The sequence below is a fragment of the Argopecten irradians genome, chromosome 9 (assembly GCF_041381155.1).
Source record: "Argopecten irradians isolate NY chromosome 9, Ai_NY, whole genome shotgun sequence".
Classification (NCBI taxonomy): Eukaryota; Metazoa; Mollusca; class Bivalvia; order Pectinida; family Pectinidae; genus Argopecten; species Argopecten irradians.
The window spans coordinates 14780810-14924988 of record NC_091142.1 but is presented as its reverse complement, the minus strand read 5'-3'; the positions used below and the strand labels follow the sequence as shown (position 1 = coordinate 14924988).

At 35.0% G+C, this 144179-nt stretch overlaps 6 protein-coding genes across 7 annotated transcripts; 2 read left to right on the top strand and 4 right to left on the bottom strand.

Annotated features, from left to right (window-relative positions):
* The first annotated feature begins 23973 nt into the window (after positions 1-23973).
* Positions 23974-66538, top strand: LOC138330553 (zinc finger protein 91-like). Its single transcript, XM_069278116.1, has 5 exons — positions 23974-24020; positions 25366-25468; positions 33910-35099; positions 46409-47181; positions 64993-66538. The coding sequence occupies exons 3-5, from the start codon at positions 34151-34153 to the stop codon at positions 65827-65829; spliced, it is 2559 nt and encodes an 852-aa protein (XP_069134217.1). The 5' UTR covers positions 23974-24020; positions 25366-25468; positions 33910-34150; the 3' UTR covers positions 65830-66538.
* A 1208-nt stretch (positions 66539-67746) lies between these two features.
* Positions 67747-77192, bottom strand: LOC138330552 (monocarboxylate transporter 12-like). Its single transcript, XM_069278114.1, has 7 exons — positions 77189-77192; positions 75241-75426; positions 74562-74705; positions 73641-74063; positions 70038-70307; positions 69334-69459; positions 67747-68310 (listed from the first exon to the last, which is right to left on the bottom strand). The coding sequence occupies exons 1-7, from the start codon at positions 77190-77192 to the stop codon at positions 68066-68068; spliced, it is 1398 nt and encodes a 465-aa protein (XP_069134215.1). The 3' UTR covers positions 67747-68065.
* Positions 77193-80488: 3296 nt separating this feature from the next.
* On the bottom strand, positions 80489-82108 carry LOC138330551 (tripartite motif-containing protein 2-like). The gene has a single exon (XM_069278113.1). The coding sequence runs from the start codon at positions 82106-82108 to the stop codon at positions 80489-80491; it is 1620 nt and encodes a 539-aa protein (XP_069134214.1).
* Positions 82109-83845: 1737 nt separating this feature from the next.
* On the bottom strand, positions 83846-96005 carry LOC138331585 (uncharacterized). The gene is made up of 4 exons (XM_069279287.1): positions 95276-96005; positions 94154-94302; positions 93463-93587; positions 83846-93060 (listed from the first exon to the last, which is right to left on the bottom strand). Exons 1-4 carry the CDS (start codon positions 95889-95891, stop codon positions 92946-92948), a joined length of 1005 nt encoding a protein of 334 aa, XP_069135388.1. The 5' UTR covers positions 95892-96005; the 3' UTR covers positions 83846-92945.
* A 154-nt stretch (positions 96006-96159) lies between these two features.
* LOC138331586 (BTB/POZ domain-containing protein KCTD7-like) lies at positions 96160-99725 on the top strand. 2 transcript variants are annotated; one of them, XM_069279289.1, is made up of 2 exons: positions 96160-96357; positions 97573-99725. In XM_069279289.1, the coding sequence occupies exons 1-2, from the start codon at positions 96160-96162 to the stop codon at positions 98302-98304; spliced, it is 930 nt and encodes a 309-aa protein (XP_069135390.1). In that variant the 3' UTR covers positions 98305-99725. The 2 variants fall into 2 exon arrangements, with proteins under 2 accessions (XP_069135390.1, XP_069135389.1); XM_069279288.1 differs by having other exon boundaries at positions 96160-96387.
* Positions 99726-109684: 9959 nt separating this feature from the next.
* Positions 109685-119922, bottom strand: LOC138331584 (sulfotransferase 1B1-like). Its single transcript, XM_069279286.1, has 5 exons — positions 119712-119922; positions 116615-116953; positions 115607-115710; positions 112292-112472; positions 109685-111606 (listed from the first exon to the last, which is right to left on the bottom strand). The coding sequence occupies exons 1-5, from the start codon at positions 119908-119910 to the stop codon at positions 111494-111496; spliced, it is 936 nt and encodes a 311-aa protein (XP_069135387.1). The 5' UTR covers positions 119911-119922; the 3' UTR covers positions 109685-111493.
* Between the last annotated feature and the right edge of the window lie 24257 nt (positions 119923-144179).

Here is a 144179-nt window from a genome sequence, read left to right as displayed (position 1 = left end):
GAGCAGTTTCTAACTGTTGGTGCGATCTAGGACTTTATGCATGCTAATTCAAACTCCGTTTAAATTCCCAAACTGCCAACACTTTCAGACCGATTACACCTTTCCTATGCCAATGTCAGATTGCCAAGTGAAGAAGATAGGGGATTTTAGAATGCAAATTCCAGAAGATGAAACCATATGTGGGATATTTGGAAGTTTGTACCTTCCCGATAACAACATATAAATAAGTGACTACGCTAACAAAAGACTTAAACTGGTTACCATGACAGATGAGAGACCGAGTCAGTTCCTGGATCGGTTGACGCTTCCTGGAAGTCCCCGCGATATTTGTTTGGCGGATAACAATACTGTAGCAGTCACTGGCATTGGCATAGATGTTCATATGTGGAGAACGTCAAACTATCTGTTTTATATGTTATCAAAACAGAGAAAGATTTATATGGGATCACGTATACCGACGGGAGGTTTAATTTGTTGAGGGTGAATTGGATGGGATAGTTTACAGTCTACCACAGAACGGCGATATTGGCATGTTACACAAATATAATAAGACATGTTGGTCACTTGTAAATGATGTGGTATCATGGGACATACTGGCCATTGTTGATAATGATACAGCATCCAGACTGTCACCTGGTAAACATCGCACGGACGTGATGAAGGTTGGTGTCGTGAAAAGCCCCGGTGATATATAAATGTTGATGGAGAAGGAAACATTTACGTGTGTGAATATATAAAGTTCACAAAGGATCATACTGATTTCTGGCAATGGAACTTTTGACATCAGCACAAGGAATAAGTAAACCAGTGGGTATAGCTGTTCATGGTGATAAGTTTCTGTTATCCCAAAGTTACGATGATGATGACAAAAAGGGGTGCAATCATATTCATATCTTTCAGCTATTTTTACATCGATAAAAAATATACAGTGTATGAAAATATGTAAATTTACGCAAATATATGAATGTTATTTGTTTGATTTTTTTTTTCATTTTATTTGTAAAAATTTCACAGTGATGATATTAATTATTCATTCGTGAACGACTTTTGTCTCTAGATACAATAAACATTCCCTTAACGAACTCCTGTCTTAAACAAACTATATATACAAATGTATATAGAATTTATATAATAAGGACCATAATGAACATTATATAAATTGACTCCCTTGGAAATTTTCTTTTTTTAGCGGACAAGCAATCCGGATGCCCAAACAATGTATAACTTCCCATTGGATAGACAATTAAGCTCGATCAATATTAAAACAACAAATATATTATATATTGGGCCAAGGTTACTTTCACTTTACGTAGATACATATAAAAATTTTAGCCCACCATCATCAGATGGTGGGCTATTCAAATCGCCTTCCGTCCGTGGTCCGTGGTCCGTGGTCCGTCCGTCCGTCCGTCCGTTCACAATTCTTGTTACCGCTATTTTTCAGAAAGTACTGAAGGTATCTTTTTCAAATTTCATATGTAGGTTGCCCTAGGGCCTTAGTTATGCATATTGCATTTTGGGATCAATCGGTCAACAACATATGGCCGCCCTGCAGCCATCTTGGATTTTGATAGTTAAAGTTTGTTACCGCTATTTATCAGAAAGTACTGAAGGGATTTTTTTCGAATTTCTTATGTAGGTTCCCCTAGGGTCCTAGTTGTGCATATTACATTTTGGGACTGATCCGTCAACAAGATGGCCGACCGGCCGCCATCTTGGATTTTGATAGTTAAAGATTGTTACCTTTATTTCTCCGACAGTACTGAAGGGATCATTCTCAAATTTCATATGTAGGTTGCCCTAGGGCCCTTGTTGTGCATGTTGCATTTTGGGATCAATCGGTCAACAAGATGGCCGCCAGGCAGCCATCTTGGATTTTGATAGTTAAATTTTGTTATCGCTATTTCCCAGAAAGTACTGAATGGATCATTCTCAAATTTTATATGTAGGTTCCCCTAGGGCCCTAATTGTGCATATATTGCGTTTTGTAACTGATTTGTCAACAAGATGGCCGCCAGGCAGCCATCTTGGATTTTGATAGTTAAAGTTTATTATAGCTATTTCTCAAAAAGTACTGAACGGATCTGTCTCAAATTTCATATGTAGGTTCCCCTAGGGCCCTTGTTGTGCATAATGCCTTTTGGGATTGATCGGTCAACGATATGGCCAACCTGCCACCATCTTGGATTTTATTGTTGAAGTTTGTTACAGCTATTTCTTAGAAAGTACTGAAGGGATCTGTCTGAAATTTTATATGTAGTATGTTTGAAAAAGTTTAAAAAGCAGGGAAAAGATCTCTCGCTCCATTGTCAAACATAGATCATTCTTTGGTGGGCACCAAGATCCCTCTGGTTCTAATTGTAAGAGTCTTTGTAATAAGTACTAAACAAGAGGCCCAAAGGGACTTATCGGTCATCTGACTACCTTGGCAATAGTAAATTTAATTTCATATGGTGTCACTTTGTCAGGACCATGTCAGGATCATTTTCATGCAAGTTTCAGCCAAATCGCACTTGTAGAACTTGAGAAGAAGTTCAAAATGTGTTTTAAAGATGGCGGCTGTGGCGGCCATCTTGGTTTTCGGATTGACCCGAAAAATAACAACACTTTGTCGGGACCATATCAGGATCATTTCATGCCAGTTTCAGCCAAACCGCACGGGTAGAACTTGAGAAAAAGTTTAAAATGTGTTTTCAAGATGGCAGCTGTGGCGGCCATCTTGGATTTCGGATCGACCCGAAAAATAACAACACTTTGTCGGGACCATGTCAGGATCATTTCATGCAAGTTTCAGCCAAATCGCACCGGTAGAACTTGAGAAGAAGTTCAAAATGTGTTTTCAAGATGGCGGCTGTGGCGGCCATCTTGGATTTCGGATCGACCCGAAAAATAACAACACTTTGTCGGGACCATGTCAGGATCATTTCATGCAAGTTTCAGCCCAATTGCACCGGTAGAACTTGAGAAGAAGTTCAAAATGTATTTTCAAGATGGCGGCTGTGGCGGCCATCTTGGATTTCGGATCGACCCGAAAAATAACAACACTTTGTCGGGTCCATGTCAGGATCATTTCATGCCAGTTTCAGCCAAATCGCACTAGTAGAACTTGAGAAGAAGTTCAAAATGTGCTTTCAAGATGGCGGCTTTGACGGCCATCTTGGATTTCGGATCAACCCGAAAAATAACAACACTTTGTCGGGACCATGTCAGGATCATTTCATGCAAGTTTCAGCCAAATCGCACCGGTAGAACTTGAGAAGAAGTTCAAAATGTGTTTTCAAGATGGCGGCTGTGGCGGCCATCTTGGATTTCGGATTGACCCGAAAAGTAACAACACTTTGTCGGGACCATGTCAGGATCATTTCATGCAAGTTTCAGCCAAATCGCACCGGTAGAACTTGAGAAGAAGTTCAAAATGTGTTTTCAAGATGGCGGCTGTGGCGGCCATCTTGGATTTCGGATCGACCCGAAAAATAACAACACTTTGTCGGGACCATGGCAGGATCATTTCATGCAAGTTTCAGCAAAATCGGCACCGGTAGAACTTGAGAAGAAGTTCAAAATGTGAAAAGTTAACGCACGGCGCACGGCGCACGGCGCACGGCGGGCGGACGACGACGGACGAAACATGACGACTATAGGTCATCCTGACCCTTCGGGTCAGATGACCTAAAAAACCAGTTGAGCAATACAGGCCCTCTTGGCCTCTTGTTTCCACCCTTGAACTATGCCATAGTAAATCTGAAGGATAAGTGTACACTGTGTGGACAACAGGTAGTTTGAATTGGTCCTTTGAATCACATCAAAAAGATCAAATAAATGTACACTGTATGGTCTTGGAAGTTGATCATCACACTCTGTAGTCTTCAAAAATAATCCCCTCAGACCTTTGATTGGTCATTTTAGCTCACCTGGTCCGAAGGACCAAGGTGAGATTATGCGATACCATGACGTCCCTTTTCTGTCGTCCGTCCGTCAACAATCGACTTCTTCTCGATAACCGCTTGTCGGATTTTAACAAATTTGACTGGTACTGACTGAAAATTGTACAAATGGTCGGGCTGACCCCCTGGAGACCTGAGTAGCGGGGCCACAAGGGATCAATTTGGCTATTTCCACATGAAGGAATTCTTCTCTGAAACTAAGCATGGGATAGCACTCAAACTGCAATCGAAGCACAATTAGCTCAATAGTGGTTATAATTGCAAAGGGCAATAACTCAAAATACAAAATTTCATAAAGCTCAGAAAATATTTACTTTAGTCCACAAGTTCTAATAACAATTTTAATTGCAAAGGGCAATAAGTTATTGTAAGTCTGGTTTTCGAATATATCCAAGATCTTGCCAATGTAAGTCTGCATACAAAGTTTCAGTAGAGAATCTCATTCTATCAAATACCAAGAAAATTATGAACACTTCTATAAGATAACTGGTCGTTGAAGAACTCTAAACTAACTACAGCATGACAGCCGATTCTTAGACTGGAACTGAATAGAATTCAGAATGCAATACCATTACAATACTATTGCAATTGCAGTCTGCATGAAATACTTGCAGAGGTTTAATGCGGTAACAGACTAACAGTTGTTATTAAAAGTCACTTTTCCCCCATGCTATTCAATCAACAAGAGGCCCAAAGGGCCTTAACGGTCATCTGACTACCTTGGCAATAGTAAAATTAATTACATGTATATATGGTGTCACTTTGTAAGGACCTTGCTAGGATCATTTTCAATTTCTTTCAACAAATTTTATTTCAAACAAGAGGCCCAAGGGCCTTAACATATAGAAAATTAATTAGATATAGTGTCATGGTAGCCATCTTCGATTTAGGATCAACCAGAGATGTAACAATACTTTGTCGGGACCATGTCAGGATCATTTCATGCAAGTTTCAGCCAAATCGCACCCGTAGAACTAGAGAAGAAGTTCAAAATGTGTTTTCAAGATGGCAGCTGTGGCGGCCATCTTGGATTTCGGATCGACCCGAAAAATAACAACACTTTGTCGGGACCATGTCAGGATCATTTCATGCAAGTTTCAGCCAAATCGCACCGGTAGAACTTGAGAAGAAGTTCAAAATGTGTTTTCAAGATGGCGGCTGTGGCGGCCATCTTGGATTTCGGATCGACCCGAAAAATAACAACACTTTGTCGGGACCATGTCAGGATCATTTCATGCAAGTTTCAGCCAAATCGCACCAGTAGAACTTGAGAAGAAGTTCAAAATGTGTTTTCAAGATGGCGGCTGTGGCGGCCATCTTGGATTTCGGATCGACCCGAAAAATAACAACACTTTGTCGGGACCATGTCAGGATCATTTCATGCAAGTTTCAGCCAAATCGCACCGGTAGAACTTGAGAAGAAGTTCAAAATGTGTTTTCAAGATGGCGGCTGTGGCGGCCATCTTGGATTTTGGATCGACCCGAAAAATAACAACACTTTGTCGGGACCATGTCAGGATCATTTCATGCAAGTTTCAGCCAAATCGAACCAGTAGAACTTGAGAAGAAGTTCAAAATGTGTTTTTCAAGATGGCGGCTGTGGCGGCCATCTTGGATTTCAAATTGAACAAAAAAAATAGCAACACTTTGTCGGGACCATGTCAGGATCATTTCATGCAAGTTTCAGCCAAATCGCACCAGTAGAACTTGAGAAGAAGTTCAAAATGTGTTTTCAAGATGGCGGCTGTGGCGGCCATCTTGGATTTCGTATCGACCCGAAAAATAACAACACTTTGTCGGGACCATGTCAGGATCATTTCATGCAAGTTTCAGCCAAATCGCACCGGTAGAACTTGAGAAGAAGTTCAAAATGTGTTTTCAAGATGGCGGCTGTGGCGGCCATTTTGGATTTCGGATCGACCCGAAAAATTACAACACTTTGTCGAAAACATGTCAGAATCATTTCATGCAAGTTTCAGCCTAATCGCACCAGTAGAACTTGAGAAGAAGTTCAAAATGTGTTTTCAAGATGGCGGCTGTGGCGGCCATCTTGGTTTTCGGATCGATCCAAAAAATAACAACACTATGTCGGGACTGATGTAAGGATCATTTCATGCAAGTTTCAGCCAAATCGCACCGGAAGAACTTGAGAAGAAGTTCAAAATGTGTTTTCAAGATGGCGGCTGTGGCGGCCATCTTGGATTTTGTATCGACCCGAAAAATAACAACACTTTGTCGGGACCATGTCAGGATCATTTCATGCAAGTTTCAGCCAAATCGCACCGGTAGAACTTGAGAAGAAGTTCAAAATGTGTTTTCAAGATGGCGGCTGTGGCGACCATCTTGGATTTCGAATCGGCCAAAAAAATAGCAACACTTTGTCTAAACCATGTCAGGATCATTTCATGCAAGTTTCAGCCAAATCGCACTGGTAGAACTTGAGAAGAAGTTCAAAATGTGTTTTCAAGATTGCGGCTGTGGCGGCCATCTTTGATTTCGGATCGACCCGAAAAATAACAACACTTTGTCGGGACCATGTCAGGATCATTTCATGCAAGTTTCAGCCAAATCGCACCGGTAGAACTTGAGAAGAAGTTCAAAATGTGTTTTCAAGATGGCGGCTGTGGCGGCCATCTTGGATTTTGGATCGACTCGAAAAATAACAACACTTTGTCGGGACCATGTCAGGATCATTTCATGCAAGTTTCAGCCAAATCGCACCAGTAGAACTTGAGAAGAAGTTCAAAATGTGTTTTCAAGATGGCGGCTGTGGCGGCCATCTTGGATTTTGGATCGACTCGAAAAATAACAACATTTTGTCGGGACCATGTCAGGATCATTTCATGCAAGTTTCAGCCAAATCACACCAGTAGAACTTGAGAAGAAGTTCAAAATGTGTTTTTTTCAAGATGGCGGCTGTGGCGGCCATCTTGGATTTCGGATCGACCCGAAAAATAACAACACTTTGTCGGGACCATGTCAGGATCATTTCATGCAAGTTTCAGCCAAATCGCACCGGAAGAACTTGAGAAGAAGTTCAAAATGTGTTTTCAAGATGGCGGCTGTGGCGGCCATCTTGGATTTTGTATCGACCCGAAAAATAACAACACTTTGTCGGGACCATGTCTGGATCATTTCATGCAAGTTTCAGCCAAATCGCACCAGTAGAACTTGAGAAGAAGTTCAAAAATGTGTTTTCAAGATGGCGGCTGTGGCGACCATCTTGGATTTCAAATTGAACAAAAAAATAGCAACACTTTGTCGGGACCATGTCAGGATCATTTCATGCAAGTATCAGCCAAATCGCACCGGTAGAACTTGAGAAGAAGTTCAAATTGTGTTTTCAAGATTGCGGCTGTGGCGGTCATCTTTGATTTCGGATCAACCCGAAAAATTACAACACTTTGTCGGGACCATGTCAGGATCATTTCATGCAAGTTTCAGCCAAATCGCACCGGTAGAACTTGAGAAGAAGTTCAAAATGTGTTTTCAAAATGGCGGCTGTGGCGGCCATCTTGGATTTTGGATCGACTCGAAAAATAATAACACTTTGTCGGGACCATGTCAGGATCATTTCATGCAAGTTTCAGCCAAATCACACCGTAGAACTTGAGAAGAAGTTCAAAATGTGTTATCAAAATGGCGGCTGTGGCGGCCATCTTGGATTTTGGATCGACTCGAAAAATAACAACATTTTGTCGGGACCATGTCAGGATCATTTCATGCAAGTTTCAGCCAAATCACACCGGTAGAACTTGAGAAGAAGTTCAAAATGTGTTTTCAAGATGGCGGCTGTGGCGGCCATCTTGGATTTCGGATCGACCCGAAAAATAACAACACTTTGTCGGGACCATGTCAGGATCATTTCATGCAAGTTTCAGCCAAATCGCACCGGTAGAACTTGAGAAGAAGTTCAAAATGTGTTTTCAAGATGGCGGCTGTGGCGGCCATCTTGGATTTCGGATCGACCCGAAAAATAACAACACTTTGTCGGGACCATGTCAGGATCATTTCATGCAAGTTTCAGCCAAATTGCACTGGTAGAACTTGAGAAGAAGTTCAAAATGTGAAAAGTTAACACACGGCGGACGGTGCACGGCGCACGGCGGACGGTGGACGGCGGACGACGACGGACGAAACATGTTGACTATAGGTCATCCTGACCCTTCGGGTCAGATGACCTAAAAACAAACACTGACATTGTTCTCAATGTCAGTTTGTTTTATCATGAATGGGACTAATATTCACATACCACCTGATACCTGATAACGTTTGTGGGGGACTTATGTTTCAATTGGTGATGGAATGACGTCAAAAGATGATATCCCACGCTGACGTTATTTCAGCGGAAGATTACGTTCAATTACCACTAGAGATACAAGTCCCGCACAAATGTTAACGTTTTATCATATGGAACGTGAACAGGTATCACGTGGTATGTGAATTAGTCTCATTGTCACTGACACTAGCAAGGGAAGTAACTCTTAACCAAAACTGCTCCAGATGTACGGTATGAAGTCCAATTCATAGTCTGAATCAAGTAGAATTCAGAATGCAATACTACTGCAATAGCAGTCTGCATTAGTTAAACTATCCCAATTAGTGTCTCCCAGAAATAGAAAAAAGTATTGCATTAGTAAATTCTACCATTGAATGCCAGTCAGGATTACCAGAAACAGACTTAACTGGACTAAAATGAAGTACTCGAAGAAGTTTGATACGAAAACAAACTATCAATTAAAAGTCACTTTTTCCCCCATGCTATATTCATTCAAAAACAAACACCGACATTGTTCTTTATTGCAATTGTCAGTGTGTTTGATGATGAATTGTCACTGACACAGCTAAGGGAAGTAACTCTAAATGAACATTGCACCAGATGTACGACATGACGTCCAATTCATAGACTGAAATTTAGTAGAAGTCAGAATGCAATACCATTACAATACTATTGCTATTGTAGTCTGCATGAAATACTTGCAGAGGTTTGATACGGTAACAGACTAACAGTTGTTATCAAAAGTCACACCCCCCATGCTATTCAATCAAAAACAAACACTGACATTGTTCTCAATGTCAGTTTGTTTTATCATGAATGGGACTAATATTCACATACCACCTGATACCTGATAACGTTTGTGGGGGACTTATGTTTCAATTGGTGATGGAATGACGTCAAAAGATGATATCCCACGCTGACGTTATTTCAGCGGAAGATTACGTTCAATTACCACTAGAGATACTAGTCCCGCACAAATGTTAACGTTTATCATATGGAACGTGAACAGGTATCACGTGGTATGTGAATTAGTCTCATTGTCACTGACACTAGCAAGGGAAGTAACTCTAAACCAAAACTGCTCCAGATGTACGATATGAAGTCCAATTCATAGTCTGAATCAAGTAGAATTCAGAATGCAATACTACTGCAATAGCAGTCTGCATTAGTTAAACTATCCCAATTAGTGTCTCCCAGAAATAGAAAAAAGAATTGCATTAGTAAATTCTACCATTGAATGCCAGTCAGGATTACCAGAAACAGACTTAACTGGACTAAAATGAAGTACTCGAAGAAGTTTGATACGAAAACAAACTATCAATTAAAAGTCACTCCCCCCCCCATGCTATTCATTCAAAAACAAACACCGACATTGTTCTTTATTGCAATTGTCAGTGTGTTTGATGATGAATTGTCACTGACACAGCTAAGGGAAGTAACTCTAAATGAACATTGCACCAGATGTACGACATGACGTCCAATTCATAGACTGAAATTTAGTAGAAGTCAGAATGCAATACCATTACAATACTATTGCTATTGTAGTCTGCATGAAATACTTGCAGAGGTTTGATACGGTAACAGACTAACAGTTGTTATCAAAAGTCACACCCCCCATGCTATTCAATCAAAAACAAACACTGACATTGTTCTCAATGTCAGTTTGTTTTATCATGAATGGGACTAATATTCACATACCACCTGATACCTGATAACGTTTGTGGGGGACTTATGTTTCAATTGGTGATGGAATGACGTCAAAAGATGATATCCCACGCTGACGTTATTTCAGCGGAAGATTACGTTCAATTACCACTAGAGATACTAGTCCCGCACAAATGTTAACGTTTATCATATGGAACGTGAACAGGTATCACGTGGTATGTGAATTAGTCTCATTGTCACTGACACTAGCAAGGGAAGTAACTCTAAACCAAAACTGCTCCAGATGTACGATATGAAGTCCAATTCATAGTCTGAATCAAGTAGAATTCAGAATGCAATACTACTGCAATAGCAGTCTGCATTAGTTAAACTATCCCAATTAGTGTCTCCCAGAAATAGAAAAAAAGTATTGCATTAGTAAATTCTACCATTGAATGCCAGTCAGGATTACCAGAAACAGACTTAACTGGACTAAAATGAAGTACTCGAAGAAGTTTGATACGAAAACAAACTATCAATTAAAAGTCACTTTTCCCCCCATGCTATTCATTCAAAACCAAACACCGACATTGTTCTTTATTGCAATTGTCAGTGTGTTTGATGATGAATTGTCACTGACACAGCTAAGGGAAGTAACTCTAAATGAACATTGCACCAGATGTACGACATGACGTCCAATTCATAGACTGAAATTTAGTAGAAGTCAGAATGCAATACCATTACAATACTATTGCTATTGTAGTCTGCATGAAATACTTGCAGAGGTTTGATACGGTAACAGACTAACAGTTGTTATCAAAAGTCACTTCCCCATGCTATTCAATCAAAAACAAACACTGACATTGTTCTCAATGTCAGTTTGTTTTATCATGAATGGGACTAATATTCACATACCACCTGATACCTGATAACGTTTGTGGGGGACTTATGTTTTCAATTGGTGATGGAATGACGTCAAAAGATGATATCCCACGCTGACGTTATTTTCAGCGGAAGATTACGTTTAATTACCACTAGAGATACTAGTCCCGCACAAATGTTAACGTTTATCATATGGAACGTGAACAGGTATCACGTGGTATGTGAAATTAGTCTCATTGTCACTGACACTATTAAGGGAAGTAACTCTAAACCAAAACTGCTCCAGATGTACGATATGAAGTCCAATTCATAGCTGAATCAATTAGAATTCAGAATGCAATACTACTGCAATAGCAGTCTGCATTAGTTAAACTATCCCAATTAGTGTCTCCCAGAAATAGAAAAAAGAATTGCATTAGTAAATTCTACGATTGAATGCCAGTCAGGATTACCAGAAACAGACTTAACTGGACTAAAATGAAGTACTCGAAGAAGTTTGATACGAAAACAAACTATCAATTAAAAGTCACTCCCCCCATGCTATTCATTCAAAAACAAACACCGACATTGTTCTTTATTCGATTGTCAGTGTGTTTGATGATGAATTGTCACTGACACAGCTAAGGGAAGTAACTCTAAATGAACATTGCACCAGATGTACGACATGACGTCCAATTCATAGACTGAAATTTAGTAGAAGTCAGAATGCAATACCATTACAATACTATTGCTATTGTAGTCTGCATGAAATACTTGCAGAGGTTTGATACGGTAACAGACTAACAGTTGTTATCAAAAGTCACTTTTCCCCCATGCTATTCAATCAAAAACAAACACTGACATTGTTCTCAATGTCAGTTTGTTTTATCATGAATGGGACTAATATTCACATACCACCTGATACCTGATAACGTTTGTGGGGGACTTATGTTTCAATTGGTGATGGAATGACGTCAAAAGATGATATCCCACGCTGACGTTATTTCAGCGGAAGATTACGTTCAATTACCACTAGAGATACTAGTCCCGCACAAATGTTAACGTTTATCATATGGAACGTGAACAGGTATCACGTGGTATGTGAATTAGTCTCATTGTCACTGACACTAGCAAGGGAAGTAACTCTAAACCAAAACTGCTCCAGATGTACGATATGAAGTCCAATTCATAGTCTGAATCAAGTAGAATTCAGAATGCAATACTACTGCAATAGCAGTCTGCATTAGTTAAACTATCCCAATTAGTGTCTCCCAGAAATAGAAAAAAGAATTGCATTAGTAAATTCTACCATTGAATGCCAGTCAGGATTACCAGAAACAGACTTAACTGGACTAAAATGAAGTACTCGAAGAAGTTTGATACGAAAACAAACTATCAATTAAAAGTCACTTTTCCCCCCATGCTATTCATTCAAAAACAAACACCGACATTGTTCTTTATTGCAATTGTCAGTGTGTTTGATGATGAATTGTCACTGACACAGCTAAGGGAAGTAACTCTAAATGAACATTGCACCAGATGTACGACATGACGTCCAATTCATAGACTGAAATTTAGTAGAAGTCAGAATGCAATACCATTACAATACTATTGCTATTGTAGTCTGCATGAAATACTTGCAGAGGTTTGATACGGTAACAGACTAACAGTTGTTATCAAAAGTCACTTCCCCATGCTATTCAATCAAAAACAAACACTGACATTGTTCTCAATGTCAGTTTGTTTTATCATGAATGGGACTAATATTCACATACCACCTGATACCTGATAACGTTTGTGGGGGACTTATGTTTCAATTGGTGATGGAATGACGTCAAAAGATGATATCCCACGCTGACGTTATTTCAGCGGAAGATTACGTTCAATTACCACTAGAGATACTAGTCCCGCACAAATGTTAACGTTTATCATATGGAACGTGAACAGGTATCACGTGGTATGTGAATTAGTCTCATTGTCACTGACACTAGCAAGGGAAGTAACTCTAAACCAAAACTGCTCCAGATGTACGATATGAAGTCCAATTCATAGTCTGAATCAAGTAGAATTCAGAATGCAATACTACTGCAATAGCAGTCTGCATTAGTTAAAACTATCCCAATTAGTGTCTCCCATACCAGATAATAGAAAAAAGAATTGCATTATTGGAAAGAATATCAATTAAAAGTCACTCCCCCCCCTGCTACTCAATAACGCCTCAATACAAGTTCATACATATAAATTCTGGTTCTGCAGATACAGAGTCACAATGTGTAATTGTACCACACTCTCTATCACTCTAATTACTGTAAACTAGAGATTATGCCAGAATATAGAAGTTATAAATGGTAGCGAGTACAAATGTACAATTATCTAAGTTGATAGTTAAACTCCCTGTTATAATATATGACTTGTCTTTTTATAAAGAAACAACAAAGTGATAACTAAGATGCAATAGCAACAATCGCGACAACAGAATAAAGATAATAGTAACTCTGTATATTTAGTTAGTAGTTTATAGAAATTGATCAATATGCATCAATTTCTCTATTACAAGAATTCAACCCAAATATCTTGTAATAGATATACAAGAGAACCCTAGTCTCTTGTATTAACACATGTAATTATCTACAATTATTTATGGAAATTGAGCAATGCATCAATTTCCCTACTACAAGATTCACAATTCCAAATATCTTGTAATAGAAATACTCAAGGCTTTTAAACCACTGTGTTTGTAATGAACAAAAGTATTTATAGAAATTGATCAAGTAATCAATTTCACTATTACAAGATTAACTATATCTTGTAATAGAAATACAAGAGTACACTAGACTCTTGTATTATCCTATACAAATATTATAGAATTTAAGAATAATTTATAGAAATTGATCAAGTAATAATCAATTTCGCTATTACAAGATTAACTATATCTTGTAATAGAGATACAAGAGTACACTAGACTCTTGTACCTCAGTACAAATTATTTATGGAAATTGATCAAGTTATCAATTCCTCTATTACAAGATTCATCTCTAAATATCTTGTAATAATCCCTATTGAACAATAGACGATTTGTATTATAAGTTATGCCAACTTTCCTATAATCTATATAAGGGAGATAACTCCCGTAGGCCTATCTACTAATGTGTCATGATGAGAACCAAAATGGCGCAAGAATACGTATCCGATGCCGGGAGGAGACGTTAAAAATCACAGTAATCGCTCCGCCTTATATACCCCTCGGGCGTCCACATTTCCTTATATGGAGGCAAAGTGGAGGCCCTCCAGCCTGTTTATGACAATAACAGTCGTACATTGCCGACGTCACAATATAGTGCCAAAAATGAAAGCACAAAGAAAATGTTATACATAGCGTAAAACAACTGTTTATCGACTGAAAAATGTTCTATAAATACACAAAATATAGTTACAAGTATCTGATTCCGTTTCCGAGCCGTATTTAAAAATTTACACAAAAACCAGCCGGAACGTCAGCGTCAACAGTTTCACCGTGAAAGCAGTACAACTGCTTGGACCGAATATGTCTTGAAATCGACCGTTGTACGCCACAAGTACGTATTAAACACATACATTTTGATGAATAGTACATGTATTGTTATTGTCTTAACGATCACCGAATTAAACCATAAGATTGATCATGGAGCTTACATAGACAAAATACCTAATTCAAATTCTGACCGCCTGCTTAGTCACGATCCAAAATATGGCGGCTATCGTTGCCAATGACACACTACTTGCCAACAAACGATTTCACATACAATCTATTATCACATACATTTACCATCTGATAGCATGGTCAGTTAGATAAAAACATTGCCATTTGCCATGTACTGCTAATGATATACAATTCAACCGTTATTACACGTTTATTCCATGTAAACACACCAGGGGTACAGTTCAGTAACATAAACACACAACAGCTGATCGTGAGTCAGCTGATCTCAAATGAACATTCGTTACAATATAAATGATGATGTCATTAATGTCGAGTACATATATCATGTGCAGTATCATGTGAGGGGTTAAACATAGCGTCATTTTTTATGAATGAATAAGTAGTCCTTTTCTATTCAGTCCACCCTGGAGTAATACGACTGTGCATGTATGTAATTTATAGTTTACACATAAAATTAACCTGGGAGTTTTGATATACACACTGGTAATTTTATGTGCAAAATAAGATCATAGTGAAAATGGACAATTTTTGCGGCCCACCTCTTTAGACCTACGTTTTGATGAAGAAAAATCATCTGTTACAAACATACGGAGACATGAAAAATACACGCAGTTTAAAAGAAAAAACAATAATTTATCTGTTTTGTAATTTGCCGCTCAATTTTCTTCGGACTGAAATGTCCTCAAATGCGCATTTTAAAGAAAAAATGGTCTTCCTGCACATTTCATACCTCATCTAAGGGATTCTACTACATTTATTAACAATTATCATTATTTAAATGCAGGTAATTTAAAATCGAAAAATACATCGTAAAACTCATCTCAGCCATTGTAAATAGTAATATTTTTTCCTTCTCGGGGGAGACCTTCGGACCCCAAAACATCAAAATATCGCGCCTTCGGCGCTCGCAAAATCATCAAAATACATCGTGAAACTCATATCTCAACCATACTAAAATTGCGTACTCATCATTTCCTATTATATTCTACATAGACACGTGCGTATACATGTATATGTAGAAAACGAATTTTACCGATTTTTTTATCTAAACCCCTAAATCGTCTCATAATGGTCAATAGGCTATCTAATTTAAGAATTTAAGAATAATTTATAGAAATTGATCAAGTAATAATCAATTTCACTATTACAAGATTAACTATATCTTGTAATAGAAATACAAGAGTACACTAGACTCTTGTATTACCCTATACAAATATTATAGAATTTAAGAATAATTTATAGAAATTGATCAAGTAATAATCAATTTCGCTATTACAAGATTAACTATATCTTGTAATAGAGATACAAGAGTACACTAGACTCTTGTACCTCAGTACAAATTATTTATGGAAATTGATCAAGTTATCAATTCCTCTATTACAAGATTCATCTCTAAATATCTTGTAATAATCCCTATTGAACAATAGACGATTTGTATTATAAGTTATGCCAACTTTCCTATAATCTATATAAGGGAGATAACTCCCGTAGGCCTATCTACTAATGTGTCATGATGAGAACCAAAATGGCGCAAGAATACGTATCCGATGCCGGAATTTTACCGATTTTTTTTATTTTAAACCCCTAAATCGTCTCATAATGGTCAATAGGCTATCTAATGTGTCCATATTGATATAAACCAACTAATTCTCAAATCCCTGTGGACTGTTCGTATACTTTTAAAATTTCTTAAGGTCGACAGGTTTGTTATTTCCAAAACTGCGCAGGGTATGATAATATAATGAAGCGGTCTTGTAAATGATTTGTGTTTTATAAGAAATATATGTTGTATTATGGTCCTGTGTTAGTTGAATTATTAAACATGGATATCTTGTCCACGAGTACATGTCATGCATATTAGGTCATTGTATCTAGTATCTGTGTTTTTTTCCCTTTTTTATCGGTCGTGCATGTATTGTTACTACTGTACATGTATGTTACTAGTATTCTATTTGCGTACACGGAAAGCCGCGAAATTTTGTCGAATAAATCCGTAAAACTCATTCCAGAACTTAAAAAAAATAAATTAGCCTAACCCTTTACTGTGCGATGTTCTGAAGGATTAAGTTCCCAATAGGAAATAGAGGTGTGTAGTACATACATAAGGCGGGATAGGGGCACATTTGTCGCGGTATGAGAGGGTTTTAGAGAGGATATGAAGGGTGGCGGGGTCTACTGTACATGTATAGCATGTAGTCTCATAGTTGTTTGGGTCCATTTTCTTGTAAACTTATATTTCTTCTTGTTGATATAAACTTTAAAGTCTATGTTTAGAGTTTTCATTTACAGACTAATGTCAAGCGCCAACCTCTCAAACATGAGTTGACACACACGTAGCCTACACGATGTCAAATGGCTTTTGACTTACAGAAGATAACATTTTTTTAGCCCAGAATATGAAGATTAGAATGAGTAAACGATCGTTTTTATTATATCATGGTATGTTATAGATTGTATAGTATATACGGATACATTTCCACTTATCAATATAGCAACTGCACGTAGCGCGACTGTTTTAAATATTTATAATCGCCAATACCGCAACACTGTCCCATTGAATTTCCCGGCTCTTGTCACAGCTGTTGGTCTCAGATGACGTCACGAATCTACGGCCACCTGGTGATATCAGGGGCGATAAGCGATACGATCGTTCTAGACAAGGGTGTTTATGGACTTCGTTTCAAGCACATTTTATTGAAATTACGTCAAATACAACCTGTATTTTTTGTTGGAAATCATAAAGTGCATCACAATAAACAAATATCAAAACAAAAATAGCATTTTTAAAATCTGTTTTTATCACCTTTAAGCATAATTACCCCATTCTTATGACAATGTCAGTGTTGTGAGAAATATAGCAAATAATATGTTCTCTGAAAACATAAGTCTATATAGCATCCATTGATTCTCTGTTTGGACACGTTCCTTGTTTTGTGGTTTCTATTAACCACCAAATTATATTAAAAAAACCCAGTGAATTTTGGTTTTATTAGCTCATCTGGTCCAAACGACCATGCAAGGTGAGCTTATGCAACAACGCGGCGTCTGTCATCCTTCTATCTGTCAACAATCAACTTCTTATTCATAACCGCTGGTGGGAATTAAACGAAAAACATTCCTATGGGGCACTAACTGAAAATTGTACAAAATATTGGACTGAACCACCCTGGCTCCTGAGGGGCAGGGTCAAAAGGGGAGGGGGGATTCAAAATTGTACAAATTGTGGGAAATGGTGGGGCTGACCCCCCTGGGAGGCTTGAAGAGCGGGGTCAAAAGCAACAGTATCAAACAGCTGAGCTGGCGCTCACCAGGACCGGGGCTGACTGGGCCCGGTGCTGGCTAGGACCTTGGTGCTGTGTTTCGCTTAAAACAACTTTCCTCAACATTATGTCTTAACTTTGTAGCAATATTTGCCTGAAATATATGCCATGCTATTCAATATGTGTATGACTGATAGGCCGAATGGCCGAAAGTAATAAAAGAATTGAATTGAATATGCCATGCTAGGTGGTTTACCTAATTATAAACCAAAATAAGAGCTTCTTTGATGTTTAGTTCAACAAAAGCAAATACAAAATTAGTAGCATTTTGCTTAGATTAAAGAAACATATCTTATATGACTATACTACATTTGTAGATCAACTTGACTCAATTAATTATGAAATGCATACGCTTAGCATTAAATTGAACTAAATCTTTGACTATCACTACGCCGGACGGCAAAACAGCGAAATAAATCTAGACGGTTTGTATATATTATGCATGAATTCTTGCATTTGTTTAATAATGTTACCTCATCTTAGGCCATCGATATGTATTTTCTTATGCTATTAAGCTTTTCAAGTAACCTTTAAATTTTCCTCCGGAAAGCTAGTGGGCCTTGAAGACATCGTGTTTATATATGTCTAAATCAAAAAAAAAAAAAAATCATATAATATAATTTGTTTTGCTTTTGGTGCATGCGCAATCAGTAATTCATTCCATATAGGATAGAGTACCACGGATTTTATTCGGGATGCAATTAATTATTTTTCAATATTTTTGTCTTGAAGTAATATGAGAAACCCAAACTTTCCTATGGTGGTAATGGTGTAAAGTAATAACTTTTGTAACTGAAGAAGAATACTAATTCGTCTGGTCCTGTTTTTGAAAGAGAAAAAATATTTTTTGTCAGCGGTGAAGCATCTTTAAAAGAAAATGCGCCATGAAATATAGTTGAAAGACAATCGGAATCAAGAGACGTTGGAGAGTCGCCGTACGCGTAGATGTACAGACTTTTGTTTGTAATAATCAGCTTCTATGTGGAATTCACAGTAATGGGATAAATATATAAGAAGATGTTTATATTTATTATTTATAATAAACATTCCTCTTTATTGCTCCAAATAGAAGAGTTCCATAGAATGAACAAAATTTAACATGACAAAGAAGAAAACAAATAAAAGTGGAAAATCAACGTACAAGAAACGTAAACAAAAAAAAGTATATATATATATATATTTCTTCAAGAAAAACACCTTCATGACAAAGGCAAAATACCTTTGTCATGAAGGTTTTTTTCTTGAAGAAATATATGATATATGTACAAAGAACATTTTTTTAAAGATGCTCCACCGCTGACAAATGGTATTTTTTCACTATCAAAAACAGGAACAGACGATTTAGTATTTTTCTTTAGTTACAAAAGTTACTTACTTTGCACAATTGCCATCATTGAAAAGTTTGAGCTTCTTATTTACTTCAAGTTAAAAATATGAAAAATAATTAATTGCATCCCGAAAAAATTCCGTGGCACTATATCCTATATGGAATGAAGTAATGATTGTGCATGCACCAAAGGCGAACTAAATTATATCTTATGTCATTTTTTGTGCTAATTAGGCATATATATACACGATTAAACGCCAATTATTGTTCAAATAATGAATATCATTTACGCTCTGTCGGCGGTGGAGCATCTTTATGCAATTTTACATTTTTTTACATTTACAAAAAGTAAAGTGGATATATACTTGTAAACGTAGCAATAAAACGATGAACCAAATATCAATTTTAAGTGATACAATATTATGTGAACCTTACAGTTAATTGACACAAGCTTTGAAAAAAGAAATATTATTTTAGAGTACTTGAACATTACAAATGCTATATACAATATCAGAATTAAATAAAAAAAACTTATTGAAATGTTAGAGCTGAGACTTTGTCAGCATGTATTTAAAAGTGTTTAAAATATTTTTATAAGTTTAAAACGATTTCTTTATTTAAAACAATTTTGCAACAGTTTAAAAAAAATCTTTTTCTCTTTAGCGTTAAAAACAACAAGAACACAAAAGGACGGAGTCAATTGTTAATTCATTTGAAAACATACCTTGGTATATAAGTCAGCGGGAACGTTGATGAAAATGCAAGAAAATAGACACAACTATCTGTAACATTTAGATAAAGCTACATAATATATAAAATACATATATATCAATATACACTAAATCATTTATTTTAAAAATCAGGTTAACCTCGATATACTTTAACACATGGATATAATATCTGTATACAGCACTCGTATACAGTAGACATATCTAGACATATAGTTATCTATCTTTACGGGCCCCACCAGCGCCTGTCCCAGTCAGCCCCGGTCCTAGTGAGGAGGGACAGCTCAGCTGTTTGATGCCATTCGTCAAAAGGGTCAATTTGGCTATTTCCATATAAATGACTTCTCTGAATTTAAATATTGGATAGCACTAATATTACATGGTAACATCCTTATGGGTGGGGATTCAAAATTGTACAAATGGTGGGGCTGACCCCCAGGGGGTCTGAGGGGCAGGGCCAAAAGGGTCAATTTGGCTATTTCCATATAAATTACTTCTTCTCTGAATCTAAGCATTGGATAACATACATATTGCAATGGTAGCATCCTTATGGAGTGGGAATTCGAAATTGTGTAGCAGGAATGGATTTTTAGTGTTAGGAATCATAGTTTATAATGTCGGGTTGGGTTATTTATGGGTCAGTTGTTATTGTTGGAATACCTTAGTTGAAATCTCATTGCCTGTATTGGTCGTGGGATTGATACTTCGGCATATTTTGCAATATTATTCTTCGGTAGCTTGTCATGTTGTTATTTTCTTGTGTTTTACCGGATGTAGACGCGTTTCTCCTTCCGTTTGTACTTAATAGCCATTGGCCGATATTTTGGATTACGTAATTTCATTGGTTGATATTTTCTAAAGCATTAGTCCAGGATCGCCCTTTTCGTTTATTCGGAACAACCGGTTCGACCGTTGGTTAAAGTAATTATTTCAAGTATAAATCCTGACGGACCTGCAGTTTTTGATACAGGCCTGTGAGGGCTTTGCCAAGGCTCGTCTGAAAACAATGTAAAATCACCAGGTCCGTCTTTAATTAATAAACGAACAACTAGGTCCAGCCAGCCAAACCGTATAATCGAAAACGGCCCTAGATCGAGTATTTCGTAGCTTTTTGCACGAGACTTTTGCCGTATTCTACACGGGGTATAAATTGATGTGTAACATGATAATTCGTCAGTCTATAGAAGCCCTTGGCTGGTTAGCCCGAGATACTCTGGCCCTTACACCAGACTTGGACATTATGACAGATAGATGTCTGGTTTAGGGCCAGAGCGCAGTAGTACTCGAAAACCTGGAATAAGCCGACACCGTTTGGTATCGGGCCAGGTACTCTCCGATTCAGACTGACCACCGAGAAGCACCACTAACCTTAGTCTATACAACAAATGAATATCATATCTACCCAAATATCGCAATCCGTCGAGATTAAAGATGATTTGCATACTACGAGAAAATGACGACGACGACGAGGGAAATTTAAAGTTGCGGAAAAGAAACCACTGTGTTGACATAATAGAACGTGCATGCGTGATGAAATGGATGGCTATGAGTAGATAAATTATTCATTTGTTGAAAAGACCAAGGTAAGTGGCGATTCTCGGTGGTAATATTTTGTAAGTTGTCTGAATCGGAGAGTACCTGGCCCGATACCAAACGGTGTCGGCTTATTCCAGGTTTTCGAGTACTACTGCGCTCTGGCCCTAAACCAGACATCTAACGTTATCTGTCATAATGTCTAAGTCTGGTGTCAGGGCCAGAGTATCTCGGGCTAGTTTCTTAGGTGACCTTTGACCTACTCAATGAACGTATAGGGACGGAACCGTATAACTTTTTAGCCCACCATCATCAGATAGTGGGCTATTCAAATCGCTTTTTGTCCGTGGTCCGTGGTCCGTCCTTCCGTTCGTCCGTCCTCCTTCCGTCCGTTAACAATTCTTGTTACCGCTATTTCTCAGAAAGTACTGAAGGGGTCTTTCTTAAACTTCATATGTAGGTTCCCCTAGGGCCCAAGTTGTGCATATTGCATTTTGGGACCAATCGGTCAACAAAATGGCCGCCTTGCAGCCATCTTGAATTTTGATAGTTAAAGTTTGTTACCGCTATTTCTCAGAAAGTACAGAAGGGGTCTCTCTCAAATTTCACATGTATGTTCCCCTAGGGGTCTAGTTGTGCATATTGCATTTTGGGACCAATCAGTCAACAAGATGGCCGACAGGCCGCCATCTGGGATTTTGATAATCAAAGTTTGTTACCGCTATTTCTCAGAAAGTATTGAAGGGATTCTTCTCAAATTTCACATGTAGGTTCCCCTAGGGCCCTAGTTATGCATATTGCATTTTTGGACTGATCAATCCACAAGATGGCCAACAAGCCGCCATCTTGGATTTTGATAATTGAAGTTTGTTACCACTATTTCTCAGAAAGTACTGAAGGGAGCTGTCTCAAATTTGATGTGCATGGTCCCTTAGGTCCCTGGTTATGCATATTGCATTTTGGTACCAATCGGTGAACAAGATGGCAGACAGGACGCCATCTTGGATTTTGACAATTGAAGTTTGTTACTGCTATTTCTCAGAAAGTACTGAAGGGATCTGTCTCAAATTGCATGTGCAAGTTCCACTTGTGCGTATCGCATTTTGGGACCGATCAGTGAAGCCGCCATCTTGGATTTTGATAGTTGAAGCTTGTTACCACTATGTTTTTGTTTGTTTGTTTGTTTGATTTATTAACGTCCTATTAACAGCTATGGTCATGTAAGGACGGCCTCCCATGTATGCGGTGTGTTGCTTGTATGTTGTGCGAGGTGAGTGTACTGGGAGACTGCGGTATGTTCGTGTTGTGTCTTCTTGTATAGTGGAACTGTTGCCCTTTTTATAGTGCTATATCACTGAAGCATGCTGCCGAAGACACCAAGCAACACACCCCACCCGGTCACATTATACTGACAACGGGCGAACCAGTCGTCCCACTCCCCGTTTGCTGAGCGCTAAGCAGGAGCAGAAACTACCACTTTTATAGACTTTGGTGTGTCTCGGCCAGGGGACAGAACCCAGAGCCTTCCTCACAGGGGCGAACGCTCAACGCAAGGCCAAAAGTGAGGCGGTGCCAAGGGAGGCATTAGGAAAGATAAAGTCAGTTAGGAAGAAAAGAAAAGATAAGATCCTAAATTTAGTCGCCTTTTACGATCATGCAATAGGGGCAGCAGGTACAATTCTAACGCCCTACCTGCAGGGCCAGTTGAAGCTTGTTACCACTATTTCTCAGAAAGCACTGAAGGGATCTGTCTCAAATTCATGTACAGGTTACCTTATGTCCCTGGTTAAGCAAATTGCATTTTGGTACTGATCAGTGAACAAGATGGTTGACAGGCCACCATCTTGGAATTCGATAATTAATATTGGTTACCACTATTTCTCAGAAAGCACTGAAGTGATCTGTCTCAAATTTTATATGTAAGAAAAGTTGGCCGACAGGTAGCCATCATGGAATTTTATTATTGAAGTTTGTTACTGTTATATATCTCAGAAAGTACTCAAAGGATCTTTCTCAAATTTCATATGTAGTAATATGTAGTAAAAGTTTGAAAAGCAGAGAAAAGATCCCTCTTTCGTTTGTCAGACATTGATTATTCTTTGGTGGGCGCCAGGATCCCTCTGGGATCTCTTGTTAAATATGTGTTGACCAGTTCATTGTCAAAATGTTAGTACATGTACATGAATAAATAACAGTGTGTTTTCAATAAGTAGTAGTCAGTTTTAACGTTTGAACAATTACTCAGTAGTTTAAAACACTAACCAAAAACCAGCAAAATAAACTCTATGTAGTTAAATACACATTTGCCTTTATTATATCTTATGCGAAACAGCATACCGATCCGCAATCATATTTGAGAAGTAAAACTTATGTTACACGTAATCACGATTCAGAATGGAGAGTTACAATGTGTAGTCTGACAGGATTTATGAAATAGTTTGGGTCCAAGAAATATTTTAGCTATATACATATAATTATATCACGGGCTTGCTGTGTGTTGACATGCAGGCTTAATTTTTTTATATGAAGGAGAGCTATCGTATATACATGTACATGAACATGTGTGTGTGAATTTCGTAAATTATCTTGTTTTCCGGAATCAATAGGCCTGTATTGTTTCCGCCTTCGATTCCGTAAATTAGTGCATCCTTTGGACTTCCGGTTTTTCATTGAGACATTTAAAGGTAGGTTCAAAATTTCTTATATCTTTTTTGGAGTGGATTTTCTGCCTACGAATTCATTATCCCAGGCTTATAGTATCATACTGATTTCGTTCATATATCAGTGCTTGAAATTGACAGCCTAAGCACGTACAGTTGTACTTAACTGTTAAGCTGTACTTTTAGTTCCAAGACCACTGTCAAAATACGGCACAAATCACACAAGTTATTTGGTTATGCTTTTATTTCTTGTGTTTCCACCCAACGTTATTCGCCTCTTCATATTTTAATAATAATCTTTCATTTTTTTTTCTTGTATATGAACTTTAAATTGCATTAGTCCAGGTCTATTACTTGGCTAGATATTTTTTTTCAGTGCGGACTACGGATTGACAAATTATCATTCATTCAGAAACTTAGCAGTTATTGATAAGATATTCTCAGCAATAATATGATACTAGATTATGTCCCCATAGTTTGAGACTTAGAGAATCGGAGCCACAGATACAAAAATCATCAAGCCAAATTTTAATATTAATGTTTTAATATTCTAGAGACTGAGCTGGTGGCCAGTCTAACAAACTACATTTATCCTTGTTACTTCAGGGGTTACTTTCACTAACACATCCACCCCCTAGACTATCTCATAGTAAAACTGATGAGAAAGAAAACTGACGAATCATGAAAATTACAGTGATCAGATCTAGAGTGACACTCCTCTTCAAAGCAACACTGTCAACCACAGTGTACAATTATTCAATTTCTCTCTATATGTACATCAAAGGATCAACTTACATTGAACCTGTGTTTTCTGCTGCCATGAGTTTCACTATGAGATAGTCCCGGGATCGATATGAAGTCAGTGATAACACCTGGAGTATCGAGGATGAATTAACACAGGTTTGGCGAAAACAAAGTACACTCTGTACATTTACATGTACATTGTAAAATTTACATCAAAGGACCAAACAACTTGCTCATTCTTGTTGCACATAGAACCTTCAGTTTCCCTATATGGGATATATAGTATGGGACAGGGTGGATATAATGACAGTGATAGAAGTTTTAGCCCCTGGAATATTAATGATGACAAAAGAAATAACATACATATGTATAGATTAATAATGCTATATATGCCATTCTGGAAATAGGAATATGCTATTTGAATACAGAAAAAACATCTTATTATTTATTTTCATCTGTAGTTAAAGGCTTATGACTGTGTGAAAACCTGTACATATATATATATATACATATATGCACATGAATATATATTCACAAAAATTTAATGCTAGCGAAAAAAGGGGAACATGCATGTACAATTGTATATGCCACACAACAATTATTAATCTACAATTCAATTTTACAGTTGCAGGGATGGGTGATTGGAGGAACATGTCAACAAATTTCAACTGAATTGAGGGACTTTTATTAAGTCGAAGAAATTATTTGATTGGACAGAACAGTCAATGGTAATTATATTCATTAATTGGTATTTATTTTTGCTTGAACAAATTAAATTAAAACTATTTTTATATTACCTGGTCCGAAGGACCAAGGTGAGCTTATGCCATACCGTGGCGTCCGGCGTCCGTCCGTCCGTCGTCCGTCCGTCCGTCCGTCCGTCAACAATCGACTTCTTCTCCATAACCGCTGGTCGGATTTCAACAAAATTTGACTGGTAGCATCCTTATGGGCTACTAACTGAAAATTGTACAAATGATGGGGCTGACCCCCCAGGGGCCTGAGGGGCGGGGCCAAAAGGGGTCAATTTGGCTATTTCCATATAAACGACTTCTTCTCTGAAACCAAGCATGGGATAGCAACCATAATGCAATGGTAGCATCCTTATAGGGTGGGGATTCAAAATTGTACAAATGATGGGGCTGACCCCCCGGGGGCCTGAGGGGCGGGGTCAAAAGGGGTCAATTTGGCTATTTCCATATAAACGACTTCTTCTCTGAAACCAAGCATGGGATAGCACCCATAATGCAATGGTAGCATCCTTATAGGGTGGGGATTCAAAATTGTACAAATGATGGGGCTGACCCCCCGGGGGCCTGAGGGGCGGGGTCAAATGGGGTCAATTTGGCTATTTCCATATAAACGACTTCTTCTCTGAAACTAAGCATGAGATAGCACTCATAATGCAATGGTAGTATCGTTATAGGGTGGGGATTAAAAATTGTACAAATGATGTGGCTGACCCCCCGGGGGCCTGAGGGGCGGGGTCAAAAGGGGTCAATTTGGCTATTTCCATATAAACGACTTCTTCTCTGAAACCAAGCATGGGATAGCACCCATAATGCAATTGTAGCATCCTTATAGGGTGGGGATTCAAAATTGTACAAATGATGGGGCTGACCCCCCGGGGGCCTGAGGGGCGGTGTCAAATGGGGTCAATTTGGCTATTTCCATATAAACGACTTCTTCTCTGAAACTAAGCATGAGATAGCACTCATAATGCAATGGTAGTATCTTTATAGGTTGGGGATTCAAAATTGTACAAATGATGTGGCTGACCCCCCGGGGGGCCTGAGGGGCGGGGTCAAAAGGGTTCAATTTGGCTATTTCCATATAAACGACTTCTTCTCTGAAACCAAGCATGGGATAGCACCCATAATGCAATGATAGCATCCTTATAGGATGGGGATTCAAAATTGTACAAATGATGGGGCTGACCCCCAGGGGGCCTTAGGGGCGGGGTCAAAAGGGGCCAATTTGGCTATTTCCATATAAACGACTTCTTCTCTGAAACTAAGCATGGTATAGCACCCATAATGCAATGGTAGCATCTTTATAGGGTGGGGATTCAAAATTGTGCAAATGATGGGGCTGACCCCCAGGGGGCCTGAGGGGCGGGGTCGAAAGTGGCCAATTTGGCTCTTTCCATATAAACGACTTCTTCTCTGAAACTAAGCACGGTATAGCACCCATAATACAATGGTAGTATCCTTATAGTGTGGGGATTCAAAATTGTGCAAATGATAGGGCTAACCCCCCGGGGGCCTGAGGGGCGGGGTCAAAAGTGGTCAATTTCCATATAAATGACTTTTTCTCTGCAACTTAACATGGGATTACGCTCATAATGCAATGGTTACATCCTTATAGGGTTTGGATTCAAAATTTTGCAAATGATGGGGCTGACCCCCCGGGGGCCTGAAGGGTGGGGTCAAAAGGGGTCAATTTAGCTATTTCCATATAAACGACTTCTTCTCTGCAACTAAGAATGGAAGAGCACTTATAATGCAATGGTAGCATCCTTATAGGGCTGGGATTTGAAATTGTACAAATGATAGGGCTGACCCCCGGGGCCTTAGACGGCAATAGATGCGAGGTCAAAAAGGTCAATTAGGCTACTATTTTCATATAAATTACTTTATCTCTGAACCTATGTATTGGATAGCATATTTGTATGGTATCAATAGCATCATTGTATGGTTGTGATTCAAAATTAAACTTTGGGAGTCAATTTGCTTATTTTTCTAATTGTCAGAGTCTTGTGATAATTACTAACAAAAAACCAGGTGAGCGATACAGGCCCTCTGGGCCTCTTGTTTTATGTTTGTAAGTATAGGTTAGGTGTAATTTTAAGGGCCCTTATCCCAGAAGTCTGAATACATGAAGTGATTTAATATATCTGTCTGTGTATGTTTTATCTCCTGTCTGTTCAATGATTATATATAATTAGTGACAATTTATATAATATATGTTACATACATTTGTACAAGAAAAATATGACATGGAAGTATTATTCATCAATCCATATGTGAAGTAAAAACAAGAAAAAAAGAATGTTGATGTACATGTACATTAGAACTGCAATAATATTAAAGATGCTCCACTGCCAACAGAGCATAAACAATAATGATCATTTCAAGCCTAGCTAATCATCATTATTTTTTCATAAAAATTCATCATTTAAAAAAAATGCCATTAATTTAATAATATACCCGGTACATATGATCTGCAGATCAAAAAAGTCCTTTAATTTTTCAAGAATTAAAATAATTAAATATAATAAATTAGTATGAAATTTGATTTATATTTTTAGATAATTAATTTATTTTTCTTCATTTTCTTTACTAATCTTTAGAAACACAATAGTAATATTTACTATTTTAAAACATAATCAATATTATTGGTAATAAAATTTGGCTTGTAGAAATATCTAAATAACTGAATTTTAACGCAATTAATTATTGACCCTCAAGTTTAATATTTTGACTCTCAGGATTTTGATTTGACCCTCAGAATGTTAGAGCCAAGGGTCACTGACCTTTTAGATTTTGATCCTACTGGTTGCCCTGATTTGAACAATAATTGGTGTTTAATTGTGTATGTATTTGTCTAATAAGCACAAAAAATGATATGAAATAATTTAGTTGGTTTTGGATTATGCGCAATCAGTACTTCATTTCATATTGAACATAGTACCACAGAATTTTTTCAGGATGCAATTTATTATTTTTCGATATTTTCATCTTGAAGTAAAATTAGAAGCTGAAACTTTTCAATGGTGGTTCAGATGTAATGGTGTAAAGTAAGTAACTTTTGCAACTGAAGAAAAATACTAATTCGTTGGGTCCTGTTTTTGATAGAGATAAATATATATATACCATTTGTCAGTGGTGGAGCATCTTTAACTATTTCAGTTGATATTAATGAAATCTCAATTCATATATGTATTAATCTGGAGCTTTATGATGAAAAAAGTTTAAAGGGACATACACCTAAATAAACCATGTAAATTTGAGTAAAATACATATTTAAGACGTGTCAGATACCTTACTGAGTAATATATATCAATTATTGTGCAAATGTGTCAAATAAAATAATTATAATGGAAATTCCATCTTTCTGTATTTTGAACTGGCCTGGTCGAATTTTGTAACGATAGTATAGTAGTTTTGAACTTTAGAATTAGTGACCTCCCACAATGCACTGCATATGTAAACAAAATGGTGGGTCAAAAACGTGGGTGAAGCGAACACAAACGAATTCCGATGGAAAACAGTGTATGTCAAGAGTCAGTAACGTGCGGGATTGGGAAAGTAGGTAAATATAAATGGATCACTGAAATGCATGAGACAGGAGCAGCTCCCCACTTTATACTTGCATGATGTACATATGTGCAATAAGTCAGGAACCTCCCTTCGCGGTGCCCTGTCTTTTTTTTGAAAAGTCTTGTTTGACTTTTGACTTATCATCATTACACTAAATACAAATTGTTTTATAACAAATATGGCTTAAACTTCATTTGTCAACCATCGTAAATTAGAAAATAATCTTAACATGTGAAAAACTAATATTTCTTGTCATGTCAGTTTGTTGTTCATGATCATTATAACCTCGCTTTCAGCCAGCTTTCGTTTTGTGTTCCAAAAATAGAATATGACAGTCTATTTTTATTAGCCCACCATCATCAGATGGTGGGCTATTCAAATCGCCTTTCGTCCGTGGTCCGTCCTTCCGTCCATCCTTCCGTCCGTCCGTTAACAATTCTTGTTACTGCTATTTCTCTAAAATTACTGAAGGGATCTTTCTCAAATTTCATATGTAGGTTCCCCTAGGACCCTAGTTGTGCATATTGTATTTTGGGACTGATCGGTCAACAAGATGGCCGCCAGGCAGCCATCTTGGATTTTGATAGTTTAAGTTTGTTACCGCTATTTCTCAGAAAGTACTGAAGGGATCTTTCTCAAATTTCATATGTAGGTTCCCCTAGGACCCTAGTTGTGCATATTGCATTTTGGGACTGATCGGTCAACAAGATGGCTGACCAGCCGCCATCTTGGATTTTGATAGTTAAAGTTTGTTACCGCTAATTCTCAGAAAGTACTGAAGGGATTGTTCTCAAATTTCATATGTAGGTTCCCCTAGGACCCTAGTAGTGCATATTGCATTTTGGGACTGATCGGTCAACAAGATGGCCGCCAGGTAGCCATCTTGGATTTTGATAGTTAAAGTTTGTTACGGCTATTTCTCAGAAAGCACTGAAGGGATCTTTCTCAAATTTCATATGTAGGTTCCCCTAGGACCCCAGTTGTGCATATTGCATTTTGGGACTGATCGGTCAACAAGATGGCCGCCAGGTAGCCATCTTGGATTTTGATAGTTAAAGTTTGTTACCGCTATTTCTCAGAAAGCACTGAAGGGATCTTTCTCAAATTTCATATGTAGGTTCCCCTAGGACCCCAGTTGTGCATATTGCATTTTGGGACTGATCGGTCAACAAGATGGCCGACCGGTGGCCATCTTGGATTTTGATAGATTAAAGTTTGTTACCACTATTTCTCAGAAAGTATTGAAGGGATTGTTCTCAAATTTCATATGTAGGTTCCCCTAGGACCCTAGTTCTGCCTATTGCATTTTGTGACCACCATCTTGGATTTTGATAGTTTAAAGTTTGAAAAGCAGAAAAAAGAAGTGTAAGTTTGAAAAGCAGAGAAAAGATCCCTCTTTCATTTGTCAGACATAGATCAATCTTTGGTGGGCGCCAAGATCCCTCTGGGATCTCTTGTCATTTTTGAAGTAGGTATTCCCCACGTTTTCCTGTCGTTTTAGATAACCCATCATTGTAATAAAATATTCAATAAACATCTGAAACCATATCTAAGTATACAGAACAAATTATTTGAGGTTCATATCCCTTTAATATGTATCCTACATGTATATCAATACCCTAGCTAGCTGGTGTCATATAAGTTAAACAAATGCAATAAATAATCAAAAACTGTTTCGCTGGTAAAATCACATACAGCTACTGTAAAATTGATTTGTGTAGTTCTAGACAAAACTTGTGTTACTCTATATATAGCTACTGGCCAGTGGCCATGGTACCCAAAACTGGACTCAGGTCAGCTATATATATAGCGTTCAAATTAAAGATGCCAGATCACAATGTGTAATGGGGGCAGCCAGTGCAGGGCTCTCACTCGGCTGTTTTTGGGACCAATTTTTGGCCCCATCCCAATCTCAAATGCCCATGTTTTTTTCACAATACCTCAATGCAAGCTGATTTTCACAATCACCTTTGTGTCGAAAAAATCAAAAGAAAAATGCCAATAAAAAGAAAACTGAAATGTTTTACTTGAAATAAATGAAGCTTTCAGTTGTTTTTGTTTTATTTGACAAATTCTAATTTTCGTAATTTCGGTTAATACCACGATGTTTTTCACAATTCTGAAGGCACCGAGAGAGAGCCCTGTAGCGAGTTGAACATTTCATACATTGTAACGGTGAATCAAAGTAGATCTTTCGGTAAACATTCATCGATACATTGATGCATCGTGTGCAATTTATCAGCATCGCAATATAGTACTTTGAAATGAAAATAAACATTGGATTATCTCCCTTTGTCAAAGCCAGTTGAACATTTGGGCAAAATCTCACGAGGAGCAAAACACTAAACTGAAAAATAACTTGTGTCAGCACATGTGGCCTATAACTTAAAGCTGACAATGCAAGTTAAAAAATATACATCTGAGATTAAAAAAAAATAATGAAGTTGTTTTTTTTTCAAAATTTGTTTCTGAGACAGCCCATTGCATTTCTAAGGACGGGCGTAAATTATAGAACATCCATAACAGTTGAATCATAACTTATGTAACATTCTTAAAAAAAACTAAAGTCACGCTCCCAGCGAATCACTACTATCACAAAGTACTCAATTAGTCCCAATCCCAGGGTAAGCACTCTTGTAAAACCCTGTCGAAAAGCCCAGGTCCCCGGGCCGCAGCCCTTTTTATACCCCTTCATTAATAAGCTCATGCACAAAATATAAATATAGAATCTACCAGCATCTAAATAAAGAAATCTAAGTGAAGATTTAAGGAAATATCCTTAGACTAAATATAAGCTCAGCCGAGCATCTAAATTAGGGAATCAAAGTAAAGACTTCAGAAATTTCCCCTATACCAAATATACACTCAAACATCCAAAATGAAGCTAAATATACTTTCCAAGCAAAGCTAAATAAAGACTCCAAGTGACCCCTAAAATAGTTCTGTGAATTCCCCTAAACTAAATATATAAAATGCCATCTCTCTGAGAAGTAGGTCAACTGGACCCATATAAAAATACACACACGTTGCCTAGAGTTCAAGCTCCTGCACACAGCCTCCCTATACACTAGTACTATTCCTAAATAGTTACGGCTACTTCACCAAGTGTGTAGGTTCCCCCCAGACCCAAACTGGACAGAACCGACCAATTTAACACCCTTTAATGAACATTTGACTCTGGTAATAAAATAATAATCTAGACACTATGGAACTAATTTCTTACTCTTACCACCAGATGAATGAACGTAACACTTATTTATATAAACTAATATATTAAATGTTTAAATGTACAATAACCTAAAGATGTTCCGCCACTGACGAGATCATAAACGATGCCCATCATTTGAACAATAATTGATGTTTAATCGTGTATATATGTGTCTAATTAACACAATATACATATAAACTAATTTATTTAGCTTTTGGTGCATGCACAATTATTACTTCATTCCATATAGGACATAGTGCCACAGAATGTTTTCGGGATTTAATTGATTATTTTTAATATTTTTATGTTGAAGTGAAATTAGAAGCTCAAACTTTTCATTGGTGGTAATGGTATGAAATAAGTATTTTATAATTTTTAATTTGTATTTTATTGTATAAATTTTGTATCTGAAGAAAAATACTAATTCGTCTGCTCTTGTTTTTAATAGAGAAAAAAATTACCTTTCAACAGTGGTGGAGCATCTTTTTTTTACACTGAGAAAATGAAGGCAATTTAGATGAGATTAGGGGCCAAAATTTTCAAAACAGATTCAAAAAAGTTGATTTCCATTACTTTCTACATGTTTGTATTGTACTTAAGATGTGAATTTTGAATATAGTTTCGAAAATTGTGATTCACTCTCTACTGATAATTTAAAGCTATTTCAAAAAAATGTGTTAAACACTGTCAAAATGAATATAAACATCATAAATCTAAACAGTGTAAGAACATGTTTACTATTAGTTAACATACATGTACCAATGAAATAAACTTGATGCATATCCTATATTTCCTAAGGGCAGTTTTAAATATTGCATGCTTCAATTTATATATGTCATCCAATTTGATCTTTAAAATAGCCAAGATTAGACCTACAGGTCACATTTAAGTATTCTAAATAATGAAGGTAAACCATAAAATGTGCAATGAAATTTTCATGGCATCGAAAGATATGACATTACCTCAACATCCAGCTGTCTGAGACGGAAAGATAATCGCATATTAAGCATTTTTGAAAACCACATGTGGTTGTCAATTCTTGTCTTGTACATATGTATGGTAGGTTCAGTAGCACTGTTACGTTGCATGCCCAAAACTGTATATACAATGAATGCGCAGTAGTCTCCCCTCTGAGCCCAAGGTAATCGTTGAATTACAGATTTCTTATCTTTTTCTTGATACAATGTAATAAATTACTTATAATGTTCTTGTCTTAAAGCAGATATTATTGAGGGTCAGGTAAAAATCTTTTGTTTCACTGGTACTTCTGAAACTTTGCTAGTCACACCATTGGCTCTTTGATCATGGTCATGATTAGTTCGATTCCTTATGGCATCCGTGCTAGCTCGGATAAAACATTAGAGTGTTTCTAAGTGTAGTGTAGTGGCACATGATACCAAATAAATATACAGCCTTTTAAAAATTCCTAGGCTTCGTCTCATTTCAAATCTGTGAGTTTATTTATAATGCACAGGTGATCTGGTACAACAGAAGTGTAAATGCAGAATAGATTTACTCAAACGCTTCATCAATATGCGAGCAAGTAAAATAGGTTCACCAAACAACAAGTATGTGCACAATAATGCACATTAATAATTCCACGCCTTTTATTTACTAAACCCTCTTTCGTTTGTTTCAGTTCTGGTTCAAGGTCAGGAGTACATACAGGATGCAGTCTAAATCGGTTCCCTTAGACACAAAGAACAGTATCGGGTTTCTCTTGGTCAATGTTGAGTATGATGGTGGACTGGAACAACATTCTATAAATACAGGCTAATGTAATTAAACTTTCTCCTACAATAACTACTAGAATTATAAATTGGGAAAGGATTCCGACTAGAGATAAGTAATATAAAGTTTTACTTCTGTTTTTCTAAATAATGTCAACCATTGGAATTAATACCGTCATAACCCCTAGGATTCTTGATAACAATGTTTTTGGTCAGGAGTTTGTTCCGTATACTCGACTGCCCGAACTGCAAAACGGGGAGAAATCATTTGGATGTGGTATCGGTCTGGATGAGTTTTCTAACGATGTAAGCTTAGGTCTGCCAAGTCATGATGATCACATCAGATCCCGTGGGAAAAAGGCATTCGAGTGCGAATTCTGTGGTAAGGAGTTTTCTAAGAAGAGTAATCTTTCAACACATGTCAGAATACACACAGGAGAAAAACCATTCAAATGTGACATCTGTGAAAAGGAATTTTCACTCAAAAGTAATCTTTCAAAACACGCAATTGTACACACAGGAGAGAAACCATTCGAGTGTGAGATTTGCCACAAGACGTTTTCTCACAATTGTGATCTAACGAGACATGCTCGAGTGCATACGGGTGAGAAACCATTTAAGTGTGACATCTGTGAAAGTAGGTTTTCGTTTCGTCATGGTCTGCTAGATCATGCCAGAATACATTCAGGGGAGAAACCTTTCAAGTGTGACATCTGCTTAAGGGAGTTTTCGAGAAAAAATGTCCTTTTGGACCATGTCAGAATACACGATAAGCCGTTTAAGTGCGATATCTGTGGTAAAGAGTTTTCTAGGAGAATCAGCCTACTTGATCATGTCAGGTTACATTTAGGAGAGAAACCGTTCCAATGCGACATATGTGACAAGGGGTTTACCCGTAAAAGTGATCTGTCGAGACACGTAAAAACTCTCCACACAGGAGAGAAACCATTCCATTGCGACTTCTGTGGTAAAGATTTCTCTCAAAAATATAACCTTTTGGTTCATATACGAATACACACGGGAGAGAAACCTTTTAAATGCGGCACCTGTGGTAAGGAGTTTGTTCAGAAACATAACCTTGCGGAACACGTCAGAACGCATACGGGAGAGAAACGATTCAAGTGTGACGTCTGTGGTAGGGGGTTTTCACGGAGCTTTAACCTTTCAGTCCATACCAGAACACATTTTAAAGAGAGTCACTTGAAGTGTATCATCTGCGGTAAGGATTTTTTATCGGGCAAGGAACCCTCATGTTCATGCATGAATGTATGACGGATGGAAATTATTCAAACGTGATTGTCTGTTGTAAGGTCGACTAAAGCATTTGCAACAATGGGAGACTTGGATGAACAAGAACGATATATACATGGAAAAGACCTCAAAAATTTGCGCATCAATGTAATTTGCGCAGTTCTTCTGAAAAAGCGCACAAATTACACAAATCTTTACGGTAATCATTTTTTGTGACATACAAATTAAATGTAGCTGATAAATAATAAAGTTTAAATATTTTTAGGAGTTGTAGCTTATTGGAGCATTGTCCGAATTCATACAAACAAGAAAGTATTGAACTCCCATTTATAATTATTAAGTACATGATAGTTATATGGGAACGCACATTTGCCGAGGGAAACCATTTAAATATGATGACATTTTCTGTGATTCATTTTATAATACATCAATTATGATATTAAAAAAGACAACAACATTTATATGTGTGGTGTTGTTTTTATGTGTATATGTAGTACATATGTATACTACGTATTGTATAGCGCAGGCACATATTACATGGTAGAGCAACAGTTTTGATACCTTTACTTGCACTTACATTATACGTTAGGCCAAAAAATATATATGTCTCTTTAGGGTTACATTTGCAAAAAAAAATAGGGTCGGTAGGTCGGCATATATTTTTTCTTAGTGTCTTTCACTCTAAAATAATGACATGAAGCGGAGTCTGAGATCGAAATCCCGACTTTTTTTTAATTTGTTTTGTAGAACCTGGCCCAAAGGGCCAGTGAGCTTATGTCATGGCGCGGCGTCCGTCGTCCGTCGTCCGTCGTCCGTCCGTCCGTCCGTCCGTCCGTCCGTCCGTCTGTCCGTCAACATTTCCTTTAAATCGCTACTAGTCATAGAGTTCTGCATGGATTGTAACCAAATTTGGCCACAAACATCCTTGGGGGAAGGGGAACAGAACTTGTATAAATTTTGGCTCTGACCCCCCGGGGGCAGGAGGGGCGGGGCCCAATAGGGGAAATAGAGGTAAATCCTATAAATCGCTACTTGTCCTAGAGTTCTGCATGGATTGTAACCAAATTTGGCCACAAACATCCTTGGGGGAAGGGGAACAGAACTTGTATAAATTTTGGCTCTGACCCCCCAGGGGGCAGGAGGGGCGGGGCCCAATAGGGGAAATAGAGGTAAATCCTTTAAATCGCTACTAGTCATAGAGTTCTGCATGGATTGTAACCAAATTTGGCCACAAACATCCTTGGGGGAAGGGGAACAGAACTTGTATAAATTTTGGCTCTGACCCCCCGGGGGCAGGAGGGGCGGGGCCCAATAGGGGAAATAGAGGAAAATCCTATAAATCGCTACTTGTCCTAGAGTTCTGCATGGATTGTAACCAAATTTGGCCACAAACATCCTTGGGGGAAGGGGAACAGAACTTGTATAAATTTTGGCTCTGACCCCCAAGGGGCAGGAGGGGCGGGCACAATAGGGGAAATAGAGGTAAATCCTATAAATCGCTACTTGTCATAGAGTTCTGCATGGATTGTAACCAAATTTGGCCACAAACATCCTTGGGGGAAGGGGAACAGAACTTGTATAAATTTTGCTCTGACCCCCTGGGGGCAGGAGGGGCGGGGCCCAATAGGGGAAATAGAGGTAAATCCTTTAAATCGCTACTAGTCATAGAGTTCTGCATGGACTGTAACCAAATTTGGCCACAAACATCCTTGGGGGAAGGGGAACAGAACTTGTATAAATTTTGGCTCTGACCCCCCCCCCCCCCCCCCCCGGGGGCAGGAGGGGCGGGGCCCAATAGGGGAAATAGAGGTAAATCCTTTAAATCGCTACTAGTCATAGAGTTCTGCATGGAATGTAACCAAATTTGGCCAGAAACATCCTTGGGGGAATAAGAATAGAGTTTGTATAAATTTTGGCTCTGACCCCCCCGGGGCAGGAGGGGCGGGGCCCAATAGGGGAAATGGAGGTAAATCCTATAAATCACTACTTGTCCTAGAGTTCTGCATGGATTGTAACCAAATTTGGCCACAAACATCCTTGGGGGAAGGGGAACAGAACTTGTATAAATTTTGGCTCTGACCCCCCGGGGGCAGGAGAGGCGGGGCCCAATAGGGGAAATAGAGGTAAATCCTATAAATCGCTACTTGTCCTAGAGTTCTGCTTGGATTGTGACCAAATTTGGCCACAAACATCCTTGGGGGGAAGGGGAAGAGAACTTGAGTAAATTTTGGCTCTGACACCCTGGGGCAGGAGGGGTGGGGCCCAATAGGGGATTTAGAGGTAAATATTCAAATTCCTTCAGAAAAGAAACAATGAACCTGTATTCAGAACATTACTTGGCATTACAAACCAGGTGAGCGATACAGGCCCTCTGGGCCTCTTTTTTTAATTTGTTTTGTAGAAAAGTGGGGGAAAATTAGGGTCGGGGATAACGGATTAGGGTCGGTCGCGATCAGGTAACTCTAACCAGACCTATATATTTGTTGGCCTTTCCATGAAAGTTCCACAAGTTTAAAGGAGTTACAGGTTCGTTAAATTCAGCAAGTTTGCAAATATTTCAAAATGTTTATAAACAAAAGAGCACATAGGCCTACATGTATAAATGGGCTTTGACTTTTCTTTTAATGATATAATAATTAAGACTGGAGTAGACCTAACAAATTTAGATGCATTTATATATTTATTTTCAATTTTCAATTTAAAAGTATTTTCTAGCAATTTACTTCAATGTGAAAAATATTCAAATTACTAAAAGTATGGCAATAACTATACTATATGTGATATGATTTTATATGGAATTTTATGAAACAAGCTGATGAAGATTGTTTTTTGCAAGCCTTGGCGAGCAAAAAATATAACTTTGAGTCGAGTTTTATAAGATGGCAAACTTACATAAATAAGGACAGATCAAACACCGCACAACCAAACCCGAATTAACAACACTTTATTTGCTTCAGTATGGAATTTAACTTTCAATTATTTTGCTTCTACTGAGGGTAACTCAATGTTGTAAGTAACACCGTCCCCTAAGAAAATAACATTCGAAGGTCAATTAGATTTGATTGAACATCGGGTTTCTAGCTTGAAATCTATTGTTACAGATATTGAAATAGAGAGTTCGAGAAACTGAACTTTTGTGTAGGTGCAGCGAGTTTGAATCCACATACAATTTCGTATATTTTGCGATTTAGGACCGATCGGTCAACAAGATTGCCACCAGGCAGCCATCTTGAATTTTGATTGTTAAAGTTTGTTTTCGCTATTTCTCAGAAAGTACTGAAGGTATCACTCTCAAATTTCATATGTACAGTATGTTCCCCAGGGCCCTAGTTGGGTACATTGCGTTTTGGGACCAATTGGTCAACAAGATGGCCGCCAGACTGCCATCTTGGATTTTGGTAGTTGAAGTTTGAAAAGTAGAAAAAAGATCGATCTTTCAATTGTCAGACATAGATCAATCTTTGGTGGGCGCCAAGATCCCTCTAGGATCTCTTGTTTTCTGAATCAAATCTTCATCGATACTCCAAGCCATCACAGACCCATACTGCAGGTCCGTCAAGACTTTTAATTGAAATAATAGCTTTCATAAACGGTCCAACTGTATAAACGAAAACGGTTCTTGGGTTACAATCACTGTCGTCATATCCACGCCTAGCTGCCATATTGTACCTCAAATGACTTCTAGACAGATAATGGTGTCGTCTATAAACCTAGTAGGTCGGGTATACGTACACTTATTCGCTCTAATCCACACCTGGACTATATCATAGCAAAATTAAAGGTTCCATGTGCGACAACAGGTTTCAATTTCAATTTCAATTTCTTTATTCCTTTAGCAAACGCTAATCAGATTATACAAATCATACAAATACATAACATAACAATTAAGAGAGTGAAAACCTTGAGAGCGTGACAAACAAACACATGATGAAATATAGATAGATAAATAACATAGAAATAATAATATAGATAATTATAAAGATAGGGCATTAATGGCATGGATGGCAATTTACGGCTGTACATTTTGTAACACAAGACATTCAGCTCGGCGTTTCAGGGCTCGCGCTGTCAGTCGCCATAGGCGCCAATGGCGAATTTGAAATGCATTTGGCGATTTAAAAACAGCATTGGCGAAAGAAGAATTTTTCATGAACCCAAAGTTTTCCTCCCACTACAGACGTTTCCATACCGTATTGGGGAAATACATTTTCCGCGCGAACAAACGGTTTGTTCGCGCGGAAAATGTATTTCCCCAAATTATTTAATTCTGTTACATTATCAGAAGATAACAGTTGGATTAACTTAAACACACTTGGGTTTCTTCTATAGAACAGTTTGATTAATTGTTGGCGTAAATCATTGTATAAAGGACAAATAAGTATAAAATGGAATTCATCTTCAATATCATTTTTATCGCAGACATGGCATTTTCGTTCAGTTCTTTGAATATTCCTAAAACGACCACTTTCGATATTGAGTAAGTGGGCGGATGTCCTAATTTTAGTGACTTCTCTCTGATAGACTCGGCTGCTCATTTTGATCAGATAAGTTTGGAGGGTAAACGAATTATTTAAATGTTGAAAAATATGTCCTTTCGGACTTGAAATTATAGATTCGTGGCATTTTTGTTGAAAAATGTCCAAGATTCTGTATTTTATTTTTAAATATGTTACGTTATCAACATTGGGAGACTCCCATATGAACCCTAGTCCACTTCTATACAATTCATTTTTAATACTCAGAACCCAACTATCGCCGTTCTGTAGCATATTTTCATAACTTGCCTGAAGTATACAGTTATCTGTGTTTTTGAGTTTGATCCAATATTTAAAAATTCTTAATTTTCGCACGATGTGTAAAGGGTAGCGCCCAAGTTCTTGGTAAACAAAATTGTTACAAGCACTCTTTCTAATTCCTAGCAACTTTTTACAGAAACTAATTTGTATTTTTTCGACATCAGGTGCTTGGTGGAAACCCCATATTTCCGAGGCATAGTTTATGACACTACCTATGAAAGTATCAAAAACGGATAGTTGAGTTTCAATGTTGAAAAAATCTCTACAAATTTTGTCGATTGCAAATAAAGCTTTACGTCCCTGATCTGCTACTTTTTTCTGAGTTTGTCTTTTGCCATTGTAATTCATAAGCATACCTAAATAGTTGAATTCATTTACAATTTCTAATTTTTCACCGTTATAAAACCACTGTTCATTTTCCCTAATTACCCCACCGTTTCTGAAAATCATAATTTTTGTTTTATCAGTGTTAACAGTTAGCGCCCATTTCATGGTATAGTTAAGCAACGAGTTTAACAGTTTTTGTAAGCCTTCAGGAGTTTCAGATAAAATAACGGTGTCATCTGCATACATAATCAGAAACATATTCAGTTCCTGTAATTCGATACTTGGGCAATTGTCACTTATAAATTGCATTTCAAAATCATTAACGTAGAGGGAGTATAATATAGGGGATAGTACTTCGCCTTGCAACAAACCGTTTTTACATTCGAAAAAGTCAGAATTCGACCCATTATAATTAACACAACTTCTAACTTTATGATATAGCGAGCGTATAATAGCCAACATCTTACCTTCGATACCCTCTTTTATTAGTTTATAGTACAGGTTTTGTCGATTAATAAAATCAAATGCCTTACGGTAATCTATGAAACAGCAGTATAATCTTTTCTTAGTTTTAAGACTTTTATTAATTAAGGCCTGTAAGGCAAAAATAGCGTCGACAGTGGATAGATTTTTGCGGAAGCCAAATTGTGCGTCAGTAAGGATATTGTATTTACTATCAAATGCTAATAACCTACGGTTCAAGATAGACGTGAATAGTTTTCCTAAACAACTGACTAGGGTGATTCCTCTATAATTATTAGTATCACCCTTCTTGAAAACAGGGATAATATTACCAATTGACCAGTTATGGGGGAAATGACCAGATTTGAAAACATTATTGAATAGTGTGAAGAGACATGGCACTAGAATGTCCTTACAATGGATCAAGTACTCGTTTTGGATGCCATCCATGCCACAAGCCTTATTGGAGTTCAGATTATTTATAGCAATACCAATTTCCTCATGAGAAATTTCTAAGTCAAGTTCTTCATAAACCGCATCTTTAAGATCATAATTTCTGAAAAATTCAGGAACATTTTCATTTACGTTAGTATCCACATTAGCTACACTAGAAAAGTGATGAAAAAATTCATTAAGAGATATTCTTACGGAATTGCTTATAAAAACTTCTGGGGTTATTTTTTCTCATGAAATTCAACATATTACCCTGCTGGTGTTTGTATTGATTCTTCAGTTTACGTTCCAAAATTTTATAGGCTCTTTTCTTATTTACCAGTAATAGTCTATTTTCATGAGATTTACAGGAATTGAAAGAGCTCAAAGCATGTTTGTATTCTTTGTATTTGGACTTGCACACGTCATTAAACCACGGCTTGTCCACCTTAGGTGTTTTCTGGTGATCACCAGAAGGGATTTTCATGCGAGAACAGAAAGGGATAATTATGCTATTTAACGTCTGAGAGAAATTGTCAATACATTTGTTAACATTTTCATCAGTATTATCTGAAATGTCACACAGATCATGTAAAAGTTCAATATTGTTCTGTATAGCTGAAATAATGTCCTGTTTATTATCGTGGATCCACTTATATCCAATGGTTGTACTTTCAGTCTGATCAGAAATCGTTTGATTTATATTTGGCACTAATTCGACGGTCGTATAGGCTTCTACCTGGATGCCAAAGGTCACGGGAGAATGATCAGAGAATTGCGTAAATTCTCCAGAAACAAAATGTTCTATCACTTCCATGCAATATTTATCTACTAAAACGTAATCGATTAGGCTAGATCCATTTTTGCTATAAAATGTATAATTTCCTTCTGCATCGTTGTCATGCCTACCATTGACAATACGAAGGCCGGTGGCTTTGCATAGGTTCAGTAAGTTTCTACCAAATTGATTAACATGTTTGTCCATATTTCGCCTATCAGTGGTTTCAATATCAGGCTGATAGTTTACAACATTGGATAATAATTGGATAGAATCCTCATTCAGTTGATCATTCTGTACAAAGTCATCATTCAACCCTGTCCTGCTATTAAAATCACCAATAGCCATAATGTTGTCTAAATCCTGATATCGACTTATGGTCTCCTCAAGGTGGGACAGGTACATGTAATTTGAGCCTTTAATTAACATCGAAAGAATCGAATACATTATGCAGGCCAGAATACATTGCATGATTTTGAAGTTGGGCCTCGTTCTGTCATATTCAAGAGAAGTCTTTGTACATGTATGTCGGCCTGTGGTGATGGTGACCGCCTTATATCCCTACGGCCCAATAGTCCGAAGGCCCGTCAGTCCGAAGGCCCATTAGTCCTAAGGCCCGTTAGTCCGAAGGCCCAATAGTCCGAAGGCCCGATAGTCCGAAAACAGATAATATAATTGGGATTTATATGCGAAAAATACTTGAAATGAAACAAACGTTTATTAGTTTTCGATGCAAAAGATTTGTTGTAAACTTGCTAAGGTATACTTACATGTATGTGACCATAGAATTGATACGGAAAATGATATGAAACAACGAAATGTAGCGTATTTTCAAAAAGAGCATAATCTTGAAATACATAAACGTATCTGATATTAAAGAGTATAATTTTTATATGTACAATGCAATCCTGTTTAATATTTCCCCCGAAAAATATCATTATGCGGACCATTTCCATCATTATGGGTAGAATAAACAATTCAAAGAATGGGGAAGCAAAAATAAGTCGTTAAATACATGTACCCTTGACCATATATATTGTGCAATATAACGACGTTTACAGGTATATTAAAAGTCATTTTTCAGTAAGATTTTATTATTTACATCATTTATTCATGGAGCAATGTTAATCCTAATGCAATACAGTGTACATAACGCTTACAATCGGACATTTTAAAGCTTGCATGTTTGTAAGATAATCCATAGAATGTATGCTTGTGAGATATCCTATAAAATGTAAGATGTTATTTTTATTATGTTTTTTTTATTTATTTATTTGTTATTTATTTTGATGTAATTTTGACCTGCCATTGCTCCATGAAGAAAATGACAACTTGCTGTCCATACAAATTGTCAGATCAGCAGTGCCGAAAAATGTTTTCGTCAAAATACGTTACTTATAACAACTCTATAACTTACAATATTTACTAATTTTCGGACTAACGGGCCTTCGGACTATTGGGCCTTCGGACTAACGGGCCTTCGGACTATTGGGCCGTAGGGATATAAGGGTGTCACCACGGATTGGTCGGGTTTTTATTTCTCCTAAAATGGCTTCAGTTTTACTATGAAATAAGTTCAATTGTGGATGTACAAAAATGAATATTGCCCTTATTGAAGTGGGATCTTCTAAACCACAGACCACTACTGTGCGGTACAACTATAATTAGACGTGTGATTTCTTCCGGATTTCTGATCGGTCCGTTTTCCGGATCATATTACGTCAATTAGTATCTCTTCATGATATCCGGGTTTTCTAATTGAAGGTAACAACACAAGGTAAGGCTGTGTTTAATTTGCTTTAACTTCATTGAACAGCTCAAACCTGCGACGTGAGTTCATAAAAAATGAAAATTAAGTTTTGCAGCTAAAAAATAATACTTTTACTGGTCAGAAAATACTGACAGAAGTATTATCGAGTCGCTTCAGTTATTGCAATACACATAAATGGTTCACTGTAACCTGTGTAAGGTAGGCTAATCGGTTTCCGTTGATATTCAATATAAGTGAACTCTCGAAAGACTGTCTCTCAACTTTATCTATTATGATATCTACCTATATGATGTTTATAAAGCTTTTTGTATTAGGCTCCAGCCGCTCCACTGTGTTACAAGTGATAACTCGGTGCGGACTACGGATTGACTGAACATTCTAATTGTTTTCACCATTATAATTAAGTTTTAAAATTTAAGTTTTATACTAGCTAGGCCTAATGCATTTTATGTAATATAGCGCAGTATCACTCTATCTGCTATGATAGGATACAGATTAAAATGAACAAGCATTTACAGTGTACTACAAGGTGCATACGAATCAATTTACAGATACACAAAGTGTGTGCACATATTTTAGCATGTGTATACTGTACAGTACGTATATATACAAATGTACATGTATATATGCAGTTTTGTAAAGTCAAAACATGTTCAATCATGAATGTATAATAGCTAACGGTAGAACCACAATTTAAATATTCAGACCAAAATATTGTATTTGCAAAATTTCCCCTGCATATTTCTCCCCAACTAAGAAATTGTGTAATAAAAATACTTCTTCACAATGATGAAATAAAGCTTCTCGTTTAAAAAGTCCTATTATATCAGCCATGCTAATTTAAAGATGCTAGGTTTAAAAAAAAAACTAAAAGTTTGAGGAGTGCTCGGAGAAAACTAGTGGTCTGAGATCTCAGAATGTTGAGAGTGCTGAGTAAGACTCTCTATCTTTAAACAAAATATAACTGTAAAACAAATTTGATTATATTGTTGAGTTACACCATCACTCCTATAACGACGCTCCACAGTCGAGAGAGTATGAACAATATTTATCATTTCGACAATAATTGATGATACATATAAAATAATTTTTTTTGCCTTAGTTGTCTGCGCAGTCAGTACCTCATTCCATATAGGGCATGTGTATTGTCATGGAATTTTTTCGTGATGCCATTATTTATATTAAATGCTTTCATATTGAAATAAATATAGACTTTTTCAACTTTTTCATCGATGGCAATAATGTAAAGAAAATAACTCTTGTTATAATAGACAAAAATACCATTCGTCGGCGGTGTAGCGTATTTAAACTAGCGATTTTTTGTATGCCTATATATCACTCCTTCGCTGTACTTGAACGTAACTATACGTGTACGTTGAGAAGAAGTGTGTAAACATCGGGGCTAACATTTGGTATTACTGCCGACAAGTAAACTGTTGTCTAGCCTGTAACATTTGACAAAACATGGGGAAACTATACAATGTACATCTCAAGATGGCAGTCAACGGGGTTTAGAACATATTTCTGTTACGAAATTACCATGCTTTTACATTTGTATGTTTACTGGTGTGTATAGCAGGTACAAAGGGCGTTTCCTTGACTCGATTCGATTTTACAAAATCATACACATCGAGTCTTTATTGACATTGTCATGCAAATTAATAACAGTTAGCCAAATTTGGAAGACCAATACAGTGTTCAATCTACGATTATTTTTTGTGGGTCATTTTCAATGGTTTTTGTGAAAACAATGGGTCCCACAGTGTGATAGATACCCATTCCCAGAAATTTCATGGGTCCTTTTAAAATTCTGTGAGTCCAGGACTCGGGATGCGCACGTAGATTTATCACTGCCAATACTGTTATCGCCGGTTAGTGTGTTTAAAAATCATTGTTGTGATGCACATAAATTTGGAACATACACAGTTGACTGGTCGTACGAATTCGATGTTAATTTTAGTCTATGTTAAATCTGATGAACATTATATTGTTTGATTTTTGCTTCAGTTCCTCCTGCAGATGACAGATTCCGAGAATCCCGAAACAATCTTGCACCATTTGCTGATTCATATTCATATGAGAAACATTCCGAAGTAAAAGAATACTGATTGACCTCATGGACTTTAGCCAGTCAACTTCAAATGAATAACCACATTGAATACTGGAAGCAAATTCAGAACTTCTTGCATGCGATAACTTTAACAAAGATATAGCCTTCTGATATCAAGAATATAATACTAAAAACAAATTTGGAACAGCATACATGTAGCCGAGTTGAACGCATATATGGTTTATGCCTATTTCATTGTTGCCACATACTGAATGCTTTTATCCCCCGGAGCTCTCAACATTTCGCGTATGCGGAAACACCCACAACAGGAAGGAAGTCGCGAAGTTTATGTAAAATGTCACAGCGAAGAAACATCTTGAAAGCCTAAGGGAATCGATGCCAACAAGTGATTCGGTGATTGAATGTTACATGTACATTATGTCAAGTAATGGGATAGGTACCGTGAAAAAATCTCATGAATGTGATATCTGTGGACAGCAGTTTTCTCGGAACTTCCAACTGTCTGCGCATGTCGTAAAACACACAGGAGAAAAACCGTTCAAGTGTGAAACCTGTGAAAAAGAGTTTACTTGTAAAAGCAGCCTGGCTAGACATGTGAAGCTACACACCGGGGAGAAACCGTTCAAGTGTGACGTCTGCGATAGTAAGTTTGCACGGAACGGTGACCTTTCGAACCACGCCAGAATACATACTGGGGAGAAATTGTTTCACTGTGATGTATGCGGTAAGGGTTATTCCATGAAAAAAAGCCTACTGGCACATGTTGCAATACATACTGGAGTAAGGCCTTTCAAATGTGATATTTGTGGAAAAGCGTTTGCTATTCTTCTTTACCTTACCAAGCATTCCAGAATACATGACGAGGACAAACCGTTTAAATGTGAAATCTGTGATAAGGAATTTTTGCTCAAATACGACCTTATTGCACATGTTAGAATGCATACAGGTGAAAAACCATTTAAATGTGACATCTGTGATAAGGCGTATGCTCGGAAGAGCCACCTAGTAAATCATGTTAGAATGCATACGGAAGGGAAGCGATTCAAGTGTGATATCTGTGATAAAGCCTTTTATACGAAATGCAAGCTGTCGGTACATGTCAGAATACACACGGGAGAAAAACCATTCAAGTGCGAAATCTGTGGGAAGGAATTCACTCAGAAAAAAAACATGGCGGAGCACAGCATGATACACACAGGAGATACGCCTTTCACTTGTGGTGTCTGTGGTAAGGAGTATACTGGGAAACATACACTGTCTAGACATATTATGATAAAACACGCAAGAGAAAAAGTGTGATATCAACAGATGTAGGGATTTGTTTAAAGTTTTATTGCTCGAGAGAAGTGTAACTTGTACTGGAACATGATGAACATTCATGAGAGATCGACGAGAGACTTCAATGATGACATGCGTTAGATTTCTCTATTATGCATTTGCATATTACAGGGTAATCTGTCCTTGAAAGAAGGTATTGATTTTTACGTCATGTGTTTGCGAGCACACAAAATAATGACGTCACAATGGATAACTACCAGCTAAGAAAGTAACTTGGTAATATGCAAAGACGGAGTATACACAGAGGAATCATGTCAATTGTAAAAAGGCGAATAGGAGGAACTCTTATATTTTGTGATAAACACGTATTCAAATTTTATTCATGAGTTATTTCTCAGGCTTGAAAAATAAAGTGGAATGATTTTTTCGAACGAATTATTTTGAAAATTGTCAAATGTAGTAAGCAAAATTAAAATCTACACATTTGAAAAAAAAAAACGCAATTTGAGCTCTACAACAAATAGAACATACATTGATATTGTATAATTATATATATATATATATTATATATATATAATTGGTCTAAATATAATTGTCTTAAGTAAATATCCATAATCTGTGTTAATCTGTTGATCTGTCCGTTGGTGGTACTGTAAACCAACTTATTGTCGCGTGCGATTTTATTAGCCCACCATCATCAGATGGTGGACTATTCAAATCGCCTTTCGTCCGTGGTCCGTCCGTCCTTCCGTCCGTCCGTCCGTCCTTCCGTCCGTCCTTTAACAATTCTTGTTACCGCTATTTCTCAAAAAGTACTGCAGGGATCTTTCTCAAATTTCATATATAGGTTCCCCTAGGGCCCTAGTTGTGCATATTGCATTTTTGGACCGATCGGTCAACAAGATGGCCGACAGGTGGCCATCTTGGATTTTGATAGTTAAAGTTTGTTACGGCTAATTCTCAGAAAGTACTGAAGGGATCTTTCTCAAATTTCATATGTAGGTCCCCCTAGGACCCTAGTTGTGCATATTGCATTTTGGGACTGATCGGTCAACAAGATGGCCGACCAGCCGCCATCTTGGATTTTGATAGTTAAAGTTTGTTACGGCTAATTCTCAGAAAGTACTGAAGGGATTGTTCTCAAATTTCATATGTAGGTTCCCCTAGGACCCTTGTAGTGCATATTGCATTTTGGGACTGATCGGTCAACAAGATGGCCGCCAGGTAGCCATCTTGGATTTTGATAGTTAAAGTTTGTTACCGCTATTTCTCAGAAAGCACTGAAGGGATCTTTCTCAAATTTCATATGTAGGTTCCCCTAGGACCCTAGTTGTGCATATTGCATTTTGGGACTGATCGGTCAACAAGATGGCCGACCAGCCGCCATCTTGGATTTTGATAGTTAAAGTTTGTTACGGCTAATTCTCAGAAAGTACTGAAGGGATTGTTCTCAAATTTCATATGTAGGTTCCCCTAGGACCCTAGTTGTGCATATTGCATTTTGGGACTGATCGGTCAACAAGATGGCCGACCAGCCGCCATCTTGGATTTTGATAGTTAAAGTTTGTTACGGCTATTTCTCAGAAAGCACTGAAGGGATCTTTCTCAAATTTCATATGTAGGTTCCCCTAGGACCCCAGTTGTGCATATTGCATTTTGGGACTGATCGGTCAACAAGATGGCTGCCAGGTAGCCATCTTGGATTTTGATAGTTAAAGTTTGTTACCGCTATTTCTCAGAAAGCACTGAAGGGATCTTTCTCAAATTTCATATGTAGGTTCCCCTAGGACCCCAGTTGTGCGTTATTGCATTTTGGGACTGATCGGTCAACAAGATGGCCGACCGGTGGCCATCTTGGATTTTGATAGATAAAGTTTGTTACCGCTATTTCTCAGAAAGTATTGAAGGGATTGTTCTCAAATTTCATATGTAGGTTCCTCTATGGCCCTAGTTCTGCATATTACATTTTGGGACTGATCGGTCAACAAGATGGCCGACCAGCAGCCATCTTGGATTTTGATAGTTAAAGTTTGTTACCACTATTTCTCAGAAAGTATTGAAGGGATTGTTCTCAAATTTCATATGTAGGTTCCCCTAGGACCCTAGTTCTGCCTATTGCATTTTGCGACCACCATCTTGGATTTTGATAGTTTAAAGTTTGAAAAGCAGAAAAAAGAAGTGTAAGTTTGAAAAGCAGAGAAAAGATCCCTCTTTCATTTGTCAGACATAGATCAATCTTTGGTGGGCGCCAAGATCCCTCTGGGATCTCTTGTTTCGTGTAACTTGCTGCCAGTGGAAACCCCAAAATACCCACGCGAAAATAATTCGATTAAAAATGCACACGAATCGTACCACTCTAAATCGCGAAATTAAATCTCCGTGAAAAAATTTGTATGCATGAAAACGTGAAAATGTTGGTTTACAGTATGCTCCGCGTCCTATTGACCGCTTATGCAATTTAATTAAGGATGCCTTCCCTTGTATACAAACGCTACGTATAGAAAATTTAAGCGTGATATATGTGAGTATTATCAGAGGTGTCAATTACCAAATGTCGAGGGGAGCGCGCCCGCCAATCCAACTGCATGCCGATACCAGAGTGTTAAAGATGCCCCACCGCCGACAGAGCGTAAATGATATTTATCATTTGAACAATAATTGGTGTTTAATCGTGTAGATGTATGTCTAATTCACACAAAAAATAATATGAAATAATGTATTTCACCTTTGGTGCATGCGCAATCAGTACTTCATTCCATATAGAATATAGCGACACGGATTTTTTAGCCCACCATCATCAGATGGTGGGCTATTCAAATCGCCTTTCGTCCGTGGTCCGTCGTCCGTCCGTCCGTCCGTCCGTCCGTCCGTCCGTCCGTCCGTCCGTCCGTCCGTCCGTTAACAATTCTTGTTACCGCTAATTCTCAGAAAGTGCTGAAGGGATCTTTCTCAAATTTCATATGTAGGTTCCCCTAGGACTCCAGTTGTGCATATTGCATTTTGGGACCGATCGGTCAACAAGATGGCCGACAGGCGGCCATCTTGGATTTTGATAGTTAAAGTTTGTTACCGCTATTTCTCAAAAAGTGCTGAAGGGATCTTTCTCAATTTTATGTACAGGTTTCCCTAGGACTCTAGTTGTGCATATTGCATTTTGGGACTGATCGGTCAACAAGATGGCCGACAGGCAGCCATCTTGGATTTTGATAGTTAAAGTTTGTTACCGCTTTTTCTCAAAAAGTACTGCAGGGATCTTTCTCAAATTTCATATATAGGTTCCCCTAGGGCCCTAGTTGTGCATATTGCATTTTGGGACCGATCGGTCAACAAGATGGCCGACAGGTGGCCATCTTGGATTTTGATAGTTAAAGTTTGTTACCGCTATTTCTCAGAAAGTACTGAAGGGATCTTTCTCAAATTTCATATGTAGGTTCCCCTAGGACCCTAGTTGTGCATATTGCATTTTGGGACCGATCGGTCAACAAGATGGCCGACAGGTGGCCATCTTGGATTTTGATAGTTAAAGTTTGTTACCGCTATTTCTCAAAAAGTGCTGAAGGGATCTTTCTCAAATTTCATATACAGGTTCCGCTAGGACCCTAGTTGTGCATATTACATTTTGGGACCGATCGGTGAACAAGATGGCCGACAGGTGGCCATCTTGGATTTTGACAGTTAAAGTTTGTTACCGCTATTACTCAAAAAGTACTGAAGGGATCTTTCTCAAATTTCATATATAGGTTTCCCAAGGGCCCTAGTTGTGCATATTGCATTTTGGAACCGATCGGTCAACAAGATGGCTTGGATTTTGATAGTTAAAGTTTGTTACCGCTATTTCTCAAAAAGTACTGAAGGTATCGTTTACAAATTTCATATGAAGGTTCCCCAAGGACCCTAGTTGTGCATATTGTTAATTGGTACCGATCGGTAAACAAGATGGCCGACCGACGGCAATATTGGATTTTGATTGTTAAAGTTTGTTACGGCTATTTCTCAGAAAGTACTGAAGGGATCTTTCTCAAATTTTATGTGTAGGTTCCCCTTGTACCCTAGTTGTGCATAGTACCTTTTTGGACTGATGCATAATGCCTTTCGGGACTGATCGGTAAACAAGATGGCCAACCGGCCGCCATCTTAAATTTCATTGTTGAAGTTTGTTACCACTATTTCTTAGAAAGTACTATAGCGATCTGTCTCAAATTTTATATGTCATGTGTTTGAAAAAGTTTGAAAAGCAGGGAAAAGACCCCTCTTTCCATTGTCAGACATAGATCATTCTTTGGTGGGCGCCAAGATCCCTCTGGGATCTCTTGTGATAGTTAAAGTTTGTTACCGCTATTTCTCAGAAAGTACTGAAGGGATCTTTCTCAAATTTCATATGTAGGTTCCCCTAGGACCCTAGTTGTGCATATTGCATTTTGGGACTGATCGGTCAACAAGATGGCCGACAGGCGGCCATCTTGGATTTTGATAGTTAAAGTTTGTTACCGCTATTTCTCAGAAAGTACTGAAGGGATTCTTTCTCAAATTTTATATGTAGGTTCCCCTAGGACCCTTGTTGTGCATATTGCATTTTGGGACCGATCGGTCAACAAGATGGCCGACAGGCGGCCATCTTGGATTTTGATAGTTAAAGTTTGTTACCGCTATTTCTCAGAAAGTACTGAAGGGATTCTTCTCAAATTTTATATGTAGGTTCCCCTAGGACCCTTGTTGTGCATATTGCATTTTGGGACCGATCGGTCAACAAGATGGCCGACAGGCGGCCATCTTGGATTTTGATAGTTAAAGTTTGTTACCGCTATTTCTCAGAAAGTACTGAAGGGATTCTTCTCAAATTTTATATGTAGGTCCCCCTAGGGTCCTAGTTGTGCAAATTGCATTTTGTAACTAATAGGTCAAGAAGATGATGGCACTGTCGCCATCTTGGATTTCATTGTTGAAGTTTGTTACCACTATTTCTTAGAAAGTACTATAGCGATCTGTCTCAAATTTTATTTGTAGTGTGTTTCAAAAAGTTTGAAAAGCAGGGAAAAGATCCCTCTTTCCATTGTCAGACATAGATCATTCTTTGGTGGGCGCCAAGATCCCTCTGGGATCTCTTGTTTCGGGATGCAATTAATTATTTTTCATATTTTTAACTTGAAGTAAAATTAGAAGCTCAAACTTTTCAATGGTGGTAATGGTGTAAAGTAAGTAACTTCTGTACCTGAAGAAAAATACTAAATCGTCTGCTCCTGTTTTTGAAAGTAAAATTTCCATTTGTCAGCGGTGGAGCATCTTTAACATTAGGTATTACTGCGGCCTCCTAAATGGTTGTGTAGCTTGTGAAATGTTTGCAAACTAAACAAAATATACATTTTAAAAGAAAAACAAAAAGCAAAAACAAAACATGTCCACAGGGTTCAATTCATCTGTCTCCAAATCACTATGCCATTATGTTTGCTAGTGTCTATAGTAGGTAGATTATGTAAATAAAAACATGAATGTCAAGTCTTTCTTTACCTTGCAATCTAAATGACGGTTGTAAATTATATCATGCGAATACATGAAAGGCATATAGGGATGAATCATCACAAATACAGATATACTTTTAGGAACACTGAACAATAAACGAAGACTAGTTTTTGGGAAACAATGTTTAACCACTATATTTGTGACAAGACATGCAAATTTGTGGAAATCGCTTAACACTAAAGTTTTGTTTCTTAAAACTATATTCCTATTTGTTCAGACATTATAACATTGAAAAGATGCATTGGTTGTAAATGAAACGCTTCCATTAACCAATAGTTACTTGTTATATTTTACAACTACCAGTTGCATGACATTGTTTAAAAAGACTGGATGCTTTTTTTGTAAAGTTTTTGTAAAGTCGACTCCGGTCAAGCAATTGCAAACGCTCCTTGTATCTGCCATAGATACTAGTAAACATAATGACATGGTTATTTGGTGACAGAAATATGTACTGTAACCTGTAGACTACACAACCCTTTACGAGCCAACAGTTATACATTTGTACCTAAGATTCATCCTCGATACTCCAGGGCTTCTGATCACTTACGACGTACAAGTAAGTGATCGGAAGCCCTGGAGTATCGAGGATGCCTAAGATTAGGCCCGATGCATATTCAACTACACCTATGAAGTGATACATAGCCATACAAAATATCGCTTGTTTATACAGTGGGCTAATATTTTAAGTGTGATGAACAAATGTGCCCCATTTATTACTCGGTTTAGAGGAAGATAAAGAATATGTCCGATGCCGATGTCATTTGTACAACGACAAAAGAACAACGTTTTCTTACAAATGTATTAGAGCTCACTCTCTCAATACTGATTTTATGAATATGTCTGATAGTGACTATTGTTTTATCTTACCAGACAATGATATATATATATGTATCAATATTGAAAATAAGAGATAATCATCTTAAATAAATGAAATACATTTTTTACTCAGCCTTTGTGTGTACAGTTGATCTTTTTCGTAATATTTGCATGTCTGTTAAATATTATGTATATTTATTATTAATTCAAACTAGTCTATTTACTAATGGAGCATATTCTACTACCAATAGAGCTATACATTGTATTCTAATGCTTATAGATAAGACACTGTTAATATTTGAATTATGTGATAAAAACTATATTTCTTTTCATATATTTCAAGTAAATTATTAATATTATCGTATATTTCTTAAACATAAATTCGTCTTTACTGACGTCTCGTATTAATCTATGCATTGATCAATGGCTCTTATTATTGGAATTTTAGTTTCTATATACATGTACATGGTTTATGATATATAATTGTTTTATGCACAGTACAGTAAAACACGTTTATAATGTGCACGCTTACAAAACTTTCATGGTTATAACGTTGCAATGTTCATCCCAGACAAATGTTCCGGCATCACTTCGCAAGCTGGCTTAAACACTAAATCTACACAAATATATTTAGCAATAAACAATTATAAATATAAAAATTTAAATGTCTATAACCTCTGAAACAATAAGAAAACATTTTAAAATCAGAATTTGCAAGTATAAAAGCGTATACTTTAGTTAAAATATCGATTGTTTAGCAGGGATGTACGTATTTATTGTTTCTATTAGTCGCCATACTACGTTTATGTGATAGGGTTTGAGACTTTAATAAATAGATATCTATACAGTGTATAGTTTGCATGTGTTCCATGTAATTGCCGGTGTGCTTTAGGAAACTGCAGTGTGATTGAAGTAATGAAGTGAAATAATGGAAACACTTGTCCATATTATAGTGATATAGTGATATCTCACTGAAGCATACTTCTGAAATAATTCCCACATCTGGTCACATTGTACTTACATGTACAACAGGCAAACAAGGTGCCTCACTCCCTCTATACTAAACAGTAGACAGGAGAGACAACTGTCATTTTAATTAATATACCTTTTCCTTTCTATATTCAAGTTATGGGCATTTATATCCGAAATTTAGATATATTTCGCTGAACTCTGATGTCTAACGATTTATTTAAATAAGGTTGACAAAAATATGTAGTAATAAGCTGTTTAAAATAACTTTTAGATGAGTCATTTATCAATCTTATACATTCCTGTCTGAGAAGGTCGTCTAATTTGAGTCTAAATAGCTCAGAATCAAGATCATAAATATATCCCAATCCACACTTATTTAATTCAAGTTTCAACTATTAAGTCCAGTTATGGTTATTTTCTTCCATTTCTTTTAGATATTCCTTCAAAATACAATTGTTGGTACTTTTTCAGTTTCATCCAGTATTTAAATATTCTTATTTCCTGACAGTAGATAAAGAAACTTTCCCGAGTTCAATATACACCATAGCATTACTAGTCTAGTGTTTTTCATCACTACATGTGTACCCTTTTCTGATATCCGAAAACAATTTGAAAAATACAAAGTTTGCATAAACTAATTACTTTTTAATGTAACAAATGTAAAATAACTTAGCAGAATACTAAAAAGAAGCTTACGCAAAAAGATCTTCATCAATTAGTTATACTGATCCGAACGTAGTCCTGTTGGTTACAACATGTAGTATATAGTATACCATTTTAATGTTTTATATGTAATAATGTATTTCCAACTGATGAGTCAGCAGACTCCAAGAAAACAAAACTTGAAATTGAACTTAGCCAATTAAGATCCTGAAAGATAATTTATTTTTAACGTTAAGACAGTTTAAAACGTTTCCTTAAGAATGCAAATTAAGATAAATAAATATATAATAATTATTATATTAACAAAGAAAAAATGATCCTATTAAAGGGACATTTCACTCAGGCTAGTTCTTTTACATAACCAAGAAGCAAAATATGGCATAAATGTATTGTTCTACATTTCTTATGAAACATATAACATAAAATATTGACAAATTCCACGTCATTGTTTAGTATTTTAATTAATATCGTTGAAATATCAAATCGTTGATCAACACGATTAACAGGTACAATATGGACGCTGTACCCATACCCGAGCCAAAGTCACGCACGTTAAACAAATAAGCTACATAACCCCTGAGAAGGTGATAAAATGATTTTTAGGCAGGACAATTCGCCTAATAAGGTAAACTCACTACTGTCAGAGCGATTTTAGCAGTTCTAGACAAAAGTTGCATTACTCTACGAGCAAGGGACAGGGTTCGGCATACAAGAAGTTCGACCACAATGTGTAATGGCGGACAGCGAGCGAGTTTGAACATCTACACACATGTCACAACCACGGGCTTTTCAGGCATATCACAGTAAAACCGACTGATCTAATTTCCATTAGAACTGGGTTTTTTTCGATATATGTACAAATTTTAATGTTTTCTTAGACTGAATTGTCCCTTTAAGAACATGACAATTTAAAAAAAAAATCAAATTATGTACTACATTAGTATGTAATGCATGCATTATGGTATAATTATCATAGATAGTACAAAGATTACTCGTTCGTGATTATTCTTCGTGCTTGGCGGTAACCTTGTCCAGATATGGTCAGAATGTTCTGCATGATTTCAACTGACTACAACAGTATCGTGTCGCGGGACATTTGCTGGTCGTATGCAAAGAGGTCAAATCGTGTCCAATCACAGACAGAAACACTTTCGGAATGGTTTATAAGGCGGGGTTAGGAAAACGTTGGTAGTAAAGTTCTCCCTAGTTCTTCACTAACAACCAAACCTGACCATGAAGGCCGCTCTTGTATTCGCCTGCCTCCTGGTAGTTGGTAAGTTGCCTTAAATAATTATCGTTACTTTTTATTTTACATTTTATCTATTATGATTGACTTTCGATATATTAAGTTCATTTAAATCCGGTTTCCGGTTTCGTATAAAAAAAATTGCCTGATCAAATTATAATGAATGTTACTGTATATATGACGACTTAAAAATATAAATAATGTTATGCGTTTTCTTATTCTTAACTTGCATGAATGTTCATGCGAATTTTTGAAATGTTATTCAATCCTTTGTTTATCTGTGATATATAACGAAATACCCAGGGACATGGAAACTATTAAAGATGCTCCATCGCTGACAAATGGCATTGTTTCGCTATTAAAAATAGGAGCAGACGAATTAGTATTTTTCTTCAGTTGCAAAAGTTACACACTTTACACCATTACCACCATTGAAAAGTTTGAGCTTCTTATCTTATTCCACGACAAACATATTAAAAATAATTAATTGCACAAATAGTTGTGTTAATTAGAGAGAGATATATATAAGATTAAACATCAGTTGTTGTTCAATTGATGAATATTGTTTATGCACTGTCAGCGGTGAAGCATCTTTAAATATATGTATTCATAATTAGTTAATTCATAGAATTTTACAATACTTTGGTGTGATTTGTTCTGCAATAATTACATCTACATATACCTTAGAAGACGAGTTTTCCCGAAAAGTTTCCGCATGCGTTAATACCTACCAGTTTACAATAATAACTATACTAAGTTGTGTGGTATTGTCATTTTACAATGGACTTACGTTACATTAACATGATGAGGTTAAAAAAGTATTTTTAATGGAGAAAATACCAGGTAATATAGGTTATACTACATTGCGTAATGTCGCCATTTCGCAATGGATTGACGTTATACAAACACGATTGGGTTAGAGAAACTCCCTATAATACAGGAAAACTCGGAAGCAGATATTCATAGCTATTAGGTTCTTGCGTGTTGTACATATATATCGTAATTTCATTGCATTTATCTGAATCTGTGGTTATGATTTAACATTGAACTGCATTCAATTGGCAGTTATGTAAGAACGAATGCCAACTTCACAGCGGCCAATTCATTGCAAAATACTAAAGTGAGAATTCACTCAGGCTAATTCTTTTACATAACCAAGAAGTGAAATATGGCATAAATGTATTGTTCTACATTTCTTATGGAACACACATGAATGATATAAATGTCATTGTTTAGTATTTTAATTGATACCATTATAATTACAAATCGTTAATCAATACGATAAAGCAGGTACATATATATATGTACGCTGTACCCATATCCGAGCCAAAGTCACGCACGTTAAACAAATGAACTACATAGCCCTTGTTTAGGTGATAAAATGATTTTTAGGCAAGACAGTTCACCTAATAAGGTAAACACGCTACTGTCAGAGCGATTTGAGTAGTTCTAGACAAAGGTAGCATTACTCTACGAGCAAGGGACAGGGTTCGGAATACAAGATGTTTGACCACAATTAGAATGGCGGAGCGACATTTCAAACACATTTCACGAGTATGGGCTTTTCTGGCATATCACAGTAAAACCGACTGATCTAAATAAATGTAATGTACTGTAAACGTGGAATTCAACGTCAGGGAGAAAATTTCTCAAATTACGCGAAAGTCGTTTGATAGCGAAACATTTCTCTGCGCGTAATACTTTGTACATGTGTAAACTTTGTTGTTAAAAGTATGGCAGTGTATCTATTGCGAAATTAATACCGTGAAATTTTTATGCACATGAATAGCGAAATTAATCACTCGCGAAAATAAACACGTTTACAGTATATCAATATTTCTTCGTTGTTTTGTTTTAGCCTACACAGTGAGTGCACAGCAAAATGCCTGTACGACTAACGCTGACTGTACCGATGACTGCCCCGTACATGGCGGTATGACCATGACCAATACGTGCCTCCACGGAACATGTCACTGCCACTCCACCCACAAGTGCTCGTCAGACTCGGATTGCTCCTGTAATACTGGATTCACAGCTACCTGTACACATGGACATTGTCACTGTAAGTATATCACATTTACTGTCATTTTTGTAATTAGCAGGATTTTAAGTGCTAAAGATAAAACTTATACATAACTACCGCAGAAAAATGAAGGAAAATTTTATCAGTGCAATCATTTGTTAACTTGACTTCTCGGTTTTAGAAATTATTTCTACATAACAAATAATTGTTTGTTAAGAAAACATAAATATTTGCTCAGAAAACATTAACTTTTGTTCAAAATACCTATTTTTCGGAAATTCATTCAATTTTAGTCATAAATCTGCAATATTAATTCAAATCTTTTGTTAACACATAGGAACATTATTTTTTCGAAAAATATAAGTTAAACAATATAAAAAAATGTTTAACAAAGTCCAATATTTGTTAAAATACGCACCGTCTATAATAAATAAGTATATATTGTAAAAATAAAAATATTTTGACATTTAAAGTATATTTTCAATATCCTATATAATATATATATAAAGTAGACACAAAAATCTGTTAGAAACTGTTGTTGATATTTCCATTAATATTACATAACATCAAATATACTTGTTTAATGATTAATTTTCAAACATTCTGATTTTAATTAATTATATTATATTTACAGGTAAACATCAGCACCCTTGAGCGGTTTCACAATGAATTATCTTGTAGTGGTGGAATAAATATACACGAATACTATTTAAGTGTTCTCTTATATGTTACCCAAGTATGGTACTAGATCACATCTGTCATAGCAAGACTGCTGGCACCAGGAGAAAATCCTAATCCCAGATTACTTGATGGAATATTTTTATTTATTTAAAATAAGAAAACTTCTTAATATAAGTAACAACTTTACCCGTCCACAGTAAGAGCTTTCATAAAAAAGATATCCTGCTATAGCGACTTTTTTTTCAAAAACTGTTTGCTGATCCCACCGCTGCCACCAATTGTAGCGAAAAAGTGCGAAAGTTATGTGTTCTCGTATTCCAAGCCAATCGTAACCCTCTGGTCTGTTGATACCCTATTGGGTAGCGTCAGGCACCCGCTACAATACCCGATTTTATACAAAGTAGAGTGGGTCGCAGAGTAAAACGCAATTCAACGTCTTCATAAAGTTTCATATGTATTCAGCAAAGATAGTATTTACAGGATAGAGTTACAGTTCACAGGATAGCAAATCCGCTCTCTTTAGCATAGAAACGTTAAAGGGACAATTCACTCAGGCTAATTCTTTTATATAACCAAGAAGCAAAATATGGCATAAATGTATTGTTCTACATTACTTATGAAACATATAACATAAAATATTGACAAATTCCACGTTATTGTTTAGTATTTTAATTGATACCGTTGTAATTACAAATCGTTTATCAATACAATTAAAAGGTACAATATGTACGCTGTACCCATACCAGAGACAAAGTCACGCACGTCAAACAAATGAACTATATTACCACTGAGAAGGTGAAAAAATGATTTTTAGGCAAGACAATTCACCTGATAAGGTAAACACACTACTGTCGTGATCAGAGCGATTTTAGCAGTTCTAGACAAAAGTAGCATTGCTCTACGAGCAAGGAACAGGCATATCACAGTAAACCGACTGATCTAATTTCCATTAGAACTGGGTTTTTCCCTATATATGTACAAATTTTAATGTTCTCTAAGACTGAATTGTCCCTTTAACGTGTACAAAAACAATAATCCAACCTGTCTTCGAGCTTCTTCATTCAAACCAGCTAAAACTTGAACTGTTTAAAATTGTTAATGTATATCAAAAGAATCACGGCACACTATGGTTGACTGTGCATGTACGGCTTTGAAGTTGGGCTTCATTCTCTACTTCATCTCCAAAGGAAAACTTTTTAGGGGATCATACTAAAATTAAATACCTGTGATTGGTCAATTTGTTTTCTCCATAAATGCCTTCGGTAATAATATGACATAACCAAGGGGTGCATATAAGAAAGTGAAAGTAACCACTGGAGTATTGAGGATGATATGTGTTTCTAACAAAAATGATAGAGGAAAAAATAACATTCTTGTTCACGTATATTCCTGATATTAAGCGCTATTTATCAGAATATGTTTATGAGCATGTATTGGCGCTATATTTATTTGTAATAAAATGTTCTGTTTTGATAAAATACATGATATCCCGACCTAGCTAAAGTCTACAGGATAATAAAATCATTCCGGACTTCATAATCCTGTAACCGTCCCCGTTGTTACAATTCGTGAATTAGTTTCGTTTGGGGATTTCCGGTTATCTGAACAAAAAGGGGGTAAGTTGTTGTTTATTGAGTATAGGCAGAAAACTTATTTTGAATTCAGTTAGCAGACAGTTATCAATTTGAATAAGGCTGAAATGTGAGCCGTGAGCTCAGAAAAATAATGCATACTTTCTTCTTAACTCATTATTATGCATCAAGTCGAGTATTTTCGGTATATAGTACGGACTACGGCTTTATACCAAATTTTTACTAATTTAGTGCGGATGACGAATCGACAGTACACATACATGTACACGCACGCACACACACGTATATATAAACCTCGAATACGCATACAAGTATTGACAATAATTATTGAGTGCATGGTTGTGTTTGTTTTTGTTAGTCTTGTTTTTTTGTTTTTGCTGTAAGAGAACTTTTTAAGGAAAAAAAACACATTCTAAATATTCCCCAGACATGTCTCTATAAGTTGAAGGCTGCCAAGGTTGGGGCCTTGGGGTCAGCCTTCATATATAAATAATGTCCCCTCGCAGTGGGGCTCACACACGCCACGCACATATTTCATCCCAATCTAAACATCCTTAGGCTTAATTTTAATACATTAGTTTCATTTTATTCTTCGTCTCTAACTACTCTCAGTCCTCAAATAGGTATGCTTATGAAATCCACTTATGTACACATTCATTCATTCATTCATAATTTTCCGTATTTGATTAGTATTTGATTAATGTAGTAAGCCTTTCATTAATCGAAATGAATTTATATTGTAGATCTAGAGTAAGAGGGACCCTCCCATATGAGCAATAGAGCGTTTACACCCCCTCTCCCACACCCAAAGATAATAAATATTATGCCTATGAAAGAGGACGAACCTAATAATGAGTAGAGTTAATATATAACTTTCCAATAGTATGAAATTACCTTATGTGAAGAGATTGCTCAAACTCTCCCCATTTGTTTTTGAAAAAGTTTTAAAGATCTGTTTTTTTCTCTCGTTTATTTTATTGTCATAGTGTTGGCAAAAAAAAATCAAACATGCTACGAAATTTGGAATGGAATCTTTCATACGACAATAGTATATATGCTGTTTTAACAAAATAAGAAAAAGATTTAACTATTTGATTTCCCCGAATGATATCTTGATCGTTTAAATTATAGTAAGGCTGTTTGTTGTTGTTTTCGTTGTAACAAGCAATAAAATGTTCAAATAATCTTTACGCATAAGAAAATAGCGTAAACAAATATTTTGGTTCCCTGTTACAAAATGTACAATGTTTGTTATTGAATAGCTTCATTGTTACTTACACATCATTTGTGGTAGAAATTCTCTGATTAATTTTATATTGAAAAGTTTGTAGTTTTGTTTCCATTGAATAGTTAAATGCATTTACATACACATCACACCAATTAAAATCATCACTAATATCAAAATCAGATTTCCATTTGTCTTGACTAATTGGTTTTTGAACATGATGTTCAATAAATTTCCAGTAGATAAACTTCCAGTCAGTTTTACACAATAAAAGTGAAATAATATCTATTTTCCTGGATGGTATTACAGTTTCATTACGTTCAACAGAATCTCGATAAACTTGTTTTCCAATGTCTGTCTATTTTATTTACTATGGCATAGAACTGAATAAAATCTAAATAAGGAATAGTATCCATATCATGAAATTCTCTTACTGTACCATTTTGAAATAAATCACCAAATGTACTAAGACTGTGTTGCCCTTTCAATATGTTACAAAACTTCATCTTTTTAATCGGAACAAAATTGACGAAGCTTTTACCTATGTATTCTGCAAGGGTATCAGGATCACTTTGTTTTTCTGATAAAGCTGCTATCATATCATTCCAAAAAGGGTTTTTTATTTGTTTTCCTTCTTCTTTCATTTTACTACTGTCAAGCTCATATAACAAATCAATTTTAAATGGCAATAGTTTCTTTAGTAAGGTTTTCAGGTTTTTCCTAGTATCTTCAAATATTCTCCTGTTCCATTTCACTTTGAATTATTTAATAAAAGATAAAATATGAGTAATGTTTAAACCTCCACTTTCCTTACACGCAATAAGAGTTTAATTTTTTTTCAGACTTAAAATTCCATATGAAACCAAACAAAATTTTGTTTAACTTAGTAATAAAAGATTTAGACGGGTTTGGAAGCGTCGAAAACAGATGTACAAATTTGGGTAATGTTAGTGTTTTTATGATAGTGATACACCCAATTTAAAGTTAGATCTCGACAAGTCCAGTATCTTAGAAACGTCCAATTAAAGTTAGGTCTCGACAAGTCCAGTATCTTAGAAGTTTGTTTTTCTGACAGAGTTTGTCAATCTGATTGAAATACAGATCCTTATTATCACTACGTTTGATATGAGGATCTGACAATATCCCATTAGGGGTCACGTCAGGATGACCTTTGGAAATGGCCAATCAAATTGGGACTGCCAGAATCTTGACTGGGGACGAACTAGTTTGAAAAGGCTGTCCGAATTATTTTCGTGTACGTAGTCATCTCGCCCTAAGTGCACAACAATGCTCAATGTGTATGCTTACTTGGGCGAAATGGCGTTAATCATTGACGTAGAAATGTGTAGAACATGTATTTGATCTGGAGTACACGTGGTAAAAGGTCATCCGAACGTGACCCCATATGGGATATTGTCAGATCCTATAATTATAAGGATTTGTATTTCAATCAGATTGAGAGTTTGTTATCATAATTTATTTGTGCCATGTTTTCAAGATTTAATGCGATACTATACCCAACAACTTAAAATGTGCAGAAGACCAGTTTATATATTCAATTCAGGGCATATACTGCCATTGGAATATTTCTTAAGAGAACATAAAAGCACTGATCATAACTTAAAACAATTCTAAGAGGCCCCATGGGCTACATTCCATTATATCTGTTGAAATGCTTCTTAACCTGACATTGAATTTCGGATTGATAATTGTAAGTTGGAATGAGGTATGAGCAACTATTTACTGATGGAGGAGAAAGTAAGGCGAGTGTAAGATTTTTCATAGGCTACCATAAGGGATTTCAGAATAGACGGCTCAAGTGAACAAACCACAGTATAACAACGGATAAAAACAAGAGCACTGTTTGATTTGGTTATAATCACACATCGTAAGATTTTTAAGTTATAAGTGCCGCATTTTTCATACTCACGAATCAAGAAGAGCTTTTAATATTTAATTTATCGATATTATTTTTTATTACAGTACTTACAATTCGTAGGTTTTAATTTTAAAAGTACAATTAGGAGCTGAAAATTATGTTAGTCAGTACTGCCAAAAATCATTGTATCTACATGTCAAGTGCGGTGAAATGAGTACACACGGACGGACCATCAAGTCAAGTTATCGTCTATAATTTCATTTCACATTTTTCGCATAAGACATAAAACCAAGAAGTTAACAGCGCATAAATTTTGTTATAACCAATGTTTATGAAGCATCATACATGTTTGCCGTCATTTAAATGATTTTCACAGCTGAATTCATCAAACCTGATAGTTTTCATTATATAACTGAATACAAAAATATGTCAAAAGTTTCGCCCAAGTACGGCACATATAACTTTAACATTATACATTGATGACGTGATTGATAACGTGCAACTCAATATTAATTTTATAAAACAATATAAATTTATATATTATAGTAATGATTTAATAAAACATCAAACAGCATTACAGTTCAAGAAACTGGTTTGGACAATGAAATACTAGTAATTACAGTGTATCAATCACCGAAAATAATTAGCATTTCTTGTATATTCTTAAACTATCAAGCCAAATATATATATGTTTTTATAATCTTTCAGACTACGAGCTAAAGAACCATGTAGTATCAAATACAAATTAATATTCATACATGTATTATACAAAGATACTTTTCTCATAAGTAGGACCCTGTGATCATTAAATTGGTCATACAAAAAGAAATAATGAAATACATTTTTTACAGGAAATAGCGACAGGATGGTGATAAAACCATATTAAGTTTGAATAAGTCGGCATTTGACGAACTGCATCCATGACGAAGTCCTGCATGTATACAATGTAATATAAAATGTTTTGTTTCCAAATCAGTTGCTAATCGGTCTTTTGTTTCGTTTCAGTTCTTTCTATGGAGCAGTACCGAAAAGGAGAAAATCTGGCATCAGTTTCTTTTCTGTTAGAAAGCATTGCCTGCAGTCGAGGAATACTTATAAGCTATATACGATTTTTGAGTGAATCTTTCGCCTTCTTCGAAATCGCATGCAGTTCTTGCAAATGACACCGGTAGTAAATATGACTGATAGAGTAAATAGATATTTAAAAATTGATCAAAAGCTCAAAAAGTTATGCTGAATAATTATACTTTTATGCGTGAAAATCTAGAATGTTCCATGATGTCAGACGATGGAATTTGTGCCTTTAAAACAAAAGCAAAATGTGATAAGGATATTTCTGGAAATGATAAACTAATTGAAAATATGCGATTACATACCAGTGAAACTGGTGATGAGGTGTTTGCACGGAGTAAAGACTTGTCGACACATGCAAGGAAACATAGCGGAAAGAAACCATGCAAGTGTGAATTCTGTGGTAAGGCGTTCCCTAAGCGGGATGAATTATCAATACATGTTAGAATACATACAGGAGAGAAACCGTTCAAGTGTGGACTCTGTGGTAAGGAGTTTTCTCATAGACGTACCCTATCAGCCCACGTAAGAATACACACAGGTGAGAAACAGTTCAAGTGTGAAATTTGCGGTAAGGAATTTAATCAGAGCAGTCATCTGACTGAACACGCCAGGATACACACGGGAGAGAAACCATTCAAGTGTGACATCTGTGGTAAAGACTTTTCACACAGAAAGGTACTGTTGGCTCATGTTAGGATACATACAGGGGATAAACCGTTCAAGTGTGACATTTGTGACAAGGCATTTTCGTGGAGTGGTGACCTAAATAGACATGCTCGAATACACACGGGGGATAAACCATTCAAGTGTGACCTTTGCGGTAAGGAGTTTGCCCGAAGTGGTGACCTGTCCAGACACGCCAGAGGTCACGCCGGGGAGAAACCATGCACGTGTGACCTCTGTGGTAAGGGATTTACACGGATTGGAGATCTATCTAAACACTATGCTGAAATCCATAATAACTGTAGTAGATAACCCAATTAATAGTGACTTTAATTTGTAGTAAGTCATTATTATTTTCCATAGCACACGCAGTGGCCTAGTGATTAAGATGTCTCGACATGTTACCAGAAGCTTAAAAACCACCTACTTTTTGGTCACGAGTTCGAATCCTATGTGGGACAGTTGGCAGGTATTGACCGCTGGTCGGAGTTTTTTCTCCGAGTTATTCGAATATCCTCCATCTTTGAAAGTTCCCTGAAGGTATAGTCTAGATGTAGGAAACATAAAAATAAAATAGTCATATATGCATCATTCGTCCGTCGATATCCGCCTTGCGCCGTGCGCCACCAGTAAACGTTTCCTGTGCTAAGCTTCTTCAAAGTGGGATTGAGTTGAAACGTGCCGGATATGATCATGACATGGTCCTGACAAAATGTTGGTTTTTTTCGGGTCGATCCATTTGAAATCACATTTTGAACTTATCCTCAAGTTCCACCAGTGCGATCTTGCTGAGACTGAAAATGGAAATTATCCTGATATGGTCCCGAACAAATATTGTTATTTTTGCGGTTGTTCCCAAATCCAGTGTTTTCTACATTGTATGTGACTGCTGCCAAGGTTGTCAGATGACCGTTAATGCCCTTGGGCCTCTTCTTGTTGGAATCTTTGTTTTGTAATGTGTTTTGAGTTCTAGAGTTATTACTTTTATAATCAAACGTTGCAATAAATGGATTGAAATGTGTTATTGCTTTGTTGTCATATCGTGTTGTAATATCAACTTTGGAACCGGAAAACAGTTAGGATATGGCACAGTGGTGTGAGCTGCAGGTGTGATTGGCTAGGCGATTGATTGATGTTGCAGATCGCGAGTTTCGAGCCCAGATTGGGCACAAATCTTTAAACTGTCTTCCTTGGTCATTTGATAATGTGTGTCCGAGATATAGATAATTATTCTCTAGCAAATGCTTATCATGTTTATCAAACTCTAGTTAGTTACGTTTCAAATTAACTGGAGATTCATGGTTTGGGAAACTCTACCCAATAAACATGTAGACGAACAGGAAAAAACTCATAACGGTATCCCTGTCGCGTGCCTCGGTCAGGAATCGAAACTGGACCTGTTGTGAAGAACATTATTACAATACAATTGCCGGTGATGGACGGATATATATTCCGGAATAGTGCAGAATAACATACAAAGACGACGTTGAAATTCCGGATACACACATAATGGTCAATAAAATATATATTCGAGAAAAACATATAACATCCCTCACCAAACAAAACATGGTCCCTAATGTTGAAATAAAACCATCAAGTGAGTAGAAGAAAATTATAAATAGGAATGCATATCAAAAATAAGAAGTACACTACATGCCTAGTGACATGCCTAGGAATTATTCAACATTATTGGTGTGGTAATTGCATCAATTCAATTTCTTTATGTTCATAGATATTGCAACTTCGCTAGCCAAAGATATTAAGTCCAATTCTCTTCCTACTACCCTTGGCATATCTCACTTCAGAACAGGTGTTATTGCTTTCAAATTCTGATTGGATGCGGCTAGGTTCAGGCGACCAATGAAAACGTAGCTTTGATATGTCAACAAAACTGAAATGAAGTATAGTGACCTTCATTTGTATAATGAGGCATCAGGCATGTCATACCTGTCAACATCAAATCCTAGCGAAGTTATATTACTATAAATTTAATCAACTTCTGCATGAAACAAAAAAACTTGTGTTCGAACTTACTAATAAACAAATGACTCGCACACATGTTCATCTTTGATATTTTGAATCTGTCGCAAACAACAGACGTTTTTCATAGGGCGCTGCCATTTTTTCAACCATACAACAATGATACAAGCTTTTTGATTGGTTGCTTATTACGTAAATGGAAGGGGCGCAACTGCGGTGATCCAGCAGGTGGCGCAGTGCTGGACCACCCGTTCTGAAGTGAGATATGCCAAGGAGAAGAGAAAGAGAATCGGACTAATACCTTGGCTAGCGAAGTTGATATATTGAAGCTAGGGAAAAGGTTGAAAATCCAGATATATATTGGTAAAACGAGAAATAACATGTACTATAGACTATAATTACACACAAATCTCTTATTATTACATGAAATGGTCAAGCTACAAGTATTATGAGTTTCACGCAAACGTCACCATAATTGAAAAAAATACTGATATTTCAAGAGTGATTGCATTAACGATCACGCTGATTTGATGAATATAATGTATGAATATTATATGAATAATTAATGTTAAATATAACCATGTGACACTACATATACGGATGGCGTCCATTTGAAAGACAAAGTTTTCACATTTTCCGATTTCTTAACCTCATCGACATTGAGCGTAATAGATAGGTTGGTATTGGCGGTACGCCTGTTTTCCCATGTCGCTATATACCGCAGTGGTAGACAGATTAAGCCACCAAGTCCCAGAGTGATGCCGCCGAAATAGAAGGCGAGATTGTAATGGCCGCTGATATCGGAGAGGATGCCTGTAAATGATATTATTTATGTAATTACAAACTTGATAAATTTATAATTACGCATATTTAAATATCAACTGATTACTACTGATGTACATGTAGTTAATAAATACTGAAAATAAATTCGATGAAATTAAAAAAGAACGTGATTACAATATCAAGTGGTTTCTACATTAATGCAAGGAATTATCCTCATCTACGTCTTTGGTTAATTAGTGGTTACACAACGCAACAAATTGATGGTTTTATAATTGATATTTTCATGCTTTAAGAAAAACTAAAAAAGCTCGAACATCGACAAGAAAATAATTTCAGAAATGAAATTTTGACATGTTCAATAAAGCTATACATATTGATATCAATTATCACGTACTTTAGATCATTGTAAGCCAACTTGTTTTCGCCTGCGAATTTCGTAAAACATTACTACAGAAGTTCTGAACAGAACTCTAAACATTTGTATTTATTATGAACTTCCGTGATTATTTTTTATTGAAAATTTGTAGTTAAGAATTCCTTAAATTAAAAAAAATATATGTTGATCGCTGTGTTTAGAACCTTGGACGTAGATTCAGCTGTACATTCGATGTACACTGCGCTATATAACGCCAAAAAATGTCTGTTTAGGTTTTCATTGGCAAAACAAATAGATTCGGTAGGCCGAGAGGTATTTCATTCTAAAATAATGGCCGGAACCAGAGTGTGAGACCGAAATCCCGACTTTTATTTTTTTTTCGTAGAAAGTGGAAAAAAATTAGGGTCAGGGGTAAAAAATTAGGGTCGGTTGGGTAACCCTAAACAATAAGTAAATTTGATTAGGTTCTATTCCGTCTTTGTATATTACATAGTTATCTCCCTTGAGGGAAGGTATACTTGATTATGATGTTATTATTTTGTGATCGAAACTTACGTCATTTTCTCCGAAAAGCATTACATTGTGTATGTTACGCTTGCAAATACGTCACGTCACCATTGATACCTACTCGCAAGGACAGATAACTCATGAACATGCAAATACGGAATTAATACTACCTGCTATTGGTGAGCCCACAAATGTTGAAATCCCCATGCTAAGTCCGACCAATCCGAAGGCACTATTGAGTCTGTGTACTCCTAGTAGTTCCGCAATCAGTATACTTCTCAGGAGAAAGAAGATGGCTGTAAAATGGATCAATCATGCATGGTCAGTATGCAAGTGTCAATCTGTAAAATAAACATACTACTGTAGCATCAAGTTGCATGTTACATTCTCAATCAAGTAATATTCCGTATCTTAGCCATACTAGCAAATATGTATAACAGTCAAACCTGTCCTCCTCGTAGAAAAAAAGTTTTTGGTTATGTCTCTACAGAGGTATAGTGGTAACTTTGACCATCAATGACCTATTTTGTATTTGCATATTATAGAGTTATTGGTAGGCATTGATTATCACGTCAATTGTTTGCTAGTGTGACGTCATATTATTCAGAGAAAGCTACGAGAGTTTAGTTCACAAAATAATGACGTCACAATGGATACCTACCCGCAAGGGAGGTAACTCTGTAATATCCAAAGACGGAATATCACTGGCCAAATTAGAAAGGTTTTAGTTTACAAAGGTGGTAGCTACTGTAGTTTTTACAGTACATGTACATCATATCGATAACAGTAAAATTATTTCCTTATTTATTTCTCTTTTTATGTTTTTGTTGTTTTGTTGTTGTTTTTTTTGATAAAAAATGTTTTCGTATCTTACCCATTACGGCACCGAATAAAAGAGCATATGCTGCTAGGCTTGTAAGGTTCGTATAAAAAGGTGCAAAACAGGTAGTCAATCCACCAATCAGTAAGGCGGAATTGTTAATTATCAAACAATTGGCCCATGGCTTGTCTGCTATGTAGCCAATCACAACGCGTGTTACAGTATTGGACACGCCCATGAGTAATATGAGGAAAGCTCCTTCTTCAGTTGTCAAATGGACGTCAGCAGCTAAGACGGGTAGAAAATTTGATGGAACATAAAATCCTGAAAAAAGGTGAATGTATTTGTAAAAAAAAGATAAGTTTTGTTATTTGTCATCAAAGCTGGTTTATGGTAGATAAAAAAACTTACCTCATTATTATGTGAAAATTACAAAAACTTGGACTTAATAAAATACAATTATAAATTAAAGCCAAAGAACGATGCGATGCTTTTCTTTATAAAGAACCTCTTTCACGAACAATGGAAATTTGCCCACTAACCAATTTTATTAAAACTAAATGTTACATGTAGCAACATTAATGCAAACCCTTGAAATACGTTTAAAAAAATCAAAAGGTCCCAGGGGCCTGTGCTGTGGCCAAATTAATGTTGTCCAGTATAGGTGTATGACAGGGTTCCCTTTTTGATCCAAAAAGTTATTAAAATAATGTTTTATGTCATAAAACTGTATTATTTTCTGAAGAGTATAAATAATTACATATTATGATCACAAATATGTAGGCAAAATGGGACAAATAAAATTTTGGCTAAATTTTAAGGACAGAAAATATCGAAATTTTGGGTATTATTTTCGGCCATGTCAATTATTAACAATGGTGATTCACCCACTTCCAGTTTGAGTGCACCAAAAATATTTTCTAAAAAGTTGGCTCATTACCTGAAGTAAATATTGTGAAAATTTCAGAAAAATTGTGGACCGGTAAATTTGTCGTTTAAAGGTCTTAATGAGGCAAGGTCTATTTTTAGCAGTATTACACCGTGGTTGCACCACGGCCCTTTTCAATCATAAAATTGAGAAAACAAAGAAACTAATTTCTTAATCTTATTTAATACTCATTAGTTACATTAAATTTAAAGTAATATATGATTTTATAACCTATATATTGTAGAATAATCAAAATATTGAATCACAATAACAAAGTATTTCGGAATTTTTAGGGCATTATCATTCACTTTTCAAGCTAGATGATGATTGCAACTGCATTCTCAGAAATAATATTTTTATTTACAGCTGAAAGGCATATAAAGTAAAATAATAACAAAATCTAGAAAAAAATGGGTGGGAGTAGATTATTATGTAAGAGAATCAAGTTTTTACCAATTTTCACACATCCCGTATATTAGTGCATATATGTATAATGTTGTTGTTTTTCAAAATATTGCGCTTTCAAAGTGTTGGCAATGGCATCAAATCACACCATTACAAGTTTTTTGTTTAAAAAAACATAGACAAATTGATATATGATTTTTTTTCGTTCAAAAATGTATTAATTTTACTATATAAGTATTTCTTAGCAGTTTAATATTTAGATTGTTCAGAACAGTTTGTGATCAATCAACTGAAATTTGATTTCGAGTTTTTTTTTAATTTTCTTTAGAATTTTCATGAATTCCATAAAAGTTAACTAAGAATTTTTTTTTCAGTTAAAAAAATAACAGCATCTTTTATGGTTAATGAAACAGTCAAAAGTTTTTGAGGTCCACAGTTTTATTTTTCATAATTAGCTTTGTGTATCGTAAACACATCATACTATCAATCAAAATGGCATAAGGTTTATCATTTCAGGTAAAAAAATGATTTTATAAGAAATTTGGTTATCACAACATGAATTATACATGTCAGGGGGATCCAAATAAATAAATTTATACGTGACACAAAGCTAAGTAACATAAAGTATATGCAATACACTGCATCTAAATGATTTCCAGTTTGATCAGACACTCTCATTTCCTGTTTGACTGTTTCTCCATTATCTCTGTACGATTAATACCATATCCGCCAATTAAGATTTTTAGAGATGTTTTTGTCCATACGGATTACTTTACATTTACCTATAAAACTCATATAATTCTAAACTCAAAGTCAGTTTATATAGTATTGAATAAAACGGTTACATCGCCACACACTCTTTACCACGGGGATATACACCATGTTCATGTACTGTGATCGAAGCCTTTCTTTTGTGTCTATTACTCAGTAAAGCTGTTTAATTTTCTAATAATATAATAATACTAACATGGAATTCAAATATGATTATTGACAATAAAGATAAATCAAGTTTTGATGATCTACTTACAGGTAACGTCTATTTTCATTATTAAAACTGCTACATTCAGTTAGTTATTTTGCAAATTTAAAGAAGTATTTGCCATTAATGTATCTAAATCTGAAATGATACATCACTGAGTTTCCCGAAAAAAATAAACTTAAAATCTAAAATGATATAATATGTTAAAGTGATGAGATTTACATTTTTTTAGCATGAATCAACATAAATGTTTATCAGAAGTGTTAGCCCTGCAAATAATTGAACTACTGTAGGTTTGTAACATGACCCGTGTAACCTGGTAACTCTTCCCTCTCAAACCATACAGTTACAGAATCCCGTTTTAATCACTCTCTTCACTGTAAATATGCTCTATAATTACAAAATAAATCATTAGAACAGGACATATTAGTGAAGCTACTTCAAATGCAAAACAGCTTATTGTGGTCATAAAACACCCAAATGTTTTGTAATTTTGATTATGTAAAACTTAATTTTTCTACAAAGTATCACTAAATAAATCAATTTGAAGTCATATTAAGCGTTACAGATGAGTATTGGATTATACATTAATGTTTTGCACCGTTAGATTCGTGATAAATGATCCAAAATAAGCATATTCTTAACATTATGTAACGTTACTAAAAATAGACCATGCTATATTATAACCTTTAAACGACAAATTTACCGGTCCACAATTTTTCTGAAATTTTCATAATATTTACTTCAGGTAATGAGCCAACTTTTTAGAAAATATTTTTGGTGCACTCAAACTGAAAATGGGTGAATCACCATTGTTAATTATTGACATGGCCGAAATTTCGATATTTTCTGTCTTTAAAATGAAGCCAAAATTTTATTTGTCACATTTCGCCTTCATATTTGTGATCATAATATGTAACTTTTTATACTCTTCAGAAAATAATACAGTTTTATGACATAAAACATTATTTTTATACCATTTTGGATCAAAAAGGGAACCATGTCATACACCTCTACTGGGCAACATTAATTTGGCCATAGCACAGGCCCCTGGGACCTTTTGAATTTTTTAAACGTATTTCAAGGGTTTGCATTTATATTGCTACATATTACATTTAATTTCAATAAAATTGGTTCGTGGGCAAATTTCCATTGTTCGTGAAAGAGGTCCTTTACATAATAGGGAGTCCGATGGTATTTTACAAAGACACTTGTATATCAATAATACAAATCAAATCTTCAAAGTTGCTTATGAGAAATAAAGTCTTTAATGAAAAAAACCTAATGTACCTAATGGGAGTTTTGAGAATTTTCAGACTGAGTATATATTTTAACGCATACGTACCAAACATCACCAATAGACAAGATGCAGCGTAGAGTATCATAGTGGGACTTTTTAACAATGAAAAATCAAACATAGATTCCGTCGACATACAAAATAGTTTACATGACCCATATGTATTCTTTGAAGTCTCAACTGTGTCACACTTATCGTTAGATATCACTTTGGTTATACTTCGGTTAGAGCGCCCTTTAAGTGGTCGGAAGGTTGCAGAGAAAACTATTCCGTTAAGAGTAATTCCTGATAAAATCCACATAGTTCCTCGCCATAGGTAGGTATCCAGCAGAAAGCTGAACACAGGTGCGAATACAAATGCTCCTATTCCAGCACCACAGACAGCGATACCGGTGGCCAATACTCTTCTCTTCTCAAAATAAACACCAAGCATTACGATGCAGGGTAAGTACAGCAAGCCGAATCCTATACCTATTGAATATGCAAGGATATATATTTAACACAACTATGTAAACTCCATACAAGCATTTTCATCAGCAAACATCGCGAATGCACTTCGACCTTTTTATTATACATTAAAGATGCTCCACCTCCGACATAGAATACACGAAACTCATCATTTGAACTTTATTTTATGTTTAATCCTGTATAAAAATGTCTAATTAAAATAAAAAATATGAAATAATTTAATTTGCTTTTGGTGCATGCGTAATTAGTACTGCATCCCATATAGGGCATATTCTCATGGATTTTTTTCGGGATGCAATTAATTATTTGCAATATTTTCATCTTGAAATAAATTTTTCAATGGAAGTAATGGTGTAAAGTAAGTAACTTTTATAATTGACGAAAAATACCAATTAGTCTGCTCCTCTGCTCATGTATTCAATAGAGGAAAATACTGTTTTTTTCAGCAGTAGAGCATCTTTAATGGTACATTCTGTGTGATATGAAAGGTCCAAGGTATACCTCCTATGATACTGTAAAAGACAATCATAACATTGATGTTCGGTGAGAATGCGGACAAGAAGAACCCCAAACTGGCGATGACTGCTCCGCTTCCACCAACTACCCGGCTCCCATATCTGTTTACCAAGGCACTCACAAAGGGGCCTGTTGGAAAAAAAATTATAAAGATTATAATTTATATTTTATTTATTAGAGTTATTTAAAAAAATATGGACTAAGTGTTGCAGATGGTACAGAAAGCTAATTTTAAAGCGACTAAATATTTTGTTTCCATTTATAAATATCTGAAATATCATAAAGAAAATATACAATATTTCCATGTAGCTGATGCAGTGTGTCACAGAGGAGTATAGAACAGGGTAGATCGGAGTCCTTGTTGATAACGGGGAAAATTCCGTAATATAAAGCTGCCATTTCCTTGAAATGTTCTATTACAAAATGTCTATGTAGTTGGCATTAATGATGAATGATTGACGGCGATGTAAACACACCTATGTATGTAAGGAATATATGGTAGTTGATTTCTGCATTTCACCTATTCGCATTGTTTCTTACGCTACGCGGCTACACACCATTGGAATGTCTGTCATATAATCTTTTTGAACATTGTATTGTTCCCAAGATTATTTAAAACTGAAGGAATACAAAAGGTGTTACAAACAACCTCTCATACACTCACCTATAATGAGGAGAGTTCCTATCAATACAGAATGCAGGAGCTGTGTCTTCCCTTTGCTTTCTCCGAAAGTTTCCAGGAACACCGGGAAGAAAATTCCGAATGTATAGTCAACTCCCTCCACCAACAGATTGATCAGGAAGGATGCTATCGTCACCACCCATCCCCAACCTCCATCAGGGGCTTTCTCTTGTGATTGATGTATAGAAAACAACAATTAAGAGTCATTTTGGATTTATGTTTCCAGTAAACCAGTTTACTTTTTTGCGAGATACAAATTTTCGCGTAATTTTGCGAGAGAGGGCTCGAACTCAAATTTAAATGTTTCGCGAATAGCTATACATGTATGAATATATTGTTTTAAGTAATTGCTGTTGATCCAGGATTAATGTATTTGGGAATATGTTGGGAAAATTGAGGCGCGAAATCTTGAATACGTGAAAATAGATTTATTTACTGTAGTTGATAGGAATGAAATAGGTATCATTGACAAAGTCAATTCGTGGAAGTACATATATTAATGATTAACATAACAAATATAACGCTTTCGTGTTCTTGTTGGCTTGATATAGCTTTAAAAGTTTAAAGCCTTATTAACAGCCAGGATCATTTAAGAGCGTGTCAAGTTAGTTGATGGAGGAAATCCGGAGTACTTGATGAAAGATCACTGGCCAGTGGTCAGTACCTGACAACACAGAGGTGGAGACATTGTGGTAACATGTCAGGACATCTGAACCACTCATCCATCAGAGTGCATGTACATGTGTGTAGCTCTCTCTTATATTACGACGTCATTGCAGCTTATCATGGATTAACAATCAAGCAAAAATGTGAAGAAAAATCATTTTGTATGCTAAAATCATGAAGATGTTGCGGCAAACCATTTTGTTTTTATGTGGGATATATTTTCGCGTTATTCACGAGCTAATAGAATTCGCGGAATTAAATTACCTCGATTCACCTACATGTACAGCAGAGCATTTTATTTGTTAATTGTTAAATTAAATCACCGTGAAAATGTCGGTGGACATGAAAACGGGAAATTAAGTTTCCATGAAAATAAGTTTGTTTACAGTATATTGGCTGGTGAAAACAAACAATACTAAAGGCCTACAAGGAAGTTTAAAAAAAAGGTCACATATACTTTCGAGATTTGGAACTTTTGCTCGTTTTAAGTACCCTGACCTGTTGATGTTTTTTTCATGGTATATTGGTATTTTGTTCATAAAACGAGTGGCAATTATCCCAATTGACAACATATTTCATTTAACGTTGATTGTAATCTTTATGTAAATCTTTATGTAAAACATCATAATTCATAAATAATGAATGTTCGAAAATTTCCTCACACATGAACATTAAATTGCAACAATTATATAAAGATTATACTTTAAATGGCCATGCATGAGTTTCCATCAATATTCTATTGCTTACAATTTCTAAAATTGATTCGTTGTGTTTGCTTATGGTTTCGGTTGAATATCTAGAGTATAAATACATGTAGCTGTATAGATGATAAATTGACAATGTATATACTATTATACGGGATCTGATATAAGTACTCATTTCATTTCAGATTTTAGTCCATGTTTGCGAGCACTGAAGAACAATATTCAAACTTCTATACGATCGAGTTTCATAAAAGTTTGAATATAAAATATTAATTTCAAGATTCTATATAAAATATTAATTTCAAGATTCTTTTGATCATGGATTCAACACCCTATATTTAAAAACGATCATTGTCAGAATATGTTGCAAAATTCCATCGGAGACATTTTATGTTTTTGTTTGTCAATTCATTCTCGAAGCCTGACATCACATCATGGTATACACTGTATGAGATAAGAAAATGTTACGAGTAATGTTTCATTAGAGGTATACAAAAGCATATTACACGAGAAATATCACTGAATATTAGGTGGATCATGTGATAAAGATCTATACTTACCCATTATAGAAACGTAATTATAATGAACCTTCACGTCACGTCATACGCAGAAAAATGTACGAAGAAGAAAACCATTATAAAAAGTCCCGGCCTGGTCCATGTTCCGCTTGTAATGGTACTTACCTGTTCTGCTCCAGTTATTTAGAAAGTCATACCATTGCGTTGCTATACATGTATCTCCCTACACACCTATTGGTTATGAATCGACCTATATTAAATGTACAGATGAGAACTTGACACCATCTTTTTGTGTTTACACAGTATGAGGTAGTTATTCATGCTAATGTTACATATAGGTACCAATCATGGGAACTGCCAGTAAAAAATGAAGGTAAGCGCTTGGGGTATTTCATTTATTTATGGTATTTCATTTATTTATTTTTATTTTTTTTTATCTTATTTAATTTTGATTTTCGTTTTCTTATGTCAATCTCAGATTGTTTTGTTTAATCTTATTTATTTTTTTATTAATGTCAAATTAAAATGACCAAATATAGATAAACTGCATTTTTAAAGTGATAGTATTGTGCATGACATCTTTTTTGTTATTTAGCGGTGTTTCGGAGATGTGTTATCCAATAACGAATAAAATCAATCTGAAATATGATTTATATGAAATGCTATATCAACAACTTCATGAAGGTCTACTTGATTACCGGTGAACATGATTCTGGCGTCTCGAAAAAGAGAGAAAGAGAGAGAGAGAGAGAGAGAAAGAAAAAAGCGTGACTATTATATATACACAATCATATTTTGACCAAAAAATTATAGTACAATATATCATCCACCTTGACTCAATTAAACTGTATCATCTATGATTAGAATATTTTACAAGAGGAACTATTGCTAACATAACGTCTTATTTCTACAAATGTACAGTAAGGACAGTAAGTTATCCGTCGTTTCTTGTCTTTGCTAACAAAATTTTGGCGAATATGCCTTTCAACAAATTAATTTTTGTGTGAAGTCAAATCCTTCTTCCATTAAATTTTGTTTTAAGCTTTAAGTATGACTAATTTATGGGACAACTGAATTAATACAAAATGACACACGTTCACTAATCCAAAACATAGGTTGGACTGAGTGTTATGTAGAAATAAACCTTAACCGGGTAAGTGTTTCGGTGTTAATGTGATTTACGTATTCTACTCTAGTTTCTTTTTATACTAAATCAGTTTCTTACCTGTGAGAATATGACACCATCCAATTGATCATTTAACACAGAAGGAGTTTTCCAGCTTTATTATCATGTAAGGTGTTAGGTTACGGTGACACATTGTAAGATCAAACGAAGCTTATTCTGTATTTGCATATTACAGAGTTATCTGCTCTTGTGGATAGGTATAAATTGTGACGTCATGTGTTTGCGAGCGTAACGTCAGCGTTTTCAGTGAAAACAACGTAAATTTTGCATAGAAAATAATGACGTCACAATGCAAATTTTCCTGCAAGGAAGGTATACATCTGTAAAATGCCTACTGAATATGTTACAGTAATGAGATAAACAAAATCAACAACAAATGTAACTCAAATTTTTTTGACAAATATTTATTTTAGATAAAAGTATCACGTAGAATATTATTATCAAAAAATTGTGCAGTGATAGAAATATCATACCAAAACTGTACTTGTGAAATTATATAGAAATGTTTCGCATTCAATTTTAAGAAATTTTGAAGCATGGATATGGAAATCTGTAACATAGATTTTGTCTATTTGGAAAATTTAAGAATCAATACTTCAAGTAGGAACATTTGTTATGTTTGGTTACCATGGTAGTGGTTTCTTTTTAAAGCATTTAAGAATGCCCTCCTGTAACTGCATCAGGTACTGTATATGTTTTGGTTTAAAACTATCTTTGAATATTATGACATTTGTATCAAACTTCAAATGCAATGAGTATGACATTCAATTTAAACTTGACATTCAAACTAAATGAGTACTAAAATATGTTTTGAATAAATTTAGGATTTCATTGAATGTGAGTGGTTCTTTTTTAATTTTAAACGCAATCCAACTCACAAAATGCACACATTATTTTCTATACAAATGTAGATAAGCAGAAATTCATAATATAAAAATAATTCGTATTCCCTCTTTTCATATTACAGAATTATATCCTTTTCGGTAGGTATCCATTGAGGTGTCATTATTTTGAGCAATTCACGTCTTTTTCTCCAAAACGTATAATGTAACACCCGCAAACACATAACGTTACATTTAAAACACTACCCAAAAGGGCACAAAATCTTCTGTAATATGCAAGTACACAATACAATGTTTGTCTATTTCAAGAGAGAGTTGGTACAACACATGAGGGACAACATATTGGATATAGATGTAACAGAATGAGCACTTTTATTGCAGTTTGTAGGCTTTATGATTAAGTGATTTTTAATAATTATGTTATAAAAATTCATCTATTTTATTTAAAACAGATAAACAAGGCGTATCGTATTACTTTTGCATTTGTGATCTTTTTAATGTATTTGTAGCTGAAAAATAGAATCTGCATCAAAGTCAGTATATTAATTGTTAAAAGAAATGTATTATTTCTTATTGCTTAATTAACACAATACAGTATAAACTCCATTTACGTTTTCATTACAATAATTATATTCAACTATGACTTATATTGATAACTCTTGTTACAACTGTGCTATCATCGCCTTATATCACAGGATAAAATGAAACGCTGTTGACTGCATATTTCAAGTTGTTGTATTTTCTCTTTTAATGACTGTTGAAATGTTTTAAAAACAATGTTGAACCCGGACAGTTTAACGGAAAGTGCATATAATATCATCCTGGTGTTTGTTTACCAAGAATCGCTGGTATGTCCCTCCTAATAATAAAATCCTCTTTTTAAATATATGCACTTCCCAGTTCATCAAAAGGTTGCAACATCTTATATATTTATCATATTGGCAATTATGATACATCATAAATGCTTCATGCATTTGTCACTCATGTTACGATACAACGATCCCGCTGTTAATAAATGTTATTACGTTAAATGCGTTGTCTGTGATTTTTCTTTAGATACTCCGGTTTTCCTCCACCATCAAACCTGGCATGTCCTTACATGACCCTGACTGTTGATTGGACGTTAAACTAAGCGTTGGATCACCAGAATCATATCACATTGATTCAAGAGAAAAGGATAAGGATTAAGCACAGCAATTGCAACATAAACTTTGCAGTTTATTTGCACCGATACAAGCACTAAAATAGCAAGACGACAAAAACCACATTTATCCAAAATGTGACCCTAACCAGAACTATATGTGTTTTTAAGTGTCAGAGTCTGTACTGGAGTCGTTTGACGTTACCACCACCAAAGATCGCCCATATGACACCATCACCGCCTAACCCGACAGCAACCGTGCAGCGTGCGTCTGTGTGAATTTGTCTGAGGAATTTGCCGCTTCCACTTATTACAATCACGTTCCGTCTGTCCCCGTCACCAATGATAAGATTTCCAGCAACGTCAAACACCAATCCACATGGAAAAAACGGCAGCCCTTCCGATTTATATGGTGACTGGAGATTATATGTGACGCCATTGAAGATAAATATTTCTTTCAATTCAGTATCCGTTACAACCACGCGTGGTTTCCCTTGGCCATCATCATGCTTCATATCCAAATCTGCAAAAGCGATATTGTGAGTGACTGGACATTCTGTTATCCTAGCAGGTGAGCACATCGACATTTCACCTTTCCTGGTCATTTGCCCGTTTGCGGTAAACTTGCAGATGGATTTGTTCATTCCTAAAATCACATGACCACTGGCTGTTGCACAGACACATGTGCACTGGGCTGTTTCCGCCTTGCTGGCACGGAATCTGTGAAGAAGTCGACCTGACACGAGCTCTGAGATATTGTTTTTCCAGTCACAGACCCAGAGTGTATTGGTTGATAGGGAGAGACTGATATCGCAGATACCAGTGGTGTGCTTTATCTTCTGAATCACTTTGCAGTTCTTGTCAATCAGTGTTATGTTATCACTATCATAATTGCTTGTCCACGCCTGATCGTCAAGTGTGGGGCATATAGACTTTACATTAAATGGAACCTTCAGATCTCCCACGATCTTGCCTTGACCTAAAAGGCTATATGTATCCTTGTTTAATGGTAGCCGCAGTTTTGGCGAAGCAGCTCTTCTAGGTATCGTGTCCTTCAACGCAGGTTTTCGATACTGCACCGGAGAACGTTTGGGGGTCGTGGATAGGCGTTGACTGTCTGAAGATGAAGCCCTTTCCTGGCCTGACGTTCTGACTATCCCCAATGCCTTCTTAAGATTGTCCGCTGGATTTTGATTAGGGCAAAATGTAGCTGTTCCAAGAGTAGGGTTTACGAGTTGTGTTTTAAGAGAGACGGCATCGCGTTCGGTATCAAAGATTTCTACGCTGGACCCATTCTGAAGAGCTGTTTTGCATTCCCGTACTTTAAGTTTTAACTCCGTGCTATACTTTTCTAATTCATGTTTGTAGTTTTCTAGTAACTTTGCGTTATCTTCTTCCATTTGCTTATAGAGTGACAAAGTCTCACCAGTAAGTACGTCTAACTTGTCTTTCAATTTTTCAGTCTGCATCATCAACTGTTTTGAAAATGTAGCAAACTCTCTTGTGTTTTCTAGAAGTCGTATGTTAGTAGACGATATACGATGCTTAACTTGTACCAGATCGACATTCTCAGATCGGTCGACAAAGTTTTGAATACTTCGTTTCTTTTCTGGAATTATTTCATCTAGGTCACACAGCGGATGGCTTTCGTGAATTGTTGATAGGCATTTTATGCAAGCAAGCTTCTGACATTGTTTGCAATACAGTTCCAGTTGTTTCCCTTTGTGGTAAACACAAGTCGTTTGACCTTTGATCCGTAACGCTGTTTGACCTCCAACAATAGGCGCCGCCATTTCTATTTCAACATTAAACCTGAATTAGTAGTCTTCCATAGAAGTGTTGTTTATACAAATGTACTTAGTCCGTATTGATCAATGCGAGTTTTGCGGCCAGAGAGCCATTCCTCGCCGTATCTTTTTCAACCAATGTTAATGTTGAATGTGAATTTTTTAATGTGTATATATGTACTTACAGTTCACCTTGCATGCAACACAAATCTCGAATAAAATAGTCACAACTTTCGTTTATAATACACGTTCATTGTCGATACTTTTCCCAGGATAGAGACAGACGTCGTCTGTGTCACGTTACCTAGACCAGGAAACTGTATATATTATCGATAACGTCCGGGGTATTTCACTGTCACGTAATGTTCGATGTGGTACATATTTAATAAGTCTATTTATAACTTAGATTGTTGTTGTAAATATGTCCTTTCAGGTTGAGTGACGTTACCGCAGGAATTTAAATACTTATATATATATATATATATATATATATACATTGATCGTAATGGATCTCACAGAATCTCACAGACATAATATGTACGTAGCATTACCGATACTCCAGGGGTTACAATCACTGACGTTATATCCGTAACAGAGAGAGCCACGTATATTTATGACATGAATAATACTAACTTTGGTGTGCATATCATTTGAACTTCGATATTATTATTATTTTAACTTTAAAAAGTTGGAACACCGTAACGGTCAAGCAATCAATCATGTGTTTTCGAATTCGTATGTGTATTTAACAAAACGAATAACATAATTTGTTGTTGTTGTTGTATTCAGATTTCGATGTTATGGATTCCAATGTGTATATATATATTTTTAATTTAATATGGATATAATGAACAATGTGTACAAGAGGCAAATATTAAGCATAGATCAATTTACAAAATACAGATTTGTGTTGAAATTGTAAAAAAGGAAAATGTCGAATTTATGCAATTCATGTGTTGTAAAAACTGATGTGTGTAAATATTAGTATAGCTAAATCCTGGATCATAAGAGTAGTAGCGTAGTATATGGATCAATAACCGAAAGATACATAATGTAACCCGTTTCATTAACTAAGGATTAGTTATCGACGCGACACAAATCTAAATACATTATATATAAATTCACGTTGAAGCAACAATCCCAAATAAAGAAATAAAGATCCGGATATTCATAACAGTGTCCGATCCAAGAACAAAGAGATGCAAAAACAAGATAGCCTCAGTTAACTGAAGTCAGCTCACAAAACCAATTGTGTCTATGAAGAATCGCCCGGTAATAAAATATTACCATGAGGTTTCCATGCGTGTGACACTTTAGAAAAATGATGAAATACGTTATTTTTTGAAGAGGATAGTAATGTGTTACTGAAGTTCAAAATAACATTCTGGATTAGCCACTGAGGTTCACATGGCGTTAGATCCACACAGCAAGTCTAACATCAAATTACATTGTACGTACATGCAACTTCCTTTGTTAGTCAAAACTTTCTAAGTGACAACTTAAAATGAGACATTTAAAGTTCAACGGATTGAAGTTTTGCAATTACTAGGCTATTAAAAGTATGTTTATTTTTCCTAGCTAGTAAGATTTAAATAAAATGGGATAGTCTATGTTTTGTAAGTACACATATCAATATACAAATGTATGAATAAATACTGTTTTAAGTAAATTCGCCATCTTCATGATCAATATTCCACGTATCCTGACCCATAACTTCAATCATAACAAGAAATGTAAAAGTCATCACGTGTACAACTCTGTTTTATTGGTAACATAAAAACAATAATTATTATGACAATATTACTAATAATCACACAAATAACAATTACATGGGACAGAGATAAAAGGGAACATACAATTTAAGATGAGTTACTGTATTCCACCAAATAAGCGCACATGTTCGAATAAGCGCCCCTCCTCCTTTTGAGGGCGCTTATTGGGTCGAATACGGTTTATAAGATTTTACATTCATAGTGTGACGTCATGATATGCTTATTTTAAGGAGAATTATACACTGAAGTTTATATCCCTGCACAGACAATTTCTATGTTATAAATCATCATATAAATTGTTCAATGAACAATCTTTTATGAATGTAAAAAAGACTACGTGATGTTGAAATAAAACCATTTTAACAATGCTTTTGAGCTTTATGTTAGTATGTAAATACATTATGTACATTATACATTTAAAAGTATTCATGCCTGTTTTTGTCTCGTCTTTCCTTCTTCATTTATCTCTCCCTCTCCAAATTGTGCATACGTACAAAGTAAACATATTGTCATCTTGTTGTGTATGTATTTATCAAATTGTATTGGGAGAGGGCTTTAAACAAATTGGACAACTTGTGTCCGATCCCATTGTATATATTTGATACAAATGAAATATTTTTAAATCGAAAAATAAATATCCATCGTAAATTTCTATCAAATTTCAACAGTATACGTGTATTTAAATTGGAAATTCATTTCACAACAGTTTACAAATTACAAAAACATTACCAATATAAACGCTCTACCTGATTATATTAAATGAAAAACACATTTCTGGTTATAGCGCATAAATAAAGTCTGAGTAATCGACTCTGAAATAGTACTTAAATATAAGTAAAATAATCTGTATACTGTAAACTTATTTTCGCGGCATCTCAATTTCGCGTTTTCATACCTACCGTCTGTTTAGCGGAGATTTAATTTCGCGGGTTACAGTTTAAAAGCTCTATTAGATTCGTAGTTGAAATATTTTCGCGACGATTTATTTTCCGCGAACTCTATTCGCACGCGTAAATAAATATAAATTGTTTTGCAGTAATAACGTTGTACACATTCTGTGAAAACTATACTTTCCTAATACATGGTATTAGCAACAAGGATGACAATATTACGGAACAATTTTGATAATGTTAATAAAAGGAAACGAAAATTTAAATAGTACGACTATATAATACTTAAATGGACATACTATTTCCGGACATCCTCGATACTCAATGGACTACTATCACTGTCGCTATATCCACCCTTGACTATACTATAAAACAAATTGATATACCTCTACTTTATTTACACTATATAAAAGATACTTTGTTAATTTTACTAGCTCCCCTGCTTTTTCCAAAAACCTCTCTCAGCTGTGTGTTAGTCATCGAACTAGCACACCCCTGGAAGCTAGCACACCCTTGCACTCGGGTATTTCCGTTTAACCAATCAGAATTGAGGTGGGCGGGACTTGTTTCCGATCACGCCATCAGTTGCTAGGTGACGTAACAATTGGACGGAGCTAGTTTCCGATCACGCCATCTCCGTTGACGTACTCAGACGACGTTAGTATCGATTGGAAACTGTTACCGAACACGTCGTCATGTTTATCTTGTAAGTGAGAGGCTTGTGAAAAAATGTAATGGGGTCAGAGGACAATACCTTTTACATGTATGTACAGTTGTTATGTATATATTTAGGCTACCTGTAAGTGGTTAACGTCTCGGAATTTCAACAATATTTATATACAAATTTAGTATTTTGCCTAGTGGTATAAATGTTGAAATATCGAGAAATCATAGCGGAATCAAATTTTAACCTGCGGTTTGAATAGAAGCAAAACAAAACGGACATAGAATCACAGTTATCATCTCAGAATAATTTGTATGTTTGAAGATAAGATTACGTAGATCGATTACAATGTAAAAGTATCTCAATCTCCAATGGCCATTGCCGTACGCGACAGGAATAGAGAGAACGTTAACGTTAGCGTATGAAAGAAATATATTTTTAGTCTTATCATAGCTTTTGTATGTATCGGTATATTAAAACAGTTAAAGTATGGGATTGAGTGATATATCAAGTTTCCGGTTTCCCTCGAACTTGCCTATTTCCCTCGGCTCCGCCTCGGGAAAAAGACAAGTCTCGGGAAACCAGAAACTTGCTATATCCCTCAACCCCATACTTTAACTGTATAATAAGGCCTTGCATGCGACAACAGATGAGACAGTTTGTTTGGTCGTTGATGTACATTTAATGATTCGGGTAACAGTACACTATATTGCATCAATGTATGTCGTCGCTCTGTGTAATCTTCAAAAGAAGACTTTGTAGGCAATTTTTTTTCACTTGAAATGCATTTCGTTCCAATATGATTGAAGTGGGTATAACAGTGATAGTAACCGATGGCATATCAAGGATGCACTTAGGGTTAATATTAAGGAAACCTTATGAATAGTCATTTGAATCAAAGAAAATACATGAAATAGAGGGGTTAGCTGAATTTGGCTTGTGTGTGGTATAGTTATGTAAAAAGGCAGAGTGGATGGAAAAACTTATTTTCAGACAACATTTAAGTAACAACTACTTAATAATACGTATTATACATGTTTCCTATGAAATTCCTATGCTGGGTACCTACACTTGGACCATACAACAGCCAATCTCCCACAACCATGGTATATATATATGTACTAAGATTGTGTATTATATGCATCTACTACTGTTTTTTTTCGCTATATTTGCCTTTACACTAAAATACGGGAATTCTTAACACCACAGAAATATTCAGAAATGCATTGACGTACATACGAATAACAGTTCAAAGAATAACAGCATTCAGAGAACCACGAAATTTAATCTCCGTCGAAATTTAATAAGTCATGTATAGGAAACCGCAAAATATTGACCCCGCATAAATCTAAAGCGCAATGCAGTAATGCCATACATATCAACATCGATAGTTGTAAGACAGAAAATGACGTTTGATCCTTTAAATAAAAATATTACAGTATTTTCTCAATAGAAGGAATCATCATCATACATTAAGTACGGTGAGCTTAAAACTTGACGACTAAATATTTAACAAAAAACTTTTTTTTCCCAATTCCAATGACAATTTTTAAACTTTTCAGGAACGTTATATGTAACTTGTGCCCAATCCATTTTCTGTTTATGGCAATAAAATATGTTTAAACAACGGAACATTTCAAATTAAAATTTCAAATACTGAATTAACAAATAGAAAATCTAGATCTAATGTAAATGACATAAGATTGAAATACATATACATGTATATGAATTGGTTATAGACGTATTTAATTTATTTATGTATCTTTAGATACATGTAATAACATATCTTGATTCACAATAAAATATTTAAGTATCTTTAGATACACGTAATAACATATTTCGATTTACAATAAATAAACAACAATAGATATGATAACATTATTGGAACAATTATTTCAAAATCTTTCCATCGATAATACAATATCACGTACACAAAATGTCATCCTTCTCGAAATACAGAAAATATATATACATTTGTTTAATGCCAAAACAATTAGGAAAAAACAAGTCATTCCACGGTTTGCTATGAGGGAGTGGAAAACTTTGCTCATAAGTAAAACCAAACATCAATTAAGATTGACTCAACCAAAAATACATTGTATACTTGTGATATTTGGAATCAAACAAACCACAATACGATAAACATCTTCACTGGTCACATACATGTAAGATATACCCCAATATCTAATTAACCGCTGGTCACTAATCTAACAGCACTTTGGACAAGTATAATGATAAAGAATAAAAGAAAAATAAATATACTATAAAATCAATAAAGCACTGTTTAAAGCATGGAAGTAATTTCCTAACATATTCAACAGCTTTTCATAAGACCAAAAATAGAACTGTTTAGGGTGTTATTGGCAAAAAAAAGATGGTCGGTAGGTCGGTTTTTTTTTAGTGACTTTCACTCTAAAGTAATGGCCGGAACCGGCGTCTGAGATCGAAATCGCGACTTTTAGTTGTTTTTCGTAGAAAAGTGGAAAAAAATAGGGTCGGGGGTAAAACATTTGGATCGGTCGGGTAACCCTAAACAGATGAAAAAAATGGCCTAACGTTAACTCTGACCAGATGGCCATGCGATATATTTCAGTAATGTGTATTTGTCCATACAAGGTTTGCCGTATCTGTTTCACTGATATATGTGATGGGCGTGTATCTTGAGGAAATTTAATATTTACGTACAATGTTCCATGTAGACATCAATGAATTGTACTGAAGAATAGAAAATGGTAACAGTAGCCGACAAAGAGATAACATGATAGAGAGATAGTATGACAAAAAAATCGAGATAGGGACAAAATTGGGCAGACAGAGTCATAAATAGGTCATGAGATCATTGTGGATAGGGCAAAGGGACAGAACTGGTGTTTGGGGCAATAGGCATTTTTTCTCTCTCGAAGTAATTTTGTGCCACAGTATTACATTTCTATATAGAGAGAAAAATGTCTACAGAGACAAATTGTTGGAACAGTAAGAAAAATAAATTGCAATAGCAATATGAATAATTGGTTAGAATTTCCAAGACAGATTGACATGTGAACATAATGTCAAGAGATCCAGACGGAATGAATGACAAGAAGAAAATATAGACAATCATAGAATACTAGATGGAATTAGTTTATGTATCCGTTTTCGTATATGCATAAGTAAATGTAAAAGGGAATTCAGCAAGTTATTTTGTTGTATTGGATATTTTATTGATAAGTTATCAATTATCATCACTTATTTACTTGAATCTAAATATCCAATTATTTTTATTAAACTGTCTAAATGTCCTGTCATAATATGTAACTTAACACTTTTAGTAGGACCAGCATCGAGGACCCATAAAGGTTTCTATATCTGTGTATAGCGTGCACTCTCTATTTTTCTAATTGATAACATGTATATATATATATATATATATCAAAACAAAAAACATATTATACATGCATAAACTGTAAGTTGTTTCCATCTTATATATTTAAGATCAGTGACACAAGCTGAAAGTATTTCCAATCAGCAACTATCCCGTGATAAATATGTAAAGATTAACAGTTCAACAACTTATGACTGTAATTGTTGATATCAGAATGAAATAATAATGGTTGCATGTGCAAAGTTAGTTGTACATATGAATAGTAAATTATAATATATAACTTAAAACAATTGCAAATAAATTCAAATCGATAGCTACTCCATGAGCATGGCACTTCAAAGTGTTAATGTATATATTCATGTAAAATATACATTTTGATTTATTAATTAAAGCATATTAATTATGTCATAAGGTTAATATTATGAATTGAAAGTGAATCTTATCTAAAGCCTTTTTATACTCAGGACAATGATTATTTTATAATCCTTGTCAGTTGGTCCCACGGGATTATCAACATTAAGCCATATATTACTACATGTACTTATAAATGTATTAAACTTTCAAATATTTAAATATAATATCAAATTTTCATTTAAAACTTGAAAACAAATAACACTATACACATAAGTATATAGACATACTGAATTTAACCATAGAACGAATGACATTTACTAATTTTAACAAATGTATCATTCATGAATCCAGCATGGCAACAATACAATTGTGATGTATTATGATGTCAAAAGAGCCATTGATTATAACAATGTTTAATTAATTTAATTAGGTTTAGTTATATTAAAATATTCTAGACCCACCAAACCTTTAAAGTTCAAAAATTACAAAGAATTTCACACCGATGTAGCTTAAGATTTATTTAAAGTACATGATTGTATACTTTAAAAAAAAAATTCCCAATGTGTTATTTCATAGTAGTATTTTATTTAATAAAACAGTGCTTCATTATTTTTTTTTTTATCTTTGTAGTTCAGAATATCTACCTATATGTATAATATGTATATAGTAAAGTTAAAATACCCAGGTACCCTTTTCTGCTAAATCGATCACCAAGAATCTGAAATGAAATTCGCTCAAAGAATATTTTCTTGATGCTTGGTTTTAACCTCCATCTCACACACCAACCCTAATGATAATTAATCTTTTTTTATATTTATACTATTGATTTCCCTTCCTCTAAACTGTCGGTGCAGAATCTCAAAAAACTAGCACTAGTAAGTATTTCTCAAGATGAAAGGCAGATCATCAGGCAACTTAATTTAACATTAGATTAAGTTCGATCTTTCAATCTCAAACTTAAAGTTACACAGACAAGACTTGGCACAATATAAATGTATATTTCTACAAAAAAAATATATTATAACAAAATTAAGGTTGCGTCTGATCAAGTTTTGCGTATATGACAAGAAACATTAATTGATAAAAAAATGTCAATCAATTGAATATCTAATATAAAAGAAAGTATATTCTGTTGGCATGGCAACACCAATTAGAAATTTAAATCCCCGAGAAAATAAGTTGATTTAGAGTAGCCAACATGTGTTAATTAAGATGTTTAGTCTTAGGTTATATTCTATCTCATTTGTACATACCGTATTTTCCATAATTAGCGCCCAATGTGCTTAAATAATTGTAACAAAGGGGGGCTTATTAATGAACCAAAATGTGTAAATTGTGTACGAAAAAAATCAGCCATATTTTAAATCCTTTAGTACTTATGGTACATGTGCATTTATCAATCTGTTACAGTAACTATATGCCGTTTATCCTTTGAGACAAATTAAATGTCAGGATTCACATGTAATTAAAAGACCCACAAGTTCATCAAATATGGGATTCATTGCTGACGGGGCATCACATGTTGTACAACATTGTTAAATCCATGGGGTGGTGACATTTATAAAACTTCAACTCTTCACCGGAAAAAAAGAGAGTGCTAATAGGGGGAGGGGCACTTATTACGGCGAATATGGTATATTTATAAAAACATTAATTTTGGTATTAAACATAATCAATACCCAATCACCACAATGATTAATTTTATAAGTGTAGTTTTCTAAATGTGTGTAAGTCATCTTATTAATAAATACAATTATGATTTAATTATTATTACGAATTATATTCAGTGTAGATTGATTCAGAAAAAGATACAAAATAATCATCAATAAATATATAGGTAAATGAATTAACGTTAACAAAATAATAACTTAAAACTCATGAACCTGCATTTAAAAAGTTGTTTTAAAAATTAAATAGAAGTCTTGGATGATTCTTTAAGATCAAACCTTAAACAATGGAATTGTTCAATTGATCAAATTGTTAAATGCAAGCACTTGTTTATGTAGAGTAAGACATACATCACAATAATTCTATATTTATATATTGGATACTACTATAACAATTAATGTTCAAACAATGAGTCTATGGTAGCTAAGACATTACGTTTTCATATATCATTAATTCATACTGGGTAGATACAATTATAACGTAACCATCGATTTTGAAGTTATATTATGGGTAAATAGACTTAATAAAAAATATATAAACTTTATTTGCTTTACATCCTTTGCAAACAAGTTACATGGTATTGTTTATAGCTTAAATCACTTTCGATGGTGTGGATGCAAGCACACGAGGGGTCTTTGGAGTAGGAGGAAAACAAAGTAAAATCATTTGAATGGGAAGGTAACCCTGAGTTCACATCCGTTTAGGGATCAAAGGTGAAAGGTTACCAATGAGTGGCTAAATGTAACACATACACCACCTGATCAATCGCAAATTTAAGACTAAATAAAAAAGAATGTTTGTTAAAGATCAAATATGTTAGTGTACAAATAGGGTGGTGTTAAGTATTCAATACACATAAAATGATTAGGAAGAAGATAAGGAATAATGCACTTCTTATACCTATATCAATATTAATGATATTTTCTTATACCTTATATTAATGAATCCTTTATAATTGATAGCTTTTCTAGTTAATAGTGATAGAATCTGTACACAAAAAAATCTGGTTATAGCAAAAGACTAAAATGAACATCTGAAAACCCTGTATCAATTGACTTCTGATGAATTACATCTATCCCTAAATGGAGGTAAAATAGCAATGAACTACAGCCACACCTGTCTCTAAAGACTACCCATGGGTCAAACCTGTATATAAAGACCACCCAAGTAACCAGGAAAAAATGATCAGCTAAGTGGTCTTTATACACAGGCAAAATTGTGTTGAAATTGACCATTTCAGATCCAAAGAAAGTGTATTATATAAAGAGATGGTCTTTATAAAATGTGGGTCTTTGTACAGGTTTTACTGTAATATAACAATGAGCTAGGTACAATTGTAAGAAGGGATTATGTAAAACACACCTGAGGTACAGTAGTAAGATTGGGATATTATTACAGGTACAGATTTTATACTAACTATTTCAATGCTCATATAACTTGACTAGATCAATCTAAAATGGGTAAGAGACAAAACAAATGACTACTTCTCCTCCAAAGTAGCATCAGATAGATACCTCATTATAATAGCATAATACCATATACGGTAGTCTATTATTTTTTTTAACAGATCTTAAATTTCGTTCTTTGGCTAAAATGGTATCATTGTTCATCCGTTTTGCAATTGTTCATGGACCAAATTTCTGTGACAAAAGGGTTTTTAGGAATGTCCCGTGGAGATAAATTAAACTTTGTTGTTCAAGACTTTGGAAAAATGGGACATCAAAGTTTTGTATAATCACATATTCAATAGCTGCTGAATTTTTTTTTTTTTTTTTTTTTTTGACAAAATTTAATTAAAACAGACATTCACAAGGTAAGGCATCATCGAGTTGGTGATTTCTCCCAAAGATAAAGATTAGCAGTATGCCAGTTAGCAAACCTGATATTTTTTGTGTTTTCTTTGACCAAAGTTACATTTAGCATTTGCTGCTGAAAGAATGTTTACCCGGTACATATATATATTTATCTATATATATAATATATAACTAAAAGAAAATTAATTATCACTTAATTAAAGATGGTTTCACAACACTCAGAAATTATGTTTTATTAAATAAAGCAGTTTTAAACATGTCATGGATTTTTTTGAAGATAATTAGATTAAAGCAGTAAAATGGGATAGGATCTTAGAGACTCAGTCTAAAGATTGGTCAGTGCTATCGGGGCCATACCCAAGATTTTCTCGAAGACATTGCTGCTCCTGTCGACTGAACCCGATGGATTCCAAGTAGTTTTCTATAGATCCATACCTGGAAGTATATATATCATACATTTGATATGTTTACATGTATTTACTCAATATCTCCCAGGGTGCATTGAGGTCCCCACAATTTCACCTCTGTAAACGGCCCAGCGAAATTTCAAGATAAGGACAAATACATTAATGTAGATAAATATTTTAAAACCCACTTAATTGCAAACAGAAAAAACATGACTTAATATTAGGGCCTTCTTAGACAGAATTAAAAATCTTAAGATCATTAAATTTTTTATATTATACTCAATTTCATTATTAATACTATGAAGTTTGAGATTATTTTTTTCATATATTGACGTATCAGTTTTCTGTCTTAATAATGTCATCATAAACCCAAAGGATATTGAGAATAATGCTTAAATAGATGTGAATATAATATAGTTAAGTTACTTACTTGTCATTGATGTGATTGAGAGCAGTTTGTAATGTTTCAGGTTTAGCATACATGAATGACTCATCCCAGTTGAAACGCTTCACTATTTCATCATGAAGTCTTGGCTTTATTGGCGCAAGTGCTTTCTGTAAAATTCACACAAAGATTGTGTATAATACAAAACTAGTCTAGCTATCAATGACTAAAGTCATCGATCTAAAGTCATTTCAATTTAGTGTATCCATTTGAGGATGTTTTAAGGACAAAAAAGAATAAGTAACCCAGCTGATCACTAGCCACAATATACCGCTCAGCTAGAGAGAATTTCTCTTTAGCTCGATCACTTGAGAGTCAGCCTAGTAATCCATAGGTCCAAAAATTGATCCCTTGCAAAGGCAGTGATTAAATTTATTAGAAATTCTGCACCATTACATTGGTGACTCAGGAATGATACTTAAGAATACCTGCAAAGGAATTGTTGTGACCCCTGGAAACTCGAGGACGAGTGCATTCCTGGAGGGGGAGTATGTAACCTTGGTCAATACTAGCTGCAATATACCGCTCGGCTTGAGTGAACTTTTCTTTTAAGCTCGATCGGTACAGCAGCAGACTAGTAATCCAGAGGTCCAGAATTTTAAATAATAAGTATACAGACTATTTAAAAAAAATCTTAAATATTTGATTTTTTGTCTGTTGTCTTTTGAATCCTCACCTCTGAAACTGTATAATCCTTGATGACATTTTCTGGTGTCTCTCCAAGTAACAGAAGAATCAGCGCAGATGTGATCCCAGTACGATCTTTTCCATGTGCACAGTTTATCAAAGCTGGAAGGTTTTCTTTCTTGGTTAGGAGTTTTAAAGCTGGCAAAAATGAAAACATCTATAGACATGTAGCTTTATGTCAAAAGTTAACCACTAAATAAATTTTTTTTAGTAACGTAGGTCCTAAATCAATAACAGCCTTGTACATATATTTTATATTCAATTTGTGAGATATATGGAGACTGGACATGGTCTACCATTGGCGACCAGCTAGTAGCTCAATCGGTAGAGGGTAGATCTTTTTGAGAGTTTCGAGTTGAAACCCTGGTCTTTATCGCTATATAAAATTTTTCCTCTTCAGTTACAAAATTTGCGAGTTGGTTTTATCCTTGGTAATGAAGACTTGGAGAGAGGAGATTAGTGGAATTGGTCTTGGTCTATTATCAATGAGCAGAACTTATTAATTTCGGGTAAGTGTTTGGAGGTCCTTGGTTCGAACGCTTGGTCATGTTGATACATTTTCTCCACTCCTATTACAGAATTGCCACCCAACTAAATCCCCACAGTGGTGGTGTGAGGGTTTTGTATATCTTAGAGGGTGAAGGCTTTGAGAAAGGGGGGAGGAGTTGACAGGGTCGATCATCGGTGACTTAATCGGTAGAGCATCCAGCTAGTGTTTGGAGGTGTTGAGTTTGAGTCTGGTCTAACTGCTGCATTTTGTCCTCCTCTGATACAAACTGATAGAAATTTGTAATCAAATTAGTAGGTGAATCCAAAAAGAATAATATATATTCAATATTGTATGTATTATATATTGCAATAGCATCTAAATCTAAAATCAGGGGTTTTAATATCAAGCGTTACCCAGTGCTTTTTGCTGTTTGAACTTGGATGTGATACCGCCTAAGTTGGACTAAATTACATTAGATAGCATACAGATAGAATAGAAAAGTACCCTCAGAAATTTCAATTGTACCGCCTCTGTGTCCTGAAAGATAATAAAATCCCTGTAAAATGATGACAATAATCTAAGAATATGACTTGAATTAGTATAAATCTATTACTGAATTACCTGCACATATACTTGTCTGACTCAGTTCCAATATGTCGATGTACGTGCTTGCCAGTCCGGCTGGATTCAATACAAAATATCCATATAATCTCACCAAGTAATGATACTGCGTTCGAAAAATCACATCGAAAAGGAAAACAAATATCGACAAAATTTTCACATACCAAGGTGCTCTACTAATTACGTTTGCGACATATCCCATTTGAAAGAAATTTATCAAATAATGATTTTGTGTGCTGGGCACATCCTCACAGTTCTGGTCTTTTCTACATGACACTTGTTCTGAAGGTTTGTAATTGCGATTTTTAGGTAAGTCGACGACACGTGTCCTGTATAGGCCCTGCGTTTGTAAGTACTTATTTCCGTCAACTAACGAAAACTCCTTATAGGATCGAAGATCGATAATGCATTTGATGCCCAAACCCATGAAGTCCTCTACTTCTTCCGCGTGGAGAACATCAGGCCGAGACGATCGGAACAACAATCGTTTAGAGCCAACCCCGTGTTTGATTTCAACAGGACGAAAGTTATATATAGAAGGAATTCTTGCGAATTCGTTAACATTTTGTTTAGTAGGCGTGCCACCGTTAGGTAATGTTGCTGCAGCCATTTTCATGCACTTCCGGCTAAAGCGAAAGTAGAAACCGTTCGGAATGTTTCGTGGCTTTTCATCCCGTCAATTGATTCCGAATTGTTGTTTTTGTGTATTTCCGGTAAAAGCGTGGTGACAGTTTTGACAGCAGGTGGGATTAGTAGAAGGATAAAGAACACAATGGCTGAACGTCGATGATTGGCCATTTATCACCTTCAAACGTTCTATATCAAATAACAAACAAAATTAGCACCTTCAGAAACAGGTGTCTTACAGGATCCAGCCGTTAAATATGACGGACAGAACAGATTCCGATTCGTCGGATTCTCTTGAGGACGTTATTGAGATTAGACCTTTGCCAAGGCGGAACGTCGTGGAATTACAAGATATCGAGTCTGAAAGTGAGCAGCCGACATTCCAAAGATCCGCTGAACCGGACCTAATGCAAGGCACGGGCGTATTCCGGAGGACTGGAAGAATACACGGGAAGGTACACACAAATGACAAAACATGTACAAATGTACGGATACATATAACTTACATAATGTATGTACAATGTACATGATCTACTGAACTGCATGTATATAACTACAATTATATAACATATAAATTAGGCACATATTGTCAACTTTACACCTACTGGACTTATATGTATTATTAAATAAAAAAAAAATAACAGAGCACATCAAGATACTCTTACGAATTATCTCTGCTTTCGGTGTTGAGAACCAAAATAAAACTTGCATTGTAAGATACTACCCGTATATACTGTTTATCCTGCAACCATTATGAAATTCAAACGGAAGCAAATTGCCAGTTATTTACGTGATTAAGGTCAACGGAGACGGTTCTCTGATGGGGAGGAAAAGATTCATTCACTAAACCTTTTTACTAGCGCGGGAAATACATTGTATATAAGCGCATTGGCAAACAGTACCAATAATTCTATTCAGTGTGTAATATCACTGAAACAATATGAAAATACTCAAACAAACAAAAATTGCCAATCATTCAAAGAATTTTTTACAATACCTACCTTTGCCTTGAGCTAAAAAAAAGACTACACCACACTAAGATTTTCGATATCGTAAAAAGAATGATGTCATTCCAGAGAATGTGACATCACTTTTTGGTGGGACTGAATGACGTTTCATTCACCGGACGGTTACAGTTCGGGGTCAAGTTAGAAAATGCTATTTTAGGTGTTTAACAAAGTCATGTGATCATATTGATGGAGAAAGCACAAGTTTATCCTACAGTTCTTATCTGTCAGTATGAGGGGCAGTTGCAGGATAAAATTATTTATCAAGTGATCAGCTGCATAATAGGAATAGCTTTTTGCTAGAGGAAATTTCCCTTTAGCTCAGTCGGTAGAGCGGCCGATCATGCCAGTAAGTCTGGGGTTGCGAGAATCGAGCCCAGCTGACAGCATTTTACTAATCTCACCACAGAATAATCTAACGTAGCTATGTGACACAATTTTAACTAGCGCTAGTTCAATTAAGATATTCCTGAAAACTTCTCACTCTAGAGTTATTAAAAATTAAGGAAATTATACTGTAAAATGACATGCTCCCATATCTGGAAACCCACAAGTGCCACTCTATGATGGAACAGTGACCCATGGGTTTGCCGATTATGATTTGCCCCTATAACCATAAAACATTGTTTCTGATTCTACATGTATGCATTATTTTGATTCCAGTCACAAGAATTGCCGACTCCCACACCTAGATTATTGAGCGAAGGTTCACCAGTACAGTTCCCTTCCGTGATTCCTCTTAACGTTGGAGGTGTGAAGTATGTAACGCGGCTATCAACTCTCTGCAAATACCCTGACTCCATGCTGGCGGCTCTTTTCAGTGGCCGCCATGCCGTTGACAAGGACCAAAGTGGCTGCTTCTTTTTGGATAGTAATGGCTCAATGTTTGGATATATTTTAGAGTTTCTACGTAACGGCTCCGTCCCTCCAAATCATGTATCTGTAGCTGTATACAAAGATGCTAACTATTACGGCCTTTCACATCTCCTGGAGAAACTACAGCTGAAGCCAGAAGTTGCCAGGCTCCATGTTCGGGAGGCACATAGACAACAATTTCCGAATTATTACGAGGTCAAAAACAAAGTTATTCATCTCGCTATCGACAATGCTATTACCAACAGACTAGGGGAAGTAATTCTGCATGTATTCCGTACAGAATTTGTCCCAAAGGTGCCAAACTTTAATCCGAACCATGGCTGTGTAGTAGAGAATGCTCATTTGTCAGTTGGACCGTGGTCAGCTTCGGTTGATGAAGAACTGTTCATGAAGTGTCTAGAAACTGATTTAATAGAAGAAGGATTTAATCTCAAACCCCATGAATCAAAAAAGAAATGTCGTTACTTCCATGGTCAAACATGCCAGAAGTTTGTTTATCGTTTACAAATTGTGTTTTGAAAATATATACCTGTATTCAATATCTTTCACTTTGTGATCATTCCAATTAGAAACAATTAATATAAACAAGAAATATAATATACTAAAAATAAAAAATAGTTTGTTTTATGTGATTTAAATGATTAAGTAAAATGATTTTTTTTATAAAACTGATATTTTTTAATTGGTTACAGGGGGAGAAAGCATATGCAAAATGAAATTCAAAAGAATATTTCATATTTTATTAAAAATCATGTCAATCTGAAGGTTCTGAATATTCATACCATATGTCATACAATAAATGAAAAATCCATTTACTTTTAATTCTGTATAGTAGTTAATACATATATTTGCAACAAAAGTTTTTCCTATTTGTTAATTTAAAAAAACTTTCTTTTATCATTTAGTGCTGGCTTAGGGTCGGTTTTTAGTACAATAATCAGAGTAAGGTCATAGGTCAAGGCCATTGTTAATTGAAATAGAAACATTGTTTGTGTGATATTTAACTCAAATTGCAAACAACATTTCTGAGGAATTCGTGTCTTCAAGCTAAGAGTAAAAGTTGTTTTTATTTTCCTATATGATACATTTTATTAATACATATTTTGTTGTTTTTATATGTTTAAAATGTTGAGATTATAATGTCATTAACAATGGGACGATTTCACGTACCATGTGATACCCGATAATGTTTGTTATGGAACTAGTATCTCCAGTGGTGATTAAACGTAACTACCAGGTGTTTCTAATTTACCTGCTGAAATTATGTTAGTGCTGAATATCATCCTTTAAAGGCCCACTAATACCTTTCCGAAACGGCTTTTAATTTTTAAAATGGGAATGTAAAACAAGATCGATATTTTTGAAGAGTCTTAAAAATTATTAACTTACCATTAATACTATATTTATCATCACCTTCTGAACGATTTTATTAAAATAAATAAAATGTTTATTTTCATAACGCGGGTCATATTATGTTTCACGCTGTCGTCCTAAATACCGCGCGGTAGTTGACTATCACTGCGCCAGACTGCAAAACAGCGAATTGACTCTCCACTGTTTTCATATATTACGCCGGTAATCTTGCATATGTTTGGTGTTGTAACCTTATTTTAGGTCATCGGTATGCATTTTCTGATTTTATTAATGTTTTTTTAAGAAACCTTTATATTTTGCTCCGGAAAGTTAATGGGCCTTTAACATCATTCTATCACCAATAGAAACAATAGTCCTGCACAAACATTATCGGTTATCACATGGTACATGAATTATTCCCATTTATATAATCAATTTATTTTTATGCCTTTGCCTGCATAATGTCTCAATTTGTTAATTCATTTATAATTATCATTTGTTCCATTGCACTCAGTTTAGATCTTATGATCTTGTGTTGTGTTCCACGAATGCATGGTGTATGTTACTAGTAAAATGTTGTTAATCTTGTTGGTTTTTTTAGTATTATATATCACTTTTCCTTTCAATTACACCTGCACCAGGCCTTAGTTTCAAGAATATTCCTATCCTTGAAAAATTTCTTTTACGGTACTTAGATTTCTTCATATTAAAGAAGGAAAGCATCACTGTAGCAGTAGAAGTTAGGGTTAGACATATGTAGAAAAAGAATTAAAGGAAAGGATTTCAATCTCAGACTCCGGTTCCGGCTATTACATTACCTGGTATTTGTACTTTAGAGTGAAAGACACTAAAAAAAAAAAACAATCCTGACCTGACTACCGACCCTACTTTTTGGGCAGTGTAACCCTAAACTGACACATTTTTTTTGGCCTTGTGTACCAGTAAATTTAAGTTCATTTTTATTAACATAAGATTTTTCCTTTGAAATCTGTACAGTAATGCTTTAATTTTTATATGGTTAAATATTGTTATGGAATTTCCAATATATATGCTAAGGAATGTTCTTTTATGTTGGTGCCTGGTCACTGTTTCATTTTAAAGATCCTGGAGGTTCAAAGGTATAAAATAGAATTTAAATATTATTCAATTATGATTAGTAATTGTTTCTATGAGATGCATCACAGAATTTGTCAGTATATTAAAATTGTTATTTTATGCAATACTTCCATTATCAAAAGCTTATCGCATATTCTCACTCATTTGATGTGCATTAAATTTGATATTTTGAATACATTGAACAATGCTTATATACAATGTTCATGCATGCAACCAAAATTAAAAATGAATTATACATGAACATAATAAAGGATTCCTTTAAATTAGCAATATTTTGCACCCAAATATAGTGAGATTGTATTCATACATTATCTGTAGGATTTTTTTTTTTAATTAATGTATCTATGACTTATTTAAGTTTTATGAAAAACAATGTTTGAAAATTACTTTTATTAATTAGAATTGGTCATTATTGTTGCAATTAATTGTTAAGTCAACAAACAATGTAAATCCAAAATACTTGATAATTGTCTCTCGGCTGGTGTACATCTGTGTATGATAAATAATCTTGTCTCAAAATGCAACAATTGTCCCACTAACCTTATTGTCATTGTGGATAACATACACATACAAATGTACAGGGTTTTGATATGAAATAATGTCTTTTAAACACATACACATTATATAAATGTTCTGTGGATAACATACACATACAAATGTACAGGGTTTTGATATGAAATAATGTCTTTTAAACACATACACATTATATAAATGTTCTGTGGATAACATACACATACAAATGTACAGGGTTTTGATATGAAATAATGTCTTTTAAACATATACACATTATATAAATGTTCATTAATAATATATATAATAGTCTTTGGGTGAGAACATTGTAGCAAACCCCTGTGGCAATAATTTTATTTTTTTAAACAAATATTTTGCAATACCCGGTAATTGTAGTTCATTTTGGAGTTATTAATGTATATTTATGTATATGCATGTCCTTATTCAGTAGACCAAAAGCTGTTCTTTTCTTTCTTTTATATACGCTACTACACCTACCTCTTCTATGTTTACACCACACATTCTGTTTAAACTTCTTTGTACTTATAAATGTATTTATTATATTTTATTATATAATGACCATATCTCCAGGTCTTCTTCACAAATTCTGTAAGTGCACATTCCTTTTCACCTTAATTTAATTAATACACTTACTGTAAGGTTGGTATTTTTCCATGAAATATCACATCTTAATTTGGAAACTACCATTGTGCACTATATATTCTTTATGAATTTTAACCATAATTGAATTTGTACCTTTACTGTACACGTGTACACTATACATGTACATAGCTGACATATTATTCATGAATTTTTAACCACTATTAAATCTGTACACAAATTGTACTCACTATATAAGGCTGACATTCTTCACGAACTTTAATCATTATTGAATTTGTACACCTATTGTACTTTCTATGTATAGCTGACATATTATTCATGATTCATGAATTGTAACCATTTTGAATTTGTATACTTTGTGTACATTCTTTATAAAGCTGACATGCTTCATGAACTTTAACTTAGGTTTGTTTTATACACTACAAAATGCACATACATATGTAGCATATGTACACTCTATAACTATAAGGCTGACATTATTTAAGAATTGTGTAACCATGCTTTAATTTGTACACTGTAAGACTGGTGTTTTCTGACATGAATGTGAGAATTTATGATATTAAAGTTGTTATGCACTGTACATGTGTAAAATCAACTTTTGCAATATATGAAAACTCTATTAAGAAAGACTATAAGAGACAGCTGATTAACCTGTGAAAATTTGATATCAAGTCAGCAATATTGTTTGTATCTTTCACCCCTGGAGACTTGTTAGAACTATTCTTATTCAAAGACTGGAATAGTCCATTATAGAATTTTAGGGGTAAATGTGATAAATTATTTCACCTTGATTAAATGTCAATGGAAGCTTCTTACAATATATATCAGCCTTTGGTTTATATTTTCAGATACATCTTAAACATAAATTGATGGATGTAAAATTCCATTAATATGAGGTACATGCAAAATTTGTGAAATTTTTGAGACACATAAAATTTAAGTTTGCACACTTAGAATATCTCTCTATGTGTATAGAAATAGAAAATATTGCAATACTGTCTAGTTTATTATGCATGATTACCATTATTCAATTCAATACCGTTTTTATTAAATCTTAAAATGCATCTTGGGCAAAACATTATTATGCTATTGAGTTCTTCTTTTCTAAAGGACAGAGTCCTTATTTTATATTATTATTTTATTCTGCTATTTACATTCCTAATGAATAAGGATTTATACATCCTTGCTAATGAAATATATATCAAATTTGTGTGGACAATTATAGATTCAACTGAATATTAGATAATCTAATCAGTTAGAAGTAAAAGGAAGACATTTAAGATCTTTTATCTATCAAGAATTTTATGATAATCATTTTGAAAACAGTTTGTGATAGTTATATGGTACATGCATATATAATTTTTTTTTCTACTTTTTCAGTTTTTAAAGATACATATTATAACAATGTTATGAAATTAAGCCAAATAAATGGAAAGAACAAGATATTAATAAAGCGTGTAATGTAAGATATGAAAAGTATATATACTATAAATACAATGTATTTGTATTTATTATAGCAGCAACAACGTTTTACAAAAAACGTGTGACAACATATGAGACAGGTAGTTTGGTTTTTGGTTTTTCGATGCACATCAAAATAATTGAATTCAGGTACACTATAGTTGACTAGTCTTGAAGTTGGGCGTCGTTACTTTTGTAATCTGCAAAGGAAGTCTGCAGACTGTGACATATTCCATTGGTGTTAATTATTACAGTGATAGTTACCCATGGAGTATCAAGGATGATGTATTGGTTGGTTCGTTGGTTGTGAAGCAAGAATCATTGTTACCGAATATATTGTTTTTCATTTAAGAAGATTATTGTGTTAGATGGTAAGACAAAATCTACCATGATTGTTATTTTAAAACATGTGTAGTTATTGTACAAATTCATTTTTTTACAATACAACTATATACAATGTTTATACAAATGTATCACTTTTTAAAGATACTTTATATTTTCGGATTGTATGTTAAATAGCAATTTTAACATTAAATACAAATGTTTTTTGTCGTCATTAATTGGAATTTGATGTCACAAATGACCACATGAATCAAGTTAAAGTGTGTACATTACACTAAAATGTAAAAATAAAATGGCAAACTTGTATAATTTACCTTTTCATTTTCAGTCATATTGAACCTTATAAATAGATACCGCAAAAATAAACTAGATACAGCTAGTTAGTAGAACGAATATATGTACCCGGCTTACTATACATGTACCTTTCGGCCAAAAACCACACCATTATCTGTCTAAAAGTCTTTTGAGCTACAATATTGCAGCTAAGCTAGTCACCACAGTCATTTTTAAAACAATTAAGTGAAAAAGATAACAAAAGAACCATGAAATTTGAACTCTTAACATTAAATATTACAATCCATGTTCAAGTTATATGTGTCAAAATTTTCATACTCACAAATAAGATGAGCTTTTGATATGTTTTTCACCTCCAAAATTATTAACATTTTGAGAACTACAATACAAGGAGCTCCAAATGAATTTACTAATAGGTAGTAATGCCAAAATCGTTGTATTTACATCTACATGTACATAGCAATAAAATGAGTATGAGGGGTCAGAACAAGAGTTTTGGTCTATAATTTCATTTCACATTTTACAGTGTTATTAATGATTGTAAAGTGATGTATTTAATGGGTATATTTTCATTTAGATATATACATGTGTAAAGCATAAAAATAAGACTTTTTATAGTGCAAAAATTTGTGAGTTGTTACCAATGTTTATAAGACATTTTATTTGTTTGCCATCCTATGAATGGTTTTCGCAGCTTGATTCGTCGAAACTTATGGTTTTCAATAGATTACTGAAGAAGAAAAAAATAACGAGTCAAAATAATCGCCCAGTTATGGCACATATAACTTTAAATATTCGTATTGAGATAGAAACATCGAATAGGTACCTCATGTTATGTATGTATCGATCATCGTGAGAGCCATTTTCATTCTCCTTAGTTACCAGTGTTGGTATCGATGGGTATAAAAGGACGCGCTACTTGGCAAACTGGTCTTCATTTTAACACTTAACCCCACATTTGTAGTGCATCATGAATCCCGCTGAATGAAAATAAACAGTGCACCCATGACCTGACAACGTGCAATTACCATAAAGATTGGCAGTAAATCATCAACTTCAACTACAGGAAAACACAAACTGATATGTAAACTGACCATCAAGTTAGTGTTTAAATATAAAGATCAAATAAGCAATAATTTACACACTTTCTAAAAGGCAACTCGATAAAACTTTTTCTTTCTTCTAGAAATAATAATAAAAAAAAAATCAGGTCGACATAAGACAGTGTGTGTAGCTTTCGAGTCTCGCATACATGTTAAAGTCCCGATAAAACTTTCGGCAAATTTGCGTTAAAGTGATGTTACATAATTAATTTCACTATAATAAGTTACATATTAACAGTACTGTAATATATGTGCAAACTGAGTCTCATAGTTCGAAAAAGTACTGCTTTTACATAGGCCTAGCAGTACGTAGAAAGTGATTAAATCTTATCTTAGATCATAATATTCATGCAAGTCTTATCAGATAAGACGAAATCTTAGCTTAGACACATGTTATTGAACTTATCAATGCTCATTATCTTAATATTATTCAACTGTTCGTGATCGATATAGAAATGCGTTGCTTGTAGCACATATTAATCTGACGTCATCATTCGAATAGTCACGCATTAAATTTTAAAATAGAATTATGCTATTTTTGTTAGAAATAATGCGAAACATTTATGGGAATCCCAACGCCAAAAGGTTATGTAAATGTAGAACTACTTTTTAACCTAAAACAGCACACCTTCAGTTTCTTATCTAGTGGAAAGTCGTGACGATGCCCCATTTCGTGTCATATGACCTCAACAAATATGACAAATATATAAGAGATAGTAGAGAGCTTTGCCAGACGACATTTGCGCCAACGACATCTGTACAATGAAGATCATATTTGCTGTCTTCGCCGCCCTAGGTTTGTAGTGTATGACTCTTTAGTTTTATGCAAGACTGAAAAATTCCAGGTACTAAATGGGGGCATGTCTGCTCTTAATTTTAGACTTTAGGCTAATTACAATTAAAAACTTTTTTTTCAAACACCGGTAAGTTTTGTGGGGGATTAGATTTTTTATATAAACATATGAATTGTTCTTAACATTTTATTTCCAAATTATGATTAAAATACAATGTACTTTGGTTTAATCTTCAATTAGGAAGGACAATTTTACAAATGATATAGCTCAGCCCATATTGGTCACGGATGTTGTCGAAGAACTGTTTCAAAATTTACAAATACGTGGCATGCTAAAAAAAGATTGCTTATTTCTATCTTGACTTCGAATTTTAAGTTAGCCCAACAAGGCTCATTTGTTACCCTCGAAATACTCCCCATAGATAGAAATGCAAAGGCTCAGCGGATATATCCACTTTTTGAAGGCGTCACGGTACGCTGATTTGGGTACATTAACATAGTACTGATGAATGGCAGATCCAAGTGCCTGTTAGGACTTCTATTTTCGCCCAGCAAAGAAAAAGAATCGTTACTTTTTCTTTCTCCAAATTGTGGAGGTATGAGCTGGAGCATTGTCGTGTAGAAGACGGCCATATTAGAAATCAGTGGCATTTTGTCGTTTTTTTATTCCATCTTTGCACATTACAGATTTTGCGTGTAGGTATCGATTGTAACGTCATTATTTTGTGAGCGCAATTCACGTCGTATTCTCCGAAAAGTATGACGTTACGCTCGAAAACACATGACGTCACAATCAATACCTGCCCGCCGGGCAGATAACTCTATAATCTGCAAATACTGAGTAATGCTTTTTTCCGTTTATACAGTATTACGTCTTTGGGCACTTTTCTGCTGATGCTTGTGCCCTTTTTCACCGGCACTTTTATTGTGACTCCTTCACCAAAAAGGAAGATTGCAATTACAGGTATTGAGCGTTTGCTGTGTTAAGTGCTACAGATCATTTTGCTAAATGTACCCAGGTTACATCACATGTGACAACATTGGCAAATTGCTTTTTGTCATAGTTTGGAAATATTTAAAGTAGCTTTTTGGTCACTGTAACCTGTTGTGTCTTTTGCTCGTCAGTCAAGAGATGTGACACCCATATAGCAAAAAAAAAAATAAAAAATAAAAAAAATCGGACATTTAAATGCTTCTTCAAAATAAGGTGAACCGTTGGATATGCAATGTACCGACCTTTCTTGCCATGTCACGAACTGTAAATTTGGCGTCGCTTTCAATGAATTCCGATATCTTGGAAATTATCCTTTTACGAGGTGCAGATTTTGGCCTACATGATTCATGTAGTCTTTTTTGTAGCTCATTGTAGATTTTCCCCATGTAGAGGAGGTTTATGTCGTGTTACGTAGCCTTCTTTTAGCTCTTACTTAGTAGATTTCCACATGTACATGAGGTCTTTTCATGTCGGGTAGGTTTTTGGTAGTTCTTGGTATATTTTCTTCATGAACAAGCGTTTTATTTCATGTCATGTAGTGTTTTAGTACCTCTTTTTACAGTTTTTCCCATGCACAAGCCACCACAAACGAGTAGCATAATAATTTTCGAGCTCTGCTTTTATTTAACATTAACTGTACAGTGATAGAACCATGTACTGTTTAGCCCAGTGGTAAGAATGTTCTAAATACTAGTCCAAAGATTCTCTGTGCTTTACTGACAGATAAGGTGTTGACTGAATTTCGACTACTTATCAAAGATGACACAGGTCCTTATCTTTTAACATTTTTTCCCCGTATACATGAAGGTGATCTGTTGAACTTTGGCCCATTTTGTCAATGTTGTGACCGCAGTCTTTACTCTAAAAAAAGTTTTGTCTGACCGGTATCTATTGATTCTGTGAATTCTAACATGTGCTACCCAATGCCGAGCTCCAATCGGTAATTTGATTCATTAAAAACAGTTACTCATATTTCACTATTACCTTCACTGAAGATTTGAGTTTCTTATTCTACATCAGAATAAATATCGTTTATGAAATATGCTCTTTGGGTGAGATGACTATATACACGTTAATGATTCCGACAACTCTTGCAAATTATTTTGTCCACTGAAAGTCACTTGCATGATATTATGGAAGTAGCAAAATTTGAATGCCCATTTGATTGAATTCGAAAAGTTACGGTACCAGAATGTGATCTCTAATGAGATGCTGTCAGATCCTTTATGAAACACATTGAAGGTAAGGATGGGTATTTTAATAAGATGAAACCGAGTGATAACAAGGATCTGTATTTTTTATCCGATTGTTATATTAAACAATACCCTGTTTCTGGAGACAGATGGCATCGATGTGATATTAGCCATCGATTTGGCAAGTAGTTGATATCTAAACAAACACCATTGATAGATGCAATGGTGCAACATTCTAGAAATCGTTTTGGGTTTTGACAAAGGTCTGGCCGCAATCTTTTCATCACTTCTGTTCAAAATCGTAGATAAAATTGCCGGCCCTGCAGGTAGGACATTAGAATTGTACCTGCTGCCCCTATTGCATGATCATAAAGGCGACTAATTTTAGGATCTTATCTTTTCTCTTCTTCCTAACTGACTTTATCTTTCCTAATGCCTCCCTTGGCACCGCCTCACTTTTGGCCTTAAGTTGAACGTTCGCCCCTGTGAGAAAGGCTCTAGATTCTGGCCGAGACACACCAACGTCTATAAAAGTGGTAGTTTCTGCTCCTTCTTAGCGCTCAGCATACAAGGAGTGGGACGACTGGTTCGCCCGTTGTCAGTATAATGGGACCGGGTGGGGCGTGTTGCTTGGTGTCTTCGGCGGCATGCTTCAGTGATATAGCACTATAAAAAGGGCAACAGTTCCACTATACAAGAAGACACAACATGAATATACCGCAGTCTCCCAAAACACGCACCTCGCACAACATACAAGCAGCACACCACATACATGGGAGGCCGTCCTTACATGACCATAGCTGTTAATAGGACGTTAAATAATCAAACAAACAAAACAAAAAATATGTTTGCACCTGCTGCCCCTACTGCATTATCGTAAAAGGCGACTATATTTAGGATATTATCTTTTCTTTTCTTCGTTGCTGACCTTCCTAACGTCTTCATTGACACCTTTTGGCCTTCAGTTGAACGCTCGTCCATGAAAAAACTTGGGTAATGTCGCCTAGCTGAGACTCACCATTGTCTATAAAAGTAGTCTTACTTAACGCTCAGCTTAAAACGACTGGCTTGTCCGTTGTCAGTATAATATGACCGAGTGGGGAGTTTGTTTGGTATCTTTTGCATAATGATGGCGATATAAAAAGGAAAAAAGCTCCACTATTACAAGAAGATTCCATAATCGTCCCAGACATCCACTCACGCAGCATTGCATATAGGGAAGGTCGTCCTTAAATGACTATAGCTGTTGATAAAACGTTAATCCTTCAAGATCTCTACCTTCACCCGTTTTCATTAAGATACCACGACTCGCGACGACTTTGCATTACTAAGAGTGTTTATGTTTGCAATTTTGAATAAGGAATGGATTAGTTTTCCTTCAATGTGAAGACAATATCAACTTAAAAACATATTTTCAAATTGTAATAAGAATGATAAACTGCCGATCACCGACAACCAGATAACTCATAATCCGACTAAAAGATTTCACAATATCTAAGGCTTGAATATCAGTTTAGACATCAATTAATTCCGTTTGATGATCACACCTTATTTTATGCGACAATAATCCACAACACACCTTGAAATAAAAATAAACATTCTTGGTTTTGAAATATGATTTGCTTTTTATTTCAGCTACATGGTGTTCCGTCTGGGTTGCCAGCGAGAACTGCCATGTAATTAGCCCAACAACCAACAGTTGCAATGCCACAACATGTTCGGTAGGAAAAGTGGAATGTATAGAGATCTACAGTGTGCATTTGTGCACGTGCATGCACATAAACGAAAATGCAGTCAGTCAGAGTAAGTACTCTAATCTTCCCATTGGATGTTAACATCACACAAGAAATTTACTGAAACCCAGTTACGTTAAATGTGACAAGAATTTTGGTTGTAGGTGTCATGTATGTCATGAAGCTAATGTTTCGATTTGAAGCATATTCGTAGAAGAGTTTTTGTTTTAGTTTTATTTATTTAATTTTTTGTGTTTATAATTTATTTTATAAATTACGTTATTGAAAAAATACGCGAAATTACGTCGCTACGAAATAACTAGCAAGTTTACTTACAGTTACATAATTATATATAAATATCTCTCTATTTATTTAATATACTGTTCTCATTTTTTAGCATGCACGTTGAAGACAGATTGTGACTCGATCGCCTCCTTTACTAGCACCTGTACGAATTCGGCCTCCCGACACTGTGTAGATGGTGCATGTAGATGCCAGGTTTACGGTTCATCTCATGGCCATGGTCATGGTCATGGCAACAATTGATTTTCCGCATAATATATATTATATAAATAAGATAAATGCTTTGTGCGTTTTTCATTTGTTTATTTTATTTTATATAAATGTTGTATAATATAGGACTCTTTCATATGTAGATATGAAGGATAGGGATAATCTACCTAAGGGTCACAAAATGTTGTAAAACCCGAGACTTGCCGAGGTTTTTTTTTAACATTTTGTGATCCCGAGGTTTCCTTTCTCTCATACCTCGACGTTTTATTGCAGTTTTACTATTATATTTGTTCGCCATTTTGAAATAATTCCAAAAAAAAGGGACTGCATGACATAAATGAAAATATGCGTGATATTTTCAACGCAAATCCCGTTGTTTGAATCTTTCAAAGTAAATACAGACTACTTTCTAGGAAAAAAATGTTAAAATTGCACCGAGAAAATAGTAATTTTGTTAACCCTGTGACGTCACGTGGTTCTTTATTGCATGGGTAGCCATACAATACAGCTTCAGGCGACTTGAGTGTATTGCCCTGGATAAGCCAGTATTACACGTGTAGGTATGAGAGAAATATTCATATCGCACCCATTGGAAATTATATTCGTAAATACTTTCGAGTGCAAAGAAGTTTCCGAAGTCACGAATTACGGCTTTATAAAATCCAAAGCTTATTTACAAAGCATAATATAATTGCTAACGTTTGATCACACCTAACATTTCTCATTATCTTCATGTTGTACTTTGCTTTAATTGACGTTGCTTTAATTGACGTTTAACATCAAAAGATTTAGACAATATTTGTCAGGAAAATACAACAGATTGTTACATTATTCACACCTGATTTTGAAAACTTCTCTTTATCGGCGTTAGATTCACTTGCAATATGAAAGTTAAAATCATTAGCATACACTTTTTTTGTAGACAGTAACAAGTACATGTATAAATCATAAATAAATTTTATAATAGCGAAGGGCATAAATTACATCTTGTGCTACACTAACTTCCATGGCACTCTACAGGGTTCCAAACAGAGACACATGTTGTTTTCTGGTTTAAAAAGTAAAATCTACATAACGAACAACATGAAATGATTTGAAAAAACAAGACGCCCAAGAGGGCCTGTACCGCTCACCTGGTTTGTAACGCCAAGCAATGTTCTGAATACAGGTTCATTTTTTCTTTTATGAAGGAATTTGAATATTTACCTCTAATTCCCCTATTGGGCCCCACCCCTCCTACCCCCAGGGGTCAGAGCCAAAATTTATGCAAGTTCTGTTCCCCTTCCCTCAAGGATGTTTGTGGCCAAATTCGGTTACAATCCATGCAGAGCTCTAGGACAAGTTGCGATTTACAGAATTTACCTCTATTTCCCCTTTTGGGTCCCGCTCCTCCTGCCCCGGGGGGTCAGAGCCAAAATTTATACAAGTTCTGTTTCCCTTCACCCCAGAATGTTTGTGGCCAAATTTGGTTACAATCCATGCAGAACTGTATGACTAGTAGGGATTTAAAGGAAGTGTTGACGGACGGACGGACGGACGACGGACGCCGCGCCACGACATAAGTTCACCGGCCCTTCGGGCCAAGTGAGCTAATAAGAGATCGTTTTTTTTATTCATTTCTATGTTTCAAGCGATTTACAATATGATTACAAATTACACGATTACATTGTGCTGTATGCATCTTACAACATACTAGTGAGCTTAATATTGGATGTTCTCAGTTTTCCGATGTCCCCGAAGATGATGTCTTCATTTTGTTTCACTGTGAATAATGTTTTCCAGTCATCTGTTTCTCCTGAAATGGAAAACAATAATTGTAAAACTTCTATACAGAAACTAACTGATGCATGATCAGTTAATCATATAAACCATAAATCCCTGTAATGTCAAATTATTTTTCCACCCTTTTATGAATTATGAAAATTGATAACCACAATATTTAGTACAGAGACTTATCATTATGATTTTTCTTTACTATATGGCACACAACCAAATTAGCTTCCCTTAATGCAAGACACATAAATTGTAGACCAATTATCTCTCGTAACTGGAAAAGGTCAAAGATACATGCACATGACATATAGACCAATTATCTCTGTTTATTAATATCTGATACATACATGTAGGTTAACTTAGACCAATTATTTCTCCTTGTTGCATAGCATTTAAAGTCCCCCTTACAATACATAATATTGACCAATCATCTTCATTCTTTTAAATTTCAATATACAATAAAGTGTGTAACATATTATATATTACGGGGGTTTCGAGTCCCACCTTCCAATGATTATGACGTCATCATTTGACGTGAGTTTCGTGACGTCATAATCACCGAAAAGTGGAACTAATCGACGGTAAATCGTACTTTACCCACGTCGTTTTGGGATCTCAAAACCCCCGTATTACGTATGAGCATCAATTAATTACCTCCCCTTTCTGTGGTGTTTCCCTTAGCAGTATTTAATGTGCTGTGTACATACCTTTACGATACATAGGGTATTTGTTGTCTTGAAAGAATTCGGTTGAAGTTTTATCACTGATGGCAGCTTTTGCATCCCTGAGTTTTCCAATCCTGGTATTGTTAGCAATTTCTGTACATAGTTCAATAGAATTTTTACACCCAAGGAATCTATTCAGCTTCAGTATTTCTTTGAGAGGATCCTGAAACAATTGTTAAATAATTGAACAAGAGGCCCAAAGGGCCTTATCGCTCACCTGTTCTAGGCCAAGGACACAAGCTACCAACTTAAAGGTTTTAGATATGAACTGGATTAACTTTACTTCATGCATTTCTACCGAAACTTTTGAAGGAATTTGCTGCATTTTCCATATTTGGCCCGCCCCTCAGGCCTCTGGGGGACCAGACCAGCCAATTGTTTTTGAATTGGAACTACATCTTCTTCATTCCTACCAAAGAAGAAGGATTTTAAATAATTTGCTATGTTTCCCCTATTGAGCCCACCATTTATACAAGAGTAATACACCTTCATATGAGGAAGCTTCAGACATTCATGTCTAGTAGGGTTTTTGGGAAAAGATGATGGACGACGGAAGCAGCGCCATGACGTGTTATTACGATGAAACTCTCAATTTAATTAGTTTCAATCAACTAGACGCTACCTACACATGATAATATAAAGCGTCTGTATAATTGTTATTAGCATCAATAGCATTGTCCGGATCATATGCATTCTTATCTTTTACGTATTGCTGAAATTAGTAATAAAACAGTAAATACAGAAATTGTTCTTCCTCTATGAAGAGAGCAGCAGCAGCATCAATGTAATTGTCCGGATGCATTCTTATCTTTAAAGATGCTCCACCTCCGACAGAGCATAAATGATATTCCTCAGTTGAACAATAATTGGTGTTTGATCGTGTATATATATGTCTAATTAACACAAAAAATAATATAAAATAATTTATTTCGCCTTTGGTGCATGCGCAATCAGTACTTCGTTCCATATAGGATATAGTGACACGGAATTTTTTCGGGATGCAATTAATTATTTGTCATATTTTTAACTTGAAGTAAAATTAGAAGCTCAAACTTTTCAATGGTGGTAATGGTGTAAAGTAAGTAACTTTTGTAACTGAAGAAAAATACTAAATCGTCTGCTCCTGTTTTTGATAGTGAAAAAATACCATTTGTCAGCGGTGGAGCATCTTTAATGTATAATTGAAATTAGTAATAAACCGTTAATGCAGATTTTGTTCTTCCTCTGTGAAGGGTATATGAAAACATATCAAATTGCATGACTCATTTCATTTTATTCGGCAGGGGATATGCACGCATACAATACTGTATGTTAGGAAATAAGTATTATTTGAAATATTTGTACACGTATTCCGTAAATTGGGATAATTTGGCCTCGGTAAAAATAGGTTTCCAGGTTACAACATTTGCCTTGTTAGCAAAAAAGACACGCTATGCTTACCTAATGTGATTGAATTTGAGGAATTTAAATTATTTAAACGTGTACTAGTAGTTAAATTTTGGTGTGTTAAATTGTGATGCTTTCCTGTCGATGTCAAATAAGTCAAAATACATAATTATGTATGACCACATCCAAAATACCCTAACTTACGGTAATATATTTGGTATTGAGATCGATTGTTAAGTATATTCAATGTTTAAAGGCAATGCCATAATGTATCTGTGGCTTTAATTAGGAATGAACTTCAATATTGCAGGAAAGTACCAAGAATTAATCACTTCAAAGACATGAATTACAAGAGAGTACTGGAATTTAAACAAGAGGCCCAGAGGGCCTGTATCGCTCACCTGGTTTGTAATGCCAAGTAATGTTCTAAATACAGGTTCATTGTTTCTTTTCTGAAGGAATTCGAATATTAACCTCTAATTCTCCTATTGGGCCCCACACCTCCTGCCCCTAGGGGGGTCAGAGGGGGGGGGGGGGGGGGTCAGAGCCAAACTTTGTACAAGTTCTGTTCCCCTTCCCTCAAGGATGTTTGTGGCCAAATTTGGTTATAATCCATGCAGAACTCTTGGACAAGTAGCGATTTCTAGGATTTACCTCTATTTCCCCTATTGGGCCCCGCCCCTCCTGATCCCGGGGGGTCAGATTCAAAATTTATACAAGTTCTGTTCCCCTTCCCCCATGGATATTTGTGGCCAAGTTTGGTTACAATCCATGCATAACTCTAGGATAAGTAGCGATTTATAGGATTTATCTCTATTTCCCCTATTGAGCCCCGCCCCTCCTGCCCCCGGGGGGTCAGAACCAAAATTTATACAAGTTCTGTTCCCCTTCCCCCATGGATGTTTGTGGCCATCAAAAGTCAAAATAATGCATGGGTATGTTTTTCTTGTGATGTATTTTAAATGAACATAATTCAACATACGTGTAGCTACATTTTGATTTTGATACAGTTCCCATATCGTTAAATGGACAACTGACCTAGAGTTTTGTTAGTCGCAATTATTAATTTCCTTTCTTGAAATTATATCATTACCATTGCATTTAGTTCTTTATAAATAAATTTGTAACAATATTAGCAGCGCAAGACCTGAAACTGTTGAAAAAAAATCAATGCTATATTCATGTCACCATTAATGAATAGTTTACTTCTCTTTAGTGTTGAGCATATGATATTCATAATTTTTATAAATAGATACAGTGTATTATGTTTAAGGAAAGAAATACGAAGGTAATTTGTTCATTTAGTTAACCAGTTTTCAAGATCATAACTTATATTTTGTTGAGGTTGTCTAAAATAAAAGTTACATGTATCTGTCCTTTTCTTGTAGATTGCTTCTAATTACACATGCGGGTCTCGATGACCTTGTACTAGAAATTACATGTATGAAAAAATCATTATTACACTGAAACTTCTTATTCAGACAACAATGTTCAAACATTATTAATAAGATGTCGACATTGAAGAACTTGTTGAAGCTGTAGAAATCGAGATATGCTCAAATGTTACAGATATGTTCTTGCCGTTTATCTCAAAGCGTTCTTTTAATTTTAATGTTCATCTTTCGATATCGTGATTTTTTCTTGTTTGAAAGATATAGTAATGACAATTTGGAAGAGAAGAAACTTGACTTCAGATATCTTTGTGGAAAATGCAAGTTAATACACCTAATTAAACTATAACATTGAACTTAAATTTTATCTAACTCATGCTTTGCATTACAAATATGTAGACTTGAATTTGCCATAACGATGAATTTTCCCAAAATGAGTCTAAAATATCCAGGAAAAACACTGGCATCTTTTTTTTCTATAGCACTTTATATCACTACATAATATATAATATACATTTACCCGTTTCGTATTCTCAAAATTGATCACGTATATTGGGTAACCAGGTCTGCTAGTGAGTACCTTGTCCCAGGCTTTGATGTGAGATATCCAACTGCCGAATGGCACTGAAGCAGACCATAGAGTAAGCAAGAAATCAAATATAAATTGATCAAGTAATAATGACAAGTATCCATGATTTGATAATCAACTGACTTTCATAGGAAATATGCTATGTACGATAACTAATGAGTCCTGGTAATAATAGCCATTTTCTTTAACAAAGGTTATACATGTATTGAATCAAGAGACTTAATTCCTGAATCGTGTTTGGTTTGTTGGCCTAACGATCTATTAACATCTATGGTCACTTGTGAACATGCCTGTCACGTTTAGATGATAGAGAAAAGCCACTGAAAAGTGGCCAGCACCCTGGCAAATGCCCCATGGAAATCTACCTCTCACAATTGCCAACGGATTGCACTGTAATGCTTAAGTTTCCTCCAAGTTTCAGTCCTGGAAGGCACCATTTTAATTATGTCATACTGCATCCATATACTACATTGGTAGTAACCCGTTTGACCACAAAATGCATCTTTCGTACTTAGGAGTTAGCGCAGGCTTTTACCCTTGACAAGCCTGTCTCACACAGGAAGACATGAGAGAATAACTCAGAAATTCGAGCAATGTCCCCTCTACCAATAGCAAAAGAGGGTAGTTTTGCATAGATTTTCCGGAGAAAAGAATTGGAATACTGTTAACGTATTTATTTAGCGCAGTCAAATTTTAGCGCAAATTCTAAAAACTGTATATTATGATTTATTGGTGCGTTTATCAATTGACATAATTCGGTGGTTCAATACCGGAATTTTTTTAATTTCGAGCTGTACAGGAATTTCACGTTTCAATGAAAAGCGAAAAGTGCTAAAATAAAACTACCACTAAAATAAATATATTTACAATATTCATATCTGATATATGTATCGTTCTTAATAAAAAATTTAAAAGAACCCTGCAAAACAACACACTGACCTTTGCCCTCCTGAAAAAACCGCAGAAAATCTGGCCAATCAGCATACAGCACAGGACGGCCATCTGTCCCCTTGACTTTCATCAGGCGCACATAGTGAAAACACGACACTGCTACAGCACGTGGGTCACGACAAATGTAAACAATTTTACAGCGTCTCTCTCGGAACGATTGAGGCAGCTCGTCAAATGTCAGGTGGGTCACAAACACACGTGGAGACCGCAATCCGTTAAGTAACTTGATCGATGAAAATTCAAATGAATGTTGTTCCATTAAGTCAATAGAAGGTTCCGATGTATTCCTCATCAGCATTGTAACCACTTCCCAGATCCAATGAAGACCTACAACAAAAACAAATGATAAAAACATATTTCATCTGTTTAAAGTTCTACGACTGGAATACTATTCATGTATTGTTTCTTTATGATACAGACAACGAAATCTCCACTTCTATACACCGATTTCCTGAACATCGTTGCCTAATTGCTTATGCATATATTACACTTACATGTAGAAGTATTTTGTCAACGTTTCCAGTACCAAAGCGTTACTGTAAAACTTACACGATTTTTAACAATATTCCATTGTTTAAAAAAATGTTGAAATTATCTAAATATACGCGCGTAATAAATTCACTCAACAAGTTTACCTTAACTGTATTCTTTTGATTGGAAAAAATGTTCAAATTCTTGAAGCATAGTTGTTAAAATATACCAGTAATAATTGAAATATAAGAAAATAACAATAGCAAGTGTATCAGAAATATGTCAACTATACTTAACCCATTTTAGCAAAGAATCATAGGATGAGAGCACACATAATATGTTATATTGTAACAATGTAATAGCAATATTTTTACATTACCGCGTAAGTAGGTGTTCTGTGTAGTATGTTTCTCATAAAATTTGCAGCACTATTTCCGCATACACGGTTTTGACGTTTCTTGCACAAAAGCTGCAATATTGCGGCAATAAACAGCAACAAACTATTGGTGGTACAATGTTGCTATAATAGTACATGCGGTTAGCCGCACTTACTTGCTTCACATAGATCAGTGCTGCAAAATAACCGCTATATATTGCACAATATTGCTGAACACTTTTAAAGCTTTCTGTAAGGTTAGGAATTTAATTACCAAGTGTTCAAGGAAATGGATATAAATATTTGATATTAATAAAATATTTCACAACCTTTAAACATGTTACAAAGACTAGTCATTAGTCAATATATCTAGATAGGTTACTAGTTATAGGATACACTGACAAAATGTTGATCTTATCATACCACAAAGTAGCAGCCATTACAGTCCAAAAGCTTTCTCTTTGTCGAAATCTTTATCTGAAAATTATTTGTCATATGACCAAGACCTGTGTTCAAAATAGTTCCGAGCATTTAATAGGATATGTTGCCTTTACTTGTCCTTACGTACACACAAAACAGATTTTTATCATTTTTCTGCATATGCTTTAAAAGAGGATACAATAAATTATTATAATACTCTTTCATATATGGATATGATGAAGGATAGAGATATTTCAACCGAGGGTCTCAATATGTTGTAAAACCCTTGGCTTGCCGAGGTTTGTAAACATTTTATGATCACGATGGTAGAATATATCTATTCTACATTTCCACGTAGGAAAGAGTATGTTTCTCTAATACCTAAACGTTGTATTGCAAATTTACTTCTAAGTTTCCACCATTTTGAAATAAATTTGAAAAAAAACGCGACTGCAAGTCAATACTCCATACATGAAAATTGCGTGATATTTTCTACGCAAATTCGATCCGTCGTTTGTATAGTAAATTCAGTCTAGTTTCTGAAAAAAAATGTTAAAAACTATACCTAGAAAATGGTAATTTTGTTGATGCTGTGACGTCACACTTTATTGCATGGGTAGCCATGCAATACAGCCTCAGGCGACATGAGTGTATTGCCTTAGACCAGTCAGTATTACATGTGTAGGTATGAAAGAATATAAGAATCTTTCATATGTGGATATGAAGGATAGGGATATTCTACCCAAGGGTCACAAAATGTAGTAAAACCCGAGGCTTGCCGAGGGTTTTGCAACCTTTTGTGATCCCGAGGGTAGAATATCCCTATCCTTCATATCCACATATGAAAGAGTATTTTTCTTTCATACCTCGACGTTTTATTGCAATTTTACAACTATAATATTCCGCCATTTTGAAATAAATTCGAAGAAGTCCATGGCTGAAAGTCATTTTTTCATACATGAAAAATTACGTGATATTTTCAACTTAAATTCCGTTGTTTGCATCTTTTATAGTAAAACCAATCAAGTTTGTGAAAAGAAAATGTAAATTTTTTACCGAGAATATAAAATGTTTTGACGCCGTGACGTCATGAGGCTTTATTGCATGGGTAGCCATGCAATACAGCCTCAGGCGGAATGAGTGTATTGCCCTAGACCAGCCAGTATTACACCCGTAAGTATGAAAGAAATCTTATTATTTATAAAAAAAACTATAATTTTAATATAGAGAGTTGATTACAATAAGATATTTCAGTATAATCAAATTTACGGCACTTACTGTAAAGATCTTACGACATACATGTATTACCACAAACCCTTTACCTCTAGTTGGGTCGCGAGTTTGAATCCCACGTGAGAGAGTTACCAGTTACTGACCCATAGTCGGTGGTTTTCTCCGGGTACTTTCTCCACTAACATACCTGACACGTCATTAAACGACCCTGGCTGGTTAATTGGACGTTAAACTTATAAAATCAAAACCAAAAGTCTTAGGAAGTAATACAGTTTTTGACTGGGATTGAGGGCAATAGATGATTTGTTGAAAACGAGGAAAAACTGTTGCCCAAAGCCGAGGGCAATAGTTTGTTTGAGGGTCCAAAAAATCATAGATCTGTTGTCCGAAAACCCAGTCTATAACTGTTTTGTTATACCCATTGACTCAAAATAAAGCGCTGACGTCACTCCGGTCCAAAAGCACATTTTAAGAATCGATTTTAACAGTTCATTTATTGATATTTTTGTCAATAGAGTTTATAAAGAAACGATTGTATAAGGGTATAACAACATAAAATGTTAAACTCGACGCCTGTATGCGTACCTGATTTGGGGTAGGAACAGATGATTACATCATCGTCTCTAGCCTGAAGATGTCCACTACAGAGTCTGCCCAAATGCTTGGTCATATATGCCTCATATCCTGTAATCGGCAAGTAGAACCCACCAATGTCTGCTAATGTAATACTACCGCCATCTTTACCATGGAACGTCACAATTTTGTATGACATCTCTCCTTCCATTTAGTACTTTGATTTCCTGAAACAAAAATATAAGAAAAATATAATCAAAGAGAGTTATTTATATCTGTGCATAGTGTGCTGTTTTAATTAGTATTTGTAGAATATCTTATTTGTTTTAGTGGAGCACAATTGGTTTTAGGTAATACTCTATTCCTTTACATTTTATCCCTAAATTAAATTATGTATTCAATTAATAATGGTACATGTCAAATAACACTGTATATACAAATGTACAATTAAAACATTTCTAAAACAAGTCTGTCAGAGCTTGGCATATTTTGCATAGTCTTTTAACTTTCATACAGTAAAACATGTTTTGCGTTCATTGGCCTTCCAAAAGTTCTCACATATTAATACGACGGTCAAGTTCTGCTTAGTTTCCCAGTTCTGACCATTAACGTAAAGAAAAGTTGAAAGCATTGAAAGCGGGGCTGCGTGGAAATGTAACCACGGACATAGTGAGCCGGGAGGACGTTTTAGAATTCCCAAACTTTAAATCAATTTCTTCGTACGCAGACAGATTTTGACGAGAGATTTTATTTTTCTATTTCATAAGAAATTTATACTGGATACATTCACACCATTTTTACCGACTTTAGCCATCCTTGCCCGACTGTTCACTTTAATGGACCACTGACATGTTTAACCCTGCATGTAGGGCGTTAGAATTGAATTTGCTGTCCCATTACATGATCGTAAAAGGCGACTAAATTTAGGATCTTAACTTCTCTTCTGTCTCACTGACTAATTTGTTCTTCCTAGCGTCTCCCTTGAAACCACCTTACCCCCAGGTGCATACATTTTTGTTTTAATAAATATTTTGTTATAGATGTCTTGGCAGTATTCTCTGACGTAATTTATATATTACATATGTACCAAAATATGTTGTCAGATTATTTCTTAAGTCTGCAAATGCACGTGGTTGGCGTTATATGTTTCTTAGAAGGTTCTTGCAAAATGTCATTATATTTACTGCTGTATACATACGTGTACATGTACAATAGGTACAGTGTACCTGGCTCGTTTTGGTTTTGTTGTTTTTTTTGTTGTTTTTTTTTTTTTTGTCAGTGCCATGTTATAATACGTTATACATTATGTATAACAACATGTCATTAAAAAAACCAACAACGTCAACATGTAATTTTTTAAAAGAATAAAAACGAGCCAGGTACATATACACATGTTTGTATGTACAATGTACGTACAGTACGGTACAATGGTACGGTACAGCAACCGGCGACGGACAAAAGGCCATTTATATATATTTGTACAATTTACAATGTAGGTCACTTGACTTAAATACACAGTAAATAGTTCATTTAGCAGTGGCATGTTTTGACAAAATATTTACAATTACATGTTCACAATTATATAAACTCCAGTAGAGATTTTGATATAGATCTACCCACAGGGACCTGGCAGGAACTTTTTACCAACAGTATACATGTCAGTATAAGTGCAGTGTATATATTTTAGTATAATATATTAGGCCATGGGCTAGGAGGGTCCCACATGCACCCCCCCCCCCAAACCTCCGAACCAATATTTTTCTTACCCCTTATGACCCACTGATCACAAATCAAAATGTTAACATTGCATAAGTTGGGATGAACTTCCGGTTATGACGTCATCAAGATGGCCGCCATCTCAAATTTCACTAAAAAATGAAAAATAGTCATTACATTGACATTTTTCAACCGAAGTAGACAAATGAGGTATCAAAATGACCACAATAGAACACGAAAAACACATCAGGACCAAATAACCAAATATATGTAGTGATTTTTACGCAGGAAGTGAAAAAATAGGATTTTAAGCTCAAAAATGGTGTTTTTTTAGTAAATTTTTCATATTTTGCTTGACGCAACAAAAACGTTTTCCAACCGCAAACTATTATTTCTAATTAGTTTTTTGTCCACTTATAAATCAGTTTAAACAAAAACAAGGAAAAAAACAATGTTAACATTGTATAAGTTCCGGTTATGACGTCATCAAGATGGCCGCCATTACTATTGGTAAAAAACGTGCCAGGTCCCTGTGGATTAACCGAACAACCGGTTATTTTCCGCGATTTTGATAACAATAGAGAAAATAAAATTTATGTTTTTCGAAAATCGGTCTCTGGCTATTGGGACAATTATCAATCAACCATTTCTCAATGCTTCACAGGTCCAATTTTCCCTGAAATCGTAAAAACATCTTTCCCTCTTTCCAACAAAAATAACCGGTTATACAGTATTCCTGTAACCATGGTCAATACTAGTAGGAAAATACATGTCAGGGGCGTTGGAAGCGGGGGGCAGGGGGGGGGGGCAGGGGGGGGGGGCAACTGCCCCCCGTTTCCCAGGACGGGGGGGACAAACATGTCTTTTTGCCCCCCCCCCCCCCCCCCCCCATTTTCGCCGACTGAAATTTTCTAAAAATGCTTATTTGAAAGAAAAAAGGGTCCTCCTGCACATTTTTCGTACTTCATTCTAGAAAATTTTCCGCTGCGCGGCGCATTTCCTAAAACGTTCAAGCACATAATGTCAATTCAATACACACAAACTAGACTAAAAATGTCCATCAAGGGATTCTATGTACTATTTAAAAAAATGTCTCTTAAAACATCAATTTGTTTATGTCTTAGCGAGACAATTAATTCTTTTTTTTATGTTACACAACAATGTGCCGATGGTGTGAAGCCGGTATATTCAGATCGAGTAGGGTTGCATAATGTTATGACGACACAATTATCATTTCTAAATGCAGGTAGCTTTAAATCGAAAAATTACCATGTTAAGAACGCTTTATAATCATTAAACTTTATCGTAAAACTCATCTCAGCCATTCTAAATCGTAATTTTTTTCCCGGGGGAGACCCCCGGACCCCCCCAAACACCAAAATCTTGCGCTTTCGGGCGATTGCAAAATCATCAAAATACATAAAACTCATCCCGGGGGTCACCCTCAGACACCTTATAAAACACCAAAATCTCGCGCCTTCGACGCTCACACGCTAATTTGGCCAATTTGCGTATTCGTTAATTTCCTTTTACCGACCCCACTGTCTATAAATGTGTACAAGGATTAAATTTAGTGATATATGAAAAATGTACATTAAGCATGTATACATTATATGGTTGGTGGTTGGGAGTTGAATTAATCTCCTGTAGGTGTGGGCGGGGGGGGGGGTTTACAAATATTGAAAGACCTTTGCCCCCCCCCCCCCCCATGGACGGCCACTGCATGTACCCCGGACGCTCGCGTTACATTCTGAAATCCGGCCGTTTTACAAAATCCATTGAACTATGAATACTTACAATTTAGGCTTACATATAATGTACCTTTTTGTTTTCCTTCCCCCCCCACCCCCACCACCACCCCAACCTCCCAAAATGTTTAACGCCATCGTTTGCTGTGAAGGAAAACTATAATTAAACAGACACGTATCTAATTTTATTACTTTCGTAATACAATAAAAAATGTTAATTTAGTAAAGTTGTTCTTTTGAAAATTGTGACAAAAACACAAGTATACCTCACAATCCGATGAATATATCATGGATCAACTGGAAGATAACCATTTATTAAGTAGACTTCAGTATGGTTTTCGGCCTAAGATATCGACGGTTCTCCAACTACTTGATGTAATAGATGAAGTCACTAGGATATTTTGGATAGTGGTGAACCTGTAGACCTAATATATCTAGACTTTCAAAAGGCTTTTGATACGGTCCGAAACATTAAACTGATCAGGACATTGGAGGCAATAGACATAACAGGGAAACATCCTTAATTAGATCAGAAACTTTCTTGAGAACAGGAAACAAAGGGTGATGATAAATGGATAATATCTCACCATGGTCAACAGTGATTAGTGGAGTCCCCCAAGGGAGTGTTTAGGGCCAGTGCTTTTCTTGGTATATATAAATGATCTACCAGACGTCGTGACTGCAACTATGAAACTATTTGCAGATGACAGTAAAATCTTATACCAAAGCGGATCAGAGAGGGAAAAGAGAGACAATTCAATCTGACCTGAACAATTTAAACTGGAAGAATGGTCAAATACATGGCAATTACATTTCAACTGCAACAAATGCAAAAGTCTGCATTTTAGGTCACAACAACTCCAACAAGGTTTATAATCTTAGTATAAAGAAAATATTGATCACTATCCTTTGAAGAAAAAGAGTGTTTGGATAAATAGTGAGATACTACCCTCAAAATTAGTAAACATGTATGAGAAAGCAGTAAAAAAGGCAAAACAAACAATTAACTGGGATCTGGTAAAAAGAACATTTACAGTCATATAGAATAATGGATATGTTTATGCCACTTATACAAATATCATTAATTAAGGCCACCACATGAAAAATAAAAAGAATAATGCAGGTGAAAGTTTGGAATCCAATGAACCCTTACAGACACCAAAAATGATTGAAAAAGTACATCTTAAGAGCAACAGAAGTAGTGAGACAATTTGAAGCCATCTACCTTATCCAGAACGTCCCAAATGATTAGAGAATCCCATCTCAATTAATATATGGAGATCAAGAGCAGACATGATCCAAACATTCCGTATACTGAAGGGATTTGATAAACTAGAAAAAGAGGATTTCTTCGAAATTGAAACTACAGAAGAACGAGAGGACGCAAACTGAAAAATTAGGAAACCTCAAACAAGAGCAAACTACTTTAACATCAGAGTGATTAATGATTGGAATAACCTATCGGAGGATGTGGTGGGACAGTAGTGTAACCATAAATCAATTTAAAAGTAGACTAAATAAACACTGGAAGAACCTGGATATAAAATTTTCAACCGACCTGTATATAAAGACAACCCTCCTTACCATAAGATAAATTACTGTTAAACTCTGTGAGACTGTGAGACTTTTTTTTTTTAAAGACAGTATCACCGTGTCCAACCGTACTTTGGAGATTGCGGTTGAAGTAACGCAGAGTTTGCGGTTATCACCGGAAGGTGATGGAGAATTGAGAGGGTAAGGTCCACGAAATTGTCAAATAACGAAATTCTAGAGAATCTATCAAAAAACTGAGTCGCTCACGGATTGTAACAGCACACATTGAAGAATTCAAGGCATGTTCGCATATTGTCGATGTTTTTTGTGGAGTTAAAACACTCCACGACAAAAATCGAAATCCGATTTTTTTGTAAAAACAATCAAAATCCTCATAATGTTTTAAGCCATATTTATTTTATATATACACTTTCCATTTGTGTGTTGATGTTCTAAAAAACACCCCGACTGAATGACATTTGTTTGTGTCAAGAAATTTCCATGAAATACTGAATTGAATTTTTGAAGGATGAGGTTGCGGTTGCATAAAGTAAAAAATGGGGGTTGCGGTTTTTGGTCATTCAATAGCTATAATGGGCGGATGATATTTGCCATTTTCCATGACCTCAGAGTGTTTCGGAGATGTTTGCGTATAATGTTATTATCACTAAGACAATCAATTAAGTTTCCGTTCCGTATTGATCAGTTTTAATATTAGCAATGGTATGTATATGTAAGAATTATGGTGGCTGATTACGGCCATCTCGTGTTGTTGTGTTGTCGCCTTGTCGAGTTGTCGCGGTCTCAAACTGCGACAACCCGAGATTTAACAGTTAAAATGTCGACTTGTCGCGTTTTCGAACCGCGACAAGTCGACAACACGACAAGACGACAAGTCGACAACACGACAAGTCGACATTTCAAACACGCTAATTAGCGCGTACAGAATCTCGTGTTGTCGCGGTAAAATGTCGACTTGTCGTGTTGTCGAGTTGTCGACTTGTCGTGTTGTCGCCTTGTCGTGTTGTCGACTTGTCGTGTTGTCGTGTTGTCGACTTGTCGCCTTCCTGTTACACATGCGCAAATTATATGAAATAACCACTATCTTTGAATATAGAAAACTGAAGTCAGTGCTTGTGAATATTTGGTGTGTTTGTAAGATATTCGATGTTCAAAATTGTTAAAAAATTATATTTTCCCCATTGTTAACTCTTTTAAAATGTATTATACTTAACGGAAATTATAATATTAAATTAATTGAATATTAACAAAACAAAGGATATTGTCAGAACACAGAACAAAAATGTATGTACAATGAACAGTAACAGAGAGGACAAATGTACATGTATATCAACTTAATATTGTAAAATCTCCTTTACAAAATATTGTGTTATTAATCGGTTAAAACTTATTATTCAATTTGAAGAATTGAAGAGAACACGGATGATACGACGATATATTATCTATTATTACTAATTACTGTAATAGGTTATGTGTGCAGTACATCAAACAATAACCTTAATTTAAGATCTAATAAAGAATTTGATTTAAAACGATAAGAAAAAATCATTAAAACTTACATTTAGTCCAAAGCGTTATAGAACAGATAAGGTGTTGTGCCCCATCTTTCTGGCAATTAGTTCATCTATTTTGATCATCTTCATGCATCACAACGTACATAATGTTAATATTCTTTTTATAAAATTTGTTTATTGTAATACAGCAAGATTTAACCCTCGAAAGTTTGATTGTGTATTTTTACTACAGTAATTCATACAATAGTAATCAAATGCTGTAGCATAGATACTTCCAGTGGACATTTAATATAATGGAACTCTTGCAAAAGAAAAGTACACAATTAGTATTTCTGGGTCTAGAAATTCACAAGACATGTGTTCATTTTACGAAATGAATATCATAATTATATAATAATCTTTCTCAAAGCGATCATTTTGTGGTTAAGAGAGGCTTGGCTAATTATGATACATTCAAGTTTAATTGACCTGTGTTGCTATGGTCCGAGTGCAAAGTCAATAAAAGCAACTCAAGTTACATTACGCAAACATTGAGTTCTTCAGGGTGGTGTCCTATGGTCAATGTTTTTTCTTGTAAGTAACATGCACATTAGAGAATGGTTTGATACTTGCCAAAGAAAATAATATCTAGTATAAAAAATAAGGACCTCAATTTCGGTTCATATGGTGTTATACCGCAATGGAATAATTTAAAATAATGACCTCGGGCTACGGTCTGGGTTATTATTTATTCTACCAGGGGGCGGGACAACAACATATATACATCCTTATGCATGGATATCTGCAGTGCTTTTATCTTTATATTCGGTAATTCCTGTGTTATATTCGATACATTTACCATTATGCTCCGTCGTTATACGAGATATTCGATGCCTTTTCCTTTATATTATGTAGCTAGAATTAAACTTTATATTCGGTACAAAATTTCTTTAAATTCAGTACACACACTTCTTTATATGATGTGCAACCTTCTTTATATAATGTGCAAACATTTATATAATGAAGATCAAATCCGGCTTATAATATTTGCATAATTTTTCGGCTGATTTCGTCTTAGTGACAGCACTTTGTATAGTTGTGTAGGATTTTGAAAAGGAAATTATTGCTCTTACCAACGGTAGTAAACGTTTTTGTGAAGACTTACTATAAATATGATTTTAACCGCTAAAACTACATGTAGGTGGACTAAGTTTTGTTTGTCTCGGGATCTATCCATCCTTCTCAATATATATATCACCATGTAGATTACGATTTTACCGATTTTTGTATTTAAACTCATAGAACGTCCAAAATAGTCTATGCATGACACTCTGGTGGGTCCAAATTATTGGGTCGCCATCTACATGTAGACAATTAATCCTGTGTCTATATTGGATCACCAATATAAGAAAAAAATTGATTTTGTTTTAATCTTAGATGTGCTGCTATTTTGTTAATTCATATCATGAAAATAAAAACAATTAAGAAGCAAACGCTAATTGAATTCTTCGTTTCGGAAAGGTAGTTGGTCTTAAAAGCTGTATATATGTGCCGTAATTTTCATACTCACGAATCAAGAGCTTTTTTGGATATTTTATTCACCATCAACCTTTCGAAAATTACATTTACAAGTATGCATAAGAACTGAAAATGATTTTGACAGTACATATGCGGTCAGGCTATGAAGCCAAAATGTGGTCTACAATTTCATTTAACATTTTTATAAAGTAATAAGAAATTATAAAGTGATTACTGCAGGTATGCATTTATCTTAACATACATAAGACATAAATTCTGACTTGTAAATAATGTTTACAAGGCATCGTACATGGTTTTCTGACCATTTGAATGATTATCACACCTTAAAAGAACCTGATGGTTTTCAATAGTTTCTTGAAGAAAAAAATGCATGCCTAGTTACGACACATATAACTTAATTAATCAACACATAAAATCGGGTAATTAATAAAACAAAATGTTCCCAGCCGTCATACATCATCTATGATATAGGTACATGTATATAGTATCCGAATAGCGTATATTGAACTTTGATTCCTAGGTGTGGCAACATTATAAGATTTTTCAAATATCTACATATATATGTAGATCTGCTACCCTGTTGAGATCAGCCGCTTGATTTTTACACTTCAACTTATCCTAAACATGTTCCCTAACAGGCTTAGTTGAATTCGGACCAGTTGAGAAGATGATGGAATTGTTATGTTTAATGGTGATAGACGACAAATAAAAGTGATGTCGATAGGTAACCCTGCCTGGGTGACCACCTTATCCATAATAGTCCGAAGGCCTGTTAATCTGAACGTCCGTTAGTCCGAACGACCGTTAGTCCTAAGGCCCATTAGTCGGAAAGTCTGATAGTCCGATAACCGATATAAATGTACAGACTTTAATTACAAGACTCAGTAGTAAACTTGCTAAGATATGTGTAACTCTAGATTGACACCATCTTCAGTGACCCACGGATGATTGCACTACACTACGCTACAATTATCACAAATGTAGCGTAGGGTCACCGACAAAAAACGAAATGAAATTGTGAAAAAAACATAATTTTGTAATACATGTACGTAAACGTGTCCGATATGAAAGAGTGTATATGTACACTGCAATCCTGGTTATTAGTTTCCCAGAAATTACCATTATGCGAACCATTTTCATCATTGAAAAAAGGGGAGGATTAACAAGTAAAAGGAAGCAGGAAACACAAAAATAAGTCGGGAAATACATATTTCAAACATGCAGGCAGGTTAGAATTGGTGATATATATCATCCATTCATGCAGCCATGTTATCCCTAATGCAATCAAATTGCAGTACACATAAGCTTTACATTAGGCGTATGTTTATAAGATAAAATTCATAAAATGTATATTTACGTGACATCTTATAAAATGTAAGATATTTTCTATCTCTTTATGATTTTTTTTTTATAATTTTGATGTATTTATCATGCAATGCTCATTGAAGAAATCACAACTTGCCGTCCATAGAAGTTTGCAGTTAAATAATTTTAAAGAATTGCCGAAAAATGTATTTATCACAATTTATTGAAAACATGTTTCAAACTATCAAGGTGTGCGGTTTTTCGTCAACAAGGAAAGAAATTGCTATCAAATATCTTGAAAGGAAGTGAACACCCTTCACTTTAAAGGGAAGATCCTATAAACAAACATGAATAAAACAACTCATTAGTCGTAATGTACTTCAAGAAATCATTCCCAAATATACTCTATGAAGTACATCGAAGTCACTATATGCACTCTCTTGCACACTAAGAAAAAGTCAAACAGTGGGAATGTATACCCTCGCAATTCCACTTTCGTAATAGACAATAGCTACAACCCTTAGCTACTTAAGTGTGCCCATCCCTCCACTTTGGTCCTAATTTATCTGGAAATTTCAAGCCAGTACAACCAAGTTAGGTGGTCTATGGCTTTTTGACATAACTGTTATATCACCTAGTAAAGGTTTATTCTGACTAGATGGTGATAGTAGTTTTGAGCATTTGAAAGTTTCTTACCACAGTATACTGATATATTTTTACTTCAAAAATAATTCTAGATTATGATATACTGTGTGTTCTCATGTTAAGCTAGATTTTGTATTAATATGGTTATAAAGTGACCGCTACATGTGTCTAGTAAATGTCCTGCAAGATCAGGGTAGTATTTCTACAAATTTATATGTTCTTACCCCTATCCATTGTATTCCGAATTTGCATATACAGAGTTATCTGCACTTGCGGGTAGGTATTGATTGTGACGTCATGTGTTTGCAAGCGTAACGTCATACTTTTCGGAGAAAACGACGTGAATTGCGCTCACAAAACAATGTTGTAACAATCGATACCTTCCCGCAAGGGAGCTAACTCTGTAATATGCAAAGACGGAATAAATTGTTATGTCATACATCGATTCTAGAATATGATAAACTATGAGTTCTCATCTAAAACTATCATCTAAAACTAGTTTACATCAATAATGTTAAAACTGGACACAGGGTTTACTATCTAGTTAAGGACTATTCTTACTTGACGGGATAGTATATGTGTGCCTTTGTAGTTTTCTTATCACAATGCGTTATAATAGATACTTTCATGTCAAACTATATAATTCTAAATAGATAACTCGATCATATCTTACTCGTATTAGGCTAGGATAGATGGTACGTCCTTAATAAGTAAAGACAAAATTTGCGCCAACAAGGTTAAAAACTGGACACTGAGTTGTAATATTAAGATTTAAATCACGACGTAGATTTTACCGACACCCACAAGTGTAGTACGTGTTGTAGGGTACTTATTGTCAACAAATACATCCACTCGAAACGACAAGTTTTATTGAACTGACGATTAAAGCTATAATAAATCTCTATAGACCTAACCAAGCTTTGTCACGGATACGGGACACGATATCTGACCACCTACATCTATAACACGTTAAACGGCAGTTCAATGGCTCAATTTGTAATTGATCTAGCTCACGCTATACCTTAAAGCAAGGTCACTCATGTCGCAATTTATCACATGTCAGGAACTTATGTTCTAAAACCTGAAAATGTGTTAAGTCTTACACTTTAATCAGTTAGTTTGCAAGAAAGGAATAAAGTTTGTTTAGTCAAACCTGTCTAGAAAGACTACCCGGAGAGAAAGTGGTGTTTATGCACAAACTGTGTGAAAACTAGTTATTTAGGACTCTATGAAAGTTGTCTGTATTAAGCCGATAGTTTTATACAGAGGTGGTCGCTAAGGCAGGGTTGACAGTATATTGTACGTGCATTTGTGTGAATGGTTTTAACCTATAGAATGCGCAATGATAATATGTTTTATCATATATCAAATATATCATTTGTTGTTTTATGTTAGGGAAATGAGAATGTCATATTGTAATTTCTGTATGATATGAATACTTAAGAGCATTCTTATTTAGGAAATTTATCACAAACAATTCTGTTATTTTAGAAAAATTAAAAAGATAAATGTAACGTTGAAATGTCAATCCGCAGTTGATAGAATAAATAATTTCACGTTTGTATATTGCTACTTCGTTAAGGATTTCCCTGTCATTATTAGCTAGGTCAAGGTTGTTTTGTGTCCTTTGGAGGTCACAATCGCTGTCAAAAATGTCACCTTTCATATATGTGTATTGATTTATCGATTGGAATAGTGTTATATTCTATAACATATTTGTTAAACAAATGAACATCACAGCGCTTATGTATACTTGGGTAAGACCGAAATCTACCACAGCGCCAAGCTGTCGGAACCCATTATCAATATCAAGTAATAATTTGTCATTTAGGACCCTATGAAAGAAAAATGTGAAGGATATCATTACAAAAAGATGTTAATTACCCTTTTCAAAAGCTGTAATATTTAATGTCGTTGCATTATCAAAGTAATGAACAAAAATGATATTTCATTCATTGGCTCCATTTTAAGGTGACGCTGTCTATATATGTTGGGTATATTCCTTAGTTAAATATTACCAGTAATCGTTAATTAACCACTGACACTAATACACATTTCCCATCCTCAATGATTTCAAAGCTAGTCCGAGACATGGCTTCCATTTTACGAAGCTATGCACTTTATCTATGTCTCTATGAATGCAGATTTATTAAATGTCAATTACTATGACGATAGTATATTTCAACGGTTTAGATTCCATGACATATTTTTTTTTAAAGTTATTTCATCGTAACCATACCCAGTTAAAGTCTGATCGTTATTTTACAAATTAAAAGCAAGTTACAATATTTATCAGGAACATAACATGATAGAGTAATATCATGATGATATTTGATACAGAAATTAATCGGTAATAAATGTTTTGCATTATCTCAGCTTAAGTCGCAAATTATAAAATTCCATTATTAACTATCCAAATAACTAATTATTCTTTTTTTGCATATTACAGAGTCACTTTTCTTGCAGGTGGGTGTCCATTGTGACGACAATATGTTGTGATGAGAAATCCGCGTCGTTTTCTCTTAAAGGTATGACGTTACGCTGGCAAACATATAACGTCACAATCACACCCTACCCACAAGGGCAGATAACTCTGTAATATGCAAAGTCGGAATAGTAATACTACAAAGGTTGTAATATGATATGTCAGTTGTGAATTACATGCAAATTAAATAATTATAATGTGTCTATTGTATTTGGTTGGAAATATACTGAGCGATGCCAATAAACTTACAATCATATAACCGTTTTATTTTCAATGTTAAAGTATTACTTCGGTGCAAGTGATATATAAAAACATGTAGAGAAAACGACAAAGTGGAAACATTACCTTTTTGAGAATTTCAATAGTATAACACTGAACAGGAAAAAAAAATCGAAAATAGAAATATATCAGAGGACAACTGGATTAAGTAGAAGAAGTAATATGGTATATGTTCAGCTCTATGACTCTTTCCATATATTTTTGTCAGGTTGGGTTGTGTGGTTTATAATGATATCTGTTACCAAACAAGCGAATATATCATAAGTGACGTAAGTGGTTAAAAGCTCGATGTGTACACCGTCACATTCATCAAATGATGGATTTGTCATTTGGCTGTTGAAGATAACAGTGTACAAATCGTCTTCATCATTTGTTAATTTGTCTTATGAAGATGACACAGCGTACAAAACATCGAAACGTTACACATGGAACATTCACTGGCTGTACATGTGTAACAAATAACAAGAGGTAACCCGCATACCGTACTCTTTACCCTCCGCAATGAAAGATTATTGGCTTTTTGTCCTATCAATTGCTATGGCTTCGGTCCAAGAAAAAAAATAATCTCTTCAAATATTATATATACGGCGATAACCCATTGACCGGTTGGATAATGTCACCTAAAATCCCAGTAACATATAGTCCCGGAAGAGGCAAGCAAGGTTAAAGGTTATGATACTTACTTTCTAGTCCATATTGACTGCTAGTCTACCTATGACGTCCGTTCGGTATAACCTTGTCTCATTTCATATACCTACACTAAACCATATTCTACCTTAAATAGCTAACTTTATCTACATACAAAGAAAAAGCCACGCTAAGCTCATGCATGTGAAGTAGTGCCCTGGTCTTATCCAAGGGACTATCAAAAGGCTGGTGGTGACACCATTGAACTATTCTCCGATAAAATAAAATAAATCATTAAAGGACGATAAACTTGAATATATAGGTAAAGGGATCCTGTCGAAATGCCAGGGTTTTAGGTACTGGACGAGTAAAATAGATTTACACCTTTTGATCAAATAAACTGACTCACTTTACCTTATATAACTTGACATGTAAAACAATTCGACCGGTTATTCAGGTTTTGACCTAATAGACAAATCGGTAGCTGATAGCAGCGTTCCGGAACGATAGAACGCATTAAGAATTGATCCAACCTGTGCAAAAATCACAAACTCCGGACAACATCAAATTGATTAGTTAGAATATATATACGGTGGCTAAGATAAGGAATATAAAGGTAGAAATTTGACAATGTACACAGGTATCGAAATACAATCCGTCGGATTTACATATATACACTTCAAAAATGTATCATTCCGGTATATATAATTATAATAACTACAAATACGGCACGTGAGCCGGCACGTGAGCAAGGAAATAAACTGGAATACTAAACAGTAATTTGAGTTGAATATATACACAACTAAAATAAAAAACAACAACATTATTTTAAGATATGAACAATTTCATCAGTATATACAAGAGACCAACAATATCATATCATTGGTATTGTTGACTATAGGACAAAATATATGGTTGTTTTGAGAAAACGGAAAGAATTAGAACATAATCAATCGTCTGTTGACATCCAGTTTTAAATTAGACACATTAATTTAAAGGGTATCCAGAAACCAAACTTTCCATATCCTTTTATTCGATAAAATTACTGACATAAAGACTTTAAAGTCTTTATCCACAAATATACGTAGTAAATAACGGTAAAATACCGATTGTAAAGTTCAATTTATTGAGTAGGGTGTTGACTGGCTATCGGACCTTAGTGATTGATGGCATTTGCTCAGCAGAATTTCTATACTAGAATTAGCCATGTCGTAGAAATAACATTATCAAGCCATTATATTAGAGTGATGTTTTCAACATTCTAGAGACTGGTGACCAGTTTAAGAATGGTGATGATTTCGATAAATCTTTAACATTAACTAAACAAATTAACTGAAGTCCCAATATATATACCGGACAGTACGAGGTAACACCCTAGGTCTAAAATAAGGTATAAACACTAAATCATATAACAGTGTCGCCTATTTAAACACCCGGCAAACTATCACAACAAAGTCAGTCACGTTTAAAAGCATGCCCAGTACGCTGTTATATTATGTTATTTAGGCTAGTTTCTATAAACCGGAAAATCTGAGATAAGGCTGATATTACAAAGCTTCTATTGGCGTTAATAGCGTTACTTATAGCCTTATGTCATATAAGTCGTCTTTCGTCAATATGTTTACATACATAAATGTAAGTTGAGTACATAAATAATATCTTAATTGAGTGGTCATTTCATACATTTTGAAACTTTGACGGAGTTTGGATTATACTAGGGCATAAACAATACAGTGTCAGAAAGAAAAGTTTTATGAAACGACTATCACTTACACGATTGCAATATTTACCTAAAAATCATCAAAAAGTCTAACAATGCACTATATATGGTTTGAGCCCTTCTTAGTCCTGAAATCCATCATTTGTTTAACCTGGATAAGACATAATGTAAAGTTTGATTGAGTTTGGAATATTAAGAAGGTGTTATGTTACTGTAGTTTCAGTTGTCATGGTTACCACCTAAATATACATAAATAAAGCGAATTTAAAATGTTGTTAGTGTGTCTGATAGTCTAAGGAACAATTTTATTATATTGGACAAAACATACCATACATAGTCCTTTTAAAGTAAGAAACGATATCATTTGACTAACTATCACAAATTTATCATATTCTTATATCACTCTATCAAAAGACATCATATCGTTGATGAGATATGTAAACATTTATATGTATGTTTTATTTATTTTATATAACCGGTAACAGGAAACTGGTACCTGAGGAAAACAGCCGTCGAGAAGCTGATTTTTTCCTTACAGGGAATGCGAAATGTAATATTGAATTTTAAACGCCTTGTCGAGGCATGATGTAGAAAAAAAACATGTTTTAAATCGCCTTTACTTTCAAAATGTGATAGTTTCTGTACAGTAAATTAGGAACTATGTACATGTTTATTCTACTTTATTAAATGTCCAAAACTAGCAGGCAAATAGATAAAACCTTTGTGTTGAAAATGAATTATCTACTTCAAATATAACATTGGGTTACATTGTCTCTTTGTTGTACACTCGGACTAGACCATTGATTTTATCATTGACAGTCCACTTTGTATTAATTGTTTTATTATCGATAAACTTTAAAATCACTACATAGCTTGTTACATCTCGTCACTACAGCGTTTGAAATAAGATGGATTGGATGAAAACGGCTCAATAGACATCTCATGTTACCGATACAATATGCGATTAATAACCTTCACAGTAGGGAACATTCGGCACTTGTCGTAACGAGAATATTAGTTCTCGTTTACGGAATATTCCGAAGGTTTTCGATCAGTCCACCTCCTGTTTCTGACACAACAGACGTTACGTAAACTTCACAATCGGGATCATTAGGTAATTTCCGTAAATTAGTGTAAACGAGAACATTCTCGTTTACGGAAAGTTCCGAAGGTTTTATAAACTTTCAATTTATTGGATGTTCAAACCTCTGTTATTGTATATATGTGGCTTTGGTAGAGTCTGTTGCGATAACAAGTCCCAGCACCATAAAACTATTCTCAGACAGATTCTTTACTAAAGTATAGGATTTTACATAGACTTGAGTACAAAATCTGTCTTGAGAAAGTTTTATGGTGGCAGGCCCAGGTCATAGACACTACCGGTATAGCGATTATTACCCACAGTTCATTTTACATGTTGAGTCATCATGTTTTGATTTTTATACCCGCTGAACGGCGAGGATAACCTGAACTTGGTATTGGTACTGTAAAGCAACTTCTTTCGCGTGTCATTTACTTTCGCGAATTTCGCGATCCTAGTAAATTTGCGAAAGTTTATCTCCGCGAATTAACATTTACGTCATTCATTATGTTAGGTATTTATGGAAATTTTATAAATCCGCGAATGTTAATCTTCGCGAACTTGTTTTGAAATGGAAATCGTGGAATTTGATAACTGCGAATGAAAGTTGAAATATGTGTATAAAGAACCCCCGACGAGCAAGAAGAAGGGTTATATATAGCCAAGTGATCTATATACATAGGGCAAATAATATCATTAATTACCATTTGGGACCCTGAATAAGTGATCATATTAAGCAGGTGGTCATTATACAGAGGTGGACAATACCGTAGCTTTAAGTGTACATACCGTATTTCACCATCAATAGAAGATATACATGTCAAAAGTGACAAGGTATATAAATAAATCATTTATTATAGGGAATTTTTTAATTAAGTTTTTTTTTTAAAATTCCATTATTGGTTTACATGCTATTTATTCAGATGGATAAACATATAGTGTCTTATATATAATGCTGTAATATATCAATTTTGTTATATTCATCTTGTCATGATTCCATGTGAATGCCAGGACCCCAAAAAGTTATAAAGAAAAAACAAATCATGATCTCATTCATATCAGATTTCTTTACAAAACTTAAACCAAATTGTCGTCTTTTAAATATCTTAATGTTTTATTAATATTTTATTGACATCCTTATTTACCGAATGAAATAAAAAAAAATAATAATAGTAATAAATTAAATAGACCACAGTATGGTGTAATGTAAATGTAATTTTGGTACAATTGTACTTAGTCCGATTGTACGTGAATGCCTATTTAATGCACTGAGATATAGATTTAAATGCTACTTGCTTAACCTTAAACCGTCGTACGCCAAACATCTCATCTTATCTTACCATCTACCTCTTTCTCCCCCTCCATCTTTAGTTTTCTTAAACGCTATTATCCAGACTGAATATGCACATGTAATAGTCATGCATATTGAAAGACCATTCTGTATTTTATTTGTGCATCTTTTAATTCATTTTTTAATATTTGAATATTGATAAATAGACTATTTGCCTTACTTCAAATCTGTATTCTGTAAAGAATGAAACAAATTTTTAGTCGTGCTGTTTGACATACACTAGCCTTTGACAGGTTTTGTTGCTCCCGAAAATTACGTCTTTTTTCTGTCTCCAAAGATCAGATATAAATTGTATACCAAAAATGCATGTTTGAATAAACATCCTTATACGATATCATTAGAGATTAACAGTGCTATTTATCTTATATCTGTTTGTCAAACATAGGATTAGAGATGTCTTATACATGATCATTATCGCATGATGAATTAAATTGTACACTTTGATGGCATGCTATCATTTCTTTATGTGTGGTTCAAATGAAATGAAAGTAATTGAACAATTTCGGCTGCAATTCCTCATTGAATCAGTGGGAACGTGACTTAGCCCTACTTTAACTGTTTGTCCATATTTTAGTAGTATTTTTTACCTTTAATTGTATGTCAGATCTCTTCTAACTTATTATCTTGAATTTACATGCCGAATTATGAAAACTGACTCGACAATTATCTCGTCTATATAAGTGTAAGGCAAACACATTTCGCAATGTCATAGTCCCCTTTAAAAGATTTGGGTCAAGAATAGACATCTATCATATTTCGTCATTATAGCATACATAACTCAGTACTCGTGAAATCAATCGCTTATATATATCACTCCTGTAGAAACTAAACTTTTTGAAGAATATATTATTTTTAACTCTATATTTGACGTATGCAGAAAAAATACATATTTATCTTGCCTACACAGAAAGACGCAGAAAATAAAATAGTTCATGCTTGTTTGTAACGGGCATTTTCATTGGTATAACGTCGTCATTTGTAATAGCGCCTTTGATTGGCTAATTAATTATCAATTTTGGCATTCACGGATAGTATATCTTGATCAAATCTTGAAATACTAGAGATCAGATAGAGGTAAAAAATATAACATAGAGCATTAATGAAATTACAGTATAATATCATAACGGTTAAGGTCAGATCAGAACCGTCAGTACTCATGCACTCAAAACATTAAGGAATATCAATGTTAACGTAAAATGTTCGTCTATAATCGTTCCTTTAGACATCAAAAGATTAAACTTTAGTCATAAATGTGTACACAAGATGCAAGAATGATAGAAACAGGTATGAGTGGACATGATTGTAACAATGTGAATCGTTTCAATTCATCTGAACCTCACTAGAAAATGATTGGTAAACAGCAAAATCGGATATAGAATGTGTGAATTTTATATAAAAACATCCATTACGAGATTAAGTGATGTCATGATATCAATGAGATAAAGATCCCAAATGCGTTGTCTTCTATGTTACGTAGATGTAGTAACAAAGCAAGATATATATGTTCATGTCATGAATTAAAAAGATATTAAATACAGAACAAAAACCAAAAAAACTAATTAGTCAAAAACTTGTACATACATGTGGATAGCGTGAGGCAATTCATTACTTATAAAAAACCTACACAGCCTAACATTATCACAATGGATAACATATGATGTAGCAATAGCTGAGGGGAAAATGATAATTATTTGTTCGTGGCACTGAAAACACATGCACAATGACATCACGAATAATGCATTTAGACCATTGTTACGATTCTTAATGATATTGAATGACTGCTATGTAAAATACCATTGGTAGCACTTGCTCTTTTATTGATTTTTGTTTTTAATCCTATATTGTAATATATTAAAGATATATTATCACGGAATGGATTTTCTTAGCTTTTATTGTAATTTATTATATGCGATACTAATTGATCTTCACATATGCGATTGTTGGCTGCTCTAATGTGACAGTTTGTTACTGATTGGATTCTTAAATTACATGTTAAGGCCTTAACACTTTTACATACAATAGCTGTTATGGGTATTTGTTTGTTATCTTACCGTCTTTGCATATTGTAGAATTGTCTGCTCTTGGGAAGACATAGATTATTTTGTCATCTGTTTGTATCTGTTAAACGCATGTTATGTTACTCAAATATAAATGACGTTTTCAAATGACGTAATCGTTAATACGATTGTAACAACTTACAATGGCACTTAACTATAAGATGACGCAAATTAAACCAAAAGGAAGATGGAAGATTAAACTTATACATTTGTTTGATAAATCGCTGGTACGACGTCATTATATATTAATTCCTTCTAAGAATAACTTTGTGGATATACATTTTCCCGACGACAGCGTGGTTACAGATATAAATATGTACATGGTACCTTCTGATCTGACGCCTAACAGACAGGTAAATTATTTACGTTGAACTTAAAGATATTGAATCGCAATCAAATGACACTTAATTCATCAGGTGTTCTAGAGCAAATGATTTATATTAGTAAAACGAAAGTATGAAATGTGAAGATAAAATTTAAAAATTCCTTATCTCGGAGACAAATTTATGTTATTCAAACATCATCGTGAGTGCTATATAACATAAGTTTGAATAACGTACGTCAAGTGTCAAAATACACAAACTTAAAGCACGAAACAGGCATTATATATATTCAAAACAAATATACAACGGTAGACATATATTTGCAATAAAAATCGGATACAAGAACTTCTGGTTGCATGTTTGCACAGCGCATTCCACACATTACATTTTGTAGAGAAAAGTCACCTCTATACACACCAGCAATCTATCCTACTTAATGCTAAGGTTAAGATAAGTTGACTTTTACCCGACGTGCAATAAATATGCATTAAATCGGAAGAGTTATTGCAGGCTGTAGTTGCAGGTTATTTAAACATTCCGCTCATGTCAAAAGATTATTTGGCTAAGTTATTCAGACAAGTAATGGAAAACTGTTAGAATGAGATGACAAAGTAAATACCATTTGTACTTTGTAGACATTGTGTAAATGAAGATGGATTCTGTTATATTGGAATTCTTCTCCTGACATTAACGTTAACTAAATGCAGTTAACTTACCTTGATGTATGGGTAGTGACATTAAAGCTACTTCCACATTTACCAGTATCTCGCCCGAATATCTAACTCATTAATGCATGCATTGCACACATTTATTGCAACATAAATCAACAGCTTATGGTGTGAATTGAGATAAGTTCCAAATAACTTAATTAACATATCAATCAACCCATTCAAGTTCCAGACCTGCAGTCCAAGTCTATTTTACCGTTCCTATTTATTTACTTTATTTACTTCAATTATATTTCGATGAAAGGTTGAGCTATTTTAATAGTTAAATATAAACTTCTTCGAATATACATTAACCATTCTATTATGTAAAAAAACCGAGTGATAGTCTAATCATACATGCTACTTGTCAATCGATCAAGTTGACAACATACTTTGATTTGCTTAGATTCTATATATAAATATACCATTTTTCAAATCATGACCTTCAATCGATAGAACCTATCGATAGGACTGTTTTATAGCCAGTTACATACGCCTTTGGAACCACCTCTGTATAAAAACCTTCTCTCGGGTTCAAAAATGAAAAAAATCATTACAATTTACCTGAGTATAAAGTCTACTTGGATATAATGCCTATTTGTCCTTGTCTCCATGGGTGATCTGTATAGACAAGTTTGACTATAGTTAGAAGAAAAAGTGATATTAACGATGCCTTGGCATACTGTGACATAAACCGACTAACTTGGAACCAGATGGCATATGCAATAGCTATACTTTCACATATAATGTTATGTAAGTAGCAAAACATAGAAAAAAATAATGAGAAATACAACCATTTCATTTATCGCCTTTTTCAATATTTAAAAACTAAATAGTCCTTCAATGAAAATTCTAAAGTTCAAAATATATATAAGATATTCTCTGATTTTCTACTATTTTCATTAGCGTATACATGGTCACGTGACGTTCAATATATAGGATATTTATTCGGTGTTACCGTTTTGAGAAACACCGAGTCAATATTCCTTTGCGAAATTCATTGCCCAAAAGTTGTATTCTTCAGGGGTGCGTTCTTTGACCAATGCTTTTGTTTGTAATCAATATGCACATGAGAAATTATTTTTGACATTTGTTAAAGATGCTCCACCGATGACAAATGGTATTTTTTCACTATCAAAAACAGTAGCAGACGATTTAGTATTTTTCTTCAGTTAAAAAAGTTACTTACTTTACACCATTAACACCATTGAAAAGTTTGAGCTACTAAAATATGAAAAATAATTAATTGCATCCCGAAAAAATCCGTGTCACTTTATCCTTTATGGAATGAAGTACTGATTGCGCATGCACCATAGGCGAAATAAATTATTTTATATTATTTTTTGTGTTAATTAGACATATATATACACGATTAAACACCAATTATTGTTCAAATGATGAATATCATTTATGCTCTGTCGGCGGTGGAGCATCTTGAAAGAAACCACATATCTAATAAAAACTTAAGAACCTTAGTACCGGTCCACATGGTGGTATATGGCCATTCAATTGCAAAAAAATAAATCGTTTCTTCTCGGGCGAAATTAAACCATATGGACCGAAATAAAGGTGCATAATTGATACATTTTATTAACATGGAATAGAATAACATGAGTATTGAATATATTACAATGAATTCTTACCGCTTAACGTTGTTTTTTGGTTATTTACAGCTGCCTTGACGTCCTACCTCCGTCTGGTAAGGTCATCAACCGATGTCGTCCTAAGATATCTGTAGTGGCAGAACTTGTTAGATTACACGATCATTTTGTAGAATATATATTGTCCTACATAAACTCTTTATTTACATAAAGGTATATCGGTGACCAGAAATGTCACGTAAAGTGATATTGACTTTATTCTAACTTTCTTCCGGATATTTGTATAGTGAACTTCAATGTATACTGTGAAACCCGCCATAGCGACCACCCAAATGAAACAATTTAACCTGTGTATTACGACCACCTGGTTATAAAACCATTTTTCTTTTGGCCCCTTAGGATGTCTTTATAAAATGTTTGGCTTTATATATTTTAAAAACTTCAACTAAAAATATGGTATAGAAATAAAGACAAGTATATCAAACGCTCCTCTTCTTAATGACGATTAAAATTGTCATTCAAATCTTAAGGCAAATTTTGCTATGTTAATGTCCTGGATGACATTTATTTGAAAACTTGTCAGTCGCTCATTACTATCGTATTGTGGGCCATGGCAAAAAAAGTATACAGAGTTCTTTATAATCGAAAAAATCCTTGAATGGCCAAAGGTCAGATATCAATACCGTTTGTTTGTATTTCAGATGTTTTACTGACACTACCAGGACTTCTGATAGATAAGCCTAATCAGTATTTGATAATAGCATTTTTGAAATTCAATGGCTCAAATATAGTCAAATGGCCTCAATAGAAGCGATATCAAGTATCACCCTATTAGCCCCAGGGTGTTTTATGGGCGTTATTTTTACAACCTATTTCAAAATGATACACAGGAAAAACATTGAACTTCAGAAGAAGAAAAAGTTTACAAATGACCCAGTTATTGTATCAATAACGCGGCTTTCAAAAGTCAATGCCAAAGTGTTCTTTTATGCCCAGGAAGTAGCCTTCAAAATATAATAAATACGTGCATACCGGGGTGTATAAGGTTTATTACCAAACAAATAATCACGTTTTCACCGTTTAGAATTACAAGCAGATATTTAAACACGTAAATGTAGTAAAAGTAAGCATTGGAACTTGTTTGTACGTAAGAAAGTGTTATTTGTCCATACAACAATGGTGAATGAAGTCATTAACCGAGTTCTTTAAGGTGATTCTATAATGTATAATATTGAGATAGCTAGAATGCATTAACAATCATGTGTTATTTCATTGAAATGATATTTTATAGAATGCCAAAATGTGAAATAAAATGTACATATAGGATATCAAATAAGTGTTGATATTATATGATAGTTTTATCAAACGAGTCTAGGAATGTTTTATTGTGTGTGTGTGTGTGTCTTGGCGAGCACAAAACTTAAAGTTCAAGAAAATAAAAAATTAGAAAAAATAATATATTTTTCTCACATAACTACAACCAACGATATTTTAAAGAATCTCAAAGTTCAGATACATGTATGCTACAAAAATCAAACAGAAGGGAATATTTTGTCCTAGTACCCTCATATCCATTTTTGTCTCTATCATGACGTCGCATTGAATTCTATGCCCGCAGTGCAGCCAATGAAAATGGTTCCAATATTCCACTTTAGTCTGGCAAAGTATGTGATAAATTGACAGTGAATGACCCTGTCATACTTATGTAGAATTACATAGTAAGGTATGCAGTCATTGCTTGGACTCAACTATCTTTGGAAATGTGCTTAATAATTGAATACGCTTGCAAAATTATAAAATAACAATACATAATCTTCTTCAAATTTTTTTAATATCAGCTACTACTTCTTTCATGATTTAAACGTAAATATTGGACTAGTTCGTATAGCCTGCCTACAGGTAAGTTAATCAATATCAATTTAGTCCTAGGTGTTACAAAACAGTACCGGTAAGCGTCATCAGAGCATTGAGTTACCTATCATTGTCAACTACAGGTCAACATCGTTTCTATTAAAGATATATAGAAAATGTCAAATCTTCAAGAACGCAAACAAATGTGTTTCCTTAAAAATAGTTGTATCTTTCATTGCAAAGAAGTTGATTGATGGAAAATAAATTCGGTGTTAAAATCGATATGCAGATATATAAATGTAGTTATATAGGAAAATGAAACATTCATTTAGTTTCCGACATCTACTATATCTTCAAGATACATCTATATCTGCTTATTTTTGACACATGTTGCTCCG

What these genes read in the sequence shown, in the direction of transcription:
- LOC138330553 (XM_069278116.1), top strand. Translation starts at nt 34,151, where the DNA reads ATGTCAACCATTGGAATTAATACCGTCATAACCCCTAGGATTCTTGAT. An exon ending in TGCGGAACACGTCAGAACGC is followed by an intron (nt 35,100 to 46,408) that starts ATACGGGAGAGA and finishes ATGTCGTAAAAC; the next exon opens with ACACAGGAGAAAAACCGTTC. An exon ending in TAAAACACGCAAGAGAAAAA is followed by an intron (nt 47,182 to 64,992) that starts GTGTGATATCAA and finishes TTTAAAAATTGA; the next exon opens with TCAAAAGCTCAAAAAGTTAT.
- LOC138330552 (XM_069278114.1), bottom strand. An exon ending in TTGTCTATTGGTGATGTTTG is followed by an intron (nt 70,308 to 73,640) that starts GTACGTATGCGT and finishes ACCTTTTTTCAG; the next exon opens with GATTTTATGTTCCATCAAAT. An exon ending in TTTATTCGGTGCCGTAATGG is followed by an intron (nt 69,460 to 70,037) that starts GTAAGATACGAA and finishes TCCATTTTACAG; the next exon opens with CCATCTTCTTTCTCCTGAGA.
- LOC138330551 (XM_069278113.1), bottom strand. Translation starts at nt 82,108, where the DNA reads ATGGCGGCGCCTATTGTTGGAGGTCAAACAGCGTTACGGATCAAAGGT.
- LOC138331585 (XM_069279287.1), bottom strand. Translation starts at nt 95,891, where the DNA reads ATGAAAATGGCTGCAGCAACATTACCTAACGGTGGCACGCCTACTAAA. An exon ending in AGGATTATACAGTTTCAGAG is followed by an intron (nt 93,588 to 94,153) that starts GTGAGGATTCAA and finishes TGAATTTTACAG; the next exon opens with AAAGCACTTGCGCCAATAAA. An exon ending in CTCAATCACATCAATGACAA is followed by an intron (nt 93,061 to 93,462) that starts GTAAGTAACTTA and finishes ATATACTTCCAG; the next exon opens with GTATGGATCTATAGAAAACT.
- LOC138331586 (XM_069279288.1), top strand. Translation starts at nt 96,160, where the DNA reads ATGACGGACAGAACAGATTCCGATTCGTCGGATTCTCTTGAGGACGTT. An exon ending in ATGACAAAACATGTACAAAT is followed by an intron (nt 96,388 to 97,572) that starts GTACGGATACAT and finishes TTTTGATTCCAG; the next exon opens with TCACAAGAATTGCCGACTCC.
- LOC138331584 (XM_069279286.1), bottom strand. Translation starts at nt 119,910, where the DNA reads ATGGAAGGAGAGATGTCATACAAAATTGTGACGTTCCATGGTAAAGAT. An exon ending in GTTTTTTCAGGAGGGCAAAG is followed by an intron (nt 115,711 to 116,614) that starts GTCAGTGTGTTG and finishes GGTCTGCTTCAG; the next exon opens with TGCCATTCGGCAGTTGGATA. An exon ending in ATACCCTATGTATCGTAAAG is followed by an intron (nt 111,607 to 112,291) that starts GTATGTACACAG and finishes TTTCCATTTCAG; the next exon opens with GAGAAACAGATGACTGGAAA.